Source organism: Delphinapterus leucas, chromosome 5 (genome assembly GCF_059928025.1).
Source record: "Delphinapterus leucas isolate spDelLeu-1000000601 "Yukka" chromosome 5, BTC_Dleu_Yukka2, whole genome shotgun sequence".
NCBI classification, from domain to species: Eukaryota; Metazoa; Chordata; class Mammalia; order Artiodactyla; family Monodontidae; genus Delphinapterus; species Delphinapterus leucas.
Genome location: NC_143133.1, coordinates 112,906,329 through 113,050,507, shown reverse-complemented (window position 1 = coordinate 113,050,507; position 144,179 = coordinate 112,906,329). Strand labels below are relative to the sequence as shown.

Here is a 144,179-nt window from a genome sequence, read left to right as displayed (position 1 = left end):
CAGCTAAATGAAGTAAAATGACTAATTTCTGGCAAATGAAATATGAATAGAACAATGTATTGGGGTTTGTACCCTTAGAGGGAAAGTACATGACCTCATTTTTAATCACTTTCTGCTCGGGGAATATGATCATGATGATCAGACATCTTGGAGAATGTGAGTGAAACAAACTATGGGGATAGGAGAGTAAGAGGAAAAGACTATGGGCCTCTGATGATATTCACAGCATAGCAGCCATACCAACTTAGAAATAAAATTCAATTCTGTTTAAATTACTGTTACTTTTGTTCTCTGTGACATACAGTTGGACATATATCTTAATACTTTCTTGAAAAAAGAGGCTAAGTAATCCAGAGGTAGAAGAGGAGGGCAGCCTTCTAGACAAGTGGATGATTGTGCACAACCCATTCAAGGAACTGAAATTGCTCAATATGACTGGTACAGAAAGAGGAAGGGGTGGACTTGTCAAGATGAAGCTGCAGAGGTGCTACAGTAGATTGTTGTAAGAATGACCCTCAGTTTGTTTGTGCCTCTGGGTACTCTCAGCCTGACCGTGTGATTTGCTTTGGACAATTGAACAGTCTCAAATTGGACACTGTTAGCAAAGCCCTGCAAAGTGCCTATGTGCTGGGTTTTGCTCTCATGTTGCTCTTTTGAACCCTGAGACCACCACTTGGGCCAAGCCTGGGCTAGCCTACTGGAGGATGAGGCCACGTGGAGCAGATATGTGCTGTCCCAGCTGAGCCCCCTGAGACCAACAAGCCTGCAATGATTGGACATACAAGTGAAGCTGTCCCAGAATAACTAGCCCCAGCAAAGCTGCCAGATGACCTCAGCAATCTTTCAGAACAGCCCATTTGAGAAATGCCTAGTAGACCGACAGAATTATAAGTAAATAAATGATTGTTGTAAGCAGCTACATTTTGAGATAACTTGTTACACAGCAAAAGCTAACTGATAAAAGTAGACAGCACAGATTACATGGGATTTTATGGTTATTATTCATTCATCCAATATTTATTGAGCACTATGTACCAGGCAGTGTGCTAAGTAGGCACTGGAGATGCAGCTGTGGACAAGACATAAGGTCTCTGCCCTCATGGAGCTTACCTTCTTATTGGCCATACTAAGAAATTTGATTCATCATACGGACAATTTAAAAAACTATTAAAAGTCTTTAAAGCAAGGGATCAATTTATGCTATTTGCATTTTTAAAAGATTGTTCTAGTTACAATGTGGAGGGTGGGTTGGAAGGGGTAGGTATGAAGACTGAAAGATAAGATAGGAGGTTGATGCAACAGTCCAGGTGAGGAATAATTGTGACATAGACTAAGGTCGTATTGGTGGACATAGAATAGAGATTAGTTAATTAAGATTTAGAAAGCACACAGTTTGGTAACTGATTAAAACTATGGAGTGAGGAAAAAGGAGGATCAAGGATAACTCATTTTCTAACTTGAGCAAGTCATCAATAAATAAAAGTGCCATTTATTGAGGTACAGAACATGGAAAGCAGAGAAGGTTTATAGAATAAAGATTGTGACATAAGATTTAAAGAAGTAGAATTTTAAATGCTCATGAAATATTAAAGTAGAAACATCAAAAAGGTAGATATATGATTCTGGAGCTCCATGAGATTCTGGTTTGCATATATAAATTTGGAATTATTTTAATTTCTGTTAAAGCCACATAGAAGTAGAGGACATTGCCTAGAGAAGGGACAGTGTAAATGAAGAGAAAGGAGGACCTTGGACAGAATTTGGAGGAATGATAACACTTAATGGTTTATTAGAGAAGGAGAATCTAGCTAAAAAGATTAAGAAGAAACAGCAAGAAACTTTTATATATAGAATGGATAAATAACCTGGTTCTACTCTATAGCACAGGGAACTAGATTCAATATCATTTGACAAACCATAATGGAAAAGAATATAAAAAAGAATGTACATATATATGTGTGTAACAGAATCACTTTGCTGTAAAGCAGTAACTAACACAACATTGTAAATCAACTATACTTCAATTTAAAAGAAGAAGAAGAAACACCAAGGAAAATGGGAACCTGGGATGTGTCTTCACATGAAAAAAGGGGAAAAAGAATTTTTTATTGAAGTATAGTTGATTTACAATATTGTGTTAGTTTCAGGTATACAGCAAAGATTATGTTATGCATATATAAATATATTTTTTGTATTCTTTTCCATTATAGTTATTACAAGATATTGAATATAGTTCCCTGTGCTATACAGTAGAACCTTGTTGTTTACCTATTTTATAAATAGTAGTTTGTATCTGCTAATCCCAAATTCCTAATTTATCCCTCCCCCACATGCTTTCCCATTCAGTAACCATAAGTCTGTTCTCTATGTCTGTGAGTCTGTTTCTATCTTGTAAATAAGTTCATTTATATCATGTTTTAGATTCCACATATAAGTGATATCATATGATATTTGTCTTTCTCTGTCAGACTTACTTCACTTAGTATGATAATCTCTAGGTCCATCCATGTTGCTGCAAATGGCATTATTTTCTTCTTTTTATGGCTGAGTGATATTCCATATATATTGTGTATATATACCACATCTTCTTTATCCATTCATCTGTTGATGAACATTTAGGTTGCTTCCATGTCTTGGCTGTTGTAAAAGGAATGCTGCTATGAACATTGGGGTGCATGTATCTTTTTGAATTAGAGTTTTCTCCAGATATATGCCCAGGAGTGGGATTGCTGGATTATATAGTAATTCTATTTTTAGTTTTTTAATGAGCCTCCATACTGTTTTCCAGAGTGGCTTCACCAATTTACATTCCCACCAGTAGTGTAGGAGGGGAAAAGAATATTTTAAGAAAAGAATGGTCAACTCTATTGAATGTTGCTGAAGATGGAAAAGCATTATTCAGATAGAGTAACTGGGAGACCACTGGTGAGATGAGCAGAACCCCTGAGGAGAACTGGAGTTGGAAGCCAGAATGGAACGGGTTGAGAAGCCAGTGGAAAGTAAGGTCAAAGTGACAGCTAGTGTGCACAACTCTGTCAAGAAGTCAGGCGGTAAAGATGAGAAAAATAAGCACATGACTACATAGGGGAACATGGGACTAAGGAATAGCTTAAACATTTGCATACTTGAATATTAATAAGAAGGAGCTGGTAAAGATGAAGACGTTGAAACTACAGGTTAAATAAAAGAGGGATGAAATTCAGGCGGAGGATATGACATTTTATAGGAGTCAGATGTTTTGTCTGGTGACAGTGGGGGAGAAAGGAAAGGATGGATGCAGATGCAGGAAGATTTGTAAATTTGGTGGAGGTTGAGGGAAATCCCACATGATGGTTTCTCTTTTCATGTGTATAACACAGGGGGTAAGTTCATATGCTGATAATAAAGAGGTAGAGGAGGAGGGCCTTGAAGATTTAAGGAGAGTGAAGAAAGTTTAGAACAGCTTTTGTGGTAAGTAGGAAAGCAAGCTGAGTTGAAAAACATGGTAAGATTGCTGAGCACTGTGGAGAGCCAAGTGACATGTGTGAGCATGAATTTACAGTAGTGCCATTTGAGTTTAGACTCGGTGGGAAGAATCACTGGGTTTATCTGGAGTTGGAGGCTTTCCAGGTAAATGCAGCCAACAGGCGAAGGATCAAGGGAGTTAGGATATTAGCAGGACAGTAATTGAAATATGGAAGCAAGGAATCTAATCTAAGGAGGGCAGTGGGAGGCGTGAAAACTAGAAGAGATGCATATCAGGACCAAGAAAAGAGATCAATGGCCTGGAGATCAAATGAGGTAGAAGAACAGTCATGGCCTAGATAGCAAAGCAGGAAGTGTTGATAGGTAGGATGAGGAGACAGACAGACTTTAGGGTGGTCGCCAGGATGCCTACCTCCTGGTGTTCATACCTTCACATGATCCTCTTCCTTGAGTGCAGGCAGGACCTGTGACTTGCTTCTAACCAACAGAATACAGCACAGGTGATGGGATGTACCTGATTACATGTATGTGATTACAGTACACAAGACTGTAATGGCCATCTTGAGAAGGCATTCTCTTTCCCTTGATGGCTCTGAAGAAACAGCTGCCATGTAGTGAGATGACCTATGTCAAGGGTCATGTGATAAGCAACTGAAGAGGACCTCTGGCCAGCAGTCAACAAGAAACGGAGGCTTTCAGTCCAACAAGTTGTAAGAAACTGAAAGCTGCCAGCAACCACTTGAGCTAGAAAGTGGCTCCTTCCTCAGTTTTGCCTTAGTTGAGACTGGAGCCTGGTCAACACCTTCATAGCAGCAATGAGACACCCTGAAGTTGAGCCTGATGTCTTAACTCATAGAAACTGAGATAATAAATGTGTTCTGTTCTAAGCTGCTAAATTTGTGATGATATTATTACAAAGCATAAATAATTAATAGAGAGGAGGTGGTCAAAGAGGAACGTCAGACCAGAGGTGATGACAAGCACAGGAAGTTATCTCAGGAGGAAGTGAAAGGGGTGGCATGAAGGAAGGGGTTAGTGGAAATGAGAACGATTTACAGAAACAAGTTGTGTTGTCTGTTCCACAAGGACCAAAAAGTTACATATGCGCTGAACTTCAGATTTTAAAGAAATACGATAACAGCAGATGCTGAGAACTCATAGCAGTGCATATACAGAAAAACACAGTCTCAGACTGTTCACGCGAGGATGAGCACAGTACTGAGACATCTGTGTTTAAGATAAGACAACCATCACAGCCCAGTTCTTTTGGAAGCACCACAGTGAACTGATAGAGCATGGTCTTTGGACGCATCTGGGTTTGGGCTACAGCTCTGTGATTGACTAGCTATGTAGCCATGGGAAATTTCTTCACCTCTCTGAGTTTCTGTTTCTTATATATAAAATGTATTTATTTCATTGTAGGGTTGCTACAATGATGAAATGAGATTATAGATGCAAAACACTGATTGCTGCACCTGGCATAAAGTAAGGGCTCAAATATAGCTCTTTCTTATGTTTCACAGAAGAAACTTCCTTTTCACAAAAATAATTGATCAAATGGGTTCAAAGACTGGAGGAAAATGTCACATAGGCAATCAAAGAGAGGAAGTACTTAGAAGAAACTATACAAAAAATAAAAATAGACATTCATCTATATGAATAGAAGAGCACAAAAGGAATTGAGAAATCCACTATGTTCCAGCAGAGATGAAGAAAGAGGAAAATCCTAGTTTTAAAAGAAATGAGATAAGGCTGAATTACAAACTTATAGGATGTAACACTGAATTTCAGAAATATTATCTCATTCTCCCGCTAGGAGATAATAAACCAATATCCATACCTCACAAGATCAATACATTTTTTTTACATTTTTATTGGAGTATAATTGCTTTACAACGGTGTGTTAGTTTCTGCTTTATAACAAAGTGAATCAGATATACATATACATATATCCCCATATCTCTTCCCTCTTGCGTCTCCCTCCCTCCCACCCTCCCTGTCCCACCCTTCTAGCTGGTCACAAAGCACCGAGCTGATCTCCCTGTGCTATGCGACTGCTTCCCACTAGCTATCTATTTTACATTTGGTAGTGTATATAAGACCATATATACACTACCACTCTCTCACTTTGTCCCAGCTACCCTTCCCCCTCCCCGTGTCTTCAAGGCCATTCTCTAGTAGGTCTGCGTCTTTATTCCCATCTTGCCCCTAGTTTCTTCATGACCTTTTTAATTCTTTTTTACATTCCATATATAAGTGTTAGCATACAGTATTTGTTTTTCTCTTCCTGACTTACTTCATATTGTATGACAGACTCCAGGTCCATCCATCTCACTACAAATAACTCAATTTCGTTTCTTTTTATGGCTGAGTAATATTCCATCATATGTATGTGCCACATCTTCTTTATCCATTCATCTGTCAATGGACACTTAGGTTGCTTCCATATCCTGGCTATTGTAAATGGAACTGCAATGAACATTGTGGTACATGACTCTTTTTGAATTATGGTTTTCTCAGGGTATATGCCCAGTAGTGGGACTGCTGGGTTATATGGTAGTTCTATTTTTAGTTTTTTAAGGAACCTTCATACTGTTCTCCATAGTGGCTGTAACAATTTACATTCTCACAAACAGTGTATTAGGGTTCCATTTTCTCCACACCCTCTCCAGCTTATTGTTTGTAAATTTTTTGATGATGGCCATTCTGACCGGTGTGAGATGATATCAGATTGTAGGATTGAATTGCATTTCTCTAATGATTAATCATGTTGAGCATTCTTTCATGTGTTTGTTGTCAATCTGTATATCTTCTTTGGAGAAATGTCTATGTAGGTCTTCTGCCCATTTTTGGATTGGGTTGTTTGTTTTTTTGATATTGAGCTGCATGAGCTGCTTGTAAATTTTGTACATAAATCCTCTGTCAGTTGCATTATTTGCAAATATTTTCTCCCATTCTGAGGGTTGTCTTTTCGTCTTGTTTATGGTTTCCTTTGCTGTGCAAAAGCTTTTAAGTTTCATTAGGTCTCATTTGTTTATTTTTGTTTTTATTTCCATTTCTGTAGGAGGTGGGTCAAAAGTATCTTGCTGTGATTTATGTCATAGATTCTTCTGCCTATGTTTTCCTCTAAGAGTTTGATAATGTCTGGCCTTACATTTAGGTCTTTAATCCATTTTGAGTTTATTTTTGTGTATGGTGTTAGGGAATGTTCTAATTTCATTCTTTTACATGTAGCACTCCAGTTTTCCCAGCACCACTTATTGAAGAGCTGTCTTTTCTCCATTGTATAGTCTTGCCTCCTTTATCAAAGATAAGGTGACTATATGTGCATGGGTTTATCTCTGGGCTTTCTATCCTGTTCCATTGATCTATATTTCTGTTTTTGCACCAGTACCATACTGTCTTGATTACTGTAGCTTTGTAGTATAGTCTGAAGTCAGGGAGCCTGATTCCTCCAGCTCCATTTTTCTTTCTCAAGATTGCTTTGGCTATTCGGAATCTTTTGTTTTTCCATAAAAATTGTGAAAGTTTTTGTTCTAATTCTGTAAATAATGCCACTGGTAGTTTGATAGGGATTACATTGAATCTGTAGACTGCTTCGGGTAGTATACTCATTTTCACAATGTTGATTCTTCCAATCCAAGAACATAGTATATCTCTCCATCTATTTGTATCATCTTTAATTTCTTTCATCAGTGTCATATAATTTTCTGCATACAGGTCCTTTCTCTCCTTGGGTAGGTTTTTTCCTAGGTATATTATTCTTTCTGTTGCAATGGTAAATGGGAGTGTTTTCTTAATTTAATTTTCAGATTTTTCATCATTAGTGTATAGGAATGCAAGAGATTTCTGTGCATTAATTTTGTATCCTGAAACTTTACCAAATTCATTGATTAGCTCTAGTATTTCTCTGGTAGCATCTTTAGGATTCTCTATCTATAGTATCATGTCATTTGCAAACACTGACAGCTTTATTTCTTCTTTTCCCATTTGGATTCCTTTTATTTCTTTTTCTTCTCTGAATGCTATGGCTAAAACTTCCAAAATTATGTTGAATAATAGTGGTGAGAGTAGGCAACCTTGTCTTGTTCCTGATCTTAGTGGAAATGCTTTCAGTTTTTCACCATCGACAATGATGTTGCCTGTGGGTTTGTCATATATGGCCTTTATTATGCTGAGGTAAGTTTCCTCTATACCTACTTTCTAGAGGATTTTACCATAAATGGTTGTTGAATTTTGTCAAAAGATTTCTCTGCATCTATTGAGATGATCATATGGTTTTTATCTTTCAATTTGTTATTATGGTGTATCACATTGATTGATTTGCATATATTGAAGAATCCCTGCATTCCTGAGATAAAACCCACTTGATCATGGTGTATGATCCTTTTAATATGGTGTTGGATTCTCTTTGCTAGTATTTTGAGGATTTTTGCATCTATGTTCATCAGTGATATTGGTCTGTAGTTTTCATTCTTTGTGACATCTTTGTCTGATTTTGGTATCAGGGTGATGGTGGCCTCATAAAATGAGATTGGGAGTGTTCCTCCCTCTGTATATTTTGGAAGAGTTTGAGAAGGATATGTTTCAGCTCTTCTCTAAATGTTTCATAGAATTTGCCTGTGAAGCAATCTGGTCCTGGGCTTTTGTTTCTTGGAAGATTTTTAATCACAGTTTCAATTTCAGTGCTTGTGACTGGTCTGTTCATATTTTCTATTTCTTCCTGGTTCAGTTTCAGAAGGTTGTGCATTTCTAAGAATTTGTCCATTTCTTCCAGGTTGTCCATTTTATTGGCATAGAGTTGCTTGTAGTAATCTCTCATGATCCTTTGTATTTCTGCAGTGTCAGTTGTTACTTCTCCTTTTTCATTTCTAATTCTATTGATTTGAGCCTTCTCCCTTTTTTCTTGATGAGTCGGCTAATGGTTTATCAATTTTATCTTCTCGAAGAACCAGCTGTTAGTTTTATTGATCTTTGCTATCATTTCCTTCATTTCTTTTTCATTTATTTATGATCTGATCTTTCTGATTTCTTCCCTTCTGCTAACTTTGGGTTTTTTTGTTCTTCTTTCTCTAATTGCTTTAGGTGTAAGGTTAGGTTGTTTATTTGAGATGTTTCTTGCTTCTTAAGGTAGGATTGTATTGCTATAAACTTCCCTCTTAGAACTGCTTTTGCTGCATCCCATAGGTTTTGGGTTGTCGTGTTTTCATTGTCATTTGTTTCTTGATATTTTTTGATTTCCTCTTTGATTTCTCCAGTGATCTCTTGGTTATTAAGTAGTGTATTGTTTAGCCTCCATGTGTTTGTATTTTTTACAGATTTTTTCCTGTAACTGATATCTAGTCTCATAGCGTTGTGGCCTGAAAAGATACTTGATATGATTTCAATTTTCTTAAATTTATCAAGGCTTGATTTGTGACCCAAGATATGCTCTATCCTGGAGAATGTTCCATGAGCACTGAGAATAAAGTGTATTGTGTTGTTTTTGGATGGAATATCCTATAAATTAAGTCCATCCTGTTTAATGTATCATTTAAGGCTTGTGTTTCCTTATTTATTTTCGTTTTGGGTGATCTGTCCATTGATGAAAGTGGGGTGTTAAAGTCCCCTGTTATGATTGTGCTACTGTTGATTTCCCCTTTTACGGCTGTTAGTGTTTGCCTTTCGTAGTGAGGTGCTCCTATGTTGGGTGCATAAATATTTACAATTGTTATATCTTCTTCTTGGATTGATCCCTTGATCATTATGTAGTGTCCTTCTTTGTCTTTTGTAATAGTCTTTGTTTTAAACTCTATTTTGTCTGATATGAGAATTGCTACTGCAGCTTTCTTTTGATTTCCATTTGCATGGAATATCTTTTTCCATCCCCTCACTTTCAGTCTGTATGTGTCCCTAGGTCTGAAGTGGGTCTGTTGTAGACAGCATATATACAGGTCTTCTTTTTGTATCCATTCAGCTAGTCTATGTCTTTTGGTTGGAGCATTTAGTCCTTTTACATTTAAGGTAATTATCGATATGTGTGTTCCTATTACCATTTTCTTAATTGTTTTGGGTTTGCTATTGTAGGTCTTTTCCTTCTCTTGTGTTTCCTGCCTAGGGAAGCTCCTTTAGCATTTGTTGTAAAGCTGGTTTGGTGGTGCTGAATTCTCTTAGCTTTTGCTTGTCTGTAAAGTTTTTAATTTCTCCATCTAATCTGAATGAGATCCGTGCTGGGTCGAGTAATCTTGGTTGTAGGTTTTTCCCTTTCATCACTTTAAATATGTCCTGCCACTCCCTTCTGGCTTACAGAGTTTCTGCTGAAAGATCAGCTTTTAACCTTATGGGGATTGCTTTTTATGTTTTTTGTTGTTTTTCCCTTGCAGCTTTTAATATTTTTTCTTTGTATTTTATTTTTGATAGTTTGATGTGTCTTGGGTGTTTCTCCTTGTATTTACCCTGTATGGGACTCTCTGTGCTTCCTGGACTTGATTAACTATTTCCTTTCCCATATTAGGGAAGTTTTCAACTATAATCTCTTCAAATATTTTCTCAGTCCCTTTCTTTTTCTCTTCTTCTTCTGGGATCCCTATAATTCTAACGTTGGTGCATTTAATATTGTCCCAGAGGTCTCTGAGACTGTCCTCAATCCTTTTCATTCTTTTTCCTTTATTCTGCTGTGCAGTAGTTATTTCCACTATTTTATCTTCCAGGTCACTTATCAGTTCTTCTGCCTCAGTTATTCTGCTATTGATCCCTTCTAGAGGATTTTTAATTTCCTTTATTGTGTTGTTCATCATTGTTTGCTCTTTAGTTCTTCTAGGTCCTTGTTAAATGTTTCTTGTATTTTCTCCAATTCTATATCCAAGATTTTGGATCATCTTCACTATCATTATTCTGAATTACTTTTCAGGTAGACTGCCTATTTCCTCTTCATTTGTTAGGTCTAGTGGGTTTTTACCTTGCTCCTTCATCTGCTGTGTGTTTGTCTGTCTTCTCATTTTGCTTAACTCACTGTGTTTTGGGATCTCCTTTTCACAGGCTGCAGGTTCATAGTTCCCGTTGTTTTTGGTGTCTGCCTCCAGTGGCTAAGGTTGGTTCAGTGGGTTATGTAGGCTTCCTGGTGGAAAGGACTAGTGCCTATTTTCTGGTGGATGAGGCTGGATCTTGTCTTTCTGTTGGGCAGATCCACGTCTGGTGGTGTGTTTTGAGGTGTCTGTGACCTTATTATGATTTTAGGCAGCCTCTCTGCTAATGGGTGGGTTTGTGTTCCTGTCTTGCTAGTTGTTTGGCATAGGGTGTTCTGCTCTGTAGCTTGCTGGTTGTTGAGTGGAGCTGGGTCTTGGCGTTGAGTTTGAGACCTCTGAGAGATTTTCACTGTTTTGTATTCCGTGGAGCTGGGAGGTCTCTTGTGGACCAATGTCCTGAACTTGGCTCTCCCACCTCAGAGGCCCAGCCCTGATGCCTGGCTGGAGTACCAAGATCCTGTCATCCACGCGGCTCAGAATAAAAGGGAGAAAAAAGAAAGAAAGAAAGAAAGAAAAAGATTAAATAAAATAAGATTAAAAGTTATTAAAATAAAAAACAACAAATAATTATTTAAAAAAATTTTTAAGTGATTTAAAAAAAGAAAGAAAGAATGAACAACCAAACCAAAAAACAAATCCACCAATGGACAGAAAGAACCCTAGGACAAATGGTAAAAGCAAAGCTATACAGACAAAATCACACACAGAAGCATTCGCATACACACTCACAAAAAGAGAAAAAGAGAAATATATATATATCGTTGCTCTCAAAGTCCACCTCCTCAATTTGGGATGATTCGTTGTCTATTCATGTATTCCACAGATGCAGGGTACATCAAGTTGTTTGTGGGGATTTAATCCGCTGCTCCTGAGGCTGTATGAAGAAATTTCCCTTTCTCTTCTTTGTTCGCACAGTTCCTGGGATTCAGCTTTGGATTTGGCCCCGCCTCTGCGTGTAGGTCACCCTCTGGCGTCTCTTCTTTGCCCCGACAGGAGGGGGTTAAAGTAGCAGCTGATTAGGGGGCTCTGGCTCACTCAGGCCGGGGTGCGGGAGGGGTACGGATGTGGGGCGAGCCTGCAGCAGCAGAGGCCAGCGTGCCATTGCACCAGCCTGCGGCGCGCCGTGTGTTCTCCCGGGTAAGTTGTCCCTGGATCACAGGACGCTGAAAGTGGCTGGCTGCACAGGCTCCCGGGAGGGGAGGTGTGGGTGGTGACCTGTGCTTGCACACAGGCTTCTTGGTGGCTGCAGCAGCAGCCTTAGCATCTCATGCCCGTCTCTGGTGTCCACGCTGATAGCCGCGGCTCACGTCCATCTCTGGAGCTCCTTTAAGCGGTGCTCTGAATCCCCTCTCCTCACGCACCGGGAAACAAAGAGGCAAGAAAAAGTCTCTTGCCTCTTAGGCAGCTCCAGACTTTTCCTCTCCCTCCCGGCTAGCTGTGGCGCACTAGCCCCTTCAGGCTGTGTTCACGCCGCCAACCCCAGTCCTCTCCCTGCGATCCGACCTCCGAAGCCTGAGCCTCAGCTCCCAGCCCCACCCACCCCGGCGAGTGAGCAGACAAGCCTCTCAGGCTGGTGAGTGCTGGTCCACACCGACCCTCTGTGCGGGAATCTCTCTGCTTTGCCCTCTGCATCCCTGTTGCTGTGCTCTCCTCCACGGCTCTGAAGCTTCCCCCCCTCCACCACCCGCAGTGTCCGCCCGGGAAGGGGCTTGCAGTGTGTGGAAACCTTTCCTCCTTCACAGCTCCCTCCCACTGGTGCAGGTCCTGTCCCTATTCTTTGTCTCTGTTTTTTCTTTTTTCTTTTACCCTACCCAGGTACCTGGGGAGTTTCTTGCCTTTTGGGAGGTCTGAGGTCTTCTGCCAGCGTTCGGTAGGAGTTCTGTAGGAGTTGTTCCACATGTAGATGTATTTCTGATGTATTTGTGGGAAGGAAGGTGATCTCCACGTCTTACTCTTGAAGCTCTACCTCAATACATTTTTGAAGGTTTCTTTCCCTAACTGTGAGTGAAGACTTTATTTTAGGACTATCGTCCAGTGTAGTGCTGGCCTTTGGGGTGGTCTCATACACAGAACCTCTCTTTTCTGGAAGAAAATAAGAGTATTCTTTCTCAGGTGCTTGCTTATTAATCATGTTAAGTCATTCTTTAAAGGCAATAAACAATGCACACGTGGTAATTAGGACAGAATTATTTTTCAAGGGAAAATAAAGTTTGGTTTAATATGTTTTGGATTCATGCTCCCAAGAATAAACCCACAATTTTCCATCCCTTTACCAAAAAGGAAAAAAAAAAATCATCTGTTTTAAAGGAAATGGAATCCTGATATTTGGGTTAATTTACACTCATAACTATTCAGATATATTTCAAGAACTAGTTGATATTTGAGAATATATTTTTCAGATGTTTTAAATAGAAAAATCATATTTTATTTAAGGTAAACAAACCAAAACAGCAAAACATTGACTCTTGTGGAACCTATGGTCTTATGAAATACAAATAAATTTTAAAGTTAAAAATCCTTCTCTTATATCCAACATTTATTCTAAATTTTTACATGTAAAAATATCAGTAATGTCTATAAATGCCCAGGTGTTCACAACTATTAATAAATGAAAATGTTTGCAGAATTTCATGCCCTTGGGCAAGAAATAAAATTTAGATATATTTCTAATAAAGAACCGAAGAATTTCTTTACAAGTAAACCATCCATTTTGAAAATAAAATGATACATGTAGTTCATGGATTTTTGAATAAGGAAGAATTTGTAGTCTCAAACCACACCACACAAATAATTTTTTAACTATATCACATTCTATCAAATCAGATATACTGTTGCCTTAGATGTAATGATTTCTTTGGTCCTAAAATTTAAATGCTAAGGTTTTGTTTTAGTCTGTCAGAACATTCTTTCACAAATATCTGTCCCCTTCCAGACCAAATAACCACAAGACTACTACAAATTCACATTTTAAATTACATGATAAAGGTCTTATAACATAGCACTTTCTCCAGGACAATTATTTATAAGATAAATAAAGTTTTAAATGTTTATTTGAAAATGTTTAAATAATCATATATTTAGGTTTGATCTAACTAGACTAATATTGTACTTGTCGCTCACATTTTCAAAGAAATGTTTGCCAGATTGTCAAATTGCCAAAATTGTGAACAGCTTAGTATTTTGAAGATTAATCCTGCATCTTAATTAAGGTAGCCTGTTTTAAATAAAAAAGTCTTTGTATTTTTACATTACTCTTGAATTAAGCACATTCAGAAATAGAGCATGCTTTTATTCAATCATTAGTAAACATTCATTTGCATATGTTGTTTTGGTGGCTTAGTTGCCAAACATTCCACTAAATGATAAATAGGTACTCACTGAGGAATTAAACTTTCCTACAGGGTGGTCTTGATTTGAGTCAAAGCCAGAAAATTAATGCTTAGTTTCCAAAACACCTAAAGCACACAAAAGTAATTAATTCTATAGCTGTGTGGGCTTTCAATTCTGTGAATTTATAATGTCTTCCATATTTATTAACTGTTTACATAGTTAAGGTATTATACTTTCTCACATCATTTATGTAGGGTTGAGATACAAACGAGTTAATTTACTTGATGTAATCATTAATTACTGAATCATCTCGGTTGTGATCGTTCTGTTTATGAGGTAATTTCATTATGCAGACTGTTTTCCATTATTTTATAATTAGGTACCATTTCTGCACACCCTCTGGCCCCATTAGCTCACCCTTCCAATTCTATTGAAGGAAAATGTATTAGCAAATTACACCACTGCAACTGATTCAGGTATTATAAGAAATTGGCAATTACTAAAGAAAAAAAAAATCTAGCGTGGACTATAAAAATACCAGTTTAAGTCACTACCATTAAATGAGACTATTTTTTCAAAATAAATCTGCATTGACAAGACTCAGTTTCATGAGACACACCTCCCCGCCTTCATGAGAAATCTACAAGAGTGACTCCTACAGCAGGGGCCCAAGGGATCTCCATCCCAGTTCAGCCCCTCTCACTGACACCAACTCCAGTCATTATGCAGATTGCAAATCAGTGTCAGGGATGTTCAATGGTGCATCAGCAGAGTCTTGGAGACTCAAGGACACATGTGAGTTGTGGGGCTGGCCGCATAAAAGAGGCTAGGCGATAGTGGCTGGTCATAGCCCCTGTAACTGTGGCTGGTGCAGGGAACGTTGCAGATAGAATCCGTCTGATTCAGACATGTTTCCATCATTCCATTTATGAGTCAGACATGATTAAGGACCAACTGCAGATATTTAGCAAAGGCCAACTATCTATAAGGAAACTCACGTAAATGCCACCTGCTCATTGATGCTGTTACATTTAGGGAATTTATATCTAGCAATAAAATTTTACTCAGTTGAATTGAATAAGTAAATATAAAGTGTAAAGTATAAGGAATAAGGTATAATTAAGATGTAGTCTTTAAAAGTTGTTTTATAAAGAATTATATTTAGCCAAATATTATAATGAATTATGAATAAATTAAATATAAAAGGAATAGAATTCAAATTAATTATAATCATAAGAGGAACTGAAACCCCAAAGGGTTAAACATTGTGGCCTCTGAAAAGAGGAAATTAGAACAGGAAGTATGGGTGGAAGGGTTTGTGTTCTTATTAGCCTTCCTGTATTGTTTCATTTAAAAAGTCATATGTATATTTTAATTTGTTTTTATAAAAATTAAAATGTTTTATACAAGATGCTAGTAAATTTTTTTTAATGCACCTTGCAAAACATAGGCTGAAAAATCTATATAAGGAGACAGGAACTCGCCATGTTTCAAGTCAGTGATTTAAAGAAAATTTAACATTTAAGTTAAAAGTAAACAAAAGTTGAACCATATCCAGACCACATCTATATTTTACTTGCATAATAGGGTCACTCTATAAGAAATTCAAAAAGACAGACAGTTTTAATGAAATGCATAGTGGCATGTTCGGTTCCAAGAAATCTAAATTTCTCTTTAACTGTCACCTTCAACAGTCCTGTTCAGGAAATCTTTCATTTTATGTCCCTTCCTCATAACTTATTAAACGTATGCTTTGGGGTGATAAGATGCCACGATGCAGAACACAAGTCTTTTCTGTCCACAATTTATTTGAATTCAACCAAAGCTGTTTCAGATCTATTGTTGAAAATAATAGTTCCTGTCAATCTGTGTCACATATAACAACAGCTGAGTTGTCACTGTGTCATCAGAGATTTGAAATAAGACTAAGGGTATGCTGAAACATGAGAAGCCCAACCCAATGAATAAGTGATTTTCTTTGGGAGGCTATGAAAATTCATGCCAAATCCTGACCAAACTTCTTAATGACTTCATGTACAAGGAAAAATAAGTTAACTTTACTAAATTAATGAGTGGCCAGTCATTAGATAAACTCTTCTAGGTTTTCAGTTCATTTTCAAATTGTTCATTTTTAGTATGTACAAATGCAACTGATTTTTGTATTTTGACTTTGCATCCGGTGCCTTGCTAAACTCACATTTTAGTTCTAACACCTTATTGTTGATTCTTTGTAGATTCTTCATAGACAGTAATGTCAACTGTGAATAGATAGAGGTCTATTCCTTTCTCTCCATTCTGTATGGTATTTGTTTATTATTTACTTCCTTCTTCATTTGTCTTACTGCACTAATTAGGACCTCCAGTATGATGTTAAATAAGAGTGATGGTGAGAGTAAGCATACTTTCCTCTTTCCTAACCTTAGATGGAAAGAATTCAGTCTTTCACAATTAAATATTATGTTAGCCCTATTCTCTTGGTTGATTCTCTATTGGGTTGAAAACAATAAATTATTCCTAGTTCATCAGGGGTTTTAACACAAATGGATGTTGAATTTTGTCAAATACCTCTTCTGTATAAATACAATCATATGGATTTTCTTCTTTAGTTTACTGATATATTGATAACACTGATTTTGAATGTTGAACCAGACTTGCATTCCCAGGATAAATCCCACTCAATTTGGTATCATAATATTTTTTTAAGTTGTTGAATTTAATTTGATATGTTGTTGAGGATTTTTGCATCTATGTTCATGAGAAATATCAGCCTATAGTTTTCTTTTCTTGTAATGTTTTTGGTTTTGTTAAAAAAAGGGTAATTCTGACTTCATAAAATGAATCAAGAAGTGTTCATACTCCTATATTCTGGAAGAGTTTGTGTAGAATTATTGTTTCTTCCTTGAATGTTTGATATAGGTTTATTTTTCTGTTGTTGCTTTATATTTACTTGTTTTTAAATTTTTATTGGAATATGGTTGCTTTACAATGCTGTGTTAGTTTCTACTCTACAGCAAACAGAATCAGCTATACATATATATATATACATATCAGAACACACTTTGACACAAATCGCAGCAAGATCTTTTTTGACCCACCTCCTAGAGTAATGACAATAAAAACAAAAATAAACAAATGGGACCTAATGAAACTTAAAAGCTTTTGCACAGCAAAGGAAACCATAAACAAGATGAAAAGACAACCCTCAGAATGGGAGAAAATATTTGCAAATGAAGCAACTGACAAAAGATTAATCTCCAAAATATACAGACTGCTCATGTAGCTCAATATCAAAAAATCAAACAACCCAATCAAGAAATGGGCGGAAGACCTAAATAGACATTTCTCTAAAGAAGACATACGGATGGCCAACAAACACATGAAAAAATGCTCAACATATCTAATTATTAGAGAAATGCATATTAAAACTACAATGAGATATCACCTCACACAGGTCAGAATGGCCACCATCACAAAATCTACAAACAACAAAAGCTGGAGAGGGCATGGAGAAAGGGAACCGTTTGCACTGTTGGTGGGAATGTAAATTGATACAGCCACTATGCAAAACAGTATGGAGGTTCTTTAAAAAACTAAAATAGGGCTTACCTGGTGGCACAGCGGTTGAGAGTCCACCTGCCGATGCAGGGGACACGGGTTCGTGCCCCGGTCCAGGAGGATCCCACATGCTGCGGAGCAGCTGGGCCTGTGAGATATGGCCGCTGAGCCTGCACGTCCGGAGCCTGTGCTCTGCAACGGGAGAGGCCACAGCAGTGAGAGGCCCGCGTACCACAAAAAACAAAACAAAACAAAAAAAACAACTAAAAATAGAACTACCATGTGACTCAGCGATCCCACTACTGGGCATATGCCCAGAGAAAACCATAATTCAAAAAGACACATGCACCCCAGTGTTCATTGCAGCACTACTTACAATATCCAGGACATGGAAACAACCTAAATGCCCCTCAACAGAGGAATGGATAAAGAAGATGTGGTACATATATACAATGGAATATTACTAGCCATAAAAAAAGAATTAACTTGGGTCATTTGTAGAGATGTGGATGGACCTAGAGACTGTCATACAGAGTGAAGTAAGTCAGAAAGAGAAAAATAAGTATCGTATATTAACACATATATGTGGAGTCTGAAAAAATTGGTATAGACGATCTTATTTACAAAGCAGAAATGGAGACACAGATGTAGAGAATAAATGTATGGATGCTAGTAAATTTATCATGATGAGTAAACATTATGATGTTACAATATATATTTCTTGGGAGATTTTTATTAAACATGAACCTAAATAAAACATGTAGATGAGGATAAAAAATTCATTATAAAATTATAATTTGATTTCACGAGTTAATTAATTAAATCATAGTTATTTACATCTACATAATAACTTGAAGAGAAATATCATGGGAAGGAAGCTTGAAATGGTAACACAACCGAGGCAAACAATATAGTTTATAAACAATACATTTTAAAATGTAACTTTACTCACTACACCAAAAAAAAAAAAAAAGGCAAAAACCGGTAACTGTGTGAGGTGATGAATGTGTTAATTAACTTGATCATGGTAATCATTTCACAGTGCAACTATTATGTATATGAAACCATCACATGGTACACCTTAATACATACAGAATTTTTGTTAATTTTTACCTCAGTAAAGCTGGGAAAAAAATATAACTATTCTTTCTTCCAAAAGCCATTTCCCCCTTCTCCTATATCCCTTCCCTGGGTTTCTTGCCATAAAGTCAACACCCTTGGGCACAGCCTTGAGATGCCACATTACCATTGTTGATGTGGTCAACGACCCGGGTTTTTTTTTTCTTTATTTATAAGTACTTTTCCCGGCTTTATTGAGAGATAATTGACAGACAGCACTTTATAAGTTTAAGGTATACAGAATAATGATTTGATTTACATATATTGTGAAATATTAAGATGCTCTGGTTCTTCAAAGCTTACTTTCTGTTATGAAAATAATCCTGCCACCTGCCTGTATATCAGCAGTGCAGCAGCTCATCTCTCATTTCCCATGTGTTAAACCAACATCTTGTAACTTTGTCTACCTCAAGAAGAATTCTATTTTAGAAAGTTTCAAGCATTTATAAATATAAAGCAAATAACAGCAGGTAAGCAGGGACCAAATGATAAAGACTCTCGTATATCTTTGCTATAGAATTTGGATTTTGTTCTGAATTCACTAAGAATCCGCTGAAGAATTTTATGCAGGGAAATCATATGAAATGATTTGTGGTATGCAAAAATCCATTTGGTGGCAGTGTGCATAATGGGGTCAAGTTAGGAGAAAAAATTATAGTGGCAATCTTAAGAAGTTGTTGCAGTAAAGCTGGTAAGAAATATAGGTCCCTAATAATAACAGACCTAGGCAATGATAGTCAATAGCTGTTAAAACCACTAAGTGAGAGGTTATAGGGATTTTTTTAAATGAATGGATTAGAATAATAACACACTAAGCCACTGAAAAATCATATCATTACAAAAAAAGAGACAACCATACATTGTACATTATATGCCCCCTGATATGATGACATAAGAGCCATCTTACAAAAATTCTTTTTTTGTTTTGTTTTCTCTGCCATGCCACACAGCTTGTGGGATCTTAGTTCTCTGACTAGGGTTTGAACCAGGGCCCCGGCAGTGAAAGCACATAGTCCTAACCACTGGACTGCCAGGGAATCCCGATTTTTACAAAAATTCTAATGAAGCTTCTAGATCTAAATATGAGTTTCCAGAAAATACAGAAATAGAGAAGCATCTTTAATAACACCATGAGGACGTAACCAGAAAAATCTACAATGTGGGAGATTCTACAGGACAAATGACCTGATTTAGTCAATAAATAAAGGGGAAGAGAAAACAAAAAGGGAGGAGGAACCTCTAAACTAAAGTAGACTCAGTTACATCATAGCAACCAAATACATCATGTGGTTCCTGCTTAGTTCCAGATCTGAACCAATCTACTGTAAAAACAAAAAATTATGAGACAACAAGGAAACATACTTACTGGATATATGAATATATTTTAAGGAATTATTATTTTATGATGATAAAGATTTTGTGCCTATGTTTTCAAATATCTTTTCCTTTTAGAAAGACACACTGAAATTTTTACAGATGAAATGATATGACATCTGGAATGTGTTTTAAAACAATGGAGGAGAAAATGGGGAGCAAGGGGATGATAAAACAAAATTAGCCAAATGTTGGTAATTGCTGATCCTGAGTGACAGGTACATTTTACTGTGTTTAAATTTTTCTATAATAAAAATTATAAATAATAGGAATAAAAGAAGCAATAGTTGAGAAAATAGAAAGAAGTGAGTAAATCTGAACACTATTTACGAGATGTTACAGGCAAGGTATGATGGCCAATTGAATCTGAAAAGGGAGTAGAGATGGTGTCTAAATTTCTATCTTGGTGGTTAGAGGCACAGAAGTTCTGTTCATCAAGGAGTTACAGGTGGGTGGAGGAGCAGATACCGGAGTGAAGATGGCAGGTTTGGTTTGGGGTGTGCTGAGTTTGAGACACAGGTAGATATCCATGTGCAAATGTTCAGTAGGTACAGTAAACAGAGAAGAAGCTCAAGCATATAAATCTGGGATATAAAAACATGTAAAGAGATGTAGAGAGAAAGTGAAGACAGAGGAGTAATATCCAGAGAAATAAGAGAAAAATCAGTAGAGATTGGAGTTACTGAAACAAGGAAAGACATGGTTTCAGGAAAAGGAATTGGTCAACAGTGTGAATTTAAAAATTAAATGTAAGTTCTAGAAGAAAAAACTCCTTGGCTTTAGTAACTAAATAGCAACTGGTGTCAGGTCAAGATTACAAACTGAGCATATGAATTTATCTCCTCTCGTTCCTCAGATCCCATTAAAAGAAGAATACCTCAGCTGAAAGAAGAGGGGTAAGCACAGAGCAGTGAAAAGAACAAGAGGTAGTTTATCAATGGATGAACTGTTTCAACACAGTTCTAGAGGGTGCAAAGTGAGTGGAAGAGTGCAGCTCAATAAAGCAAGCCAGGAAAAGGCACAGCCCAGAAGAAATATGGAGGGGCTGCTGCTAAGGAGGGAGCCATCCTGCCTTTCAGAGGTGGGAGGGTGATAGACTCAGGATGCCAGGTGTGATAAGCAGCAGGGTACCACACAGGGCTGAAAACAGGAGCAGTTATTGAAAGCCTGCTGCCAATTTCCCCATCCATATATTCAGAATACATGGCAGCCAGGTGTTACCCTCTAGGCAAAAAAAAAAAAAAAAAAGTAGAAGAAGGTTTTTTGTGTGTTTTCCAAATAAATTTAACACACTGTCTAGCATAAACAAAAGAAGTAACTGTTGCTGTCCGAGCAGGAGAAGGAAAACATTCTGAGAGTCAGGGTTCCCCAGAGTAACGCAGAGGGGGGAAGAAGGCCTGAGTACAGCTCTAGAAACAAAAGCGGGTGGACAGAGAGGAAAGGCCTTGATATAACAAAAGGAAATGTGAATAGAATTCATTAGGATCACTACTCATAATGAAGGGCAAAACGGAAAAAAAACCTGCCAACTACTTTGTGAGGGTGTAGATTATATGAAGCAGTAGGTCCAAGGAGGGAGAACAACATGATCACTGGCTAACAAGAAGAAACTGAAAAGAAATAAAAACAGTCACCAAGTATAGGTTATAGCCTAAAATCTTAAAGAAATTGAATTGGTTATCCAAAATATCACCAAAAAAAAAAAAAAAAAAAAGATAAGACTTCGGCTTCTAGCCAAGATGGAGTAAGAGGGACCATTTAGACCACCCTTCCTGAAACAACTAAACAGTTAATATTATATTATTTTAACAAAGCTGACAAAAAAACTAGACAAAGTTTTCAGGCATTGCACATCAACTCAGTAAGCAGAGGACATTGGTCCCGGAGAGAGGGAAAACAAACAAGGTGAGCACCGTGACAGTCCCAGCTTACTGCCCAGACATATTTTCCAGGCTGCAGTGCAAAGAAAGGGAATCCAAACAGAACCAGGCAGTAACCTTGAATCGAGGAGAGACACATGGAGTCTAGTGAGGGCAAAAGCTGGAGTTAAAAAAGCAGAGTCCTGGGGAAAGACAGCTGTACAGAGAAAGAGCTATGGAGATCCACAGGCAATACCCCCTCAAGTTTTCATATTTAGTAGCATAGGCCTGGGGAGAAATTATCTTAGGAAAGGGAAAGAACCACTTGAAAGGAGCAGATGCTCAGAGCTCAGACAGGTCCAATAATAGTTCATGTTCCAAACAGCCAGAGGGAAAACATCATAATTCAAGGAAAATCAGGCAGAGTATTTACAATGGTATTACCTCCGTAGTGGAAGAAATTAGTCTTAGGTTAAAGGTGGTTCTGGTTTCACCTAACAAGCTTTAACAGGAGGCTTGAAAAGATAAAACTGTTACCAAGTGATTTAACCAAACTTCAGAGCAAAGTTCAAGAATATTTATACGAATGTAATATTAAGCATCTAACAAAGTAAAAATCACGAGGTTTTGAATTTAATAAAAAAAATTATAAGGCTTACAAAGAAATAGGATAATGTAAACCATAATAAGGCAAAAAAATCAATGAACAAACACAGTTCCAGAATCAGCATGGATGGTAGAGAATTGTCGGATTAGGACGTTAAAACAGTTATGGTAACTATATTCCATATGTTCAAGAATGTAAGGTACAGACTTGAAAGATTTTTAAAAGACCCAAATCAAACTTTTCAAGATGAAAAATGCAATGCTTGAAATAGAAAATACCTGAGATAAGATAGAGCAGATTAGACATTGCAGAATTAAAGATTAGTGAACTTGATGGTATAGAAACTAAAATAAAATACAGAGAAAATAAAGAAAAAAATTAAGAGAGCTTTAGTGGGCTATGGGAAACTTTCAAGTTGCTTAATAGATATGTAATTAGAGTCCCCAAAGGAGGTGGGGAGAGGTAATATTAAAGACATAATGGCCAGAAATGTTCCAAATTTGAAGAATCTGTAAACCTACAAATCCAAGAAGCTCAACAAACCCCAAGCACAAGAAATATGAAGAAAATTATACCAAAGCATAATAGAAGTAAAAGACGCATACACACCGATAAAGGGAAAATGTGACAAACAATCAGAGAAATAAGGCACATTATACACAAAGGAACAAATAAGAATGAGACCAAGTTCTCTTCAGAAAAATACAGTTAAGGCAGTAGAGCAACATCTTTAAAGTACTAGGGAAACAACAACAGCAGCAACTCTGTCAACCTAAAATTCTATACCCAGCAAAAATGTCTCTCAAAAACAAAGGCAAAAAAAAGATTTTGTCAGACATATCAAAGCTGAATCATCACACTCAGAATCTTAACACAAGACTATAAGAACTGTTAACACATGTTCTTCAGTCAGAAGAAAAATCATACCAGATAGAAATCTGGAGTTCCCACTGGGATGACACAGAGGGATTCAGTTGGGTGCTATACATGTACTTGGTTGTATTACACTGAGGAACACTGAGTTTGAGGACTCCACTGCTTTTAAAATGAGAGGTTAGCAAGCTTCCTGTTTGTCTGAAGGAGAAACATTACCTCTCTCCCCACAGCTGTTCATTACAAACACACTCCCAAGAAATGGCTCAGAACCCTCCATACTGTTTTCAGTAGTGGCTGCACTAAATTGCATTCCTATGAACAGTGCAGCCATGTGGCAGACAGGGTCTTGGTGCTCTGGCCAGGTGTCAGGCCTAAGCCTCTGAGGTGGGAGAGCCAAGTTCAGTACATTGGACCACCAGAGACCTCCAGGACCCACATAATATCAATTGGCAAGAGCTCACCCAGAGATCTCCATCTCAATGCTAAGACCCAACTCCACTCAACAACCGGCAAGCTCCAGTGCTGGGCACTCCATGCCAAACAAGCAAGACAGGAACACAACCCCACCCACTAGCAGAGAGGCTGCTTAAAATAATAATAAGTTCACAGACACCGCAAAACACACCACTGGATGCAGTCCTGCCCACCAGGAATACAAGATCCAGCCTCATCCACCAGAAAACAGGAACCAGTCCCCTCCAGCAGGAAGCCTACACAACCCACTGAACCAACTTTACCCACTGGGGACAGACACCAAAAACAATAGGAACTACGAACCTGCGGCCTAGAAAAAGGAGACCCCAAACACAGTAAGTTAAGCAAAATGAGAAGACAGAGAAATATGCAGCAGGTGAAGGAGCAAGGTAAAAACCCACTAGACCAAACAAGTGAAGAGAAAATAGACAGTCTATCTGAAAAAGAATTCAGAGTAATGATAGTAAAGATATCTAAAATCTTGGAAATAGAATTGGAGAAAATACAAGAAACGTTTAACAAGGACCTAGAAGAACTAAAGAGCAAACAAACAATGATGAACAACACAATAAAGGAAATTAAAAATTCTCTAGAAGGGATCAATAGCAGAATAATTGAGACGGAAGAAAGGATAAGTGACCTGGAAGATAAAATAGTGGAAATAACTACTGCACAACAGAATAAAGGAAAAAGAATGAAAAGAATTGAGGACAGTCTCAGAGACCACTGGGACAACAATGAATGCACCATTCAAATTATAGGGATCCCAGAAGAAGAAGAGAAAAAGAAAGGGACTGAGAAAATATTTGAAGAGATTATAGTTGAAAACTTCCCTAATATGGGAAAGGAAATAGTCAGTCAACTCCAGGAAGCACAGAGAATCCCATACAGGATAAATCCAAGGAGAAACATGCCAAGGCACATAGTAATCAAACTGTCAAAAATTAAATACAAAGAAAAAATATTAAAAGGAACAAGGAAAAAGCAACAAATAACATACAAGGGAATCCCCATAAGGTTAACAGCTGATCTTTCAGCATGAACTCTGCAAGCCAGAAGGGAGTGGCAGGACATATTTAAAGTGATGAAAGGGAAAAACCTACAACCAAGATTACTCTACCCAGCACGGATCTCATTCAGATTCGATGGAGAAATTAAAACCTTTACAGACAAGCAAAAGCTAAGAGAGTTCAGCATAACCAAACCAGCTTTACAACAAATGCTAAAGGAACTTCTCTAGGCAGGAAACACAGAGAAGGAAAAGACCTACAAAAAAAAAATCCAAAAACAATTAAGGAATGGTAACAGGAACATACATATTGATAATTACCTTAAATGTAAATGGCTCCAACCAAAAAACATAGACTGGCTGAATGGATACAAAAACAAAACACATATATATGCTGTCTACAAGAGACCCACTTCAGACCTACGGTCAAATACAGACTGAAAATGGGGATCGAAAAAGATATTCCATGCAAGTGGAAATCAAAAGAAAGCTGCAGTAGCAATTCTCATATCAGACAAAATACACTTTAAAATAAAGACTACTACAAGAGACAAAGAAGGACACTACATAATGATCAAGAGATCAATCCAAGAAGATATAACAATTGTAAATATTTATGCACCCAACATAGGAGTACCTGAATTCGTATGGCTAACAGCCATAAAAGGGGAAATTGACAGTAACACAATCATAGTAGGGGACTTTAACACTCCACGTTCACCAATGGACAGATCATCCAAAATAAAAATAAATAAGGAAACATAAGCTTTAAAAGACACATTAAACAAGATGGACTTAATTGATATTTATAGGACACTCTATCTAAACACAACAGAATACACTTTCTTCTCAGTGCTTATGGAATATTCTCCAGGATAGATCATATCTTGGGTCACAAATCAAGCCTTGGTAAATTTAAGAAAATTAAAATTGTATCAAGTTTATTTTCTGACCACAACGCTATAAGACTAGATATCAATTACAGGAAAAAAAAACTGTAAAAAATACAAACACATGGAGGCTAAACAATACGCTGCTAAATAACAAAGAGATCACTTAAGAAATCAAAGAGGAAAACAAAAAATACCTAGAAACAAATGACAAGGAAAACACGACTGCCCAAAAACCTATGGGATGCAGCAAAAGCAGTTCTAAGAGGGAAGTTTATAGCAATACAATCTGACTTCAAGAAACAAAAAACAAAAAAAAGAGAAACAAGAAACATCTCAAATAAACAACCTAACCCTACACCTAAAGCAATTAGAGAAAGAAGAACAAAAAACTCCCAAAGTTAGCAGAAGGAAAGAAATCATAAATATCAGATCAGAAATAAATGAAAAAGAAATGAAGGAAATGATAGCAAAGATCAATAAAACTAAAACCTGGTTCTTTGAGAAGATTAAAAAAATTGATAAACCATTAGCCAGACTCATCAAGAAAAAAAAGGGAGAAGACTCAGATCAACAGAATTAGAAATGAAAAAAGAGAAATAACAATGACACTGCAGAATACAAAAGATCATGAGAGATTACTACAAGCAACTACATGCGGAAAAAATTGACAACGTGGAAGAAATGGACAAATTCTTAGAAAAGCACAACCTTCTGAGACTGAACCAGGAAGAAATAGAAAATATAAAGAGACCAATCACAAGCACTGAAATGGAAACTGTGATTAAAAATCTTCCAGTAAACAGAAGCCCAGCACCAGATGCCTTCAAAGGCAAATTCTATCAAACATTTAGAGAAGAGCTAACACCTATCCTTCTCAAACTCTTCCAAAATGTAGCCAAGGGAGGAACATTCTCAAACTCATTCTACAAGGCCACCATCACCCTGATATCAAAACCAGACAAAGGTATCACAAAGAAAAACAACTACAGACCAATATCACTGATGAACATAGATGCAAAAATCATCACAAAATACTAGCAAACAGAATCGAACAGCACATTTAAAGGATCATACACCATGATCAAGTGGGGTTTATCCCAGGAAGGCAAGGATTCTTCAATATATGCCGGTCAATCAATGTGATACACTATATTAACAAATTGGAGGATAAAAACTATATGATAATCTCAATAGATACAGAAAAAACTCTCAACAAAATTCAACACCCGTTTATGAAAAAAACTCTCTGGAAAGTAGGCATAGATGGGATGTACCTCAACATAATAAAGGCCATATATGACAAACCCACAGCCAACATCATTCTCAAGGTGAAAAACTGAAACCATTTCCACTAAGATCAGGAACCAGAAAAGGTTGCCCACTCTCACCACTCTTATTCAACATAGTTTTGGAAGTTTTAGCCACAGCAATCAGAGAAGAAAAAGAAATAAAAGGAATCCAAATTGGAAAAGAAGTAAAGCTGTCACTGTTTGCAGATGACATGATACTATACATAGAGAATCCTAAAGATGCTACCAGAAAAGTACTAGAACTGATCAATGAATTTGGTAAAGTAGCAGGATACAAAATTAATGCACAGATATCTTGCATTCCTATACATTAATGATGAAAAATCCGAAAGAGAAATTAAGGAAAGACTCCCATTTACCACTGCAACAAAAAGAATAAAATACCTAGGAATAAACCTACCTATGGAGACAAAATACCTGTATGCAGAAAATTATAAGATGCTGGTGAAAGAAATCAAAGATGATACAAACAGATGGAGAGATATACCATGTTCTTGGATTGGAAGAATCAACATTGTGAAAATGACTATACTACGCAAAGCAATCTACAGATTCAGTGCAATCCCTATCAAACTACCAATGGCATTTTTCACAGAACTACAACAAAAAATTTCACAATTTTTATGGAAACACAAAGACCCCGAATAGCCAAAGCAATACTGAGAACGAAAAACAGAGCTGGAGGAACCAGGCTCCCTGACTTCAGACTATTCTACAAAGCTACAGTAATCAAGACAGAATGGTACTGGTAGAAAAACAGAAATATAGATCAATAGAACAGGATAGAATGCCCAGAGATAAACCCACCCACATACGGTCACCTTATCTTTGACAAAGGAGGCAAGAATATACAATGGAGAAAAGACAGCCTCTTCAATAAGTGATGCTGTGTAAACTGGACAGCTACATGTAAAAGAATGAAATTAGAGCACTCCCTAACACTGTATACAAAAATAAACTCAAAATGGATTAAAGACCAAAGTGTAAGGCCAGACACTATTACACTCTTAGAGGAAAAGATAGGCAGAACACTCTATGACAAATCACAGCAAGATCCTTCTTGACCCACATCCTAGAGAAATGAACATAAAACCAAAAATAAACTAATGGGTCATAATGAAACTTAAAATGTTTTGCACAGCAAAGGAAACCATAAACAAGATGAAAAGACAACCCTCAGAATGGGAGAAATTATTTGCAAACAAAACAACTGACAAAGGATTAGTCTCCAAAATATACAAGCAGCTCATGCAGCTCAGTATCAAAATAACAATCAACCCAATCCAAAATTGGGCAGAAGATCTAAATACACATTTCTCCAAAGAAGATATCCTGATTGCCAACAAAAACATGAAATGATGCTCAACATCACTAATCATTAGAGAAAGGCAAATGAAAACTACAATGACCTCACACTGGTCAGATTGGCCATCATCGAAAAATCTACAAACAATAAATCCTGGAGAGGGTGGAGAAAAGGCAACCCTCTTGCACTGTTGGTGGGAGTGTAAATTGATAGAGCCACCATGGAGAACAGCATGGAGATTCCTTAAAAAACTAAAAATAGAACTACCATATGACCCAGCAATCCCACTACTGGGCATATACCCTGAGAAAACCATAATTCAAAAAGAAGCATGTACCACAATGTTCATTACAGCACTATTTATAATAGCCAGGACATGGAAGCAACCTAAGTGTCCATTGACAGATGAATGGATAAAGAAGATGTGGTACATATATATAATGGAATATTACTCAGCCATAAAAAGAAACGAAATTGAGTTATTTGTAGTGAGGTGGATGGACACAGAGTCTGTCATACAACGTGAATTAAGTCAGGAACAGAAAAACAAATACTGTGCTAACACATATTTATGGAATCTAAAAAAAGAAAAAAATGGTTCTGAAGAACCTAGGGGAAGGACAGGAATAAAGATGCAGATGTAGAGAATGGACTTGAAGACATGGGGAGGGGGAAGGGTAAGCTAGGATGAAATGAGAGAGTGGCATGGACATGTATACACTACCAAATGTAAAACAGATAGCTAGTGGGAAGCAGCCACATAGCACAGGGAGATCAGCTCCATGCTTTTGACCACCTAGAGGGGTGGGTTAGGGAGGATGGGAGGGATACGCAAGAGGGAGGAGATATGGGGATATAAGTATATGTATATCTGATTCACTTTGTTTTACAGCAGAAACTAACACAACAATGTAAACCAATTATACTCCAATATTTTATTTTTTAAAAACAAAATAAAGAGCTCTCAAAGAAAAAAAGAAATCTGGATCTATACTAAGGAAAAACTAGCACCAGGAATGGTAATTATGTGGGTAAATATAAAAGGCTTTTATTCCTATTTTTAAGTTTAAAAAAGAAATATCTGACCAAAGAAAAAACAGAAATACATACTGAGATTTATAATATATGTGGAGTGTATGCACAAAGTCTGGGAGGGGAAAATAAAAGTATATTGTTAAGGTTTTTATACTACACATGAAGTGGTATAATATTAACTGAAGATACACTATGGTAAGCTAAAAATACTCCAACTCTAAAGTAAGCACCAGAAGAGATAAAAGTTATAGCTAATAAGCCAATAGCAAAGAAAAGAAAATGGAAGAAATTAAATACTCAATCCAAAAGAAGAGCAAACAAATAAAAAGAACAAAAAATAGATGGGACAACTGATAAAACAACTGGTGATGACTCTTAAACCCAAATGGATCAGTAATCACATGAAATGGAAAGGGTCTAAACACCTCAATTAAAAGTCATAGGTTAGAGCTTCAGGGAAGATGGCAGAAGAGTAAGACGCGGAGATCACCTTCCTCCCCACAGATACACCAGAAATACATCTACACATGGAACAACTCCTACGGAACACCTACTGAACACTGGCAGAAGACCTCAGACTTCCCAAAAGGCAAGAATCCCCCCACGTACCTGGGTAGGGCAAAAGAAAAAAAAATAAACAGAGACAAAAGAATAGGGACAGGACCTGCACCAGTGGGAGGGAGCTGTGAAGGAGAGAAGGTTTCCACACACTAGAAGCCCCTTCGCGGGCGGAGACTGCGGGTGGCGGAGGGGGAAGCTTCGGAGCCGCGGAGGAGAGCACAGCAACGGGGTGCGGAGGGCAAAGCAGAGAGATTCCCACACAGAGGATCAGAGCCGACCAGCACTCACCAGCTCGAGAGACTTGTCTGCTCCCCTGCCGGGGCGGGCGGGGCTGGGAGCTGAGGCTTGGGCTTCGGTAGGAGTGCCGGGAGAGGACTGGGGCTGGCGGTGTGAACACAGCCTGCAGGGGGTTAGTGCGCCACGGCTAGCCAGAGGGAGTCTGGGGAAAAGTCTGGACCTGACGAAGAGGCAACAGACTTTTTCTTCCCTCTTTGTTTCCTGGTGCGCGAGGAGAGGGGATTAAGAGCGCTGCTTAAAGGAGCTCCAGAGATGGGCGCGAGCCGTGGCTAAAAGCGCAGACCCCAGAGACGAGCATGAGACACTAAGGCTGTTGCTGCGGCCACCAAGAAGCCTGTGTGTGAGCACAGGTCACTCTCCACACCTCCCCTCCCGGAGCCTATGCAGCCGGCCACTGCCAAGGTCCTGGGATCCAGGGACAACTCCCCCGGGAGAACGCACAGCACGCCTCAGGCTGGTGCAACGTCACGCCAGCCTCTGCCGACGCAGGCTCGCCCTGCTCTCCATGCCCCTCCCTCCCCCGGCCTGAGTGAGCCAGAGCCCCCGAATCAGCGGCTCCTTTAACCCCGTCCTGTCTGAGCGACGAACAGAAGCTTTGCTTCCACCATTTGTCCCAGGGTTCTATCCGTCTTTTTTTTTTCCTTAATAATTATTTTTTTTAATTTGAATAACTTTATTATATTTTATCTTACTTTATTTTATTTTACTTTATCTTCTTTCTTTTTTTCCTTCCTTCCCTCCTTCCTTCCTTCCTCACTCCCTCCCTCCTTTCTTTCTTTCTACTTCTACTAATTCTTTCTACTTTTTCTCCCTTTTATTCTGAGCCCTGTGGATGAAAGGCTCTTGGTTCTGCACTCAGGAGTCAGTGCTGTGCCTCTGAGGTGGGAGAGCCAACTTCAGGACACTGGTCCACAAGAGACCTCCCAGCTCCACATAATATCAAATGGCGAAAATCTCCCAGAGATCTCAAACTCAACACCAGCACCCAGCTTCACTCAACGACCAGCAAGTTACAGTGGTGGACATCCTATGCCAAACAACTAGCAAGACAGGAACACAACACCACCCATTAGCAGAGAGACTGCCTAAAAGCATAATAAGTCCACAGACACCCCAAAACACACCACCAGACGTGGACCGGCCCACCAGAAAGACAAGATCCAGCCTTACCCACCAGAAAACAGGCACTAGTCCCCTCCACCAGGAAGCCTACACAACCCACTGAACCAACCTTAGCCACTGGGGACAGACACCAAAAACAACAGGAACTACGAACCTGCAGCCTGCAAAAAGGAGACCCCAAACACAGTAAGATAAGCAAAATGAGAAGACAGAAAAACACACAGCAGATGAAGGAGCAAGATAAAAACCCACCAGACCTAACGAATGAAGAGGAAATAGGCAGTCTACCTGAAAAAGAATTCAGAATAATGAGAGTAAAGATGATCCAAAATCTTGGAAATAGAATGGACAAAATGCAAGAAACATTTAACAAGGACCTAGAAGACCTAAAGATGAAACAACCAACGATGAACAACACAATAAATGAAATTAATAATACTCTAGATGGGATCAATAGCAGAATAACTGAGGCAGAAGAACAGATAAGTGACCTGGAAGATAAAATAGTGGGAATAACTACTGCAGAGCAGAATAAAGAAAAAAGAATGAAAAGAACTGAGGACAGTCTCAGAGACCTCTGCGACAACATTAAACGCACCAACATTCGAATTATAGGGGTTCCAGAAGAAGAAAAGAAAAAGAAAGGGACTGAGAAAATATTTGAAGAGATTATAGTTGAACACTTCCCTAATATGGGAAAGGAAATAGTTAATCAAGTCCAGGAAGCACAGAGAGTCCCATACAGGATAAATCCAAGGAGAAATATGCCAAGACACATATTAATCAAACTGTCAAAAATTAAATACAAAGAAAACATATTAAAAGCAGCAAGGGAAAGACAACAAATAACACACAAGGGAATCCCCATAAGGTTAACAGCTGATCTTTCAGCAGAAACTCTGCAAGCCAGAAGGGAGTGGCAGGACATATTTAAAGTGATGAAGGAGAAAAACCTGCAACCAAGATTACTGCACCCAGCAAGGATCTCATTCAGATTTGATGGAGAAATTAAAACCTTTACAGACAAGCAAAAGCTGAGAGAGTTCAGCACCACCAAACCATCTTTACAGCAACTGCTAAAGGAACTTCTCTAGGCAAGAAACACAAGAGAAGGAAAAGACCTACAATAACGAACCCAAAACAATTAAGAAAGTGGGAATAGGAACATACATATCGATAATTACCTTAAATGTAAATGGACTAAATGCTCCCACCAAAAGATACAGATTGGCTGACTGGATACAAAAACAAGACCCATATATTTTCTGTCTACAAGAGACCCACTTCAGACCTAGAGACACATACAGACTGAAAGTAAGGGGATGGAAAAAGATATTTCATGCAAATGGAAACCAAAAGAAAGCTGGAGTAGCAATTCTCATATCAGACAAAATAGACTTTAAAATAAAGAGCATTAGAAGAGACAAAGACGGGCACTACATACTGATCAAGGGATCGATCCAAGAAGAAGATATAACAATTGTAAATATTTATGCACCCAACATAGGAGCACCTCAATACATAAGGCAAATACTAACAGCCATAAAAGGGGAAATTGACAGTAACACATTCATAGTAGGGGACGTTAACACCCCACTTTCACTAATAGACAGATCATCCAAAATGAAAATAAATAAGGAAACACAAGCTTTAAATGATACATTAAACAAGATGGACTTAATTGATATTTATAGGACATTCCATCCAAAAACAACACAATACACTTTATTCTCCAGTGCTCATGGAATATTCTCCAGGATAGATCATATCTTGGGTCACAAGTCAAGCCTTGGTAAATTTAAGAAAATTGAAATTGTTTCAAGTATCTTTTCTGACCACAACACTATGAGACTAGATATCAATTACAGGATAAGATCTGTAAAAAATACAAACACATGGAGGCTAAACAATACACTACTTAATAACGAAGTGATCACTGCATAAATCAAGCAGGAAATTAAAAAATACCTAGAAACAAATGACAATGGAGACACGACGGCCCAAAATCTATGGGATGCAGCAAAAGCAGTTCTAAGAGGGAAGTTTATAGTCATAGAATCCTACCTGTTAAGAAACAGGAAACACCTCGAATAAACAACCTAACCTTGCACCTAAAGCAATTAGAGAAAGAAGAACAAAAAACCCCCAAAGTTAGCAGAAGGAAAGAAATCATAAAAATCAGATCAGAAATAAATGAGAAAGAAATGAAGGAAATGATAGCAAAGATCAATAAAACTAAAAGCTGGTTCTTTGAGAAGATAAACAAAATTGATAAAGCATTAGCCAGACTCATCAGGAAAAAAAGAGAGAAGACTCAAATCAATAGAATTAGAAGTGAGAAAGGAGAAGTAACAACTGACACTGCAGAAATACAAAAGATCATGAGATATTACTACAAGCAACTCTATGCCAATAAAATGGACAACCTGGAAGAAATGGACAAATTCTTAGAAATGCACAACCTGCCAAGACTGAATCAGGAAGAAATAGAAAATATGAACAGACCAATCACAAGCACTGAAATTGAAACTGTGATTAAAATTCTTCCAAGAAACAAAAGCCCAGGACCAGATGGTTTCACAGGCGAATTCTATCAAACATTTAGAGAAGTGCTAACACCTATCCTTCTCAAACTCTTCCAAAATATAGCAGAGGGAGGAACATTCCCAAACTCATTCTACGAGGCCACCATCACCTTGATACCAAAACCAGAAAAGGCTGTCACAAAGAAAGAAAACTACAGGCCAATATCGCTGATGAACATAGATGCAAAAATCCGCAACAAAATACTAGCAAACAGAATCCAACAGCACATTAAAAGGATCATACACCATGATCAAGTGGGGTTTATCCCAGGAATGCAAGGATTCTTCAATATACGCAAAACAATCAATGGGATAAACCATATTAACAAATTGAAGGAGAAAAACCATATGATCATCTCAATAGATGCAGAGAAATCTTTTGACAAAATTCAACACCCACTTATGATAAAATCCCTGCAGAAAGTAGGCATAGAGGGAACTTTCCTCAACATTATAAAGGCCATATATGACAAACCCACAGCCAACATCGTCCTCAATGGTGAAAAACTGAAAGCATTTCCACTAAGATCAGGAACAAGACAAGGTTGCCCACTCTCACCACTCTTATTCAACATAGTTTTGGAAGTTTTAGCCACAGCAATCAGAGAAGAAAAGGAAATAAAAGGAATCCAAATCGGAAAAGAAGAAGTAAAGCTGACACTGTTTGCAGATGACATGATACTATACATAGAGAATCCTAAAGATGCTAGCAGAAAACTACTAGAGCTAATCAATGAATTTGGTAAAGTAGCAGGATACAAAATTAATGCACTGAAATCTCTGGCATTCCTATACACTAATGATGAAAAATCTGAAAGTGAAATCAAGAAAACACTCCCATTTACTATTGTAACAAAAAGAATAAAATATCTAGGAATAAACCTACCTAAAGAGACAAAAGACCTGTATGCAGAAAATTATAAGACACTGATGAAAGAAATTAAAGATGATACAAATAGATGGAGAGATATACCATGTTCTTGGATTGGAAGAATCAACATTGTGAAAATGACTCTACTACCCAAAGCAATCTACAGATTCAAGCAATCCCTATCAAACTACCACTGGCATTTTTCACAGATCTAGAACAAAAAATTTCACAATTTGTATGGAAACACAAAAGACCCCGAATAGCCAAAGCAATCTTGAGAACGAAAAACGGAGCTGGAGGAATCAGGCTCCCTGACTTCAGACTATACTACAAAGTTACAGTAATCAAGACAGTATGGTACTGGCACAAAAACAGAAATATAGATCAATGGAACAGGATAGAAAGCCCACAGATAAGCCCACACACATATGGTCACCTTATCTTTGATAAAGAAGGCAGGAGTGTACAGTGGAGAAAGGACAGCCTCTTCAATAAGTGGTGCTGGGAAAACTGGACAGGTACATGTAAAAGTATGAGATTAGATCACTCCTAATACCATACACAAAAATAATCTCAAAATGGATTAAAGACCTAAATGTAAGGCCAGAAACTATCAAACTCTTAGAGGAAAATATAGGCAGAACACTCTATGACATAAATCACAGCAAGATCCTTTCTGACCCACCTCCCAGAGAAATGGAAATAAAAACAAAAATAAACAAATGGGACCTAATGAAACTTCAAAGCTTTTGCACAGCAAAGGAAACCATAAACAAGACCAAAAAACAGCCCTCAGAATGGGAGAATATATTTGCAAATGAAGCAACTGACAAAGGATTAATCTCCAAAATATACAAGCAGCTCATGCAGCTCAATATCAAAAAAAAAAACAACCCAATCCAAAAATGGGCAGAAGACCTAAATAGACATTTCTCCAAAGAAGATATACAGACTGCCAACGAACACATGAAAGAATGCTCAACTTCATTAATCATTAGCGAAATGCAAATCAAAACTACAATGAGATATCATCTCACACCAGTCAGAATGGCCATCATCAAAAAATCTACAAACAATGACTGCTGGAGAGGGTGTGGAGAAAAGGGAACCCTCTTGCACTGTTGGTGGGAATGTGAATTGATACAGCCACTGTGGAGAACAGTATGGAGTTTCCTTAAAAAACTACAAATAGAACTACCATATGACCCAGCAATCCCACGACTGGGCATATACCCTGAGAAAACCATAATTCAAAAAGAGCCATGTACCAAAATGTTCATTGCAGCTCTATTTACAATAGCCCAGAGATGGAAACAACCTGAGTGTCCATCATCGGATGAATGGGTAAAGAAGGTGTGGCACATATATACAATGGAATATTACTCAGCCATAAAAGGAAACGAAATTGAGCTATTTGTAATGAGGTGGATGGACCTAGAGTCTGTCATACAGAGTGAAGTAAGTCAGAAAGAGAAAGACAAATACCGTATGCTAACACATATATATGGAATGTAAGAAAAAAAAATGTCATGAAGAACCTAAGGGTAAGACAGGAATAAAGACACAGACCTACTTGAGAATGGACTTGAGGATATGGGGGGGGGGAAGGGTAAGCTGTGACAAAGCGAGAGAGAGACATGGACATATATACACTACCAAACGTAAGGTAGATAGCTAGTGGGAAGCAGCCGCATAGCACAGGGAGATCAGCTCGGTGCTTTGTGACCGCCTGGATGGGTGGGATAGGGAGGGTGGGAGGGAGGGAGACACAAGAGGGAAGAGATATGGGAACATATGTATATGTATAACTGATTCACTTTGTTATAAAGCAGAAACTAACACACCATTGTAAAGCAATTATACTCCAATAAAGATGTAAATTGTTAATTGTACAAAAAAAAAGTCATAGTTTATCACATTGACAAAAATAAGCAAAACCCAACTATATGCTACCTACAATTGATGCTCTTTAAATATAAAGACAGAAATAAATCAATAGTAAAAGGATAGGAGAAAATGTTAACACTAATCAAAATAAAGGAAGAGTGGTTATATTAATAAGAAAGTAGATTTTGGAACAAAGATTATCACCAAGGATAAAGAAAGACATTTCATAATGACAAAAGGAACAGTTTATGAGGAAGACACAACAGTCCTAAATGCTTATGTGCTCAGTAACAGAGCTTCAAAATGAAAGGGAAACAAAGACTGAAAGAACTGCAAGAAGAAACAGGAAAATCCCTAATACATTCAGAACTGTCAATATTTATTCCTCTCTCAATAACTGATAGAACAAGTGACTGAAACTCAATAAAGATGGAAGACTGAACGACACTATATAACAAATCAACCTAATCAACATTTATAGAACACTCCACTCAACAACAGCAAAATTGTACACAGAATGTTTACCAAGATAGACCATTTTCCTACCCATAAAGAACTCTCAAAAAATTTTAAGAGATTATGCTCTCTGATTACAATGGAATTGAATTAGAATAAACAACAGAAAGGCTTTTTAAAAATCCCCAAGCAACTGGACACTTCTAAATAACCTGTTGGTCAAGAAGAACTCAAAGAGGAAATTAGAGAGTACTTTGAACTGAATGAAATTGAAATCACAACGTTTCAGATTTTGTAGGATGTGGCTAAAAGCAGTACTATGGGGGAAATGTATATTGCTAAATGCCTACATTAGAAAAAGAGGAAGGTCCCAAATTAATGACCTTGGGCTCCATTGTAAGAAACTGGCTAAATCAGAGCAAATTAAACCGAAAGTAAGCAGAAAAGGGTAAACAATAAAGATCAGAAGGGAAATCAACTAAATAAAAAACAGAAAAACATTTGAGAAAATTAATGAAACCAAGAACTGGTTCTTTGAGAAAACCAATAAAATTGATAAACCTACAGCCACATTGATCAGGAAATAAGACAGAAGACACAAACTGTCAATATTAGGAATAAGAGAAGTAACAATACTACAGATTCTATAGAATGAAAGGATAACAAGGCAATATCATGAACAACTTTATGTCAACAGATGAAATGGACAAATTCCTTGAAAAACATAGGCTACTAGAGTTCACAGCTGCTGCTTCTCCAGAGCATTGTTCTTGGCAGAATGGGACCTGTCTACCTGGGGGCTTGTGTCTCCCTATGGGGCAACCTTCAAATAATAACCCATACGTGGGTTAAAAAAAATCATTCCACCCCACCTCACCGTTGCCTCAAGTTAGGACCAATTCTGAGGTGCAATTCATGCTCTAGAGGCCCCTGTGGGATCAGACTGAAGGTAGCCTCTAGCTTACATCCTTACTTAGCTTTGTTCTCTTGCCTTATCCTGCTTCCCTCACTCTCCTTCCCTAAGAGTACTCTTTCAATAAATTAATTGGCCGAGGATCTCTGCCTTGAGCTCTGTTTATTGGCAGCCTGACCTAAGACAAGGCACAGGAGGGAAGCTGGAAGGCACCTTCCTTGCCATTCCTGTCTGCATCCCCCCAGTGATGACCCCTTATGTTATGAATTAACTTGTGTCCCCCTAATAGATGTTAAAGTCCTAACCCCCAGTACCTCTGAATGTGGCCTTAAATGAAAATAAGGTGTTGGCAGTTGTGTGAGTTAAGATGAAGTAGACCTTAATCCAATATGACTGGTGTCCTTATGAAAGGGGGAAATATGGACGCAGAGACAGACATGCTTGGAGGGAGTATGATGTGAAGACACAGGGAGAACGCCATCTACAAACCAAGAAAAGAACTCCCGAGCTTACCAGAACTAGGGGAGAAGCCCAGAACAGATTCTCCCTCAGAAGGAGCCAACCCTGCCCATGCTTTGATTTCAGTCTTCTGGCCGCCAGAACTGTGAGAGAATACATTTCTGTTGCTTTAAGCCCCCTAGTTTGTGGTACTTTGCTATGGCAGCCCTAGGAAACTAATGCATCCTGTCAGTAGCAGTTGGTTCCAGTCTTGTTTTCTCCCAGCACGCCCATAATCAACTTCATGTCACCATCTGGGAGGTATCCACACCAGCTGGGCAACGACTGCGTCTCCACAGTTCCACCAGGGCTCTTTAGTCAGCTTCTAGATTTTGGTAACTCCGACGACCCTTGTCCCCCAATTCCCAGGGATGGGAGCTGCTTCCTGCAATCGCTATTTTACTTCAATAATCTTTTTTCCCTTTTTCAGTTTCCCAACACCCATTTAACTAATTCCTTATATTTAATTTGCTCTGTGGAAATATGAAATAGCTACTCTTTATTTAACAATTAATTAATAAATAGAATTTCTTTATTTCTGACAAGACCCCAGAGTGATAACCATTTCATTCAGAGGAAAAGCCAAAGTCTGTAACATAGTTTATAAAATCCTATGCAATGCAGGACGCCGGCTACTTGTCTGCCCTCATTTCTTGTCATTTCCTCTATCACCCACTCGGCTCCAGCTGCATTGGTCTCTCTGCTAATCCTTAAACATACCAAGCATGCTTGCTTTATGGCCTTTGACTTGCTGTTCCCTGTGCTTACAGACATTAGCATCCATGTTTGTAAGTGAGCAGAGGCTCACTGCTTCAAGCCTCTGTCCAAGTATCTATGCCCCAGTCTCTGCCCGTACCTCAGGAGACTCCTTTCCTGACAATGTACAGTCACCCCTGGTATCCACAGGGGATTCGTTCCAGGATGCCTGGATACCAAAATCCATAGATTCTCAAGTCCTTTATACAAAATGGCATAGTATTTGCATATAACACATGCACATCCTCCCACAGACTTTAAATCATCTCGATTACTTATACTACTCAGTATAATGTAAATGCTATATAAATAGTTGCCGGCATGGCAACTTCAAGTTTTGCTTTTTGGAACTTTCTGGAATTTCTTAAAAATATTTTCAATGGCAATTAGTGGAATTCCCGGATGCAGAACCTGGAGATACAGACGGCCAACTATATATAAAATTACTATTTCTCTCAACCCCTGCACACTTTCCCCACGACCCCCTTTCTCTACAGCACTCATCTTCTGGCATACTCTAAAGCTACTTGCTATCTGCCTCTCCAGTGGAACGCGAGCTCCATGAAAGAAATTTTGCTCTCTGATGTGTCCACAGCACCCAGAACAGGATCCGGCACCCAGCAGGTGACAACTTCTGAAAGAAAGACTGAATAACTATAGAAAAACCCCTACAAGCAGCCCTACCATTGTCATCAGCGTACCTGAACTGTAACCAGTCTTTAGTTTTTGGGTTTTTTTTTGCGGTACGCGGGCCTCTCACTGTTGTGGCCTCTCCCGTTGCGGAGCACAGGCTCCGGACGCGCAGGCTCATTGGCCATGGCTCACGGGAGCAGCCGCTCCGTGGCATGTGGGATCTTCCTGGACCGGGGCACGAACCCATGTCCCCTGCATCAGCAGGCGGACTCTCAACCACTGCGCCACCAGGGAAGCCCCCAGTCTTTAGTTTTTAAAGGATGTGTATTTATTCTTTAACTTTATTGGCTGCCCTTCCTTGGTGGACTCACACTTCGGTAACAATGTCTCCTGAAATTCCTTGGTGAGAGTGCACTTTAAGTGCGTCTTCTCTTCTGTTTAACAATTAAAATTTTTTATAATGCAAATGTTTCCTCTATTTAAAACCTTTAAAAAGTATTCATTCAAACAGGATTGGACAGTCAGCAGCATTTATCGAGAGGTCGGCGCTATACCATGCGACTGAATGAGACTGTCGAGATTGTGCTGGAGTGACCAACAAGGAAATGCAGTTCCTACCCACAGGGAGTTCACAGTTGCATGGATATTCAGCTCCCACGGATGAAGAAAAAACCTCAATTCCCGTTAACAATGCACAAATGAAAACAAAGAAAATAAGTGATTAGGTGAGAATCAATGGCTGAAATGCCATTCGAACTAAAATCCCTAGAAGTTGAGTGAAAAGCCAGGATTTAAAGAAAGAGACAAAGATCAATGAGGATAAGGTACTTGCAAAAGGAAATGACAAATGCATAAATATAACATCATTAATTTCCTAGAGTCTATAAACTACCCTATGAGTTTGGCCTGTAGCCTCTCCTTTCTTAGTTATCTGTGCTTTCTTAGTTATCTGTGCTTTCCCTTAAATGTATCATATTCTATTCTGAATTCAATTGTTTCTGTACTTTAATTTTTTTAATTGAAGTATAATTGATTTACAGTGTTGTGTTAGGTTTGGGTGTACAGCAAAGTGATTCAGTTATACATGAATATATATGTGTATATATATATTCTTTTTCATATTATTTTCCATTAGAGGTTATTACAAGATATTGAATATAGCTCCCTGTGCTATATAGTAGGTTCTTGTTGTTTATCTATTTCATACATAGTAGTATCTGTTAATCCCAAATTCCTAATTTATCCCTCCCCCCTTTTCCCCTTTGATAACCATAAATTTGTTTTCTATGTCTGTGAGTCTATTTCTGTTTTGTAAATAAGTTCATTTGTATTATTGTCTAGATTCCACATATAAGTGATATCGTATGATACTTGTCTTTCTCTCTGTCTGACTTACTTCACTTAGTATGATCATCTCTAGGTCTATCCCTGTTGCTGCACATGGCATGATTTCATTCTTTTTTCTGTACTTTAAATGGCAGGGAGGAGTCACTTCATACACTCCTTCCAGCGCATCCTTGGGTCCCAGCTGAAATGTCATTTTCACAGAGAGGCTTTTTCCAGTCACTTAATCTGAAATCGATGTGCCTTTGTTATTCTCCATCTTAGCATTTCTTTCATAGCCTTTACCGTAATTATTCAATCATAAGTTCACTTGTGACCTTACTAGATTGTCTTCCTTACTAGCTTATTAGCTACCTAGAGGCAGGGTGTTTGTACTACTTTTCATTACTGGGTACACATCGCTTAGCACAGTGGCTGGTGCTTAATACGTTTGTTGAAATAGAATTAAATAGCACATATTTCTGTGAAGTCCAGAAATCCATATATAAAACCAATTCGAATATCCAAAATCGTTTTATTTTAAACATTTACCAAATTTAAGTTTTGCTAACTTCTGATACACAGACATGTATATCTACATGACTGTTTATATATGCATATATACATATGTAATTCACATCTATGGTAATACTTTGAGCTTTACCTATGAAATTAATTTCAATTTGGGTCAAATATTTCATCTTTTGCAAGAAACCTAATTTGTTCATGAAAATCTTGAATCCATGGAGGTAAGGAATAGAATCCTGGGTAGGACTGGGATATGGGAGCAGGGTGGTCAGACATGCCACGAGCCCATACAGGGTGCATTGGTGCAGATTAGAAAAAGGAGCCACATCATCTGGGCAGACACGGCCATGCACCAATAAACTCAGCTTGGTGAGTGGAGCAGGCCTTCAGCTCCCATTCCCTGACACAGCTGGATGCCTTGCCCTGGGTACAACCGGCATGTAGGTGGCAGTCCTAGAGGGACGGCTCAGTGATGGTGCAAGCAGAAGATGGTGTTCTGGCCACCCTTGTACAGCTCCATTCCTTGCTAGACTGATTTAATTTGTCTGGAGGAGGTTGGTTGGGTAGGGGTCTTTTCTTCTCACCACTTCTGATGATTTAGCTGAAGGAGATCTCCCCGATTGAAAAAGTCCATTTTTCAGGTTCAAGTGTGCAGATGGCCATGCAGCCTCCAAGTGGGCTTTCATGGTTTAATCTTAGGAAATAGCCCAGTGTTGATTCTTGATTCCTAAAAAGAAATATGCTGTCAATCTGGCTGTAGATGAGCTTTGCAATTTCCCTCTGCAAAAAACGAATTGGAAGTTAGTTCACTTGTATAACACTGCTTAGTGACTATTTGGAAATTCTATCAGTGGCGTTGAAAATAAATGCAGCTAACTCATCAGTGACCCGATTTATGGACTGGCGTGACGAAGAGCAGATGGGATCAGTTCTAGCTCCCATGGATCAAGAAGGAACAAGTCTGTCTCATTTCAGTAATCATTCATAAACTCTATATCTTTAACTTAGGGTCACAGTTTATAACATCTGCATAATTTTTTAAAACCAAAATTAATTTACCTTTAAATGTCCTTAGTCTTTAAGTATGAACCATAAGGAAGGCCTGTTCCAAAACTAAGATGAATTCATCACTTGGGGTGGGAGCTCATAGCACTGAAATAGAATTTTTAAAGGATTTTTTTTATTTTGGAAAAACAACGTAAAACTGGTGTTTGGGAATAAAGCTTTAGATAGTGGAAAGCAACCTAGATTGGGCCCCTGGTTTTTAAACTACCTAATTAGATGAGATTGTACAAGTCATATAATCTCGATGGGATTCACTTATAGGTTTGTTTATTAAATAAGAGTTTAAAGTTTTAAAGTCTTTCTAGCTCTATGATTTTCTTTATATTAAAAAGTCTTCACATCAGTTAGAATGTCAGATAAAGCAGTCTGTGGGATCAGAAGAAGCATTTGCGATCACAAGCATACAGAAGTCTTGTGTATACAACGGCCCCTGGGAGAAATGTTAAGTAAGTCATAGGGGTCCTACAATGAGCTCAGGTCTGGACTGAATATCTCAGCAGATTCTTCTCAGCTATTCTAATCTGTCACCTCTTTTGGGAAAAACCTAGCTCCACTAGTAAATCCAGGCCCAGGAAGAGAAAGGGGCAGAAGCCTTATCTAGCCACTGCGACCACTTTAACAATAAGCAGTTTAATCAGCTATCCACACCCACGGTCACCAACTTTTACATTAGCTTGGTGAAATCTGTGCCTGAAGAGTGAAGCAAATCCAAATATGGTGAATGTTCCTCCATTGCCAAAATGAGAAAACGGCCTTATCTCCTCTTCAGAACCCATCTACCAGAAAGTCAGCTCCCCTGTTAAATACTCAAGTGGGCAGAAAGCACATTTTGTGATGCAACCCCATAGAGACTCCTCTTGATGCCAACTTGCGGGGATCCAATCAATGCCAAGTCACCACTCTTGATAAGGCACAAATCACTTTAGAAACACCTTCTTTGCGCAGACTTTGTCTAGCGGGGGTGGGGGGAGAGATTTAACTTATTTAGGTACCCGGGATACGTAGCGCATCCCGCTCATCGACGCCTGCAAACCCACTACTAATTCTTCGTCCAGAGCTGATGTCTCTGTGTTTACACCCCTGCGGAAATCTCCTCAGGATTTTTTTTTTTCATTTAAAATGAATGCTGAGTCCAAGGCCAGCTTCTTCTCCGTTCCTCCACCTGGGGCAGGGGAACCTGCGTTCCTGCTTTCCCGAGGAGGCACCAGCGGGGCCCGGCTAAGTTCCAGGGCACAGGTGGGGCCCTCGAACGGGGCGTCTGGGGCCAGCCCGCCCAGGACCCAGGCGAGAGCAACCCTTCCAGGAGGCCCCGACACCCCACCTCACGCACACGCGCTTGTGCCACTCCAAGAGCGCGCAGAACTTAGGCAAGGATGGCTACATCTTCTCGGCACAGTCTTCAAACCACCTCCACATACTCAGCGGCTTGCAACATCTGGGCTGTTGCCCCCGTCTCTCAGTCAGACCCCCAGGACGATTTTTAGCGGCTCGAGCTTCACTCTGGAAATCACCGGGGTCTGGGGGAGTCCAAGCGGGCCAGGGGAGGGAAAGCTCCCTCCCGCCAACTCCAGCCCACTCGGCTCATCCTCCCTCCCGGGAGAGGCGCGGACAGGGACCGGGGCAGGGGAGGCCCTGGAAGGGTCCCCTCCCCTCTCGCCTCCCACAGCCCTCTCTTACTCACTTTCTCTCGGCGCCTCAGCGCGGCCGCCTCACGCCCGGGGTCGCACGGAGGGGCTGCGCGAGGAGCGAGGAGCGGGCGGGGAGCCACCGGGCCGCGCCCCAGTCCTAGGCGGGCCGGCCGGGGGTACCAGGGCCGTGCACGCCCCCACCCGGACGGCGCAGCCAAGCGGGCGCGCGGCGTCCCGCGCCCTCCAGGCTGGCTCCGAGGACTCCGCCGGGCCCTCCCCCTCCGCCCGCCGCCACGGCCCGCGGCCCCTCCCCACCGCACCCCGGAGGCCGCCGGGGCCAACCCCTCCCCTCCCCCCAACCCGGGCGGGGGCGCGCGAGCAGCGGTGACGTCAAGGGGCGCGCGGTGGCAGCACCTCCCCGCGCGCTAGTTAAAAAGAAGAAGAAAAGAGGGAACGAAACATGAGAGGCTGTGTGAGAAGCTGCAGCCGCCGGCAGAGGAGACCTCAGCATCATCTAGAGCCCAGCGCTGGCCCTGCCTCCGCCTGCCCCGCCGCCGCCGCCGCCGCCGTTTCTGTTCCTGCTACTACTGTCTCACCTAAACAACCCCCGTTACACGGACAAGTGAACCTCTGTGGCCGTCTTCTCCTCCTCTTCTACCTCCTCCTCTTCCAACTCCTTCCCCTCTTCCCACTCCTCAGCCGCAGCAGAAAGCCCCCCACCCAACTGACACTGGCACCACCGCAAACGGTGTCAACCGCACTTTATCTCGGTCCTCGGGCTCCCCTGAGGCATTGGGCCCATCGCCTCGTCTTTTATTTTTTGCAAAGTTGCATCGCTCTACATCTTCTCGCCCCCGCCACCTCTCTCTGCCTCTCGAGTGTCCTGCCGCCCCGCAGCCTCCTCCTGGAGCTGCGCCCTAGTGCCCCTGCTGGGCAGTGGCCTTACCCCCCCTTCCTCCCGCGCCCAGCCCCTGCCGCGCGGGGCAGGCGATGCTGAAGATGCTCTCTTTTAAGCTGCTGCTGTTAGCCGTGGCTCTGGGCTTCTTTGAAGGAGATGCTAAGTTTGGGGAAAGAAGCGAAGGGAGCGGAGCGAGGAGGAGAAGGTGCCTGAATGGGAACCCTCCGAAGCGCCTGAAAAGGAGAGATAGGCGGATGATGTCCCAGCTGGAGCTGCTGAGTGGGGGAGAGATGCTGTGCGGTGGCTTCTACCCTCGGCTGTCCTGCTGTCTGCGGAGTGACAGCCCCGGGCTGGGGCGCCTGGATAGCAAGGTAGGCACGCACCCGCCTCGCAGCTGCGAGATTGGCATACTGGCTGGGTGGGGTGCCTTGTGGCTCCGGCAGTGCTGGTGACTGGAAGAGGGGCGAAACTTCTCTGGGGAGTTCTTTTCGATAACTTTTCTAAAGCGCTAGCGTGATTCGTTTGTGTGTTCCTCTGGGGTGCGCAGATACCTCTCCCGCCCCCAAGAGTCTCCGGTCGGGATGCTGTGCAAAACTGCCTGTCTCAGAAAAGAGAAGCTTCTGTGGTACCCGCATTCTGGGCTGGGTAAATATTTTATAAGAATCGCGATTAACAGTGTGTTTTGGATCGAATCGGGCATTGGTTGCGGTAAAACTGTAAATGAAGGTGGCTGTGGTTTCTGGTTTATTTTTCTAGGGTAAAAAGATTTGTGCAGTTTCTCCACGTGCTCGGTTAGAGAGAGGATTGAATCGTAAAGGATGTTGAAGCACGGTTGGTTTATGATCCCCAGCCCCGTCAGAGGGGGGGTGTCTTGCATTACAATAGTTAAACAGCGAAAAGGAACTCCTGGTATTCCAGTTTAGAACCCAAAAATTGGCGAAAGATTTTGCTGGGGCATGTTTATCACGTAAAACCGAGGCGATTCTCCTGTCACGTTTTGTAACATTATAAATTCGGGTTTTCAGTAGTAGTTAGTTGTCTAGGAAGATCTTCTCCAGAAACTTGTTTTAGGGGTAATGGCATTTACATTTTCCCGATGTTAATAAGTTTAAACAAATATGAAAATAGTTTTGGTTGGGTGTAAAGACACGCTTATATTTGAGTTTGCAACATTTTTCTTGCCCTGGGTTGCAGTAATGTGTGCTCTCTACTGCATTCCAAGGAAAGACTCCGGGGATCAGTCATTAACAATCCCTGCGCGTGAAATAAACAATCAGGTGTCTTTGCCCCCCACCCTTCCCCCATTTTAGGTTTAATTAAGAATTCCTCTGTTACAACACTGCAGTTGTCAAGGTCTGAGAGACTCTTGGAAAACTTCTGCTTCAGTCTTGCTGGCCCAGGCATTAAAAAAAAAAAAAAAAAAAAAACCCAGGCTGAATCTAATTTTTATGCTCAGTTCACGGTAGATTTCACTCTATTCTCATGTAAACAGCTCCTACGAATCAACATATGTGTCTGGGTGGTATCTCTCACTTTGTTTTGTAACAAAAAGCCATATTGCATCATTTAATTTGCTCAAGTCATGCAAATAGGAAAAAATCAATAGGACAAAAAGGGGTCGACTTACCCTCTTCCCCACTAAACTGCTGCCCACACACAGAGTCCTGTTGCTTATGGCAAAAGAATAACAACAACACCATTGTGTTTGTTAGTTGGTTCACTAATGGGTGAAACTAGAGAACATCATTCTCTTTCAGTCCCCAGCTCTGTCCAAATGTTCATGCCTTTTGAGGGAGCATTTGTCCAACTCCCTCTATTCCCAGCTGAGTGAGAACTGTCTTGCTGCAGGTTTTCAGCTGTAACTCTCTCTTTATTCTTACCACATGCAGCAGTAGTCTGAGATTCAGGGAACAGATATTCCCGCATTTTGTTCCAAACAATGTCATTAAGCTCCTGTGTTGTAATTGAATTAAAGTACAAAATCGCTACATTCACATCAGCTCCAGGGTTTTTACCAGGAGCCGGACAGAACCAGGAAATTGAGAGAAAGGATTCGAAATATTTGGCATTAAGCCTCCCCGTGTGCAATATACGCTATGAGTGTACCAATGATCCGCAGACCCCTGCAATACTGAACTCTTCCAGGTACAGGAGGAGTGAAAACTTTTTCTTAACTAAATGTAGTGGGGAGCTGGGTGGGGGGGCGCTGAGACTGAGGGGAGTTATAACCCTTAAGATAAATTATATAAATTTTTTTAAAAAAATCATTCTTTAGGAATCATTCTGCCACGTTAGCTATCCACATTCCTTTCTGTTTTATGTGCTTCCAATCTCCAACAAACCCCTACTCATTTGGAAAATGTGTCTGAATTAAATTTGGTACACTAGACTTTGCTGGTTCCATTACGAGTGGTTTATAAACCAACAATACTCAAATTGTTCCAATCAGGGATTTGATATAGTTATGCATATGCATTCTTGACCCATGTTAGTTCTCAAGTTTTAATAGTTTTTAAAACATGTTATTTTACAATAAACTTCAGTGTTTCCCTTTTTTCCCCCTAAGCCTTCCTGGCTTATAATATATGTTAGGGTCTTATTTCATAATGTGTGTGCAGGAGAGATGATGGCTATTTGAAAGGGCCCTTTTTTTGTTCATGAAAAAAGAAAATTTCCCCAGAAAGGTTTCTGCAACTTTTCAAGAAACTACAGGAGTAGCTTTTTCCTAAGTGAAGAAACTTCACAGACAAATAGATAGTAGCAAACTGGGTAGAATATTGATCATGCTTAGCTGTGCGATTAAGTCCAGTTTCCAGGCTAACCCATTTTCTTTAATATGTAATGAACTATTGAATGTGATTGAGTTCAATTCTTTAGCCATGGTATTATTCTTCTAAGTTATTCTATATTTTCATTTCTTTTTATATTTTAATAGTTTTTTGTACTGTAACGAGATGGTTAACTACTGTTACAAATAAGTACTGCTAATATCTAGCAAGTTATATTGTCTTAGCAATATTTTTGCAGCTCCTAAATACAAGATGCTAAAAGGATCTAATTCCCATTAGCCAAATTGAATCTGCAACCAACTGAAATACCCCCATTTCTAAAACTTAACTTGTAGCCACACAGGCATAGAAGCTCTCTCTACCTTGGGTGGTTTCACAGCCAAAGCTGTCAAGGAATGGGTGAAAAGTAATTGTTTTCAAGTGTGCCCTTTTACAATCATTTGTTTGCTCTGGCTCTTTCAGGGACAAAGGCTATTGTTGAACACATCCAACTAAACAAATAACTCATCCTGGGGTCCCTTTAACAGCTGCCTTAGTACAATGATCTATTTACATATTAGCCTAAAATTGAAACTGAACTCTTTAATGACATAATCCAGCACTACAGTCCAGAGACGCATGTGTTCTACCCAACAGCTGAACAACCTTGTAGGCATATGAGTTTTAGAAATAACTTTTTGTGTACCAAGTGATCTTAAGGCGTCATCTTAATATACTGTCCTGTATTTTCTCCTTTTGTCCCCTCATCGAACCCATGTGGGTGCCTTTTTATCCTCTCTCTTTAGTTACTTGATAAATAAAGAGAAATACAGAAGGTCTCTGTCACCCATTTTACTGTTTGTTGATAAACTGTAGTTGTAGGCCACGCTTCACTGTGTATTCCAGGATTTATCTTACCTTCCTTGTATGGGTTTTACTTTCATGTGGCTGAAGATTAGAGGATGACCTGCCAGATGTTATAAATTAGTCAGCAACAGCCACAATCATTACTAGGCACACTGTAATAATGATTCGAAGTTTTACATGATTTCCAAAGTATATTTAGTTTAAACTGCTATAATTTGATGGTTTCGTATATGGCTTTTAAAAATTGAAACAGGATATTAGCTTAAATTTCTTCTTAAGATTGATGACATTGTCAGACATAAAGTAAAGGACCTGTATAGACACAGACACTTAGGCAAAAAAGAAGAAAAAAATACCCTACCCACAGCAGCACTCATCTGTCTAAAACAGCGCTGCAGCTTGGGCTGAGTCAGTTTAATTGACTTCAGTAAGACTATTGGTTCATTGAAACCAAAGCCAGAATGATGGCTCTATCTATCTTCAAATAGGTATTTACACTGCAGACCTCACACAGAGCAAAATGTTACCATCCTGCTGGGTTGGAACAGCATGAAACTTTACAAAGAATAATATTATACTTGATTTCAGATAATTTATTGAATCCTATTTCTGCACTTTTGATGAGAGATCTTGTGGCCAGGACACATTCCAAAAATTGTAAAAGACAAAATTCTTGAGGCCCTAAAATCAAGCTCTTCCTGGATAGCAGCTGGGAGAGTATATGGGGATCATTTTGTTTCAGCTATAAAAAAATCGAAGCATGCATGTTCTCCATAAAACCAAAGGTAATTACATTCCAGTTTTTCCGCCAGCAAAAGCGGTGGCTTCAGCATCCTGCAGTTGTTTTGTTCTTAGTGGACTGCCGTATGATAAACAAACAGAACAAAGTTGAACAGTATTAATATTGAATAGATCTGGTGAGGTCTGCCAGAGTATGGACAACAAAAGACATTTAAAACATTCTTGGAATGCAAATTCTAAGTGTCTGGTGTATGTTTCCCCTTAGAAAACTTTAACCATTTAAGCTATTGTCATTTAAATAAATTGGTAAAAATCAAAATGCAAACATAATTGTGATTAATAATAACTTTTCTGAATATTGTAGATAGTTACGACTCATCATATTTATACACATATTTTTTTTTTTCCAAAACAGGGTAGCTTCTATTGGACATTTAAAATTTCAGCATGCCTTGTATTCAACAATTTTTTTTAGTTGCTTTGCTCTTTCAGGTCCAAATTTTGTGATCACTTAGAATATCTTTATCCTAAAAAATAGAAGCCATGTGCTTCACTCAATTTACTCAAAATAGAATCTCAACTTAAGAATGAAATATTTGCTTTAAGCAGTGATCTATAGAGCTTAAAATGTTAATTTCAGTTCATAGTTCTAAAGAAATAATTAAGTATAAACATAGTTATATAAACCGGGAAAACATAAAATTCAGTCCCATGATGGTGTTTTTTAATACCATATGGTGTTTTTTAATATGAAAAATCAATGCTTAATTTAGACAGCACTGCATTTCACATCTCAAATATTGTGCTGATATTTATATTTATTAGAGGACGTCCTGAAGTCAGTTTTTTAAAGTTAGTACTAGACACTGAAACCGATTTTATCTGCAAAGTACTAATCTCAATGAATCAATAACTCTCAAATTAGTCTTATTGATATAAAAGACATAATAATGCTGTATAAACAAAGATAAAAGTATGCCCTTTTTCACTGAAACTCACTAAATACAATACAAAATCACTTTTATTAAACTCTTGTGTTTTTCGTGCATATAACATACCTGAGGAACTAGTTAGAACATTTTTCCTGGCTAAAATACAATGAATAATAAAAATTGGTCTTAAACCTGTTTGACGCAGCTTCAGGTATTATTTTTATAGAACATGAAATGGCGATATTTCCGCCCCCCCCCTTTAGAAAACTTTCCCTATGCAATCTGTGTATTGAAAATTAATTAAAATGAGAACAATGTAATTCAAGTAATATCTTTGAGAATGTCGTTAGGAATTTCAGGAGTGAAATAGATTTTTACCCAAGACACAAATAAGCCATGTCTTAAAAGTTGCTTTACATACAGTGGGATAAAGGTATTTGGAGTTTTAAAGTTAAATTATCAGTCAGTGTATACTTTGAGGCAGAGTAAGAAAAAGGGTTAAAATATATAATTGTCATTTAATTTTTCACACCTGAAGGACAGATAAACAGACTTGGATTTGCAAGAGTAAGAAGCATGTCTGTGCATCCCTACCCTTTGCCCTCCCATCCCAACCCAAGAGACTGCACTTGTGTCCTTATAAAGGCATACTGTATTGTGACTTGGTGATTCTTTGCAGACAACAGCTAAATGACACTTTTCTCTTTCCATGATGACCGAAAAACATAACTAAACCTAACTTCACGGAACTAAAAAGAAGTTTGTTTCTGATTTATGGCTTTCAGATGTTTTCTGTTACCAACAACACAGAATGCGGGAAGTTACTGGAGGAAATCAAATGTGCACTTTGCTCTCCACATTCTCAGAGCCTGTTCTACTCACCTGAGACAGAATCCTTGGAAAGAGACCTGGCACTTCCCCTGCTGTGCAAAGACTATTGCAAAGAATTCTTTTATACTTGCCGAGGCCATGTTCCAGGTAAAAAAAAAAGATACATTAAATCAACTACTGCGGAATAGCTTCCCAAGATACCTGTTCCTAAATGCTTGCTTAGGAGAGTGTAAAATGTATCTGCCTTTCACAGTATCTATTTTTACCTCATAATTAACTGTTCCAAACTTGGAACCTTTTACTGCTGCTCAAATTGCTGCTGTCATTTCAGCCTACAAACAATACATTGTTTTGTTGAAGTGTTTAACATTTCTTGTTAAATGGATAATACAGTTGGTAATCTTTACACAGCTGGATTATCAGCACAAATCTCTTGTTGGTGTCTTTAGTCATCAGCGTTGATATCAAGACAGCTTCCCCTTCTACACAGCTGATACATAAGTGCAGATTATACACTGACTTTTAAGGTATTTCCTTAAATAAAATATAATTCAAAAGGCCCCAAAAAGTAACACCTTACAAATCATTTTCATATATAATGACTAATTTGCTTCTCATAAACCCTGTGAGGTAGATAGGAAAGGTCTGGTCATTTCCATTTGACAGATGAGGAAAACTGAGCCTCAGGAGAAGTTAAATGCCGTTACCAAACTTGTACTATGAGAAAGTGATAGGCTAAAAGAAGTTCAAGTTCTTATGCTTATAATGTCCCAGATATACCTGGTCACTATCGTCTTTTGGACCCTAATAAACATATAGGCTCTTGGGCATTGATTACTTTTACCATCAGAAGCTTGTAAACCTTGGTGGTTGTTGCTTTAGGTTGGAAGAATCAACACAGAGGTAGAAACGAATTTAACGAGTCCGATTCTGTTTAGTTAGGCAGTGTCACCCACAAACAAATCTACTGAAACTAACAGTTTATAAAACTCAATGGCACTGAAGGACAAGGCAAGCTTTAAGAACTGTAGGATGCACTTGGAGAATTTTTTTTAACTGCTATGGACATTTTACTTTTTTCTCTGACCCAGAAAAGTGTAGATTTTTGTATTTTTTATAGAGCTCTCCTAATAGCCTAAGAAAACATTTTGACTAGGGTTGCTTGCTTCCTTTGGTGTACCATAACAAGTATCTAAACCCATTCAATGTGAAAATATTATTATTGTTTTTTTTTAACTACAGCCATGTTTCTAAGGCTTTCCTTAAACCAGCTGTTTCTTTCTCTTTATCACATTCCCCAAAGCAAAGTAGAATAGGTCACGGTTGCCTAGATGGCCTGCCGAGAAGCGATAACAGATTAGGTCCCATAAAGTTTTGCTGCAAATTTCCAGTCTGCAAGGTTTGCCTTTACCACTATAACTTGAAAATGGTATTGACAGTGGGCATTTTTATCTACCTTTATCTACTTGTGATAAATACCACTAGGCTGGATTTAGAGACTCATCTGTGGGGTGCTTCCTATATTTGAAGGTATTTTAGCTTCCAGAACAAACAACAAAAAGCAATATCCAATGAAAGAGAGAACACAGCAAACAACTCAGGAGCCAGAGCTGCAAGCACCTCACTCCCCAGATCAACATATGTGGTGACGAATGACAAATTTATTTTTCTACAAAGTTTGTATATATGTAAAACTGCTGAAGTGCATCAAGATGTCAAGTGCTTTTGGTGGCCACCCAGGCTGCCTTGAAAGATAACCAGATGAAAGCTCCACTCCAGTGGTGGGTGGAGCAGCAAGGCTACTTTTCAGGGCCAGGCCAGCAGGCTTTAGCAACGAGCAGAGGCGGCTTCCTCTGCATCCATCAAATGCTAATAATTGCTCTAAATACTTGTCCCAAAAGTGAGCTGTAATAACACACTCTTTGTGTTACTTAGGTTGATCAGATTGTTAGCCAGACTGATCCTTGGCACGTAGGTTACCATTCCCTAAAGTACGATGAATCAGATGATAATCCTCCCCTCGGCCCTGGCCCCCAGCACAGAAGGCTCTTTAGAATTCTAGAACACTCGTTTTTCAGAAATTGCTCAAAATTTGTAATAATTTCACCTTCTTAAGTCTATTTAATGACATGGATTGATTTTCTCCGAAGTTTGAAATTGTGAAAAACAGCTACTTTGTGATTCTTCTATTTTTTTTTTTTTTTTTTACTATCCTCATTGTTAGCCTCATCTTTCTGCAAATCAAAAACATGAAGAGGAAGGGACCTTAAGGGTTGTAGTTTGCTAAGAGAAGGGAACTGCTGAAAGGGGTTGAAAGAGTGAAAATAATTCTAGACACATCTTCATTTCTTCCCCCACTGCTCAATACGTAAAGAATTAAACACATAAACGGTCTATCCCTTTGCTTCAGCCTCTTGGCTTTAAGAAAGTGCCACTCACTTTGGGATACACGTATACCTGAAAGACAGCTACTCTCTAGAAACTTTAATTCAGAAACATTCATGGTCTGCTTATTTCCACAAAAATGAAAAAAGGAAGTTAAAAATCACTACAGTGAGGGTAACTAGAGTTTTATTAATCATAATATTCTCCTGTTGTGACTTTACTTAGGGAGATAAACTCTTAAAACTTCTAAAAAAAAATACCCAAATTTCATTAAAAAAAAAACCCACAGGAACTGTTTTCTCAATACCATGGGTCTCGTCTTTTGCCTGAATTATGATGAACAGAGGAGATGCTTTACTGTTCACTAAATGATGGCCTAATAAATACCCTCTGTGGAAAGGATAGGAAAGGACATCTCTGGGCCTTGCTTCTCCCTTTATACGTGTTATCATAGTGATTTTTATCACTCTTGGACCATCATATCTCAGCTGTAGGTTATGGTAGTGTGAACTATCTGTCTGTACACAATTAGTTCAATTGGTTTAATCCCATTGCTAAAGAGGCCAAGGTCAAGAATTTGATTCCACTGAGTTTCTCGAGTCCACAGCCACTCCTGACCCAGTCAGATATCTTACACGTGTGTCTCATTAGTTCCCAAGAGAACAAACCAGAGCAGATACATGAATACACCAAAGTCTACTCCCTCTGCTAGAAAATGCTCTCTAGTGCAAGCCTTACAGATGGTAGGGTTTTTTCATTTTTTCTTTATCATGATGAACAGCATATATAATGAGGAAAAAATAACTTTTCTGTAGCATACATGCTCAGAGAAAAGCTAGAGCTTAGAAAACTGCACAGAGAATATTTATTTACATGTCAGTATTTTATAGGGTGCTTTGTGGTATAGGAGGACTGGGTTAATGATCCAGGAGAAGAGTTACAGTTCCAAAACATTTGATAAATTATCAGGAGTTATAAAAAAATTACAGCTGCTGGAATCATCCGTGTACTTCCATTGTTAGTGGACTTCATCATATTATGGTGATCCAGGGTGAGCTGCACACCTTCAGTAAAATGCTCTTCAGTGTTTCCTTCCAAACAGAAGGGTACCATTCGGTAAATTATATCCTCCCTGACAATAAATGTTAGCCCTATGTCCTGAAACCAGATCTCTTTTAGTTCTTCACAGGAAAATATATCTTACTCATCCCTGCTTATAAAATCGGGTCATTTAAGGTAAAGTCCTAACAAAAGTATTAGATGTTTCAATTCAAAGTAACATAATTGTCAGAAAAATGCCCGGATTTTTATGTAAAAGTCTTCTGAGTTGGCCCCCTTCTTCCCACTTAGATTGTTCATTTTGTCTCAATACTGTAAATAGCTCGGAATAATTCATTGTTAACATTCTGGTTTTGTTTTGTTTTGTTTTGTTTAATTTGCTAAGAGAGCATAGTATCTCTGGAGCGACAGAGTTTATGAATCTGTACTCATTCATCTTCAGATGTTCCATTTGAAAATGATTTCTCATTTCCTCATGTTTGTCCCCAGCTAATAATTTCTTATAAAATGGAATTAGCCACCGGCATTGTTCATTAATTTCCCCTTAAGATGGTATTGGTTTGCAGACTGTAATGCTGGAAAACAGATATGTTTTTTAAAAGCAAACTCAAAATTTCCTCTGAATTGCACTTTGGAATTTTTCTGTGACCCCTGCAGGCAAATAATCACATTAAAACAAAAGGTCTCCTTCACACATTCAGTTATAAATAGATCCATAGTACGACAGTCTTCCCGCATGCATCAGATTGACATGGAGAACTCCCTGCCTGAAGGTAAATATATATTGATATATAGAGAGAGATATATAGAGATATATATCTACATATCTATATATATTTATATATAAAACACCTAGCCCCCCAAAACTTCTAGCCCCAAACTGTGAAAAGTCTGATTTAGCAACTCAGTTTTCCTTCTCTTCTTTTTACCTCAAACAGAATTATTTCACACTACCGGGCAGTTTTCATCTGATGCTTAGCCATTAAAGAATGGAGGAGAAAAGTTATCTTTTGCAAACAGTGAATTGCTGAAGATGAGTAAAAGCTGTTGCAGCCGTCATTCCTCTCCCCAATTTCTAATCCCTGGATTTTTTCAAAGAAAGATAACCTCCTCCCCAGCTGACAGCCTCCTTGCCTCCTTCCCAGCTGACAGCCTCCTTGCCTCCTCCCCAGCTGACAGCCTCCTTGCCTCCTTATTCTGCCCACCTCCCCCACAACACACACACACACTCCCAAGGACATCTGCTTTTACTTGCCAGTTTCCCAAAGGCAAGATGTTTCCCAGTAGTTGAGTCAGATATTGGCCTTGAAGAGTCTGTCTCAGAAATTTAGGGGTGATCCATTTCACCCAAAAGTTAGGTCAAAATGTATATTATGTTTTAACCATTTGGGACCCGCAGATTCCAAGATTAACTCTAGGTTTGAGGGGACCTAGGTCAAGCTCACAGAAAATCAACTTTTTAGGGTCTTTCATGTTCCATTGATGCGCCTCACTTGGTTGTCCCCAAATCCTTGTTCTTGCAAATCCTTGCAAACTTGCATCCATTATACAACTTCTAAACCTCACCTGGGTTACCAGGTGCCTTTGTTACAAAACTGATTGGGAGTACAATAATCTAATTTGTTAGGTAAAAATCAAGACCTTGAGCATAATTAAAGGTATGAAACCAGAAGCAGGAATTTGGGACATCATATAAAGTCAACTCTGATAGCAACATCATATTTTAATAGCAAAATCATCAGAATATGGAAGTGAATCTGATTAATTAATATGCCCTCCCCCCAATAAAAACCTACCTTATTAATTCAAATTGTAAAAGAAATGTCAAAATTGTTTTTGTAATAGGATCTTCTTTCTTATTCAACTTTTTATTTGATAAAAATTCTTACTATGTAAGAAATGAAAAAAAAGTCTTTCACATCCTTTTAAGTCTACTCTGCAGTTTTGTTTTGGCTTGTTTTAATATTTTTTTCATTGAGGGGTAGTATGTCAGCTATTCTGCTTGAGAATATTGAAAGGATATCTTAAAGAAAATTTTTGTATTATAAAATAATCATTGCCTCCAGTAAGTGAGCAAGAAAAAAGGCACCAACACATTTGAATATAGAGCCTCTGTTACTGGCATCAGTTCATTGCTTGATCATTGCAGGGAGTCAGTCATTTACTGTAGCATATAATGAATGACCTTGGGATAGTAACTAGATTTATTATTTAATCATATTTGAGTGACAATACAATAAGAATTGTAAAATGACCCAAACTGCCTCCCGATGGTCTATCTCTTTCCTGATCGCAATTTGTTCTTCTTAGGAATAGTACCGTGGGGAAAAAAGTGCTGAATAGTAATCAGATGAGCTTGAAAGTACAACATATGGTAACCAGGGAGGCTTGAAAATAGAGTCAATGCAATAACAAGATTAATGCTGTGTTCGTATCAGTTCTGTTTCATAGGAGCCTTTTAAGACATCCAACACAATATCATTTCACTTTTACTGCAATTTTTAAATTTTGGTTAAAAAAGAAATGGAAATCCCAAGCCAAAAAATATGTTCTTCTTACCTTTTGTTTTTTTGTCTATATATTTCCCTAGAATATTCATATAGTTCCTAAAAAATTCTTTACCTATATTTTGTCTTTCAAGTGCTCTGTTTTTACCATGACACTAAATATTTCTAAGGTGTCCTTTTACATTTTTAAAGGTTTCCTTCAAACTACTGCTGATGAGTTTTGCTTTTACTATGCAAGAAAAGATGGTGGCTTGTGCTTCCCAGATTTTCCAAGAAAACAAATCAGAGGACCAGCATCTAACTACTTGGACCAGATGGAAGAATACGACAAAGTGGAAGAGATCAGCAGGTTCATAAAGATAAATGTTCTTTAATCTTAAAAAAAAAAAAAAAAAAGAAAGAAAAGAAAAGAAAAAACCCGACAAGGCTTGTGGTTTTAACAATGAGTCAACTGGCTATGCTCATGTCCGGCAGCTATATCCTCCAGACGCTTTTTGTTTTCTTTTTGGTAGTTTGCTTCTCTAAAGTCATATTCGCTTAACTGCTTTTAATGCTGAGACTAGTAATCTTCTGTTATGAGCTTGGCTTCTCTCTGATTCATGGGAATTTTATGAGTATAGCTTTAAACTTGAATTCTATGATAGTTGTTAGCTTATGGCACCGTGGAAACATTCAGCACAATTATTAGTAGCAAATCAGAGTTTTAGAAATAGATCTTAGAACTTCCTCTCTGAGTGCCTTTCTGTAAGGTTTAATTATTGTGAGTAAAGTCAGTTTTAATTAGTCACTGAAAGATGAGATAGTGAGCTTGTGAAATTTTAAAATACGTATGTGTTTTGATTCTCTCCTTTACTTCCTAATAGAAGGCTTTTTTGTATTGTTTTTTTTTTTCTTTTCATTGAAAAGAATTTAAAAGAATCAGAGTGTGACCTTGGGTTAGCAGCCCTTCGTGATTATCAAAACCGTTGATTCCTAGAGGAAATATATTTTGAAAAGGATGCTAAGTGCATCCCTTACCTCCTTCATCTCAAGAAAAGCTTACTGGTTTTCTTTAATTTGTTTAGAAAGCACAAACACAACTGCTTCTGTATTCAGGAGGTTGTGAGTGGGCTGCGCCAGCCCGTCAGCGCCCTGCATAGTGGGGATGGCTCACACCGTCTCTTCATTCTGGAAAAAGAAGGTTACGTGAAGATACTTACCCCTGAAGGAGAAATTTTCAAGGAGCCTTATTTGGACATTCACAAACTTGTTCAAAGTGGAATAAAGGTTGGCTTTTTAAATTTTATTTATCTTTGCTCTGGCTATGTTAATTTTATTTTAGTGTTCTCACTAAAGGTATTTCTTTGTAATAAAAGAAATAATATAGGAGAAAATAAGGAGACAACATAAGGGAACAATAATTATGGCAACTAAATCGGGACAATGACATTAAATTTTTAATGTTATTTGGTGACTATTAAGCAGTGCAATCAGATTGATATTTTTGACATGGTTTCCCTATGTAATTTACATACTTAAAATAATTATTGGTTTTATAAAGTATTTGTTTAAATATTGTTTAACAGGCATTAGAATTGTATATCAGCATTTGCTAGCAGAAACAAAGAGGTCTTTGGGTTACTTTGGCAATTGCAAATCATTCTTTTACCGCATCTGTGTTCGAGTCTGTGTCATAAAAAATGCTACTTATACTGTAATTTCCTTGTACAATATTTTTACAGGTAAGTCAGATATTTTTATCTATAATTAGCCACCTTTATAATATATAAGCCCATCTATTGCCTTCTTTCCCACTTCTCCAATTTGAATTCTCATGTTAAAGTAATCTAGTAGGTATATAAATAAAATTATTGTCAAGTTTATTTCACAAGAGAGTAACACAGTACAGTATTAGGAGTACTAAGCTATAAGGCAAATTGTGGCATTCTAAATTAAGACATTTAACAGCTCATGACCGTTTCAGAATGAAACGAACTAAGTATGATTGGGGAAGAACTGGTTATCTTTTTCTAAACTGGAAAAAAAAATCAAAGGAGGATTTATACTCTGCTACTCATATCGAAATAAGCTCCTCTTTGCTTTGTTAAGCTCTATTCAAAGGTAAGAACATCAAAACCAGCAGAAACAAATCAGAAAAAAATATAAATATATTCGACATCTATCTATTCAATATCTACCACATGAAATAATTAGGGTGACTCAGTTAGAGCACAGAGAATACCTATTGTTGGGACCACCCAGCCTCAAGGCCATGTTGTGACAGCATCACCAAGACATACTGCATAAGAGAAGTATTTTATGGTACTTGTGGTCCTTTAAGGAAAAGGACTTTGGCACCAAGACACAGATCATTTGGAAAAGCTGTTTAAATCAGTAGTTTCAACTTTCTCCCAATAAAATTTTTCATTACAATTCACAGCAAATATTCCAAAGTCTCTTAAAACAAAGCATTAGTGTTTTGCACATCAGAGTTCAATAAATACATTCTGAAATGTGTTCTGATAACTCATTGCAAGTGGTACCTCATGAGGAAGGAATAAAGATGCAGCAGCAAGTGCATTACTCACTACAAGTCTTTTACTTACCTTGAAAGTTAAACATGCTCTCTATAAAATAAAAAATTGGAGAAAGTGAAGTATTTTAAAAATCATCACCTATAATCCCATCAGTTAAAGAATATCACTATTAACATTTTGATATACTTTCTTCCAGTTTTTATATTAAAATTAAATGAATTTTTCCTGACTACAAAAGTAACACAGGTCCATATTAATAAATGTGGAAACAGAAGAACATGTTTTCTTATAGCTTTTTTCCTAAGAAGTGTTAAAATAAAATTGAAATCAAACCATATATACATCTTTTTAGCCTTCTTTTTTCACCTAACAGTATGTCATGGATATGTTACCAGATTTGGAAACTTTTCTCAAAAACTTAGTTTTTTTGAGTGTTCCATTTCCTTATTATGAGATATTTAGGAAGACCCCCACTATTTTCCTTTTATCATTGTAAATAATGTTATCTATCATTCTTGTATATATTATTTAACCTGATCGTGGATGATTACTTTAAAATTCACTGATAAAAAGAGCATTACTGAGTTGAAGGACATATGCCACAATACACATTGCCAATTTGCTCTAAAATTTAATATATCTTTGGGTATTTGAGAGAATAATACATAGTTTTCAAATACTATTTTACTTAAAATGTTGGTATTAAAAATCTGTGTATGATAAAATGTAGGTGAAAGAAATGGGCTCAGAATACTTGAAAATTTTGTTGTAAGAAGGAAAAAACTGATGTTCTTGTTTCTACTTCAGTTTAACTGCCTAAAGAATGCCCTGCTTCTAACTAGAGTTACGTCAGACGCCCTCTTCATTTACACCCATTCATTGGGATATGAATGAAAGTGTATCTTCTCTGACTTTGAGACACCTCATCATGCAGGAAAATTATACAAACTGGGGTATGACAGTGCCATGATTCTGCAGGCCTCTAGGAATTCTGCAGAACCCTTCATGGCCTTCCTTTCCTAGGAGAGCTGCAGGGCTCCTGGGGCTTAAAATAAACTTCGAAATCCATTCTTCTCCATACGTATTGATAGAATACATATTTCTACATTAAAGACATATTTCAAAGTGCATATTTTGGATTCCCTTAGTATTTGGCACTAGCGATATCAATAAGATAGGAATCTATCACATGGATATTTGAGTGTATACTGATAAGGGAGTAACAAGACCACATCCTTGTCGCTTCGAGTAGCTTATACAACAACTGGCCTTTATCTCAGTCTCCAAGGAACTCCTGTCACAAGTCACAGATTGGAAGTGTTAGAAGTGGCTACTGTTGGTTTGATGGGGCGGATGCCAGAGCACAGTCATGAGTTGATTAGGAATATGCCATTGACTTTTGTGGTATGCCCCTCAGAGACTTCTGAAGTGAAAACATTATCACAGTTACTTCACAGTCATTTTTCAGGCTTCTTGGTATGTGAATAGTTAGTTGTTCATGTTAGGGTACAGTTAGTGTATTCTGTGTTCGTCAATGATCATTTTGCATTAATAATGCAAATAGGAATTTTCATAAATTATTATGCATATCACTTCTCTAGTCTTTTAGTTTTAAAAATCCTAAGAGAGGGAATAAAGCGTTTTAACAGACCAAAGTATTGACTGCAATTTTCAAATCACAGAATTAATAATGTATATGAAACCCAACCTTGGTATGTTTGAAATAAATACAGGACAAACCACAGATGATCTCCCCATGATATTAAGTAACGATCAGTATATTAAATCAGACATAAAGAGGAACTCTTGATTATAAGAGTTTCTAAAAGCTAGTGCTGGCTTTAGGGAATTTGGAATTACTTTTCTGCTAATTGTCAATTAAGAATTGACAAGGATATCTGTCACCTGGTTAAGGACTGGCCTTTTTGTGGCAAAAAGCTAGACTTGGTTGATCTCCTTCAATCTCTACCAGCCCTGATTCTGATACCACCAGCAAAGAGCCAGTCATTTGGGGAACTTGGAAAACTCCTCCCTAAATGGGTCCTGACTGAAGCTAAAAATATGGCATCTGGTTTTTATCTAACACCCTGATTGTAGGAGATTTCAGTACCCTGTGAGTGTAACTAAGTTTCACCGAGCAAAAGTTAGGTGCAAAAGTGCAAAGCACCCGCTAAAGAATTGACTTCTTTCTGCTAAAGGAAATAAATTATGGAGTTGGATTAATGGAATAAACTCTGTGCCATATGAATTTAAACTGCCATTTAGGAAGAGGTGATTCCATTCACAACAGCTCAAATCCTAGAAGACCGAGCTTTGTGAAATTGCCAAGAGTAAGTCAAAAATAGGTTTTAAAACTAGACAGTGGTTTGCTAGATCTTTGGTGCTAGTGCACTGTACAAGCTGACCACTCATACTGATGCTATGAAGAATGGCTCAAGTGTCCAACTGGTGAGCAAACTTTAAAATCTTCATTTTGTGTGTCTAGTGTCGGGGGGAGGGCTTATACCTTGTTTGTTGTTGATATTGTTTTTCCCAAAGAGGGAAATTCCAGGATCCTGGTGATTTGAAATCTTTAAATTGAGCTTATATCTGAATTACTAGTCAGAACTTCTGGAAGTACTAGAACCAGCCTCATCTACTTGAAGTCCTTGAGGATGATAGACCAGTGGTTTCCAAAAATGGCTGCAGAGTAGAACCGCCTGGGAGCTTTAGAAAATTCTGCTGCCCAAATTAAATCAGAATATCTAGAGTTAGGACTCAGGCATTGGTACATTTTTAAAGCGTTTACAGGTAATTTCAGAAGCACTGGTCTAGACTGAGCCAGACCCCTGGATCAGTTGAATAAGGAATGAGACACATTTTCTCTGCCCATCCATGGCCAAGTCATATTACTGAAATGACCACTGAGAGCAAATGGTTGGACACCAGTTGTCATTGTCCTGTACCTTCTGTCATTTACCTGACCTACACATATTACTTGTCCACTCTGAGTGAGGAGATGAGTAGTTAACTCTGTCAGCATTGTAAGATTCTTGATAGAAAGTTTCGGAAAATGACACTTAAAAATCTCAACATTTGGGCTTCCCTGGTGGTGCAGTGGTTGAGAGTCCGCCTGCCGATGCAGGGGACACGGATTCGTGCCCCGGTCCGGGAAGATCCCACATGACGCGGAGCGGCTGGGCCCATGAGCCATGGCCGCTGAGCCTGCGCGTCCGGAGCCTGTGCTCCGCAACAGGAGAGGCCACAGCAGTGAGAGGCCCGCGTACCGCAAAAAAAAAAAAATCTCAACAATTCATTCTAATTGGACAATTGCTTTACCTATTACGTTTTCCTATTTTTGTTCCTTTTGGGAATTTGGTATTCAGCTAGTTGGCAAAATTGTTCTCATTCCTGTTCTTAAACTATGTAGTTTGCTATTATATCTGAAAACCCTTGTTACGCCAGAAGTTACTCTAGTCTAATCTCACCAGACTTCCCCTGACCACCAAGGATCTGAAAGTCAGCCTTAGCTTTGCATGTGTGTGGCAGTTAAGACAAGCCTGCGCCTGTCACCTACAGGGTGGACCCCCAGGGAAGCCGACACACACCGTTCTCTGCACCCCAGTTCTCAGGGGCAGTCAGAGGACCAAGAGGCTCGCACCCGCAGCAGACAGAGCTAAGACTTGTCGATCATTGGAACAAGTGTGCCTGGGCTCCTGTCCCTCTCTATCTACTTGGGTCCTCATTTCAAAAGATGCTTTTCGAAGCAGTCCTTTTACCGCGGGAGGAGAGGACGTAAGGCTGAAAGCTGCTGACTGTCCGGGTGGCTGAGCCCATTGACGCCGGGGCTCTTGAGAGACAGTGGCCCAGGTGCCCAGGAGCCACAAGAGCATGTGGAGGAGGACGCAGCGTGTGCCGGGGCAGGACCCGGCCGGGCAGCCTCTGATTTCACATGCTTGTAAATCACATGCATACTTAATGAGAAGCGAAAGTTTAGTGAAATCCATTGCTCATCATCCCATTGGGATTGATGTCCTACTTTTCTGAAGTTTGTCAGAGACCCTTCCTTTTACATTTTCCTCTGTCTTTAACTGGTGATCTTATGGCAGCCCATGCAATGTTAGCGTATTTTTTTTCAAGTGAAATGAGTCAGAACATAAATGAGAAGCAACTTACTTTTCAAAACTGTTGTTGGAAACATAGCACGCATGTGTGCACACACGTACACATGTATGTGGCAGTGACTGGGTCCCATATCAAATGCTTCCTCAGGAAAATTGTTAGAACTCTGCTTTAAAGCATGCTTCAGGTCGAAAAGAAAGTGTGTGTTCGGTTGAAAGAAAACAGCAATATATTTAATATATTTGATAAATATTACAATAGAAGAGTCACCATTCTGGAATTTTTTGTATATGTGACATTTTTAAAGTTTGTGACCTATCAAACTACTGCATTAGAATTTATTAAGTGTCATCTGAAAGACAATTGCTGTAGTGGTAGAAATAACCATTAGATAAATTCATTCTAAAAGTGGTAGAAAGTTAATTGAAGAGTCTTTCCTCAGATAAAAACTTTTAAATGCCTTCTTTTGGGGGTAGTTTAAAATTCTGGTTCCAAACCATTAAAATATAGATCCGCAAGTAAAATTTTTTACTGTGTTTTTTTTATATATATATATCAAGGTAGTAATGATGTGGCCTTAAACCCAACTTTATTTTATTGAGTGTTGCTGACCCTACATCAGAATGCCCTGTACTCTGAGATAAATGTTGTTTTCAATTTTTACATAAGTCTAATCTCATTTTAAATCTAATACAAAAGTCCACAGAGAAATAATTTTTTTGTCCCTTGGTCATATGAAATAATCTCAGTGTAATTTCATTTGGTTAAGTTAATTTCATTTCTGGTGCTCTTACTTTTTTATTTTGGCATTTGCAATTCTACTGATAAAGCATTTTGATAAATGTCAATGGACATAGATATGGTGTATGCCAGTATAAGCTGGTTTAATCTATAAAGTACTCTCCAGCATGCATCATGTTTTTTTTACTGAAGTCGAAACTGCAGTATGCAGGGTCCCTCCAGTTGAGTAAAGAAAGACCTGCTTTCTCCTACATTTTAGGTCCTGTAACTCACAGCTGAGGTGAGGAAAGCTTTTACATGAATGTCTTTATATTTATCTAAGACTTGAAGGGCAAAGGAAATAGAGCCTATAAATCTCAGAAGTCCTATGGTAATCATTTAAAACAAGTGAAAAAACAAGAAATCTGCACCCTAGAGAAGGTCACTGCCATCTTTCAAAGGCATCTGTCTGGACATGGCAGCCACCACCTCTCTGTATCTGACTAGAAAGAGAACAGAGAAGGGCTGCTGGTGATATCAGTTGGCACGACTTTCCAGTGGCTCTATTATCTAATGAAAAGGAAATCACAGGTGTCCCAAAACTGCCTCTAAGTAGTAGAAGGTAGCACAGTACTCCCTTTTAGAGACAGTCAATAGCTTTTCTTTCCCAGTACTAAAGATAGTCTTCAAGCCAGCCATGTTGTTAGCAAGAATACGGTAAGTCCCCTACGTACAAACGAGTCCTGTTCCGAGAGCACGTTCATTAAGTCAAATTTGTTCTTAAGTCCAACAGAGTTAGCCTAGGTACCCAAATAACACAATCGGCTCTATATACTGTACTGTAATTGGTTTATAATACTTTTCACACAAACAACACGTAAAAAAACAAACACAAAAAATAAAGAAAACATTTTTAATTTACACTACAATACCTTGAAAAGGACAGCAGTACAGTACCACAGATGGCATCCAGGGGCTGGCATGGAGTGAACAGGCAAGAAGAGTTACTGACTGGAGGAGGGAGAGGAGGTGGGAGATGGTAGAGCTGAAGCATCGTCAGCAATGGGAGACGGAGGGCAAGTTGCAATTTCACTCACACCTGACGTTGATGGAACGCATGTTTGCATCTTTCAAAATTCGCAACTTGAAGGTTCATATGTAGGGGACTTACTGTACTCTAGTCTTCTCTCTTACTAATCATAACCACCATTCTTTTAAGCACTTACTTTGCTAAGCCATTACATAGAGTACCTCTGTAATCCTTCTGGTAACCCTGTGAGGCAGGTGTGCATATCCCCTTTCACAGATGAAGAGACTGAGAAGTTAAGGAAACTGCCCGAGAGAACACCACAGAGCCAGTAGCAGAGCCAGATTTGCAAGGCAGTTGTCGGACGCTGTGCTGTCAACCACGGTGCTGTGCTGCACTGTGCTTTTGATCAGCAGCCACTGCACAGGAGAAAAGATTGGGTAGCACGTTTAAGAAGCAGAGATGGGTGACGGTTGGTGTAGACATGCTCAGTGCTGCTCGTCCTGCCTCGCAGGACAGTGGGGAGGCTGAGGGCCTAGATCTAATGTCAAGCGTACAGACTTGGGTGCTAGTCACTGCATTCATACCACGTGCTGGTTGTTTGACTCTGGACAAGTTATTTAACCTCTAGGCTTGGTTTCTTCATCTGTAGTACAGAGGTGACAAAAGGTTGCACCTACGACTTTACGTGTACAATCTCACATGAATCCGAAGTACTTTGTAAGCATTAGCTGTTATCATCATCTATTACACTAACATGAAAAGAAGAGGAAGGAAAGGAAAAGGTGCCCAGCCCTCAGAATGACTTACAAGCTCCCGTGGCCACAGTTAACTATACTCTGTAGTATTTAACAGTCCCCCTCGTATGAGATTGGATGACAGTTTATGGAAATTCCATGATAGTGTTAGTGTTTGCACCAAAATTATATGGCAGTCTTATGGGAGCAAAGTTATACTGATGTTATGTCTGTGGGTTTACTTCCATTCAAAAAGATAAACCTAGAATATATTTTTTATCAAAATGTATAACTGGAGGAAGAGAACGTCTTCATTTTTAGATCATCACCTCTTGGCATTAGGCGTAGGGCATTGCCACCTACCTCATTATGCAAAACGCCCCAGGTCTGGAGTTTCTCAGAGCACGTGCCTGACGATGATGAAGCACAAAGCAGCTGACCCATGAGTACAGCAGCAAAAGCTTCCTCAGCATTTCCTTGCTTTCAGAGTAGTTTTTCTCAACCTGGATATTATAGTAATGTAGGTCTTTTTGTGTGTTTATTTTGGAGCATGGTTTGTGTCACTCTGCCATAGAGTTAATAAATTGTAGGATTTGCAAAGGAAATATACTGAGACTGAAAACTAAGAAAGCACATATTTTTGCCCACCAGCAACAATCGCTCAAAGCACAGATTTAGAATCTCAGGATCTGGGAGGGGAGCAATTGGGCAAAGTTGCTCTGAAATTAACATGTAATGTCATGATACAAAGAGTGTATTACTCAACAAAATATTTTTGTAAAAGAAGCAGATGAGGTCAGGGAAGAGAGAAGTTTAAAGGAAGGTTTCAGAATTAAACAACATAACAGACATCAGTTCATTTATCATGAAATGTGCTAGAGGTCAGGTGCGAGAATATATAAATGAAATGATCTCAGCTCCCTCCCTCTCAGACCCCAGGCCGCAGTAGACCCTTGTCCTATCACATCAACTCAGTAGTTGGTAAAGAAAGCTTCCTAAATCTGTAAGCATGTTTGCTCCTTGATTTGTCTTCTTACCTAAGACCAATTTTGGGAGTTTGTTTATGTAGCATTTGCCTTTTAACAGACTTCTTTCATCTTTACATTTATATACTAAATATATAGAGAGATTTATGTATATAATATATAATACTTATGTAAAATAAACATGTACGTAAATGTTATCAATTACTATAATACATTTAAATTTATTTGTTGGTAGTATTCGCCAATTGACGTTTTGTTTTGTTTTGTTTTGTTTTTAAAGTCTGAAAGTCTGCAATTATGTTGAACTATCATAATATCAAAGTGGCCAGAACTGAGGACATTTTGAAAAACTGGGTCACTGTCTAGAAATTAAAATCATCTTTGGAAATGCTATTTATTGAGACCATTCTGTAATGTGTTATAATGAGAAAAGTTCGAGAACATCTTTTTCTAAATCATGTCATTTTCTATCCCAGCTTGTCTTTGTGATACTAGGTGACAATGCATATGGCCACAGTGGCTTTCGGGAATTACCATCCAAAAGGAGTAAAATTTGACTCTTTTTCCTAGTGAATTTTCATTTTACTCTATCTGGGCATGTTGTATACAACTAACTTTAAATTCATCCATTTACTCATTTTAAAATGTTGTGCAGTTCCACAGGCCTAAATTTCAAATCACAGAAAATCTGTAAAAAATAATTATTTGTTTAAGACAAAAAATATGAGCTAATTATTCTATCATACATATATGTAGTAGCACAAAAACAAAAAAAACCGTCAATAAATTTGATCTAAACTAATACCATGATTGCTTGCGGTTGACATTATATTTAATCTGCTTGTAAAACTGAACCCAATAAGCTGAAACTAATATGAAAATAAAGCATGATGACAAAGGATCTTAAAGGTTTATATATTGTCACAAAATTCTTGAGAAAAGAATATTCCTTCCAAATATTCAAATATTGAATATTCTGGCTTTCTCTTTAAGAGTAACTAAATTCTGTACTTTTAAAAAAAAATTCTAAGAAGCTGTTTCCAAACCAACCTCTTATCCCAAAGCACCTTTGATCCAAATGGATCACACAGTTAAATAAAATGACATCTGTCCTCAGGCTATTTCTAGATAGGGAAAACACATCTGTTCTAAGAACTCTTAGCCAACAGTTTGAAACTGTTCAGAAGAATTCCTTAAAAAAAGAAAATACTATGTACAGAGAGCAAAGGGAAGATGCTTGAGGTTGGAAAAAATTAGGACAGCACTAACCCTTAAGAGGATAAAAAGATAACCCAATTTAATTCCCATTAAATTCTTAGCCTTTCTATGAAAGATTTGGTGATGAGATTCCCACAGTGCAAACATCTTTGTGGATGGATGTGAACACACCTGTTCAGGAAAAGGGAAACAAAACTTGAACTGACTCCCTTCCCACACAGGTCACCAAACATCTGTCATAAGTTATCAATTACCAGCCTAGACTGGACTCAAGCCTGTGACCTGAGGTTGAAAAAGCCACGTAGCTCATTCTGTCTCTTACCTAGTCTGTGGTTTTACCCTGTACCACTGGTAAAGCTTCTGTTTAAATCTCCAGGGGTTTGGAAGACCAGGTTGACCCCGTGACATTAATAATGTATTTACACCCAGGGTTTCCACGCACACCACCCTGGGGCTGATCTTAGTTAGGATTGTGTGACTTGCAGTAATGTAGGCAGCTCCAAAAAGATTTACCCAATAGTTGGCATAGTTCTTTAATTGCATAAGTTCCTTAATTGCAACCTAAAGACAATGTCTTCTTGTCCAAGGAAGGTTGTGTGTGTGTGTGCGCGTGCGCGTGTGTGTGTGTGTGTGTGTATTTTAAGATTTTGACTTTGATTAAATGTCAATACATATAAAACTTCTGCATAAAAGCAGAGAAACGAAACAAAGAAAGAAAACCAAAAAAGGCTTATGGGCATGACTAACTAGGTGAGCTTCTTCCCTTGTAATTATTAAAACTTTGGGCGACAGCATCAAATTGTCAATGCTTTTGATCCCTCCTGTGTCTCTTTCCTGTAATATCCCACCTCAGTTGGGTACGTGTGAGAACTAATCTCTGAGTGGCTATGGCGCTCATCCACAGAGTTTGCCAGTGGTTGTGTGATTTGGAGCAATCTGCTTAACCTTCTGTGATTCTCTATGTCCTCATCTTCGAAATCAGAGGACTAGGCTAAATGATACCTTAGGTCTTTTCTAGCTCTAAAATTCCGTGAAATAGAAAGCAGTGTAAGTCTCCAACATTTTCCAAGAAAATTATGGTAAAGAGAAGTGGTCAGTGTGGCTCGGGCATTGGCAACTCCACCATTGCCCAGGCTCAGAGAGCATGGGGCTCACTTTGCTTTATTCTGATTTTTTTCCTTTGCACTGATATAGAAACACAGGCAGTGTCTCTCAGTGCAGAGCCCACTGGGCACCCTACCACACTGACAGATAGGTGCACTCGCCTTTCCGGAAGGTCACCATCACTCCAGTTAATTTTTAAAAGCTGCATAACTCAGCATGAAGTGAGACTTCAGGTTTCAGTTAATGGAAGCATGATGTCTTTAATGTGTAGGAATAACAGGGTGGTAAGTTTTCAAACCTGGGTTCGAAGGTAAAGATACACCATGACCTTGAAGTGAGCAGTACTTGGTGTGCTGGGGAGGACACACTATGGAGCTGAGTGACAGAAGAGGAGAGTCCTCATAGGAGATAAGATTGCAGAGCACCTATGTGGTGCTGGCGGGGTGAAAGGTGTGCATCAGATAATGCAGGGTCTCACATGCTCTCCTAAGGTCTTTGGCTTTTCCTGTGAGTGAAAGGGGGAATCACTGGAGGATTTTGAACAGAAGACTGACATGGTCTGACTTAAGCCTTTTTTTATATATATATATAAATTTATTTATTTTATTTATTTTTGGCTGCGTTGGGTCTTCGTTGCTGTGCGCGGGCTTTCTCTAGCTGCAACGAGCAGTGGCCATTCTTTGTTGCGGTGCGTGGGCCTCTCATTGGTGGTGCAGTGGTTAAGAATCCGCCTGCCAATGCAGGGGACACGGGTTCAAGCCCTGGTCCGGGAAAATCCCACATTGCCGCGGAGCAACTAAGCCCGTGCGCCACAGCTACTGAGCCTGCGCTCTGGAGCCCGCGAGCCACAACTACTGAGCCTGTGAGCCACAACTACTGAAGCCCGCGCGCCTAGAGCCCATGCTCCGCAACAAGAGAAGCTGCCGCAATGACTTAAGCCTTTTTAAACAAGATCAATAACAGCGGTGTAGAGATAGCCGGAGAGGCAGGGCAGGAGTGGAAGGAGGGACACAGGGAAGAATATCGACTCCTGGTACTAGTTCTGCTCTGAAAGTGCATTGTGCCAACGGGCAAGTCATTGACCACTTGAGCCTCAATTTTTCTCTGTAAAGGAGCGAATCAGTAATAGTTGAGCTTCCTTTCATTTCCAACTTTCAGTGCATCAACACTTGGAGAAATATTTAGAAATTTACCCTATTAAAGGTAAGCATTTTTACACATGGTGTTTACCGAATGTATACATTCTTTCCCATAGTTTTAAAGTGCAGATTTTAAAACTCAGTACCTTAACAACATAGGACATTTAATTGGTTCCGGTGAAAGGTTGTGAATTACAGGAAAATATCAGTTATGGTATTTAATATAAAGAAGAGGGCTCACTCTATACCAGTCGTAAATGTTAATTCATGAAAATGGTAACCACAACTAAAGACTATCTGTGTACTCACCCACACGTTCCTCCTTGGGAAATGTACATTTACATAGAGGAAGGGGGTCAGGTGATTACTTTTTAAAAGCGTAATTATAATTGGATTTAGTATATAAGAGGCCAAAATCCAGGTATCCTTAAGTCAGAGAATATTAAAATAATGATGGAATACAAAACTATGGCCTTCTAATAAGGAGGATACACAAATATTATTGTAGGGAATTTCTAACTATTTAAATTATAAAATAATGACCTAAAAAATAAAAATAAAATAAATAAAATAAAATAATGACTTGACTTCTAAAATATCCATAATTCACTCTCCAAAGTAGAATATTCCCAGATATAGTCAGTGAGTTTCTTTTTTGTTTATGCCAATGGAACCTTATTTAACTAATCAGTCTTTCGTGCTGTAAATTAAGATGGCAAAAAACAAAAAAAACTGGCTCCTTTTCTACCTGCGTGTGAATCTACAAAAGTTAATTTGGTTGTGCACAGAGTAACTAGATGTGAAAAACTGAAAAGGGAAAGAGGGTACGCTCCATCATTTTACTTGCACGTGTGAGGATTTCAGTGCTCTGTGTTTTCCTTGAACGAAATCCCATGGTGCCAATTAACCTAACGTATTCCAAAACAATTCTCTGTTTAGAAAGAATAATTTTCATTGTGGGTGTTCCTTGAAATCGTATGCCTCATCCCCTGTTATTACCAAGATGTGTGCTGGGCGATTCAAAGTACCAGCTTCACTTCCACGCACTGCATAGATTAGAGCTGTATCCCACACACAGTGTCAGATAATCTGTTTTGATTTTGTCCAATGCACACATATTTTCACCTTTAGTAATTTTTTTAATGTGGAAAAGCCCTCTCTACCTAATATTAAACCAAATATTTCATGTCAAAATTATCAAAAACACTCAAAGCAGGAGATTTGTTTTAATCGGGAAATCGCTTTTTCTTGCAAAAACTTTGCCATAAGTCAACTTTCCTGGCTTGGTTTAAATAACATCTTCATTTTTCTTTGAAATAACGTGAATACATTTTTCCTCCAGTGTGAGACAAAACTGGACTAGAAAAGACTGAAAAGGATTTAACTAACTTGGTAAATACATTCTCCATTTTATTAGGCTGTGTTGTCTATTTGGATTTCTGGAGTATTTGTTTTAAACCTAATAAATCAATTAACCAGTATTCATTCTAAGATTTAATTTGGTGAATAGAATATATGTGCTTTTCATCAGGGCACACATCATTTTTAAGTCTGAAACCACCACACACAAAGGATTTAATTCCGACAGACATTTGTTCTCAGCATAAATACTTTAGGGCCAATAGTTGTCCCCACTTAATCATGCTTCTTAAAAGTGAATTCCAGAAGACTTGAGGCCCCAAATGACCCCTGGTAAGGTGAGTTGTCAGTAAATTACTTTTATGATGTGCCCTAGGGAAGCAAGTCTGCTAGAAACTTGGTAGGGAGCTGGCCCCCTCTTGCCTGTAGGGGGATGACCTTTAACTTTATCTAACCTTTGCATTTCTAATTCTAAATTTCTAGGAGGCATTTAGTCACATTGTTGGATATCTTATGAAAAGGGAGGCCTCTCCTGTGCCCATAAGATAGTGTTAACCACACATTTGTTGCTAAACTCCCCAATGAAGCATGCCAGGACGCTTTTTTATTTCTACAATTGACTTTTAAATACCAAACATTTAATGAGTTGAAATATAAATGAGTTCAAAACGGACTCATAGTTAAATTATGACTGCCTTGGGTGACATTTGGGAAACACTGCAGAAAATTTAATCCCTGTAATTTTGCTAATTTGAATTTATCGTGGCACTTGAAAATTTATAAGAGCCATTAAGGATGATTGAAGATACTGCATCAGAATACATTTTTTTTTCATGATATATTTAGTTATTGAAAACAAGTCTTGTCAATTTTTGTGTTGTCTCCATTATGAGAAAGTTTTTATTGTGCTTTGGGAGGATAATTACATCAAAATTATCAAATGTAGGAATTTAGATTCAGTTTTAGATGAAAAAATATATACCCTTCTTTGGCTGTCTCATACTGAAAACACTGGAAAATAATGCTCATTTACAGGATATAAAGTACAAAGTGATCATTAATTTCTTGTTAATGATCAGGGCATAAGTTAGGTAGACCCAGATGTCTATGCTTTAGTTCCGTGAATGTCTAATTTTTCTTCTTTTCCCATTAGTTTTGGAGGACATTGAAGAGACCAGTATTTTTAATTCTTTCCTAAAGCAAAGTACTTCATTGCTCAGTTTTATTGTTTATAAGTGTATTATACATACATGTAAGTATGTATGTATATACATACACATATAATAGAACACTGTGTGGCTGAATGAAATATTGCTAAAGATAAGCTTCTTCCAAAAAATTATACACCTAATTTTTAATCAGACAATGTTTAGGTATTTAAATACATAGACTAAATGTAGAATATTTCTATAATCTCTCTGACTTACATGTCAGATTGTAACATAAGCAAAGCCAAGTGATCTAAGCTTTGCATGTGATGTCAGCCCTTTGAGGAGTTCAGCGATATGCAGTCGTAGAAGCAATTAGTGTAACTTCAGTAGTTTTTTAGTGGGGAAGGAAAGAGATCAGCAAATTCTTTCCCGTAAACCAAAGGTTCTGGCTCAAGAGCGTATATAAACAAGATGTAAGTTTTAAATATAGTTTAAATGCCACCCAGGAGAAAAATTCAGCGGTAAAGAAGTTGTCAAGAGACAGGGAGCAATCTTTAAATGGTGAAGAAAATATTAAACTGGTGACAATACTTTAGGAATACATAGGCAGGTGCTTCCAAACACTTCAGCCCAGAAGGTCCTCTTCCTCCTACCCCACCCCAGTTGTTTATCTTTGGATGTGGGAGGAGTAGCAACAGTAAAGTAACAGTCAAGCAGGATGTAGATGTAACTTGTTGATAACCCTAAGAAGAGTTTAGCTGAGAAAATGGCTATCAAACTCACAATTTTGAAATGAATTTGGAAGCAATAGTTAGAATACAATAAATGGCACATTTTGACACTAAAATTCAAACTATCTTAGGCTGTTTGCTCGTTTTAATCCTACCAAAAGCATTTGTTTGTCATCATGTATGTTCCTACTGAGATATGGCCGGGCGTTTTTTTCTTTGTGTGTGTGCTTGTTTTTGTTTTGTTTTGTCAAAAATTCTGCACGGAAGTATCTTGACGGTTTTGACCGTTACAGCCTGTTCTGCTTTATTATTGCCTGGAGACTTGCTGTTCGATTACCATTGAACATGGACCAGAAGACACATTCATGTGTTAGGTACTGAACAGGGCCCATCTCTGGAACCCGACCAAAAAACACAGGACCTGGTGTGTGGAAGGTAATTCCGCAAAGGAAAATCAGAGTGCTCTGACCAAAAGGAATGGATGGTGGGCGGGAAAATCAATAGAGATCTGAGAAACTCAAGTTAACAGGGGAGAGGAAACAAAAAATTACCTGGTACGTGCTATAACGAAAGTCTGAGCTGAGTATGGGAGATCCCAGGGGAAAGAACAGGAAACTCCATCCATCTGAGGATGGTGGCACCTCACGGAAGGAATGACTCTTTAAGGGTATGGGCAGGAAAGAGGGCTGAGGCTTTCATGCAGGAAACATCATGAAAGGATTGAGATGGGGCTAGACATGTAAACTGAGGCAAGAGACAGCCCCCATAAAGGGTCTCGTATACTCAGGGATTCTGAGTTTCTTCCTAGAGTAGACAGCAAGGACAGTTCTGGCCAGCCCCCAGTGATGTATTAGGCTCTCGTGTAACCGGCTGCCTTCCTTAGGCTGCTGTGACTGCCCTACTTCCCCTTGTAGGGGATCTGGGAGCTTCTCCTTTTCCTGGAGGGCAAGGCAGCTCAAGAACTGAATCTATAAAGAACTTAAAAATGAATGCAAAGTGAGAAGATCCTAGGGAAAACAGAAACTCAATTCAAATGGGCTTAATCAAAAAACAAAACAAAACAAAACAACTCACGGCTTTGCTTTCCCCTGTCTTAGCTTCATTCTTTGCCAGGCTTTCTTCCTGTGGCACAGAGTTCCAGGCTCACGTGCTTCCAGTTTAGCAAATCCAGGGGAACAAGAGCTGCTTTTCCATAAGAGTTCCGTCAGAAGTTCCCTAAATGATGCTCCAGTCTTAGGACCTACACCCACCCTGGGGCGAGTCATGTGCTACCATGGTTGGCCTGGCCTGGGGTCATGTGCCCGTCTCTGGAGCCAGGGGCAGAGATCAGGACAGTCCAAAGCACTACGCCCCAAGTGTGGAAGGGGTAATACCCCAAAGGAAAATCGGAGTATTGTTACCAGAGGAGGGAGTGGATTCTGGGCAGTCTACACAACAGACATCCACTACTCATTGGGCAGAGAAGGCTACTGTGAATCAGAGTCCAGGCTTCTAATATTCAATCCTGTCTTCCTTCCTCCCCATGCTTCTGATTACTGGGCTTTCCTCTGGGTCATACTTCAAGGACATTCAAGGGTTGTAAAGCAGCCCAACTAAAGCTTTCTGTTGGTACAAGATACCTAAGTAGGTGGTATTTTCTTATTGTTCACCTAATACTAGTTTCTTGCTTATGTCTATGATTACTTTTAAGACATGTAGATCAAGATACCTTGGTTCGATATACCAATAAAATATGCATCAGGAAGCATGGCTAAATCAGCAGAAATAATGAGGCCAAAAAGACTGACTTAATAGCTTTTAAATCACAGAAAATGACCCATCTGCAAAACAGGGTAGCTGAGGCCCCATAAGAAACACATCTATACAACCCATGGTCCTGTCCTTATTTTGAAAGGCTTTTGTGAAATTTCTATTTCAGTTTCATCCATTAATCATATTTATTAGTGAGTCACCGTAGAGTTTGCATCCAAGCCTGCAAGAATTCCAGAAGCGTGTAGGGAACTGCCTTCAAAATGCTTAAATAGAGAATATGAAACATTTGATGATAATGTTTTGTATTTTGGCAACATGTAATTTTGGAATATTTTGCACCCTATGGCTCTAAAGTTCACGTTTTCTCTCCAATGATGCTGAGCTCATTTTGTGCAATTTAATTAATTTTGGTAAACAAGTATGACATGTTTTAATTTGTCTTTAGTCATAATGGTGTGATTAATGTACTGTAGACTACTTAAAGAATAATATTGTCATACTTTTTTTTATATTCAATATTCTCATGAGTCTGTTAGTATGCCTTTGCTAGGTATTTAATAAGCACATTAAAATCTGTTCTTGTTTACTCACTTAAATGAAAGCAAGAGAAAGTTTGAAAAACACAAATCCTGACTACCCAAGAATGTGCATAGTTTTATCTCTAACATTAGGAAAATCATTAAATTAGTTATTTGTTTTCTTATTGAAAGGCTTTGTCACATTTAAACATGTTCTTCAAATTAATGCTAACTACATGCAATAAGCATTCAAAAATTAAAAGTTAATTTCTTTTTAATGGAAAAAACTAATTTATGTCTTATATATCTGAATTTTAAATAGGAATAGTATTACATAAGTATATGACAGACTTTTCTCTGTCTAAAAACATGCCTATGCACTCATTATCCCTCACTAAAAAAATTAACTTGTTTTCCTTAGCATATATTATACCATTGTCTGTCATATCCATTCTTTCTAAAACCAGTGTTTAATTTACTTAGGTAGAAAGTGGCAATGACTTGACCCTTCTGCTTTATTTCATCACCCTGACCCCTTGTCAGACTTTTCATTCTGCCATTTGATTATGTCAAATGATTGGGACGGTATTTTTCTTTGAAACTGGCTTTTCACCCATGGAGGGTTCAGGTGGAATCCAGCTAGAGGACTGTTACCCAGAGATGGTAATAAAGCTACCTACTGTTTGATCCAAAGGGCGACAGAGTTGTGGAATTCAGCTCAAAGGAATAATCTGTTTTTCGAAGTTCTCTGTGTAGGAACTTACTGAATGTTTTCCCTGTGTTTTATGGATCTGCAAAAATAACATGGCTCTGCTCCACATGGGGGAGATGGCTATAGGTGTGTCATCCATTCATTGACCGATTCATTCATCGAGTTAATGTTTATTGGATTTCTTCTATTTGAGCCAGGGGAACTGGGGAAAGTCCAGAAATTCTGTCTTTATATGTTGATGGAATACAATGAATTGATTGTAAACATGAAGATTTATAGATTTATAGAATTAGAAGGAGAGAAAGATGGAGGAAATGAGGGCCTTTGGATTTGCATTCCGGGGTTACTTTTGAAGCAAGTTCAAACATCTCCCCCATTTACTTGTTCACTTATTTCTTATGAAATATTCCTAATATTGACCTGAAAAATACTAAAATACATAAAATTTCTATTTATAACAGGGAATGAGGACTTCTTATTAACTGAATACTTTTAAATTTATTTTATTGAAGTATCATTGATTTACAATGTTGTATTAGTTTCTTAACTAAATATTTTGATTAATAATTTAAAAGATACATGGTGAAAATGATCAGTTTTCAAAGAATGTACATGAACGTATCACAAAAAAACATGTAAATAATGCCAAGGACCATTTATTCTTAGATGCAAAATTTGAAATATTGTAGATTTCAGGTCATGATTAGAAGTACATCAGGTTCATCATCTCTCATCACCCTTTACACGAAACCCTTGAAACTAGATAAGTTTCAGAATTCAGGGATTTCCAGATTTATACTTAGTCAATATGGTTCACATATTACATTTTATCTATTTTATCTAACAACCCTGATGGGGTCTGGGATAGCACCATGTAAAAAATATATTAATATATATGCAGAAAAACCTGAATATTCAAACTGGGTGGACTAAAGAAAGACTGTAAACTTCTTCCCAACAGTTCATATCTAGTTTTGCGGGCAAATAAATTTTACACAAAACTTATAAAAGAGCTTTTGCTTATCAAAGCTTTTTGGATTTCAGAACTGCCTAGGAGAAATCCTGGACCCCTTAGATCACAGCACTGTGATTTAGCATCTCATTTGTCTGGCGGTGAGTTCAACATTGACTTTTAGGGACAGAGCTGGGAAAGCATAATTAAGCAAAAATGGCTTCTGAGCTTCCAAGAAAATAGCTGTCACTGAGTGTCATGTGCTTTAGTCATAAAATCATAAAACTTTCGAAGTCGAAGGAACCTTTGGAATCATTCAACCTAGCTCTTTCATTTCACAGTTGAGGAAACGAGAGCCTGGAAAAACAAAATCATTTGTTTGAGTTTCGTTAGCTACATGGAGCCATGTTGACATTGAATTATAATATAAAATTAATCTTCATTAGTTAAAAAGGCTGGTGTTTTGCTGTTAGTTTTCCCAGAATGTTCAAGTTTCTGAGTGACAGTGGACAGTGGATTAGAAATACGAAGGATACACAGGGCACCCTAGAGGCTGATTTTACTGAGAAGTGGAGACTGAGAGCAGGATAGGAAAGCAGCACATTTGCAGGGCAGAAAAAAACTTTATACATTCCCTGAAGGCTAGACAGCGCGACCAGCAGATTCATGTCAGGGTGGCGATACCTGTCTCTTGTTCAGGTGCTCTTAAAGGAAATGCGGTGTTTCTCCATGAATGCAAAGTGAAGTTCTACATGGCAGTTCTTGTTGCCAAACTATTCACCTTGGGTTAGATTTATCTCTTTCGAAACATCCCCCAATATCAAAGTGTAAAAAGAGAATTGCATTGTCTTCTCGATGATATTTCAATTAAATGGAGTTTCCTAAGGAAAGAGAGACATGGAACGACAGCATTAGCATTGTTGATAATTAGAGTTATCTTCAGGAAAACAATCTCAATGTGTGAAAACAGAATACAGAGGAGATCATTTTTTAAAAAGAGAACATTAAGACGTTAAGAAAATGTTAAAACTGTATTTACAAAAGCAAGGATGTGTGAAATATATTTTTTAAAGATTATCAGTCAGATTTTTACTAGCTTGATTTTTGTTAAAATTCAGATGTCCCTGAGAAAGCTGACTGTTATCCTTACCAGTCTTTTTGGTTTAGTGGGAACAAACTTCAGCTCTTTTCTCAAATGCAGGTTTTGGTGGTGACAAAGCTTGGGAATCTTTGGGTTCAGAGAAGAAGAAATAGTTTTAAAGAGAGAAAAAGGAAAGGAGAACCTGAGAGAGTTTAGACACTGAAAACAAATTTCTGATTTTGTAATCTGTCCCACGTTAAAGTAGTAACTTCCAGAATCAAGCTCCATTGTCAGATCATAGGATTTTATGTTCCTGCCCAAGAATTTTGAAACCTTCTTAATTTGCTTAGACGATTGATATGCAATCCAATGTTTCTCACTCTCTTTTTAAAATAAAGAACCTCGGATCAGAATGACCAGAGCAAGTGCCATTTACTTTAGTCTTAATTTTTGTATAAGAAATAAAGAATAAGTGTGATTATATTTATGAGGAGTTTAAGTATAAAAGTTGATCCATGGTTAAAAGGAACAGGAGCTAATTACATCATTTTCTTTTTGTTTTAGTAATGTTAAAGAATTAACAAAAGATCACTGTGGTTGTAATGGTTGGCGTTTGAAAATTAAGATTATAGTTAAATAATTGAATTTAAGGCATTAATAAATTATACCAACTTCCTCTACATATGTGGATATTACACCACTGGCGGGCCAGAGTAAAGTGTACTTAAGACATACTATGTGGTAATGACTTAGACTAGAGGTCGGCAAACTACAGACCAAATCTGGCCTGCTGCCTGTTTTTATAAATAAAGTTTTATGGGAACATAGCCACACCATTTCTTTATGTAGTGTCCATGGCTACCTTTGTGCTACAACTTCAGACTTGAGTAATTGCCACAGAGAGACTAGACGGCTCTCAAAGGCTTAAATATTTACTATCTGACCCATTAAGAAAAAGCTGGCTGACCCCAGATTTAGGTGGTCAATTAGTTATTCTCAATACACTCCTCTCTTATAATTTAAGCTGCTTTCAATCTTTGAAGACACTACATTCATTTACACAATTATGTTTTAACAAAATTAGGGATATCTTGAAAAAACACGTTTCTCTAAATGCACATTTTAGTCTTATCTCAAATCCTAAATTTTTTGTGTGGTTTATATTTCCAGGGCTTTGATTTTTTAGGACGTCATTACAAAGAACTATTTTTGAGAGTTCTGTATTTGGAACTAGTGAAAAGAAAACGGTATAGGTGTTTTTGATTGCGTTCTGTAGCTTTCTACTCTAAATGACGTAGGTAGGATTCCCATTAGTCATTGGCACCCCTGGGGCTTGTATATATACCTCAAATCCCAACCCATTATCTTGACTCCCTGCTTCCTACCATTAACAGTGCAACCTTGCCTATACAGGCACAACTCATTTTATTTCACTTCGCTTTATTGCATTTAACAAATAACAGCGTTTTTATCGAATTGAAGGTTCGTGGCAGCCCTGCGTGGAGCAGTTCTCTCGGCCGCATCTTTCCAATAGCATTTGCTCACTTCGTGCCTCTCTGTCACATTTTGGTAATGCTTATAATATTTCCAACTTTTTCCTTTTGATTATATTTGTTATAGTGATCTGTGATCAGTGATCTTTGATGTTACTTCTGCGACTGACTGAAGGCTAAGGTGATGGTTAGCACTCTTTAGCAATAAAATATTTTAAAATTAAGGTATGTACATTGTTGTTTAAGACAGAATGCTATTGCACACTTAATAGATTCTAGTATAGTGTGCACATAACTTTTATACACACAGGGAAACCAAAAAAATTGTGTAACTGGCTTTATTGTGATTTTTGCTTTATTGTGGTGGTCTGGAACCGAACCTGCAGTATCTCCGAGGTCTGCCTGTATATAACTGTAGCCTTCTGCCCTATGCAGAATAGCCCAAGAGCACTCTTCGTAAGTTACACCCTTTACTGTAGCACTAACTACCTTTCACTGACATTGTCTCTCCTGAGGGACAGGGACTCTACTGATAACATCTTCCCGCATACCAGACTTTGGTGGCACCATTTGCAGGACAAAGAGCTGATGTTTTCATCTAAAAGTATACTTTCCAAATTTTCCTCGTCCGCACATGCTCAATAATTGAAGTACGTATTAAATGAAGCGTGACCATTTAATTTATCATCCAAACTGGGATACCTCTGCGAGTGAAAGGAGAGTTTTATTAGAACATAGACCAGAACTGTGTCCAGGCAAACTAGGACATATAGTCACCCTAAGCTTTATAAATTTTAAAATTACCAAATTTCCTTAATTATACCATGGCTGATCATTAACTCACTCATTATCATAAAATAGACATAGAAATGACCTTGATGATGGCAACAAAATAACTAAAAACAAAATGTTTTAAAAATTGAGGGCTATCAGTTAACTTGAACTTGATATTTTGTGCCTGATATAAGCAACATGATGACCGAGCCTCCTTCTTTTTCTCTTCCACTTCCATAGTATCTTCTCCTCCATTCAGTCCTCTTCTTTTATTGTCACTTTGTCACTATAGACAAAGGCCAATAAAAGAAGAAAGAAAAAAAAAATGAAAACAGGAGTAAGAAGGGGGCTGATCAAGGGTTGTGTCCAGGATTTGGAAGCAATATCTTGCACAAGCCATCTTGTTTCATTTTTATTCCTTTTTAATCACTTTTTTTTCCTTAAAGAAAAAGTATAACGGAGCATGCATTGATCTTACAATAAGCTTTACTTAAACAGTAACATTTGAGCACATGGTAAATTATGCAGTTCACTATATTAAGCCAGGACTTTCCAGTCCACCCAAAGTTTCCAGTAAAGTTCTGTTTGACCTCTGTATAAAAGACCACCTTTGCTAGGTGACTTATTTTTGCTGCCCTCTTGGGTGGTCGAATGAGGCAGATTTCCCTGTTGAACAACATACAACCTTCTTTTTTGCCAACTGCACATTACACTGGGATGTGGCTTGGAGGAACAGTTTCTCAATACTATAAACAACGGCTTTCTTGGAACAGCTTGTTGCTGAAGCATAAAGAGAGGTTACTCTTGGTTTTGCCTTCGGTAGCATATGAATTTGTTAAGAAATAAGTGTGGCTGAGCCACCAGAGTACAGTGGCCATAATATAATTAAGTTCCATATCCTCCCTGGAGGCTTGGAGCAGTATTATTATGACACCGAGCTTAAAGAAAAGGAATTTTTTCAGAGCCAGGAAATTAGTGAGAAGCAGTCCTTGGGGAAATGTTGCAAAGTCAAAAAAAAAACTGAAAGAAATCAGTAGAAACAGCATAAAAGTTACTCAAGGAAAAGGGCTGGTTAAAATACGATATTTTGTTATCTTGTGAGCCTGAGTATATTAAGTCATTATCTTTCAAAAGAGTAGTGTTTTGGGGATTAAACATGCTATTGGAGTTAGGATGGGGAAGAAATGGAGGATTAAAGATGTGTTTGAAATATTGAAAACAAAGGGAAAATATGAAATGTTTCTAGAAGGAATTATCGGGAAGACTTTTGCTCTCTGCTTATCCATAATAAATTGTATTTAGAAATAAAGTTTTTAATAACAACTTCGACTATTAAGGTGTAGACTTAATATAGACTACTAAAAAGTTATTAAAGACGTGAGTGACTGAGTGGAAAGAAGAGGACAAAGAAATGAGAATGTAGAGCTATTTGGCTATTTGCTGCCTCGCCCTAAGGCCACAACACTCAGCAAAGCAGCTCATGTAGTTGTCAGAGCTTCCCTAGAAGACCTTAGTCGGGCCTCAGCAGTCACAGGGACAAAAAGTTTCTCAGAGTACGTATGAAAGCATAAACACTGAAAAGAAAGATACTTAGCCTGGATTTCTTTCCAAATCATTCCTGTTCAAGGCATCACTCTTTATCTTTTAGGCTCCATGACAGATTGGCTTAAGATAAGCGATCAAGTCTTCAGGGCAAGGGTGATTTATTCTTTGGTAATATACCATGGCTTTGTCACTCTATAGATTGTTATATTCAGTCAGTCCTTTTATCATTCATTGGTTTTGACTGAATAATGTAGCGGGTAATCCTGCTTGTGTCTGTCTGTCTAGGCATCAGCCATCCATGCAATAACTCCTTGGATAGCCTAATAATATTCTCTTCATGTGTCCTGCCCAAGAAAGCTACCTTGTAATAAGCATTGCTTTCATAGAAGTAGAGTGCTTTGGGGTGGAGGAGAAGGGCTGCTCCTCACTATAAAGTACAATCCCACAAATGGTACTGGTCAGACAAATCAAGGGCCTGAATGTGGAGCAAATCCATCTCTTATACAACCAGTCTTCTACCTAGAAGTAGAAGAGTTTAGAGTAAACATTAGTGCATTGACTGTAAACAAGTACAAACTTAATGCTTAATTTCTGCCAACCTCAAGGAGGATATTTCAGTCGCCTACAAGTAGGAACCAAGAAAATGTATTAGATATGCTCAAGAATCAGTGAGCATCTTCCAGTTCTTTGGCTCTAGATGTGGAGTAGCCCTAGATTAAACTGATGCTTTGATGTCTTCCTTCTTCACACAATCGGGAATTATCTCCCGACCATAAAGCTATAAAAGTCATTTGATCTGCTGCGTGCTTTTGGTGTTCCAGGTGCCTAGTAACTTTTTGAAATCTTTTTGCTATTGGTCTATAGGCCACTTTAGCATTATCAAAGTTGAATATGATACCTTATACTCTATTTACATGCACCTTTCAACTTGATAGGCAAAGGGATGTACCGTTTTGAAGTTTCACTCTATTTCAGAGACTTTTTAAGGTACACCTTCTTTAATTCTGGGTGTTATTAATGGTCCTATAATCTGGGTATTTCGATTCCTATGTTATAGGTAAGAAACTCATGTTCAGAAAAGTTAATAATCTTCTCAATGATATATATCTAGAAACTGGCAGAACTAAGATTCAAATTCCTGTCTATCTGACTCTAGTAATTGTGCAATAACCATCCAAAAACCAACCTGTGAACATTTGAAGAAATTTTGCTCCAGAATCAGCACTGATTTGCAACTCTGCTCGTCCACTGAGCATTCCATAATAAACTAACACAAAGCTAAAACTCAGATCATATTCCTGCTCCCATCAGCCTCTGTTCCCAAGTATGGGTCAACCCTGGAACATCTTGTTGAAGCAGAAAAAGAAGCTAAGCTTGATTTGGCCTGGAGCAATATGATTGTAAAGGAAGTTAAGTGTGGCTTGCTAGAAGAGTCCGTTTGATGTTGGTTGACAGAATGTCCTTCTGTAGAATTAATTGGAGATTCTTTTTTTGAAGTCCCAAGCAGCCAACAGGTGAAAATGCATTATTCATGCAAATCTTGGGGAAAAGGCTCACCTGTGGTGAGATAAGGCTTTCCCTATCTTAGATGAATGGGAAGTTTGATTCTTCTGCCAAAACAAATTGGGAGTCTAAACATTAGAACTTATGGAGAAGGGTTATGCCCGTCTGATGTATTTGAAGAAACCTGAGGCTCTTTTGTTCTGTTGTTTCTCCAAGTCAATTTCGCACACCAAAAGACACATGTCATGGGGAGCACGTTAAATGTCAAAGAGACTGTGTCAAGTGGGTAGACATTAATTAACTCTGCCAGATGAAACAGTTGCAGAATGGGAGAAATGAGGAAATGCATCATCTACGAAGCTGTATGCAGAAGTGGAAGAGTTGGGAATTCTTTCTCATATACACGAAACTTCTCAATTCTCCTGTGTCTCCTATTCTGTATAAGTTGTCCTTACTCGTAAATTGGATGTGGTTAAAGGCCATAGACACTTTATGGGTTTAAAGTAAGAGCACCAAAAACTATAAATGTCATTGGCATACTTATTTCTCCAACAAGTTTGGTATGTTATAAATGTCATCTAGAGCCCATGCCATACCAGTAGGCAGATATAATTTAGGAGCTTCTTTTAGATACTTAAACCATTTCAATGACAGATAAATATCTTCCAGAGAGTTAGGATCACAAAAATGAAAAAAAATATTTTTATAAATTGTTGGATTAGGTCATACAGTTTAAGCTTAGTCCATAGCGTTTAAGCCACTCCTGCACATGTGCAATTCACAAAGATAGTTGACTTCAGAGGGCTTTTAGTAATGTATTTTGTTTCATCTAGAAGATGTTCTTTATAACAAACAGGAAACCTCACTAAATATAACCCAAAGTTTAAGCAATGGAAAGGCACATAGATGATGTCGTACATTATAAATATTTTTTGTACTTGCTGGTTTATTTCTAAGGAAATTATGAGAATGACATCATAATGATGACTGACTTTTATTAGTGTTTTTGCTCTGAAGCTCTAAAGCTCTAGACCAGTAGTTATAAAGAAAAACAAATTGTCTGGCATTATCCCTTAATACTTTACCTGATGTTTTCTAGTGGCATTAATTCTAGGAAGTAATTCTAGGACCACTATATTATCATCAGTTCTCTTTTACACATTTATCACGAAAACCAGCAGGATAGTAAAGCAAACAGTTTCTTAAACTCATAATGGGAAATAATTACCTTGTATTTTTGGCTGAACTACTGCTTGGATAAGTCTACAACTCGAAGAACAATTTTAGAGTAATATTTTATAGACCATTACTAGTTGCAATTAGAGAAAGGCTTTTCATAACCATCCAATGTAAATTTTAGCAATATGCTCCTTTGTTCTACTAATACCAAGTGGAAGTTAACCTTCTATTTTTACTGAGGCTTTACTCTAATGCCTTTTCTAGATAAATCCTCTTAAATGATTTATTTGATAAAATTGAGCCTTAGAAGAGCATGGGGCAAAGATATATATAATACACGAGATGGAGCTATAGGTCTTATAGTCTTTTATACATACAGCCAACTATTTGAATGCCTATTAGGTGTCAGCCATTGGGTTGAGTGCTGGGATACAGTCAAAGAATAATCAGATTTGATTTCCATTCAAGATTTCTTCTTTATGGAGTAGGGAGACTGATACGTATAATCAACACAACATAATAGGCTAGTGATATGGTGTCCTAGCAATATCTAGAAAGTGCTAGGAAGAAAAAGAGAGAGGCATGCTTTGGGATCAGAGTAGACTGCAGAAGAGCTGGAGCTGGGTCCTAAAAGATCTATAAGTTCTTCCCCAGCAACTAGATGGGGATGGTCTTCCAAGCAGAGGAAATAACCACGTGCAAAGGCATCAGGATGTGAAAACCCAGGTAGCATTGAGATAGCATGGCAGAGCTGAGGCTGGAAAAAGAGGTTAGGGCTGTCTTGAAAAGGGTCTTGTGTTCCCTGTCTAATCCCTTGAACGTATTTTTTAGGTAATGAGAGTCAGAAAGTTTTGTTTTGTTATTGTTTTAAGGAAGCAAAGTTAAATGATCAGATGAGCTTTTTACAAACCTGTGTGTAGGAAGTGGGGTAAGGCTCTTCTTATCATCAGACACAGCCAACAGAAACAAAAACCTCTCACAGCCAGAGAAGAAAAATGAGCTGTCCTTTATCCTGTCCATGGTTTTCTTACCTCCGTTTAGATTTATATCAGGAAATTACTTGATTCAAAGAAAACTTAGCTTGATCTGTGTTTTCAGCGGCTCAACAGCAAAGGATGGATGCCAAAGGCACTCCAGCATCAGTAAGGGCAGTTCTGCCTTGGGCCATTTCCTGCTTCTAGACTACTCTAGGATCATGTGTGGTATTATACAAAAGAATGTTCCTTGTATATTTGAGAGTTCTCCGGACAATCTCACATGTATCTGTGAGAGTCTTCTCTTTATCACACAATGAAAAGGTTACCAATTTTCCAATAAAAGAAATGATTTCCTTTATCATTTTTACAGTGATAAAATGTGGGTTTCTGGATACTTGGATTTCTAATACTCACATCAACATGGCCTTACATTTTGGCTATAAGTGTAAGAAAAAAAATCCTTAAAAGGTTTTATATTATGCATATTAATTTTGATTGGTAATTTCACATTTCCTGATTCCCACTCTCCAGGCTTATAGGTGTAACATAAAAGGCAAGATATTTTGTGTCTGGAAATATTTAAGAACGAGCAGAACAAGGCAGTTTGTGGATATTGCTGACATTTGTGTCCATAATTCGGCTGATGAACTGCTGCTTCTGGAAATTTGCTTTTTTAACCGTATGATGATCCTTAAAGTATCTATGTAGTTTTTGCTAATGTGTTTGTGTTTATATTTTCTTTTTTGATATTCACACATTATGTATAAATACAAGCATTAAGTATCTTTATTTATATAATTAAATAAGTATGTAGATTTAGATTTCCTATATAAAGATGGCCTTTTAAAATTGGTTCCTTAATTTGATTTACATAATTACAAATATACAGTAAAACAAGCAGCTTTACTGCAGATGCCACACATGAGAAAACCAAAGGCCATCAACAATGCCCTTTCCAAGGTCCTCACCCTGAAAGTCGCTTTGTCACACAAGCCATCAAATGAGAAACAAATCAAATATTTTACCCAACCGTAGTTTTCCACTTGAAACCATCAAGACAGAAAAGATATTTTCCCTATCAAGATGAAAAACACTATGAGTGCTTAGGAAGAATAATCGAATTATCATTTCTTTTACAGCTGATCGTATAGTGTACATTTTGGTTGGAGGTTATAGCTCTGTTAGAATAATTGATGAATGAATAAATGATTATTCATCCCTGGATGTAATCCTAAACTCTCAATCCTTCCTTACATTTAAGGATAGCACTCTGTTGCCTACTGTCATGTACATGACCTACAAGCCCATCGCTCCATCCCTCACGATGAGGAAGAAAAGAGCTAATTAGTGAGCAGCTAATATGGACCAGTTGAGTGTTAGTAACTTAAAATTTTTATTGTATTTTTCATTTAAAAAGGAAACCTGATGAAGTAGAAGTTGTAACTCATTTACAATAGAAAAAAACAACACAAAAATAAACCTGAAGTTCAAGTGTGTTAAATTACTTCCCCAAAGTCAAACAGCTTGTAAGTCACAAAGCAGGGATTCAAACCCAGCTCTCATATTAAAGACCCACCTTTATTTCACTCTATTCATCCGTGACCTCAGATCCCTAAAACTCTTCACGGTCAGAGAGCAGGAATGGAAGAGTGTGTGTACTTTTGTACTCTTTCCTTACATTTCTCTTTTCCCAAAGAATTATACCCAATATTAATGAAGTGTCTCTCTGGGAGATGCTATTCTTTCTTTCCTTGGAATTTTCTTCCCTTTCATTGTCTGGCTCCTGAAGTCTCAACTTGAATGCATGTCTTCAGAGAGGCCTTCCCTGACCCCCCTAGCCTAAATTGGATTCCCCCTGATATGCATTCCAATAACACCCTATTCTTTTCTTTTTAGTCCTCTCCAACATTTAATTATGCATTTGTTTGTAGGCTTACTTGTCTGAAGACTCTTCCCCCAACTAGCATACAATAGCTGGCCGTGGCATATAGTAACATTGGATGACTTTTGATGAACATCATCTTGTGTCAGGGCCCACTCTACACTCTTTCAATTAACTACCTCCCCTCAACAACTTTTGAGATAGCAAATGTCCCCGTTTTGAAGGTGAGTCAACTGAGTAACTTTCTCACGTAAAAAGCTAACAAGTGGAAGAGCCAAGTTGCAAACATAGGCTGTCTAAACCCCTGGGCCCATCCTCGACACCAACAAATAGGAATTTGATGCCTAATGACCTGGGAGCAACTGGCTCACCATATTTGCCCCCCGATGATTGAGTGGAGTGCTGGAATCTGAGAGCAAAGCTGTGCAGTGAATGAGGATAAATGGTAACCACGCTATGGATGATGGTGGAGGGGGGGCGCTGGCGGTTGGGAAAGTGGAAACTTTATAAACACTTCATTTGCCCCATGTTTGAGAACCAGGAACTAGTCTCTGCATGGTGATTCTGTGAATGAAAACGGGGCAATTAGTGTGTCATCAGTTTTGTCCACATTGCTACAAATGTTGAATTATAAACATATTAGAAAACTCTGCTCTTTTTCCTGTTTGGCTTTTCCCTCAGTTCACTAAGAACACTAATTCAGGCAATTTGAGTAACAGGAGTTTCCTCAAATTTTGCCTTTTGGTCCAAAATTATATTATCCCTAAATATGTAAAGCAAATTTTCCATTATATTAAGAATTATAGGGAACAGAGCTTCTTTTGCACTGAAAACTGTCCTACTGGTGAAACTTCCCTGGAAAAGGTGAACAGCTACACACTGTCCTCCTTAAAATAAATCTTCATGTATTTGAAGCAAGTTATGTGCACTCAGAGTTTTTTCTTTTGTGAACTTAAGAAATACCAGCCCTCCCTTTAGTCTTTCTTCATAAACCCTATTCTGATTTTATAATTACTTTCATATCTTTAATCTGGACTTCAGATTTTTCAGATATCTGTAATATACAGTTCCCACACTTAATGCCATATAGTATCATACTTTCCTGATTATGGAAAACATGGAACAGCAAAAATTTATGTTTTAAATTGTTACCTAATTTAATATTCAAGATGCATTTTTCCAGAAATATATATTAATTACTTTTATTCAGAATTACTATAAATATGTAATATATCAAATTTCAAAAAGAGTTGCTTAATTTGGATATCTGAGGCATAGCAAATGTTTGTTTACTAAATGTTGGTTTGTAACTAATGATATTTTGGAGTAAGAATGATTTTTTAATGTAAAAATGAAGGTTTGGAGTGATCGTCTTTTAATGTTGCTCTGTTGCTAGAATTTGATCATTTTGTAAAATAGTGATTAATGAAAATATCAGATTCAAAGAATTTCATTTTATTATTTTGGTAAATTGCAAGTTTAATTGACATCTAAATCATGTAAATGCAAACTCTACTCAGAAAGTAATTTCAAAAGTACCATAATTTTTATATGACCTTGAAGTTGAAGCAATCTATTGCATAACTTTTCAAGAGAAGTCACATAGAGGAAACCTCATATTTTCTTAAATTTATTAGTGCTCCTTGGTGGTCTAAACTCTTGGGGGTTTTTTCAAGGTTTCTTTTCAAAGCAATAATCTTACTTAATTGTTTAATGTTTGTTCTCATATAAGTCAATTTGAGTTCTTTCGAGTAACAATAGGAAATATATAATGGCAAAGAGCAGTGAAACATGACTAGGAAACTCAAGTATCCTAGTGTTGTATTTCTATATAATGATGTGAAGATAATGCTTTTAGCTGCATGACCATCATATTAGGCACACGTCATAAAAAACAAACTTTATAAAAGCAAGGGGTCAAATTAATTTAAAACAATTTTGTACCCTTACCTAGAGTGAGGCATTTATCCTTAATATTGTGATTTTTTTTTTTTTTTAATGAAAGGACCCTGAATCTTCCATTTTCTGACAGGAGACAAAAGTTTTTTCAGACTACGAAGGTATAAATCAGATGAAAATATTAAGGAAACATGTTTTATAGCCTTGGGTTTAATATTTAAAATAAAATGGTCAGACTTTATGCCACAAAGATTTTAGCTTTAAAGATGGTAAATGAAATCATATGAGTCCATTTTATTTCTTTAGCTTTTCAGTATGAAAATTTAATATTTCTAATAATTTCATTAAAATTTTTACTCTTTTTCTGATAAAAGTTAATAATCCTTACTTCAGTTAGACCTTTATTAATAAACTATGAAAGGGCTTCCCTGGTGGCGCAGTGGTTGAGAGTCCGCCTGCCGATGCAGGGGACACGGGTTCGTGCCCCGGTCCGGAAAGATCCCACATGCCGCTGAGCGGCTGGGCCGGTGAGCCATGGCCGTTGAGCCTGCGCGTCCGGAGCCTGTGCTCCGCAACGGGAGAGGCCACAACCGTGAGAGGCCCACATACCGCAAAAAAAAATAAAAATAAAAAAATTTTAAAAATAAACTATGAAAAATTATTTTTCTTTATGACAGACCAAGTCACTCTAAGAAAGATATTTCCAAGCTGTGAGACGATAGAATGACACTTCTTCTTACCCATTAAGTAAGTTACAGCTTTGGGGTTTGAAGGAGTTAAGGTATTTTCTATATCGTTTTCCTTGTTCCAGAGGAATTAGTTGCTTTTCTAACAAGGCTTGCCCAATATTTGTCAACTTAATAATTTTTTAAAAATATTTACTCTTTAAGAATAATGTTAAGAAGGAAATCCTTGAGGGAGTGAGATAAGTAAAAATTGAAACTCCCCAAACATAAACAAATACTTCCTTTATTTGTAGCATAATCAAATCTTTGGGGATATGTATACTTTTAATATTTTTATATGTATTTTTTTAATGGATGTACATACTCTCACATACTGTTTGAATAATTTTAGATTCTTAGGTCATAACTGGACATTCAAACTTGCGTCTAAATTTAGTGTCTTTAATCTGTAATATTGCTCTGAGGTAATTTTCCCAGCTGTTTGCCAATATCAAGAATGCATATTTTTCTATCATAAATCTTGAAAGTGCATTTTTACATAGAGTTTGTTTTTAGAGGGGAGAAAATATTGTGACTTGCCATCTGTATTATTAGAGAACAAATATTGGGGTTAATTTGTTTCTCCCATTCCTTTTGCTTGTTTACTAATTAACTTCAGAATATACAAACACTATATATATTTTTAACTGAAAAAAAAAAAACAAGTGGGATTCCTACATTAAGCAAGTATGTATGTTTCAATGCTAGGATAAAAATTCAGATTACCTTGAGTCTTGCAAATCATTCATTAATAAGCCACTGGTAACACATACCATCTAAATCTTCTAAAGAGATATAGACAGATCTTTATCAAAACTATGTGGTAAGCCTGGTGCTAAATATAAGTATAACTGTGCCTTTCCATGCCTGCAATTTTCTGAAGTCCAAAAGTTCTTCAGATGGTAGCTGGCAAAATAATACCCCTCTACATAATTTAAATGCATTCCTCATCTGATTCAAATGTAGGGCTACACATTCTCTACTTCAAAATCACGTTCCCTTCCAATATCTGATTGTTTTATGGATCAATTGAGTTTGAGGATGGCTCTTACCTCTCTGTCCATTGTAAATAGCTGTATCTTCCATTCAAATTGCACATTGGAATTTACAAAATGATTTTGCATTTATTGTCTTCTTTGATTATCTGAGCAACTTTATGAGAGGGAGGAGAGATTTTTACCAAGGAGTTTTCCTTTGCCTTTCTTGCCCCTGAAACAACCAAGTAAACTCCTTGAAAGGATTGTTGAGCGTTCTACTCTATTTTTTCGTGGTATGCTAGTTTTTACGTATAGTTTCATCTAAAATCCAGTAAAAAAAAAAGTACCTCCTCCCCTCATCTTAAATTAATGATTTATTTAATATTTTGAACCCCGTTTCAATTCACAAAAAGATTTGAGTGCTTCGCATTGAAAGGAATAGGTTTGATAAAATTGTAAAGCAGGAGATAAAAGATAAGAGCACAATACTAGTGGGGAAAAGAATAAAAGAGGCTTGAAGGAGAATAGAAATGTCCTACAGTGGTGGTCCAGGGTTTACCAGAGCTAATTGTGCTCACCTCTTCACACGCCACAGTCAGACATCAAGTTGCCAGTTTGAAATTGGCCATGGCAAGAGTATTTACACCATGGAAATGTACATAAGTCAGGATTTTTTTCCCAGATAGTTGGTTTATCAGCACATTGCCTTAAGCCTAAATTAACCTTTGTGTTAACATAACTGATATATGTTTCATTTTATTCTCCTGCACAGCTTTGTAAACTTAAGTAAGACTGTTTCAGTACTGCCTGGGTCTGTGAACAATGGGTACTGATGAGGGAATACTATCTATTTTGTATTTGTTCATGTTTTCATTTAGGAAATATTTGGTGAAGTGGTAGAACATAACAGTTTACATTATTTCTTCTCCAATCAGATAATCTCTGCTTTGCCTCTTCTAGTTGCACATTTGGAGCAAGTTACTCAAATCCTCATGCCTCTGTGTCCCTATCCAGGAAATAAAGATAATAATAAAATAGTATTAAACTCTAGAATTGTTATAAAGTTTAAACAAGATAATGCTTGCAAATTACTTAGCGTGGTTTCTGGCACATAGTAAGAGCTCAATACATGTTACCTTTTATGACAAGGCTTCCACTGTAAGACACTTTGTCTTACTTTGTAAGACACTAGAAATACCAAGAGGAAGTCCCTGCCTTTAAGAAGCTTACAGTCTAGTGGAGAATTGGTCTAGCTCCTAATTTACCTATCTGACATTTTGCTGTGACTAATAATGTAGCTGCCCAATATTTTACTCATTTATAATTCAGTCTAAAAATGTGTGTTTTAAAAATATTTATTTATTTGAAGTGTAGTTGATTTACATATAGTGTTAGCTTAAGGTATACAGCAAAGTGATTCAGTTATATACATATAATTTTTATATCTATATATATAATATTTTTTAGAATATTTTCCATTTTAGTTTATTACAAGATATTTGAATACCCTGTTTTATACAGGAAATGTGTACTTTTAAAAATCTAAGGTCCAGCAAGTATTAAACTTGTAGGTTGCAATAGAAGAGTTTAAGGTAGCTACAGTCTTCTTTAATTATCATTTTTATTCATTTTTAATTCCATGAATATTCTTGTAGTTTCTGTCAAACTTTTGTTTGTTTTCAGGTACCTAAACATACAGCATAAGAGCTTTGCTTTCTTTAAGTGTTGCCAACGTCTCTATACATTTCCTTCTTCAGAAAAGTGTTTAGTGCTAGGATTTTGTTTTTGTTTTGAATTTTATTTATTGTTTTATACAGTAGGTTCTTATTAGTTATCCATTTTATGCATATTAGTGTATCTATGTCAATCCCAATCTCCCAATTCATCCCACCACCACCACCCCCCAACCCCGCTTTCCCCCCTTGGTGTCCATACGTTTGTTCTCTACACCTGTGTCTCTATTTCTGCCTTGCAAACTGGTTTAGGATTTTGTTTTCAAGAAGAGTTTATTATACTTTTTGTAGCTTTAGTATTTTGTAATCATTTCAAATAGATGTTCCACACATTTAGTTTTATTGAAGCATTGTTTTCTTTTAGAGAAGATGTTTTGGAGAACTGAACTTTGGAACATGACAGATATTATTAACACTTGACATATATTGAGCCAAAGAGTCCTTCGTGCTCAAGCCATTCCCTGATACCATATTGGATTCACTGGACAGCATATATTAAAGGTTCTACAGCAGCTAATTGCTGCGTGGAACAATGTAAAAGGGACGGTCAATCCACTCTCTCATGTGCCATCCTGTATCAAACATCACAGTTCAAATGGTAAAAAGCCTAGGGAAAAAGAGAAACACGAAAGTTGATTCAATTTGACAAATATAAAGTTTGTATAAAATAAATCATGGACACCATACATAAATTATTGTGACCAATTTTTACATATGTAACTGAATGTGTATATACTTTTTTCCCCATAGGCATGAGATGTCAAAAAAATATTAGTACCTGGAATAAGAAGCAGCTGGGAAGCTGTAAATTCTAGAAAATAACCGCTTCTAGTATCTTCCCTCTGTGTAGGTCATAACTTAAACCCTATGTGACTGATTTATTTTGTTTATGCTTGAAAAGAGTGGGGAAGAGAATTGTTGAAGAGGGTACTGTGACTTTGAGATAGCTGGTCTCCATCTAGGATGTCTTTTATCCTCTCATTTGTACTTTTCTAGTCTGTTTTTACATTTGCTACCTTCAGAAGATAAATTGTACAATCCTAAATGTAGATTTGACATGGACCAATTGCTGCATACCAGAAGTTATACACCCCATAAAACACTTCCTAAAAGCTCTGAATTGCTGGGTATCTCCTAGCAGCTCTCCAAATTCATTTGAAGCAGGACAGACCTCTTTGTCAGGTGGGTATGGTCGAGGTAAGCATGGGTCCTGCCAGTATTTGAAAATTATAAATACTTTCCTAAAGAACTAGAATTGTATTGGATAAATACAATTAAGCAGAGAATAGGCCTTAAAGAGACAAGACAGGGCTTCCCTGGTGGCGCAGTGGTTGAGAGTCCGCCTGCCGATGCAGGGGACACGGGTTCGTGCCCTGGTCCGGGAAGATCCCACGTACCGCAGAGCAGCTAGGCCCGTGAGCCATGGCCGCTGGGCCTGCGCGTCCGGAGCCTGTGCTCCGCAACAGGAGAGGCCACAACAGTGAGAGGCCCGTGTACCGCAAAAAAAAAAAAAAAAGACAAGACAATGCCGTGAAGAGCGTTCAGTTATCAGGAAACCAAAAGAGTAATTAGAATAAGTTACAGACTTATTTAAAAGAAAAGCCAAATGTGGAAAAATAGAGGAAATGTTAAAGAAAAGGGGAGAATTAGTACTATGAGTGATAGGTCCTCAGTATTTTGTGGCTGGTTTCATGCTCAGAGAACAGTGAAGGTAAGAAAAGCCAAAAGAGTGAGTAATAAAATGGCACAAGGTATTTTATAAAAACGTTCATTTCCAAAGTAAAATTTGTATGGCAGGAAGACTACCAAATTATTCCAAGTCTAACTTCAGCTTCTTCGATAGAGTTGACCATGACCTCCTTCTCCCTAGAAAGGAGGATGGGCTAAAGAACCTCTTGGATTTTTTTCTGGAGTGTTTTCTGACACCAAATGACAGAGGTGTTTTGTTTTGTTTTGTTTTTCTCACATCAACCAATTCTCCAGTACCAACTGGGTGTCCAACAACTCAGTTCAATTCTGACACTATCTGGAGTTAGCCCAGACTCCACAGATTATGGACTCAGTCCTACAAGACTGTCTCCCTTACAGGTACCAGCTAAAAAAGGGGTGCCTACGCTACCCACATTTCTGCTTCCCACAAGCTCCCCGTCAGCCTCAATAACTCATAGAAAGACTCACAGAACTCAGCAAACTGCTTTACTTACTATTACAGGTTTGTTATAAAAGCTATAACTCTGGAGCAGTTGGATGGAAGAGATGCACAGGGCAAGGTATGGGAGTTAGGGGGACATGGAGCTTCTATGCCCTCTCTGGGCACCTCCAGCACTCCCACTCCCTCCAGCATCTCAATGTGTTGACCAACCTGGGAGCTCTCCGGACTCCATTGTTTAAGGTTTTATGGAGGCTTCTTAGGCAGCTATGATTGATGAAATCATGGCCATTCATTGATGATTGAATTCAACCTCCCGTCTGTCTCCCCTCCCTGGAGGTTGGTGGGTAGGACTGAAAGCTCCAATCCTTCAATCACATTTTTTGGTCCCTCTGGCTACCAGCCCCCATTCTGAAGCTATCTGGGGGCCCACCAAGAGTCCCTTCATTAGCATAAACTCAGGTAAGGTTGACAGGGCTCATTATGAAGTACAAAAGACACTCCTTTCACTCAGGAAATTCCAATGGTTTTAGGAGCTCTGTGCCAAGATCCAGGGCCAAAGACCAAGTACATTTTTTGGTATAGCACAGACCACATCATGCAGTCCCTCCCATAAACTAAGTCAGGGGCCTCAGGGGATTGACTCCTTTCTGAGACCAAATTAGACTTGGAGCTATTGAAAAGCAATGCTTCTCATCTTTTCCAGGAGTTGTTGGAGAAATGAATACCCTACAGTGTGTTTCAAAACTTATGAACAAAGCAAAATAACACAATTTTAGTGAGTTTAAAATCCTCCATTGCATGGAAATGGTTTGCCCACATTGAATTTTACCTTCTTTGCATCCTGTGATTAACACAGGAGTTTTGCTCTTGACTGAATTCATCTATGCCCACATGTTAACAGATGGTCTCTTCCTTCTCCTCCTCCATTCTGAAAAGTGCTTTCACTTCACTCTGAAGGGTGTTGGTTGTTCTTGCAATACTCACAGCTGAGGGAGAGTGCTTGCTGTGAAAGCGCTCTCCTTAGGTATCTCTCTGTGAACGTATAGGTGAATTTCACCAGCCTCCTGTTTCAGGGTGCTCACAGCAGGGCACGGCCAAGATGGCTCAAGTCATCAATGCTTTGGATCCTTTTAAAAAATAGATTAAAATAGCCATGTGGTAGGCAGGAAATGCCCCTCCCCCAAAGATGTCCTCATCCTAACCTCCAGAACCTGTGCATATGTTACTTTACATGGCAAAGGGGAATTGAGGCTGCACTGGAATTAAGATTATACTGAATTATCTGGGTGGGTTCAATGTCATCACAAATCCTTAAAAGTGGAAGGGGGAGCAGAGGTCAAAGGGATGAGATATGAGAAGGATTCATCCTGCTGTTATTGGCTTTGAAGATGGAGGGAGGAGGACATCAACCAAGGAATGCCTGATGGCTTCTAGAAGCTGGAAGGGACAGGAAATGGATTCTCCCCTAGAGCCTCCAGAAAGAAACACAGCCCTGCAGACACATTTATTTTAGCCCAGTAAGAGCCATGTTTGATTCTAACTTACAAATTTTAAAATAATATATTTGGGTCGTTTCGAGCCACTAAGTTCATGGTGATTTTTTATAGCAGCAAGAGAAAACCAATACACCTGCTACTGTATCTGAGCTAATAATTCTCAGATAAACCTATTTGTCATTTCTAAACGGCAAAAGGTTCCAGTCTAAGAAGTACAGGTTTGCACGAGGAGGGGCCCACATTGGTCTCCAAGTCCCCTTGTTCCTTTCCTGAGAGTGTGCCAGCAAAACATAGACGTGCAAATGACAATTAATAAATGACAATTAATAATTTATCTGTTATAAAACCAAGATTTTTTTTCTTTTTCTTACCAAGTTTTAGAGTGGAGAAACCTCAGTGATACTGTGTCAGAAGTTACCCAGAGTAGGTATTTACTCTCCTTAATACTTGTGTTTGGGCCATACATATTTCTAATAGTGTAGCACTGTTTAAATACCCTCACCCCAAATCAGCATCATAAAGAAGTTATGGGAGGAATGAAACAACTGAAACTTACTTTGTTATCTGCTTCCATGGGTAAGTTCCTGGAGGGCAGGAATTGGTTCTCACTGATTGTCTTATCCCTGGTGCCAAGTACAATGCCTAACACGTAGTAGGTATTCAATAAATATTTGTCGAATGAATGTTAAATACGCAATTGTTTTGACAAGGGGGTAACAAGGAATATCTTGAATTTAGCAGTGCATTATTTACTTTAATCTATGTTTCCTTGCTTTCTCTATACCATAAGGCTGCTGTATAGATCACTGAACTTGAAGCCAGTCACTTGCCAAAAGGTCACTAAGCAAACTATGGAAAAATGAGAAATGATGCTCCCAGCTCAGTGCTGCCCAGTCCTGTTTCCTAAAATACACAAGTCGATTGCCAAATATGAAATATGAAGGCACAGGAATGAAAAAATGTATATATATTAAGGCAAATTTTAAAGAAGTTGGAAGTCAAAAAAATTAACCACATTGAAAGTATGAACACACTGGAGTGTTTTCTTTAAAATATCATAATGAAAGGCCATGCCCAAAATTTCTCTTAAAAAAGAAAAACATACTTCTTGTTAGAATCACCTTACGATTCTCTGTGTGTTTCAGCAGATGCTTCATTTTCTTCAAAGAGGAATATTCATAGTCAATTGGTTAGAGCTTCCGTGTGTTCACCAGGGAAGAGTTTATCTCAAAACTGTAGGACTAGATCTGATCTTGTACTTACGTGAAAGTCATCAATACTCTTTGTTTGGGGTTTTTGTCTCTTTTCTGCTGACCCTGTGAAATTGTTCCTGAGAGCTGAATGAGAATTAGAATGGCAGTTAACTACTTATTAAAAGTCTCTAAGGAGGGTTTTATGATTTACTCTGAAACATGGGTTAATCTCAAGGTTCCAAAGTGTATAGGGACATTATTTTCAAATCATTCAGCTACCTGATTTTGAGGAGTCATTGGTGCTTGGTGAGGGGCTGTCCAGAAGTTCATGTATTGAGAGGACTGAGCACGGGGAAGACAGGGGCTCAGGGTAGCCTACGATGATGCTTGGTTGAGGCTTCAGTCAGTGAGCTTGAAAAAAAAAAGAAAAAAAGCATTACGCAAACAGAGGAAACCCTAAAGTATTGCTTGTAAATTACTTGTTGCCCATTTAGTTCAGGCAGTGATATACGCTCCCAGAAGCACACAAAGCTATCGGTATTAGTAACGAAGTACAAACTATAATGTGAATATTTGGTCACATTGCTGCTTCTCACATGACTAAGGACAACATTTTGGACATTGGGTTAATAGTTTTCAAAAGTATGATGTCAGAAGTCAGTGTCTTTTTGAAAGGTGTGGCTCCCCACCCCGCAGATCTTCCATTTGCCATTCTACAAATGTGTCTGTCTCCCTTTTAAGACAGCTCGGCTGAACTAATTAAATTCACTAGAGGTTCATTCTCTCCAAATGCTCAGCAGAAACAATTCAGTAATTTGACATTTCTGGAAGGAGGGCATGGTTTCAAATCCATAAAGCTACACATAACGAGGGGAAAGGATGGGAAGGAATAAGAAGACAGTCTAACATTGACACAAGGGCTTTCTGCTGAGCCCGGGAGAGCTGGGCTGCTGGTCCAATCCTGACTGCAGGGGCAACACTCGGGCTGTCAGGCGGCAATGTGCCGGTGAAGACTATGGTTGAAGCAACCACAGAGGGTCTGGAGGCCTCAAATGTCTAGTGGTGGTTCTGGCATTATGGCCTCTAACCCTAAAATATTGCTTGTAAATTACTTGTTGCCCATTTGTTTCAGGCAGTGATGTATACTCCCAGAAGCACGATGTGTACACAAAGCTATTGGTATTGGTAACAAAGTACAAAGTATAATGTGAATATTTGGACACATTGCTGCTTCTCACATGACTAAGGAAAACATTTTGGACATACTTCTCCATCTTTATGATTTGTCAGTAGCATACTTTAAATGGACAGCATAACTCTGCAGGCTAATTCAAGCTAAATCTCCTGACAGCAGTCATATATCCTTCCTTCCCAATCTCTGAGCATTTAAGAGTTGTGCTGTACGATATAATTTTAAAAGCTAGTTTCGAGAGACACTCTAGGATATTTACATAGAATGTTAAATTTTTTCATCAATATAGTTATGAAAGTGAGTATTTCTCTGAAATAACTTGAGTCATTAGTCATGTTTCTAAACCACCCAGAACACTACTTCACAGCTGGAAGTTGACTTTAAAAAAATGAAATCACATGTAATGATTACACAAATATAAATCCTATAACCTGAAAAATTCAGGACATTTTAAAAGACTTTTTTGACTTATATTCTTGTCATTCAGATGTCTCATTCTGTTTCCATATTTGGCCCTTTAATAAAAGTCAGCGATGCCCCTCTAAATTCATTCGTGTGATAGGTGAATCTTTAACGTAAACGACTGTCTTCTATCACTTGTGGATTTATTTCAATCTCTTTTCCCATCTGTCTCTCTACAGTGCATGAATTCTATGTTCCTAATTCCCAAAAAGCAAGCAGCACAGTTTTAAACTATGTTGCTAGCCAGCTCAAGTTGTCTCTCAGATGATTTGATTAAAAACTACAAAAGAACTACTTTCAACAAAAGCTTCTTACAGTGGAACGCAAACATTTGTGAAGTGGGTTTGCAGTACTTACCCTGCATTCACAGCTTTAGAGGGAAATATATGCGGAGAGGAATTAATCACAAACTAAATCCCACCCCTAGGCCTCCTTATACATCTATCAAGGAGGTTTACATGTGCAGTGGCTTTTCTACCATCGAATCTTAGTTACACATCCCTGTTTTCAATATCTCATAAGAAAGGCAAGAGATGTTTATTTACTGAAGATATAAGAAGAAAAACAGCAATGTTGAGTCAATATTAAAATCATCATAACAAGATAACCCAAAAAAACAAGGCTCATTCATAAATCCTAGTCATAGAGACTTAACCCTTCTGCGAGCTTGTTCTTAAAATTAATCATATCGTGATATGCAAATGAAGAGGCTGCCTTTTTTTGACATTTGAATAATAATTTGGTAGGTCTGGGATATTTGCATCCACTTTATTATTTACACACTCTTAAAGTTTGGATGTTTTCCGCTTTGGATGGCATACCTCTGAAAGCAGTTTTTCTCTAATCTGGGAAATAAAACAAACGGTGCTTATTAAAAGTGAACTTTTATGCCTAAAGCTTTAAATTCACAAATCCTTGTGGCACACAAACTACAAACAGTTCTGTGCTTTGTTAGTAACACATGCTATCCTGGGGGACAGAGGCAGGAGAGCGCTTCCGTGATTGAGCATAGCCTTGTGAAGACATGGCGGTATTAGAGACTTTTTTTTCCTCTAACACTTCTGAGGAGTAACTTACAGCTTTTTGCCATAAGAATGTTGCGCTGTTGTGTATAAGGTGATGTCCTAGCGGCAGTCGCAACATTCAGTGTCTGCCACGTTTTTCGCCGTTGTGCATAACTCAGCAGAGCACAGAGGAAGTGCTCCCTGGCTTACCAGAATTTGAACTTGAAGTCTCTGATCTAGATAATTTTAGATACTTTGATTTCATTATAGAAATTCCTAGACTACTTGTGGGATAAAACAAATGCTAAGACCATATTGAGTTTCATCGAGCTGAATTAGCAGAAAATAAAGATAAAATGCCTTTCTATTTAAGCACACGATGATGTTTTAATTGTTACAGCATTTGGCATGCCTAATGTATACAATTCTTGACATTCATACAATAACAAAAGAAGGTTGTTTGGGATTTTTCTTTTATTTCCTAGTGTCTCCTTTCCTCTCTAGGATTTCTCCCACCCCCATCCCAGCCCTGGCTTTTAGCTCTCCTTTCATTTCTCCATTTTTCTATAAGGAAAAAAAACTCTAGGCAGCAAAGGGATATATGTAAAAATACCTCATTTCGATGTAGAGAGGCCAAGGCTGCTTATTACCTAGCTATGATGAACAGACCACCACGGTTGTGACAACTGATGTAGATGCCTCCAGGGTAAAACAAAGGTTTACATATTACACAAGCAATTTAACTGTTTTCTAAACAGATTGCCAAGACAGTGGGAGTTGGCAGCCCACACTGTGTTTTAGGTTTTGGAGACTTGGATTAGAAGTCACTGCTGATTACGAACCTTTTTATTTGTCTTCTGTGAACTACAAGCAACCTAGTAACCCAGCAAAGAATTCTTCACAGCACTTAAACTTGTCTTCCTAGCTTCCCCAGATTACATACACAAATCACTTGACAAAAGTGGTGTAAGGGTCTTGCGTATAGATAACCACACAAGACAATTGTCTTGTTCTAACCCTTAAAGAGTTCCGCAAAGTGAAATGTTTTATAATCCTTTTTGTGCAGTAGGCGAGGAAGAAAAGAAAAGAGTTTGGGCAAAGATTATCCAGGAGAAAGAAAGAGACTCTTTTGGGGGTTCCAGTTGAAACACAATAAAGAACATAATTAACTTCACAATTCTTTGTGTTTTTCATTTGACTGCAGGGAGGAGATGAAAGAGGACTGCTAAGCCTTGCATTCCATCCCAATTACAAGAAAAATGGAAAGCTCTATGTGTCTTATACCACCAACCAAGAACGGTGGGCTATGGGGCCTCATGACCATATTCTCAGAGTTGTGGAATACACAGTATCCAGGTACCACTAAAAGACATTTCATCTTATTTTCTCATTATCTCTTTATAATTTTTTGTCTAGAAGTTACAAATAATTAACCATCAGGTGGCAATAATTAAACCCCAATCTCCATCTGGCTTAAAATCCTGTGTGTGTCTTTAAGGAAAATTGCGAAAAATGGTAGCTTTGGCACTTCTCCACAATTCTCTTTCAGCTTAAATGCTACACTTTGGAAACCTGGAGACTAACATAATTTTTCAGTAATTTTTATTGGCTACATTTTTCAGTATGTTTGCTCATTTACGTGCCACGTGTTTGCTTCCCCCTTTGTGCCCTATTTACTTTCCGTGGGTTCACCTTACGTCTTTCACAATCACGGTTTGTTTCCTCCCCACCACCTAGAAAAAATCCCCATCAAGTTGATTTGAGAACGGCCAGAGTGTTTCTTGAGGTCGCAGAACTCCACAGAAAGCATCTGGGAGGACAGCTGCTCTTCGGTCCCGACAGCTTTCTGTACATCATCCTCGGTGATGGGATGATCACTCTGGATGACATGGAAGAAATGGATGGGTTAAGGTAAAAAAATCCAACAAAACAACAGATGCCCCTTGACGGTAAAATGTTTTAAGTGAGTTATATCACTTATGTCTTTGAATGATATCACCTCAGTTAAATATTCGACTTTTATTATCAGCATCTGCATTTATAACATGAAGAGGAATTCAAATACATATGCTGTTATAGTATTTTTGAAAGTCGCTCTACTGAGATGTCCTGAAACGAGTTCCTGCTGTGGGGTTTGTGCAGTAGCTGCCCTGCACATCCCTGCTGCCTTCGACACTCTACCTAATGGACCAGCATTGTCCAGCGGAGCTTCCTGGGGGACGTTAAATATGTGGTTTGGCAAAAAAAAAAAAAAAAAAAAAAAACATTTTAGAGGACGGATACCAAAAGCAGCGCACCACCAAGGCTGCAGCCTTCAGCCACCGTGGAGCTGTGTCTCGGTGCTGCCACGTGTCTGAAGCCAAACTGCCCCTGGTTTCATTTCCCACGATATGGAATTTGGAACTTTAATAATTTTGTCTCAAATGGGGCAGGGGGTGGTTTTTTAGCCATAGGGCAACTTCCCTGCATTGAGGGTAGGCGCAATACGTAACAAAAACGGAAAGCACTTACGTTGTCCTCCGATTCCTCAGCGACTTCACAGGTTCCGTGCTCCGTCTGGACGTGGATACTGCCATGTGCCACGTGCCTTATTCTATACCCAGGAGCAACCCGCACTTCAACAGCACCAACCAGCCCCCGGAAGTGTTTGCCCACGGCCTCCACGATCCAGGCAGGTGAGAACACAAGCCCGTCCTCTCTCCTGCCTTACAGCAGGGCCGGGATTCACAAAGTGGGGAAAGAAGGAGGGTTTCCCGGCGCGGAGCAGCTAAGAGTGGTATCCAAGATTATGCCTCTAAAATTACACTGGTTCATTATCTTACCCAGTATTTTGCCCTCTTTCTTCTATTAATGTGTGAAGCAGATGGAGAAGGCAGATTAGACAAGGCAGAGGACAAGCTCACAGAGAAATATCGCCTTAACATTTTGGAGAGTTATTATTGGATAAACACTGGTGGACCGGTGTCATGATGAAGACTTTAATCTGAACAGTTCAGACAGATAATAAACTTGGTCTCCTTAAACCGCTCTAAATGCTAATTTCCTTATGAATACATTAAATGAGGATGGTAATAGCCACCTTGCAAGGATGCTGTAATGATTAAATACAGATCTATAAGTGAAGAATCAAATAGAGTATCTGACACACGTGATGGATTTTATATAAATTATGGTTCTTATTATCATAGCTTCACTTAATAGATGATGACACAGTGTCATTTGGAAGGAATTGAGCTAAATGTTAACATTTTTTTACTTGCAAGAAATTACAAATACTGAAGGAATTCAGACTGACTCTTTACTACAATGAACCATAAAGAAAGGACTGCTAAGAAAAATGTAGAATGAGACATTTGGGGTATACTTGAAAAATGCTAGGAAGTGTAATATAGCAATTCTATGATGAAAGCTTTATCTAATCTGTGGTCTGTTACTCATACTAAGGGGTATCTGGCCACATTTATTCATTTACTAGTTATCATTGCTATTTAATATTTATTGAGTGTTCACTACATGCAAGGTGAGTATTTCTCGAACTTTTTCTTTTTATAATCCCTCCTGCCCTTCATCTCCCTTCCATCAAAGTCCAAGTCTACAGTTCATTTCCCTTTTGGCATCTCAGCAGATCTTAAAATCTGGGCGACAGGGACTACTTAAGGTGGGTTCAGGAAGTGGATGAAACTGTCACATTCCATTCCTAGAGCTCAGAACCCGGCAGATACCACCACAAAGCAGCACTTTGAAGTTGAGCAGCCTGAGTCACCACAATCCCACTGGAGCCTTCATGCAACCTTCCCGGGGGGTCCCGACCCTCAGTGTGAAAACACAGGGCGAGGTGCCTTACAGACCTTACGTGTGGCAGGACGCCTGTGCTGTGGGGTCTTACCTCTTCCCGTGATAGAGGGCTGAAAAGTCTGCCTCCCTCCAAGAGTATTTCAAGCAAAGGAGGATTTAATAAAGCAGAAAGGGAACTAAAATCATTATTGGCTGAAAGTAGAGCTGGCTCTTATCAAGCACCTTGGTGCAGAGTAGCAAACCACGTATCATGTGCCCATCATCTGACTGATGACTGTCAGCCACCACTCTGGGGTAGCTGGCATCAGGCACCTCCCCCTGCCTTTTTTTAAAGACTTTAATCTTTAGATCAGTTTTCGGTTCACAGCAAAATGGAGCAGAAAGCACAGAGATTTCCCTGCCTCCTCACATACATAACCTCCCCCACCCAAGTGGTACATTTGTTACAATTGATGACCCTACACTGACCCATCATTACCACCCAAAGACCATAGTTTACGTAGGGTTCCCTCCTAGGGTTGTACATCCTATGGGTTTGGACACAGGTATAATGACATGGATCCACCCTTATAGTATCATACTGAGAAGTTTCACTGTCTGCGCTCTTTTTTATATGAGGCTAAAGGTTAAAAAGGCCAAGTGGTTCTTGGTGGATTTGATATTCAGTCAGAGCTAGACCTCATGGTCTCCAGCAACTCCACCTTTGGGAGACCTGGCCAAAGGTCTCTTTGCTCTTTCTTTGTTAGAAACACAAAGCTTTTTTGGTCAGAGTTTCTCCATTTTCAAAAGAAAAGCAGTACAGGAAAAATTTCTCACCCTGTATGGACTTGGTTCCACCTTAAGTCACAGCAGGCCTGTGTCAGGATCCCTGCCAGACGTTGTATTCTGCGAATCATTGAATTAATGAGGACAAGAAAGTGACTGTGGCCACAGAACCACTAACCCACCTTTGGCAGGTCAGGCTAATATGAATAGGATCATTTGGAGTCAACAGGTTTTGTTTCACTGTTGTTGTTGCTTAAATAATTGCTGCATGTGACTCTTACGTCTCTTAAGCCCCGGAATCTACTCTCAGATTTCCTTTTTAATTTTGTAATTTATTTAATAGCCCCAATGAATTTGTTTTTGTCATTAGTGTATTTTATTGGCCTAAAACAGTGATTCTCAATGGGATGACTTTGCCCCCAGAGGACATTTGGCAATATCTAGAAGCATTTTTGGGTTTCACAAATTGGAAGGAGGAGATCATGCTACTGACATCGAGTGTATGGAGATCAGAGATGCCGCTAAATATCCTATAGTGCTCAGAACAACCCCCTCTTCCCCCGCAAAAGAGAGAACTATCTGGCCCCAAATGTCAATAATGCCAAGCTTGAGAAACCTAAATACAGTGCAAGACTGTTTTCCAAATTTGTGAGAACTTCAAAAATGTTATTCAACTTCATTCTTCCCCCAACCCAAACTCCCCATACCTAGTCACTCATTGACTTCAACATTCAACAAATATTGAGCCCCTCTTATATTCCTGGGTTTGAACTAAGGAGTAGAAATACAGTGATAAAGAGGTCGGAAGTGGTTCCTGTCCCCATGGACTTTACAGTCAGTGGCTTAAGTCACAGAAATATTCTGGCCCCAGACTGGGGGGTGAACACAAAGTCAGAGTCCACGTGAAAGACCTCAATGGTTGTGGGGATCAGCTTTATCTTATTCCTTGAACTGGAGTGCATGCTTTCCTTCATTAGAGCAGCCCACACTTTAGAACGTAGTGATTCTATGTAAGAAACACAAAACTAATACTATAACTATTACAGGTTATCCATGACTTATGATGGGGTTAAGTCCCGATGAAGCCATCAACAGTTGAAAATACCGTTAAGTCGAAAATGCACTTAATGGTCCTCACCTACCAAACATCATAGCTTAGTCTAGCCCACCTTAAACGTGCTCAGAACACTCATACCGGCCTACAGTTGGGCACAATCTTCTAACACAGAGCCTATTTGACGTTGAATATCTCATGTCATTTATTGAGTACTGTACTGAAAGTGGAAAGCAGAATGGTTGCAGGGGTGCGGAATCGGTGTCAGTGTATCGTTGTTTCCCCTCGTGATGGAGTGGCTGACCGGGAGCTGCAGCTGCCGTTGCCCAGCATCACGAGAGAGTATAGTACCACATGTCATTAGCCCGGGAAAAGATGAAAATTCACAATTGGAAGTATGGTTTCTACTGCATGTGTACTACTTTCACAGCATCATAAAGCTGAATCATCATTAAGTTGGGGACCAAGTGTTCTTGGTGTCGCACATGTTGCAGGTGTGAATTGATGGTGCCGCCATTCTTACCCTTATACTTTACCAGTGTATTATACATGTGCTATTCCTTAACAACAGACTAACAAATGTTCTGAGTCAGTGTGCACATTCATAATGGAGGTAGATACCAAGAGAAATTAAGAAATACACTCCAGAGATCATTAAACTTCAGCAGAGTAAGCAAACAGGATGTTTCCTTCGGTGGTTTTTAGAGGTTCCAAACTAAATCGCCTGTAGGATCCTTGCCAGCCCACAAAGGATTCCTATGTCAGGAATCTCTGGTCTGAGCTTAGAAGATACCCCGGTTGGAATTCATGGGTATCACCCCCATTTTGTCGCAGATGTGCTGTGGATCGACACCCCACTGACATAAACATCAATTTAACAATACTTTGCTCAGACTCCAATGGAAAGAACAGATCATCCGCCAGAATCCTACAGATAATTAAGGGAAAAGATTATGGTAAGTAGAGCATAATTTGTTGATTTGGCTTTCGTTTGGGCTTTGTTTCATTTTAATATATTAATTGAAGAGAAAAGGATTTCTGCAAAATGAGCATTTGGGAAAGCATCAAAATACTGGCCTAACCATGGTGAGGGCGTCAATTGCTCACTTTTTAAAGGTCCAGTGACTCTTACAAGCTCTAGGGGTTCCATGTGGGTAATTACCTTTCCCATGGATTGAATGGTGCTCTGTAGGTCCAAAAAATTTAATGGACCTTCAAAAGTTAGCAGTTTATATTTTGCTCATCTGAGAATCGAGATGAATACCTTCTATTTATTTAATATATAAGGGAGAACTTGTCTTAACATCTTATATACAGAGGGAAAAAAACAACTGTTGAAGGTAAGAAATTTCTCAATACCCAACGTACTAGTCTCAGCAATTAGGAAAATTATAAGTGTTTCAAATAAGAATGTATTTTTTAAAGGTGTTTATTTTAGAGAAAACAAAGTAATAGACTTATAAAAACATGACTTATTTACCCAAGTCATGAAGATGGAATGTTTAGATCTTATTTTTAATAACATGATTACTAGAGTATTTAGAGATACATATTAAAATATAAAGTTAATATTTTTCAGTGTTTTTGTATATGCTCCTTTTACAGGAAACAATATATCAAATATGATTATGATTCAGGGAATATAGTAGATGAAGATTATTAAATTGATGGCTTCTTCTATTTATTCATTCAATACGGATATTTACTTAGTACCAGGAATGAAGCAGCTGTGTTGGTTCATGTGGTATTCAGTTATCTTACTTTACTTTTTTTCAGGTATTCATGTATGTGTGTGTGCATCTTATAACAGCCAAACCAAAGAATAATGTGGTTAGAAAAAAAATCTAATGAGTCACTAGCTTGTGGGAATTTTGGTTATATTTGTAGATTAAATTCTGCCATCACATTAATTGGGATTCAGCTGAAACTGGTTATAATATTGATGGCCTTACATTTATGTATTAAACACACAGCCACAGAATCCTTTTACAATGTGTATATATATATACACACACACACATATATGCACATACATGTATAATTTTATTTGTTAATTATACCTCGATAAATCAGGAAAAAAAAAGCAAATAGCCACATCCACAACGCTTGCTACCTGCCAGCTCCTGCAGTAAGCACTTTGCAAACTTCACTCATTTCATTTACAGAGAAACCCTATGTGGTAGGCGCTCTTATTGGCCACATTGTACAAATGAGGGAACTGAGACACAGAAAGGTTGACTGTCACACCACGTAAAGTGACAGGATCTGGATTTGAACCTGACTCCAGAGTTCATGACCTTAGTCTTTCAGTTACGCTGCCTCTCAGTATCCTGGTTATTTAAAACTTATCTGTTCTACTTTTTATAATATCGTATTCACCATAATCACATGGGGTGGGGGAAGGACTTTAGAATTACTGTCTTTCCACAGAAGCTTTTGCCTAAAATACTTCCTGTTGATAGTGACTTATTTAAGTACGTAATAAGTAATTTTCAGATTAATTTGCAGCTGACTTTGTATCTTTTCCATTGCAACTGGCATCCCTGTATTCAAGTACATAATGACATGCCTGGAAAGACTGAGATACATGTCTATCCACATGTAATTCTGAAGGAATGACTGAAATAGACTTTGCTAACCACATAACTCTATAAACAGAACTCTTAAGACATTTTAAATGAAGATATTACTTGACTAAGTGACAGTGTTTTAAAATATGCAACAAATGTGGTTTTGAAGACCTTTTATGTACCATACCTTTATTTTCTTTAAAGCTTGAAGTTTTAAACATTTTATAAAATTTGAGAGGTCTGGCTCAGTTTAGTAGGCATATGCAAAAGCATTTCTACAAAAAATTCAATATTAAAAAAATTAAGTATTTTTTAAAGTACTTTAGTTCTAAAGTCCATGATTTTGCAAAATACCAGATTCTAATGTCATTGAAAATTTTATACATCTTGGCAGTTATAATAACAACAAACATTTGCAGAGCATTTTTATTTCATTCCGCTATGCGTGGAAGCCCTTTACATTATATTTAATTACATTATATTTAAGCAAAAGGGGTAATTATTTTCACTAAATATCTACAACAAGGATCCATCTTATGCATCGTGGAACACATTTCAGAGTTAAATTACTGTAACAATTGTGGTGTGGCCTACATTACTTTTCCTTTATGAAAATACGTTTCATTTGATCTAATGTTATGTTTATTTATTTCCAGAAAGTGAGCCATCACTTTTAGAATTCAAGCCATTCAGTAACGGTCCTTTGGTTGGTGGATTTGTTTACCGAGGCTGCCAGTCGGAAAGACTCTATGGAAGCTACGTGTTTGGAGATCGTAATGGGTAGGTTTCCTGATACCACAGTTTGATAGATCAAATGACATATCCATTGATGATTGGGCAAACCATCATAAAATATTCAAATGATTGCCTCCCTTTGGAAGTCAGGTGTGGGACACACATAAATATTATTTACTTTTAGTTCCACCGTGTTTGGTGGGATAATTCAAGAACTTCCTAAGAGATGCTTTTTAAACAGACTTGATCAAATTCATAAAATAATTTTTAAGAGCAGAGAGGTCTTCAGATAGACATTTCATATTATTTAGAGTCTTCCCTTCATCCTTAACATAAATTTACCATGATCATGAGTAAATTGAAAACTGTGGTTTTACATGAGTTGTATAAATATTTTAAAAATTATCTGGAAGGCTAAGAATTTTTGCTTTTGCCAAACTTTTGGGACTTTTGGCAACAGACCTTAATTTGTCTCTATTCATAGGAATGCTACAAAATTAAATTTTAGCCTAAAGTTTAGAGGTCACATTGTTGATAATTATAAGAAACTCTGTGATGAAACCCAAAATAAGAATCTTGTTCCCCATGTCACTGGCATTCAGGCCATATGGCAGAGCTGATATGCTTGGTCGCTGAAAGGAACTAGAAAAGAGTACTGACCCCATGATCTTCCCCCATCCCTCTCTCTGATTAATAGCACAGCATGGAGTCTAGTCCTGGAGAGGAAGTATCATTCTCTGGATGAAGGGGAGGGCTTTTCTCAGACTCAGGTACTTTTAGTACCCCGCCTCCAAACAAAATATTATCTTAAGTACTTTCTCTTCACATGGGAATTTCGGCGTATTCACACACATTATGGGCTATATTATTTTTCCCTTTAGAAGCCAGGTCTGTGGCACAACAATTATTTATTATGAGTTTTATTTTAAACATTTTATTGTGTTTTTCAGGCAAAAGCGTATTTTCATCATAGGTTTCTGGTATGTTTTGTTGTAGGAATTTCTTAACCCTCCAGCAAAGTCCTGTGACCAAGCAATGGCAAGAAAAACCACTCTGTCTTGGCAACGGTGGTTCCTGTAGAGGTTACTTTTCAGGTCACATTTTGGGATTTGGAGAAGACGAATTAGGTACTGTACAAACTATTTCTGTTAAGTTCCATTCTCAATCTTTGCCCAAGAGGCTCTGTTCTGCTCTGAAAAATAAGTATAACAATCTCATCCTCCATTTGTTGGAAATGTAACCTACAGCAAAGAGGACCAACTCAGTATTCTCTTCCAATAAACTTTCTCTGGGGGTCTTTAAACCTTATTCCCACCCACGCCACCAGAAATATGAAAGTAATAAAGCAGAAAACTGGGAGTCGGGAACAAAAGAGAATTTTTGAGTCTTGAAGACAGAAAATTTTAAATGTCTACTGATATTTTTGATGCAGCTAAGTCATTTGTTTATATTCTTTATCTGAACCTTTGCACTTATCCATATCTCTTGGAATAAATTAAAATTTATTGTAATCTGAATCTCAATTTTTTTTTTTTTTTTTTGCAGTACGCGGGCCTCTCACTGCTGTGGCCTCTCCCGTTGCGGAGCACAGGCTCCGGACGCGCAGGCTCAGCGGCCATGGCTCACGGGCCCAGCCGCTCCGCGGCATGTGGGATCCTCCCGGGCCGGTGCACGAACCCGCGTCCCCTGCATCGGCAGGCGGACTCTCAACCACTGCGCCACCAGGGAAGCCCCTGAATCTCACTTTATCCCTTATTTTTTTGCCCATCGAGGCATAAAATTTGTGCAAGATAATCCGACTTTGTAGATCTGCTTTCCAACAGAATGGAAATTATCTTCTCATTGATAATCTCCAGGATAACATACAATTTATTTGTTGGTATGTTATCAAAATGTATGCAGCTTAACAAGCAAAAAGAAGTTGATATTGGAATGTTATCAATCAAAGGGTGAAATGCTACCAATTTTAAATTTCAGAGATAAATGTAGTTTTCATAATGATTCCCTTTAAAGAATAATATACAAACAAACTATGGCTACCATGCTCCTTTAGCCTTGGAGATAAATTTCTAGGTGTTAAGAAAGAAAAGTTGTGTTTCTATCTAAGTCAGAATTATTAATAATTTTAAAATATTTTTTTATAAATTTATTTATTTATTTATATTTTTGGCTGTGTTGGGTCTTTGTTACTGCATGCGGGCTTTCTCTAGTTGTGGTGAGCAGGGGCTACTCTTCGTTGCGGTGCGCGGGCTTCTCATTGCGGTGGCTTCTCTTGTTGCGGAGCGTGGGCTCTAGGCTTGCAGGCTCAGTAGTTGTGGCTTGCGTGCTCTAGAGCGCAGGCTCAGTAGTTGTGGCGCACGGGCTTAGTAGCTCCGCGGCATGTGGGATCTTCCTGGACCAGGGCTCGAACTCGTGTCTCCTGCACTGGCAGGCAGATTTTTAACCACTGCGCCACCAGGGAAGTCCCTAAATCAGAATTATTTACTCTAAACACGCAGATTTGGTTTTCCTACATCAAACAGAGAATTCATCAGAAATACATCCATGCCATTCACTTAGGTTACCAAGGGACTCAGACAAGTTTCCTGAAACACAACACACAGATTTCAAAGCCGCAGGAATATAAGGATTCAAAGAAAAGAAGTCCAATCTATCTTTCTCTTGTTCTAGCATTGAAAGCATCTTGCATTTAATTTTCCCTTGAAATTCTCCTACCCCATTCAAATGAACCAGAAAGATACCTTTTCTCGCTTAAATCTTCTGTAATTGTAATTTAAACGTCATTGGCAAACTCTGATTTTAAAATATAAATTAGGATCACATTGTTTGTGGCAGAGTTAGAGATGAGTATTTAGAACCATTCTGATGAATCGTTTTGATTTCCCCAGACCTTACTGCCAGTGACTCACCATCATTCATCCTATTAGCATCACCCCCATTAAAATATCCAAATATCTGTCCACACTTAATACAGTGTTGGGAGGAGAACCAAGAAATGAAGCATATACAGTACTTACTGTCCAAAAGCAACAACATAGTGTATATTTCATAATTAAAAATAAATAGACTTTCACTCTTTAATGCAAAACTCTTTGGTTTTTAATTAAGAGCCATATAAGAAAGTGAGTTAGAGCTTTCATTTTTTGAAACAAAAAGTGCTGAGAGTCTTTTTTCTATGTGTGTGTGTGTGTGTGTTTTTAACTATAAAATTAGGATGGGTTTGTTGTAAGGACTAAATGCGGTAAACTACATAAAGTACTTGAAATAAATATGATTTTTTTAACTTACATTCCTTTGCCTTTTAACGTCATTTTTATTTTTTCTGTTGTGTCTGTGTTTTTAATGTAAATCCCATAACATCCTTTCCAGAAGTGAGAAAGTAGTAGGGTGTGCTTAATACACAATAATAAAATAGAAAAGAGACATATAGGCTAAATCAAGACCTATTTCATGAATGAGAACCAAATATAAATTTTAAAGCCTTATAAACATATAATCATAAATACAGCTTCTAATTCCTTATTCATGTGATCAGTTCTATATATTGAATTATAGGGAAGGAGTGGTAATAAACGAGAGCGGTTCTCTCCTAAGAGGGTACTCCATCTGTTGTAGTTCATTTTCAGGAACACAGCCTGGTGTCAGGAATCAGAGGCATGGAGCTGGGATTGAGCAGAAGGGTCTCTCTCTCTCTCCCCCCAGCTATTTATTTAAATGTATTTTGTTTAAAAAGCTAAAAATTAAAAAGGAGTACCCAATGCCATCTGGCCTCATATTATCAATTAACAGTAACAACTTGGTAACCAAACCTTTGAATCTTGGGTGGAATAAATAAAGATAAAACTTGCCATTCTACACTCATTCTACAACTATTTATTGAGCACCTATTCTGTGCAAAGCTCTGTTCTAGGAGTTGGGGATACAGGAGCAGATAAAGAGATAACAATCTAAACTGTTTTCGTGAAATTTACATCCTAAAGGAGGACAATAAAAATTTTTTTTAAAAATATATTGTACATTAGTTGGTAATAAGTGCTTAGGAGGAAAATCTAGTTGTAAAGAGGGATAGAGATGGCTAGGAGTTGGGACAAGTGTACTTTTAAATAGAACAGTCAAGAAAGATGATATCTAAGCACAGACATGAAAGGGGAACAATGCATCCAGTGGGGGTCTACTGACAGGAGCCTGAGATAGGACGTGGGACAGATGCTGAGGCGGGAGGAGCCTGGGACACCAGGGGCCTGTGACAGGAGGCTGGGACAGGAACCTGCCCTGCATGTCCAAAGTCAGGAGGTGAGGCTAGAAACATTGCAGATGGGGTCAGAGCAGTAAGGGGGGGACATTGTAGGCCACTGTCAGGACTTACCTTTGCTGGGAGAGAGATTAGATGCCATTGGAGGGTATTGAAACAGAGGAATGTGATCCAATTTATATGATCTAACTTGCCTTTTAAGGAATCTCTGCGACTGGTATGTTGAGAATAAACATAGAAGAATAAGAGTAGAAACAGGGAGACCAGTTAGGAGGCTGTTGCCATCTTCCAGGTGAGAGATTAATATCTGCCCGCACTGGAGTAATAGTGAGATGTGGGGAGAAGTGACCAGAATTTGGATGCACTCAGGCAAGTGTTCTTCTGAGGATGTATGAATATATAATATATGTATATACATACACATACCTACATACACATACATATATACATACGTATTATATATATATAATAATCTGCTAGGCAAAAGAAGGTAAGGCTTTGTAATACTGTGAATTAACATTGTATTTCTCTCTTCATAGGTGAAGTTTACATTCTATCAAGTAGTAAAAGTATGACCCAGACTCACAATGGAAAACTCTACAAAATTGTAGATCCCAAAAGGTGAGGTTTTTTTTAATATTCCGTTAAGTCAAGTAATATTCTCTTAGTTATTCCAGTGCATTCAAATTAGTGATGGAATCGCAATTAGCCCTCAACAAAGATGAACATTTCCACCCTGCCCATCTGCTAAGTGCTCTCCTGAGAGACCCTCAGTTCCAGTCTCTGAGGCCTAGACTTGAACACCCTGAACTTTAAAGTTCGATCACGTTCATGGCATCTTTGCTGTCATCTGAAAGCAGCATTATATTTGTGGAATCAGGGTCCTCACTTAAATGTCCGAGGAGGACCCTGATGTATGAGGCAGCGGCTTCCGCTCTCTTGTTGGAAGCTATAAACCCTCCTTTCCTTTCGAGAAAACCAGGAACATTCTGGCAGACCTTAGTATGCTTAGTATGACTTTTGTTAGGTAATCAGGATAAGTTATTTCGGCAGCTCAACATTGGAGCCTCATTTTATAACTGGATGCTCACAGCTTCTGTGACTAAACAAATGAAAACTGAATATTTTGTTATTTATTTCAGCAAAAGGAAGATGTGAACGTTTTAATCCTTTAGAGAATATAATTATCCCTCTCCAGCTCTTCTCTACCCACCCACCCAACTTCAACACACACACAACTTTCAAATTATCTTGAGTCATCTTTTGTCAGTTGTTAATTTCATGGATAAAATCAGAACTCTCAGAAGCTGCTAAAATTATATACTGTCAAATAGATATTAGCCATAATTTTAGAAACAATTATTATAGGACTTCGGTATCTTCACAAATACGACTACTGTGGAAAGCCAGTAGTGGTCAGACCCTAGCTTTGCCATGCTGTGAATTTCCAATTCTTTCTATGCTAACTTAGCTTCATGAGCCCATCTGCAAATTTAAATTCCCAAATTTCAAGTCCCTTTTAGGAGAAAAAATTCCAATAATCTGCAAAGTTTACTAAGAGCATTCATTTAATTCCACTTTTAAAATATTTGTAGGTTATAAATTGTGTATGTTTTTCTGAAAAATTCACTGACTAACAAATGGAGATTCTTGTCCTTTTTCCATACCCTAAAACACTATCTTTCCTGAGAAAAATATAGGTTGACATTGGTGCTGCAGAACAAAAAGAGACCAAAAATGGTCTCTCTATGATAGAAGGTATCACATATACCCATCTATCACACAGTCATAATGACAGCTTTCCTTCTCTATTTAACAGTACACATTTTCTTTCACAGTAAGAGAAGTACCCATCTACACACTGTAAGGGTTCTTTTCTTCCTTGAGTGTGAAACCAGTGTCCTTCTGTGAGAAGCAAAGTAATGAATGAAAAATAAAACATCAGACACTCCGGTGCTTGTTGAAGGTGGCAATATTAAGAACAAAAGTCAAACCAGTGTTAATTCATAAAATAGCATTCTAACGATTCAGAACGAGGGCTACGATTTCACTCAGATCTATTGCCATTAGTTTCAAAATAGCCATTGTTATTCCATTATATTTGTCAAAGTTGATGTGCTTTTGCAAGCTTTCTGGTAGTGTTATTAATTCTCACTGCTTCTCACAGAAATGTTTCTCTCTTCCTCTGGATTGTTTAGTCTGTTGGTGGTGAGTTGAGGTGAATTTTACACCTTCAGTCCATTATTAGTGTCTAATTACCAGGGCTGCCATGAGGGACCTTGGCTTTGTGATCATGGGGCCTCCTCTCATAGGGTGGTCTCAGAGTGACATACCTGAAAGGCCTGACTTCTCATTATGGTGTCTGTTTCTGGTGAGTCGTGTCATGCGTGCGGCCAGGGTTAAGATGTGTGTTTGGTTTTCAGAAGGTGGGGGGATTAACAGAGTCCCAGAGACACAGTCCTTGTACACAGGCCCAGGCATACATTTCAAAATTAAACTGACTATAAGAAAACAAATGTTTTCATAAACATTTGTTGGGAGCCTCATGCTGTTTCGATTTGGAAGCCAACGTTTGTTATTATAGTAGTTCTCCCCAGATGAGTGGAAGTTCTATATAAGCAGACACTTTTTAGTATATGTGAACGGGATTATTTTGGAAACACGAGCTAATTACTAACTTAGCCGTGTTCAGGATGTCTGCTTCAGAGCACAACTGTTTTCCTAAACTGTTTGAGGAAGAAATTGAAGAAAGAGCCTCATCAACGGAAAAAAATTATACACAGACTTTTCTTGTTACATCAAAAAACCTAACTCAAATGAAAATCTTAGATGAACTGTATTCTTGTGGAAGAGCCCCAGACTTGTTAGAATGTTTTCAGAATGAATTTCAAACACAATTGACTCATGACTCTAAAAGAGAATAACTACAAATCATAAAATTTTTATATTCTGTATTATGTATCATGGAAGTTACATGCCTACACACCATAAGATTTATGTTTTTTCTCTTTTTTCCTACACACACACACTCACATATAAGAAAAATGAGGGAGTTTTGAAACGATATGTAATATTCTTTGGTCATTTTGACAAAGGCAGACGAGGTCCCAGCATTACCAGCTCAGTCTGTAAGGGCAATCTGGTCTCAGGCTCTATGTTACATAATCATTTACATAAGTTTAAAATCATTTACGGTGGGCATCCTTCTCAGAAAAGGATGGCAAGATAACCTGTTATAAAAAAAACAAATACCATTGTTTGCAATCAAAAAAACAAAAATTCTATGAGAATACAACCAGCTTTCTCTATGGCTTCACTAGAACTCAGGAGTTTGTAAAGGAAAAGCGGAAAAGGGAGGAATTTTGCCTCCCTGTTAGAACAGGGATACCTTCAGAAGTGGAAGAGTCTCATTTCATGGCAGGGTGGAGTTAGAGGCGAATCAGTACAGTCAATCATTCTGCTTGCTGCGTCCCCCAAAGCCTCAAGTACTGGGTTCTGCATGCCCTGGTCTGGGATGCTGCTTCAGCCAGCAGATGTCAAGGCATTGAGGACAAGAGCTGGACACTCATTTCAGTCTCACTTAGTAGAGCCATCTGAAGCCTGTCAAGATGAGGAAGTCTATCCTGGCAGGATAGGCAGTCAAACGGTCTTGTCTCTGAATCTTCCTTAGTGTGGACGCTGCATTGTGGCACCATACAGTACTCCTTTGCCTGTCACTAAAGTACAGGTCATCACTCTGCCTCTGCTACATTTATGTAGAGCGCTGTGAAGATAATTAAATATTGTACTTAAAGCATATGCAATTCTTTAGTACCATTGGTGTTCATTCCATGCATTCAAGAATTATTTGCGGGTGATCTCTCAATTTTGGAGGTAGTGTTAGTTTCAAAATTGAGGTCAAGGTGTCCACGGAGTTTTAAGAGCCCTGAGTACCTAGTTTTCGAATATCCAAGTCATGTCTTAGAGGCTTGGTCTTTGTTAAATCTTTTCAGGATCACACAAACGCTCCTGAGGGATGGAGATGAAAGAATTCTAACAGAGGTTTGAACTTTCCAAGCTTTAGTTTTATTTTATAGAACACAAATATTTTCACACTATTGAAAAAGACTCTTTAATTTTTGTTTCAGATGGACTTAAACTAAATGACCTTTTCTGACCTGGAAATGTTTCCAGGGTTATTTCTCCAGGAGTTCGTAAAATAAAATCATTCTTAAATATGTCGATTTAATTCCTGTGTACCCAGTCTTACTCTATTTTAACACGTTGCTTATCTGTTAACCCCTAAGTCACACAACCCATTCCCTTAAGAGGTCTATAAATTAACAGTGCAAATTCCCAGCTTCAGAGGTCATTTTGCAGAAATGTCCTGTCCCCAGACTCTTGTGTGACCAACATCAAAAACTGCCCTCCTGTCTCCTCCCTGCCCCTCCTGTGATGACCCCACTTACTGCTCTTTGTTTATTTATTTGTTTATTTAATATCTTCATCCTACTCCTTAGTCTACTGGATGCTGAAGTGTGCTTTTTTTTTTTCTTCTCAAAAATCACTTCATGAGAGGAAATTGCTTCTGTTTATCCTTCGCATATGTCTCAGGGAGCCGGCAGGCAGCTCTGCCATCCTAAAGAAAGCCATGCATAATGGAGAAGGTTTAGCCCAATAAGCCAGTCTAGTCCCAATTCATCAGTCAAAGTTTTATGCAAGTGGCCTCCCTAGGTTGATAAATCCCCACAGTGCCTGTTGACCCAGCTGCCAAGTCCTCTTGCTGCAGGCGGTGTTTTCATGGCCACCCTGACAGTAATACAAACTGTTTAGCAGCTCCATTGACCTTTCAGCTATTAACAGGGACACAGGCTCGACGAGGGACTAGTTTTCAAACATGACAGAATTTCTTAACACTAGAGGTCATGAACAAGTATATGCCCTATAAAAATTCATTCAGCATGGTGGATTTGAAGTCTAAAAGACAAGGAAGCAGGGTCCACATTTTTGCTATAATTTTTCTACATTTCCAATAACTAAAAAGAGTATACACTTAGGTGCCAGCTTATATTTTATTCTTAATATGCTATTATAGTTTACGTGGTAGTGCACAAGATTTTTAGTGAACTAATCCTTCCTATGCTGTCAGATACCATCTGAAATTTTAAAGATATATTGCAAAAGAATGAGATAAGATCAAAGTCAAAACTTCTAATGAGTGGATGAGCATGTATACATAATATATGGTAATGGTCTAAGTGTAACTGGAATTGTATTCATATTTTACCAAGATTTGTGTGTTTCTGTATATACGCACACAAACACACTTGAACATACTCAGGTATTCCATACAAGGCTATGTAGAGCCATCGCCTATTTCAAAATATACACAAAATATTATACCATAACTTATGAAAAAATTTTCTCTAAATGACCATGCTATTTTAAAAGTCTATACTATAAAGCTTCTTATGTTTATATCCTACTTTCTGAAGATGTGACATATGACCACAGCATTCAAGGGAATTTTCTGCTTTATACTAATTATAGTCTTTCTTAAATTATCAATTTTAAATGTTGAAATATCAGTTCCTAGAGTAATTGCACAGATTGCTATGAAAACTTGATTGATTTGCCACTTACAAATGGCATTTGTTAAAAAGGCATAAAATGGAGAATATGAATAATTAAAAATATATTCTTCAAAAAGAGCCTCATTTGTTAAGAGCCTCTTAAAAGCATTTCTTTTCAATACCCATGTTTCTCCCCCACCTGGGACAGTGGTGGAAATCTGATATTATTAGACCTTCTGAATATCTTCTACTTTTATTGTGACAGTGGATCATCAGATGTTACAGCTCTCGAGATAAAGGCAGACTTAATCTTGCATAAAACAGCCACACAAATCTGCAAAAAGATGGTTTCTAGAGGAAGATATACTTTTTAAAGAAAAGAAAAACTACCTTAGCATCATTTTTTTACTAATTCATTTTAGTTGAGCTAAAAAAATCTGTTGCTTAAATGACTCGTTTTTGTCAACATTGACAAATGAATCAAAAGGTGTAACATCAAAATTTGTGAATTTGTCATCCTAATAGCCTTCAAAGAGAATTTAAACTGACATTTTTGTGCTATTTTAAGGGACAGAAAATCATTTCAACTTTTACTTCCCATTTAAAACATTTAGTGATATTTAAAATTTCTGCCTTCATAGAATACAAAATTAAAACACTAGTAGTCTACAGTTTTTTAAGTGGGAAAAAGATTTATTTTTTAGATGGCTTCTAAAAGAAAAATACTATATAGGCTTTAAGACTTTTGAATTATGTTGTAATCAAAGTGTTACTTAAAATGTCTATTTTCCCAGTTGCAGACATTTCTTATTTAGTGTCTGACATTTTTATCAATTATGGCTTATGAATCAAGTTTTTAAGTTAAAAAAAATTGGTTTTAGACGTAAAATTCTGAACAGAATGTGGTTCCTTCTTTATATTAGGAAGCAATGGCATTGGCTTTTTATTGTACCCTAATTTTTCAGTTTTTATTTTTCTATCCTATCAAAGTACAGTTATACAAGATTAAGACATGAGATTGAATCAGTCTGCAGGTATCTTTGGCTTGTCTCCTGTGTTCAAGATATTGTATTATGTGCTATGGAGGGAGAATATACGTGAGAATTTAGTCCTTTCCTCTAAGGAGCTTATTTTTATCTTAAATCAGGAGATTGCACACATTACCGAAAACATGAACAATATTATCTGAGATAAATATTGCCACTTTGGGACAAAATTATGCCAGAACATTGTACATTACAAGTTGCCAGATAACGGTCCAGAAGGTGATGGGTAAAACTCACCATGAGTTGGCTTCTTGGTCCAGTCTGTTCTACCAGGGGGAACAAGGCCTCAGCCCGGCTGCTGTACAGGCAGAAGGCGTCTTCTCAGTTGACTGTTAAAATGAGAAATAAGTGTCCGCAATGAGTTTCCCTCCCCCAGGAGACATTCCTCCAGCTTTGCATGGCTCTCTGCAGGTTTCACTCCCTCCTGAGTTCAAAGCGTCACGTCCATCACCATTTTGGTTTTGTGTGCTTCAATCTCCCCTGAGCAAATCTCTCCTCCAGCTACTGCCGACCTGCTCCCTGGGCTGCCCTCTCCCAAGGTACCAAGTTTTATTTTTGCTAGTGCTTTAGTTACGAAGTTGCATGGATCTCGAGGGGTCTGCCCCAACTCTATTTTTCCCATAAGCCTTATTTTTAGTATGCGATTTTGTAGAATACAAGATTTTTCAGGAACAAGTCCACTGAATTAAAGTGCAAATGCCTATTTTTCTAATAATTGTAGTGGACTAGTTTCTGAATTGAGGACATTGCAAACATAATACAAGAAACACCTAAGGCAATTTAATAAAATTGGACTTTATCCTTTTTTCCCTAAAAGCAGACAACCTCATCATCCAGTTTCATTAGTCATTTCTCCTAGGTTTTCCTTTTAAGGAAATACATAACTTTTCATTTCCTAATCTTCGCCTGGAAATATATAAACTGAGGTAAGCTGATAAAGTTGAATGAAGGCGATCCACACACCCTTTTAGATACTTGTGTATAGTGGTAGTGATGTTTGGATAGGGAGATTAATAAGGCCTGAAACACAGGTGCCTAGCTCCCTTTTTCCTAAAAAGGACCAGTTGAGTAGAAAGCTGTGCTAGAAAAGAGTTCCAGATTACCTGGAATCAGCTGTATGAAAGCTATTTCATATCTTCATCCATGTTCTGATCTTCTAAATTTGAGAATAGCAAGGTTGGCCCCATCTCGTGAGGATAAAGTTTAATATGAAATTACTGGAAAGTGTAAGTGGCTTCATTATCTGCTTTCATTCTGGTTGCATCTTTAACCATAGAACAAAATTGAGCAGGTATTTCTGAAAGTTCTAATAATTTCATTAACACTAGGCAGTCCAACTCACAGCTCCACCAAGTTGCCACTACCTTTGTCCTCTTTGAGTTTAGCGCCTACTCAATCCCAAACTGCCATATTAAAGCCAGTCGACACTATTTCTGAGTGCGCATGTGCTCAGCATTTAAATCACAGACCTCAAAATGAAGGCAACCTTGGTCACAGAGAAAAGAGCTGAGGCCCAGCCGCACTGTTCAGTGCATTTCAGAACAGAGAAATGCAGCGGTTTGAGAAATAAGATAGAGCACTGCCTTTCCCATTCTAAATTTGAATTCTAGAAATATACAGTACAAATTTAAACTGTTTAATATGACCCATAATGTATACAAGTTCAGAGGTAGTCTTGAATTTGTTTTCTTTTCCTTCACTTTATATATGTTACTGAGGACATATGTAAAAAGATTTTTCGAAGCAGCTTACGTATGATATAATGTCAAAGAAGGCATTCCTTAAGAATGAAATGAAAGCAAGTAGCTCTTAAAACGATTAATTTTTTGGTATATCTCAAATGGTACTTGAAAAATATTCTTAGGAAATGTGTGTTGCTACCTCTACAGCCACGAAGTCCTGTGAGACCGATATTGCGTGGTTACACAGAAGCAGATTCCATTTTCTCTGTTCTCCAACCTGGAATAGGATTGTATTATGAATGTATAAGATTCCTCAGAGCAAAATTGAATTTGTATGATGTATTATCGTTTTACCAGGTACTACAAAATGGTTATATGTAGTCGGAATCCAAAATTCTACTCCTCATGGGTAAACTGGCCCTGAAAAGAGAACTGTCAACACGAGTAAGAAGCATTTAGTGAACACCCAAACTGAAGAAAATTATCCGGACTAAAAAAAAAAAAAAAAAAAAGAAAAAGTAGTTTGTATGTTGACCTTGGAGAAAGGCACTAAAATGAATAATTTAAAAGATGACATAGCACCACTACACTAGTGCTCATTCCTATGCCTCAAGCTATACAAATGGGAGAAATTTCCCATTTTCTTACTTTTTTTGAGGCAAAAGTGCTGAGTAATGGTTTTAGGAACAATGAGTGGTTATGGGTTATGGCTTGTATATCGAATGCTTACCGAGTGAGGAAATCCATGAAACCACAGAATCTGTGGTGGCACAGGAAGGCTGCCCCCTCGTGTAGAGGCCGTACTCCATCCAATCACAAGATCTCAGAATATTCTGTACTTGGAAGCTCCTGACCACACTTATTCATGGCCCCATTAACCACTTTTGGCTGGGCATGGCCCTAATTAAGAAAGGGGCCTCTCAGGGCTTCCCTGGTGGCACAGTGGTTGAGAGTCCGCCTGCCGATGCAGGGGACATAGGTTCGTGCCCCGGTCTGGGAAGGTCCCACATGCCGCGGAGCGTCTGGGCCCGTGAGCCATGGCCGCTGAGCCTGCGCGTCCGGAGCCTGTGCTCCGCAGCGGGAGAGGCCACAACAGTGAGAGGCCCGCGCACCGCAAAAAAAAAAAGAAAAAGAAAGGGGCCTCTCAGACTTGAACCTGCATGTGAGTCACTTGACAAACTGACTGAAGTGCAGATTCTGATTCTGTACGTCTGGGGAGGGCCTGAGAGTCTGCATTTCAGACGACCTCCTGCTGGGGCTGCTGCTCTGGGACCACACTGAGTGATGAGGATTTAGATTTATCAGTTTTTCTTACCTCATGACAATAGGAAAAAGCATGGAAGAAAAATCGTTTTGCAAAGGTTACAGTTGCAAGGGAACACTTTTCCATGTGTCCCAGTGTGACTATGGATAAAAGAATAAGGGAATTCCCTGGTGGTGCAGTGGTTAGGACTCCAAGCTCTCACTGCTGAGGGCCTGGGTTCAATCCCTGATCAGGGAACTAAGATCCCACAAGACAAAAAAAAAAAAAAAAAAAGAATAAGACAGTTCTTACATCACGTCCTTAATCACCTCAAGCAGACTGTTGTCTATGAGAAGCTATAGAATTAGCACATCTTCTGAAATTTCCAATGAGTCAGGATTTTTATAAAAGAGTATTACTAAAAAAAAAAAAAAAGTATTACTCATGATCGATGTACCTTGTTTTACAATAACATACATTTAAAATCTGAACCCCTAACAAAAATTTCAGAATGAACCCCTTTACTTTTCATAAAAGACACAATAGATCGAGTTCTGTAACACTCACTCCAAAGATCAGGCCTGCTAAGACAGAATTTATCCCTGTGCTTCCACGCAAATGCACAGAAGACTTCTCATTTATTGATTGATTCATTCACTTATGATGTATCATAAAATTAAAACCATTCTTTAATCCCACTACCCAGAGACATTCGCTGTTGGCCTTAGCTGTTCACAAAAAGTCATCACAGTATAATGTGTGTTATAAATTACTCAGGCTTCTCAACTTCCTCCTTTATTTCAAGAAAGTATCTAAAGCTTTATGCTACTACACAGAACCAGCCAACGTAGGTTTGTAAGAGAATGTCTTATGTTTCTGAAAACAATGCTTATACGTTAAAAAATGTTGGGCAGTTTTCTACACTATCCCTTTAGTGCTTCATTATTTGTCATGTGTAAAGGGGTTAGAAAATGTGTTTTTCTAATTTAAATTAAGTTTGAGAACTATGGGTATAACTGTCAACAAATGGGCACCATATATTCTTTATTAAAAATCTGAATATCCTCTTGGGTAAGTTTTCTATCTTGAAAGCTATCTCAGACTTCATTCAGTAGACCTAAGAGTCCAAAAGTTTAAAAAGTAATTGTTTAAAAGGAGAGCAAGACCATTTAAGTAATTTTTATTAGGCCTACATTAAGATGCTCAATTTCCCAGTGTAATAAAAATAGGAATGAAAAATGAGTTCATCTATCACAAGTATATACCCTAGATTTTTGTTTAGATCCCATCTAGGTGTGTATATGTAGTAATTAGGAATATACAAGATGGTTTATTTCAAGGTGACAATAATAATAAAGTTCAAATTTACTTGTTTTATTCCCTTTTCTTTCTCCTCATTCCATGTAAAGGAACCTTACTCTTTTCAATGGAAAGAAGAAATGTCCCTAGAACAAAGAATGAGTGGAGAGGAAAGAGATGGTTGGGATCACCAAAAATCTTTGTCAAACTTTAACAAATGTATTACTAGAAAAATGAATGTTCATATGTTGACTTAATTCCCAGCTGGAGGAGAAAAGTAATCCCATCTCTTTATGTCATGCTTACTTCTTAGCCTGTTGTTTATTTATTATGATTATAATTAGTGTAAAAATGCTTTATTTAAAATGAATTTAACTATGCCTTGGAAGAATTTTGTAATACAATATTACAAATTTGTAATTTGTAATTACAAATACTTGTAATTAATACAAGTTAATTTAGCCAATAGAGAGAAATACAGTGGGTGTTTTTAGTTTTATGCTTATGATATAAAAGTATAGTGATTCGATTTTAATGATATCCCTCCCCTAAATAGTCCATATATTCCTAATATTGTCACTCAGTAGCATTTTAAAGAAACAAACACCCTTTTAAAATTCCACTCGTTTCATTCATTCAACAGATTTTTAAGAAGGATCTTCCATGTGCTGTACACTCTTCTGGGTCTTGGAAAGACACAAGAGAAGAGAGGGGAATATTTGTCTTCATGGAATTTATATTCCAGATTTGAAAAAAGTTTCTACTATATGCATTCAATTCAATAAACATTTATTGAATGCCTATGGTATTTTCCTACCTCCTATGACTATAAGTAGTTGAGGAGATAAAATACTTTGGTAGCTTAAATATCATCTTTCTATAACATCCCTCAATCCTAAATTAATTGCACCTTCGTCTGTATTCCTGTGATACTTCATATGCACCTGTATCATAGCAAAGATCATACTGCCTTATACTTTTGTGTTTGCTTGTCTGTCTTCTCCACAGTGGTCTCCAAGAAGATTAGGACCCCGTTTTTTTTCTGTCTTATCCCCATGAAGAGCACAGTACCTGTCAGAGTCAATGACTAGACTTGAAGAGGATTGAATATATAGTTTTTGCCCTCAGAAAGCTTTTATTTCAATGGTGAAGGGAAAGGAGAAATAAGATTACTCATTCCTTAAGAGAAGTGAAGTCCTATAGGTGATGGGCTACGTTTTATGTACATTTTCATGTTCAAGGCTCCCCAATAGAATAACAGAGACAGAGAGAGGATTTATTTAACATGCTAAGTGAGGAATGTTGGTTGTCAACTTCATAAAAGAAAAAATAAATATTTTCCTGGGTAATTAACTAAAAATTTAAGGGCATCGTAGGGTTTATATATGACAGCCACACAGTTTTGTGTAAGCTAAACAAGCCCAAGCATGAAGCAGTCACATCCACCGACAGATAAGCATCTGCCCAACTCTAGGCAAAAACAACAACAACTTAGAGTTCCCTCCATAATCTGAGTTTCCACACATTTGAATGTCTGGTGAAAATCAGACAAAGTGCCTAATTGGAGGATCATCCAGAAAAAAGGATCAGATACCCTGCCCTGAAGAACTGAACTTCCACAGAGAATCTCTATTCGTCATACCGCCTTATCCGTTCCCAGTGCACATGAATCAATGTCCCTACACTTTGCCTCAAACAGGCAACACCTTCCGGTGGTAGTTGTTTGATCGAAGTCACCTACGTTTTTAATCCACATGGTGTCTTCTCCTCTTTAGATTCATCTGCTCAGGCATGAACCATATCATCAAGTAGCATGTGAGCTATGTGCCTGCCTTTTTTGCATTGCATATAACACGTAACATATTCTTGACACACTCTGCTTCTGGGCCTCTTTTCTTGAATGAATCAGAAAGAGCGTGAACGAGTGAGTAACAAATAGAATTGGGTAAACAGAATCTCAGTTACCTGTAAAATGGAAACAATACCTGTTTACCGATTATCACTCAGTAAATGGTGGTGGCCTGTGACTCAGAAGAGCATCATGGCTACTGAGAAACTGCTCTCCTGATGGTCACAAATGCCACCGTCGTCTCACAAACAAAATAAGAATTTTATATGAGGAAGAAATAGGCAGACTTGGGCTATTCAACAATAAGAAGGCCAAGGTAATGCCCTCACTTTCCTTGGCATATCTGTTTAACATCTTCACCTTATCACACTCTACCATTACTCTCAGAAAGACTCCCTTGGGGGCACATAGGAACTACTTGATGGTGTGTTCTGAGTGAAAATATGGAATGCCTTAAGTACCTTTCATATAAGCTGACCATTTCTAGATTTAAATAAGAGGTTGAATAGATTTAAGGGAGCTTTCTGAATTGTCACGTTAGCTGCAAAACAATACTTTTATTTCTTTCAGTTTTTATCTTATATTGGAGTATGGTTGATCAACAATGTACGTTAGTTTCAGGTGTACAGCAAAGTGATTCAGTTATGCATATACGTGTATCTATTTTTTTTCAAATTCTTTTCCCATTTAGGTTATCACAGAATATTGAGCAGAGTTCCCTGTGCTATACAGTAGGTCCTTGTTGGTTATCTATTTCAAATATCATAGTGTGTACATGTCAATCCCAAACAATGCTTTCAACAGAGAATGGGATCTTATTGGAGAGAGGAACTAAAGAAGTCATTAGATATTTTAAATATGGTTTTGAGTCATTGTAGAAACAGCCTGAGGCCAAGCTCCAAATTATTATCACTGTTTATATTGCTACAGGGGCATAACAAGATAACCTGTCTCAAGAAAACTGAGTCTGCAGGGCCTAATTATTTGCTTCTCTCGGAAAGCTATATCATTCACCTCTGTGGTCGTTCTGACCTATAATTATCACCTTCTTTGTTATGGTACTTATGGACTCCAACTGATTTGCCCATCCTCCTGGTGGTGATTTGACTGGTGCTGAAGTGTTTACTTACATTCCTTCACTGAAAAGAGCTTTCTCACCACACTGAGGCACAGGTAGCAGTGACTGATAGCAAAGTACCACTGCACATTTTTCCCCAAAGATTAGGTAATGAGCAGGTGTGATCATGATTCCAGCATGAAACAACTTGAAAGACACCCTCTTATTCAAAAACCAAGAAGGCATCTTGGTCCCTCTCTAAATGATGGCAATTGTAGAGCAATTAAAACAAAGTCTATGACTTTTAACATGACAGATAAGATGTTTTTGTTTGCTACTATTAGCATTCTTTTTCTTCATAGCGGGACAAAATCAAATTATAAAAATATATATGTACATATATACATGTATGTATATAAAATCTCTCTATGTAGATCATTCTTTGCATAAAGAGTTTAAACTTTGAGTCAGTAGTAAACACACATATGTGTTATGACGTCCTTTTAAGAACAGTCATTCTGGAAAAAGTATTTCAAAAGAAATGTAAAAATGAAATAAAAAATGATTCCCAAGCTTTTTAGGCTACAACTGTTCATTCTGATGAATGCCTTCAGCCTCGTGATGTTGCCAAATATGCCAATAACAAGTGAAACCTATCTCAGGTGCTACTCCTAAAAACTTTTGGCGTTTTGAGGGGAAAAAAAAAAAAGCTTTAAAATATCTATTCATCTTTATTTTTTAAATTGTAATTGCTAGGAATTCTTAGCTACCAAAATATTGATGTAACATAATTACATTTTTAATCAATGAATTTTGATCATGATAAAGTTTCTTACCATGTTTGATTTGTTCCTTTTCGTTCAAAACTGATTAGTTTGTTTCCTCATGGGTGTGTATTTTCTCCTCTTAGAAAGTTGTCGACCTTTCTGTCTGAGTGGCGTAAAAGAAAGGTCTCTTTGGAAAGCAAGAGACGTGCTCTGCAAGCTACGAAATCACTAGATTTCATTCCAATATTGATTTGCAACCGAAATGCACTTTTGACGGTTGTCTTTTGATGCAGACCTCTGATGCCTGAGGAATGCAGGGCCACGGTCCAGCCTGCCCAGACCCTGACCTCTGAGTGCTGCCGGTTCTGTCGGAACGGCTACTGCGCGCCCACAGGAAAGTGCTGCTGCAGTCCCGGATGGGAAGGAGACTGGTGTAGAGTTGGTTAGTTTTCCTTCTGTTCTGGGGAGTTTGGGCCTGCAAGAACTTAACGTTAGTTACTTCCTCTAGAATGACCTAGGGTTCAAAACTGTAGCCGTTTACAATAGTAATGCTCAGTCTGTTTCTGAACTTGCACCTGAAATCGTTGCCATTTTCCTAATGGAAACAGTTCACGTATATAAGTTAATCATAAACATCATCGAGTTCTTTCACAAAGTCACACATGAAAACAGCCCAACTAGATCATCCCTGTGGACTCTCAGTCCTGGGTTTGAACTTTCACACCAGCCAATGACCTGGTGCTTGCAAAGCCCCTTTCTGAGTGCCAGCATTTTCCAGACACTCCGTAAAGGCCCTCCCTAAATTTGCTGCTTGCTTTCTTGCCGCAGCGTGCTAAAAACAGGGGTTTTCAGTGGGTGTTTTTATAGAAAAGGGGAAAATGCAGTTATCTAGAGGCATATAATGAGATTTTTCCATTCTTTTTGCCACTGCCTTGTGGACCATCAGGTGGGTGTGCAGCTGCTCAGAGAGCAAATGAGATTCATTCCAAGGTTATTCTATCCTTTAACTTGCGACTTCCGCAGATACATATAATCACGTTTAAATTCTACTTGGTGTGAAGTAAGACAATTAGATTAATTTAGGTACCTAGAGTTTAAGATGTGTATACTGAAAGTATGTTTTCAACAACCGGCATATACATATTACTTGCAAAAGATTTTGATCTCTGCTATTTCAAATATTAAAGTATCTCTTGCCAAAGAAAATTCAAGTCCCATATTAATATTTAACAGTATCCTTAATTCATAAATGCCTTCTTTCTTTACTCTAAACATGTATTTGTTTCAAAAAATTATAACCATACCTCGTTTACCTCAAATAAAGTAGACATTTAAAGTCACAGAGACAGTATCCATTTTAAGCTTAAATTGCTTCAGCACTAATAATATTACGTGATTGATTGATATCATGGTTACATATCTAGGAAAAAGCTATCATAACTGCAACTCAATAGAAATTAATTACATTATTTTTTAAAAATGCTTACATTCTATTGACCCATTCTGTCTCATTTTTCATTAGTTGGCCAAAAAATGAGAATCAGTGTTTAAATGCAATAATATTCTAATTCCTGATGATATATCTTCCTTCTGCTTCCTTCTATGCTTGACAATATCTACTCTCTCTGCTTTTACGGGGTGCCCATTCTGTCTTATTCCTTACTTATCTTTTGCCTAACCTTTTAAGTCACCTCAAGTCATCAGATAACAAATATTTATTGAGTGCCTGCTAGTAAAGTATGTTAAACTGAGGGTAAACATAATTTTGAATCTAGGCAGCTTAATACATACCATAATAGATATTAATAATGATATATGATATAAATGAAAGTTTATAAGCAGGGGTCCCCAACCCCTGGGCCACAGACTGGTACCGGTACTGGTCTGTGGCCTGTTAGGAACCAGGCCACACAGTAGGAGGTGAGCGGCGGGTGAGCAAGTGACGCTTCATCTGTATTTACAGCCGCTCCCCATCGCTCGCATTACCGCCTGAGCTCCACCTCCTGTCAGATCAGCGGCGGCATTAAATTCACGTAGGAGCGTGAACCCTACTGTGAACCGTGCATGCGAGGGATCTAGGTTGCACGCTCCTTATGAGGATCTAATGCCTGATGATCTGAGGTGGGGCTGAGGGGGTGATGCTAGCGCTGGGGAGCAGCTGCAAATACAGATTATCATTAGCAGAGAGGTTTGACTGCACAGAGACCATAATAAATCAACTGCTTGCAGACTCATATCAAAACCCTATCAGTGAGTGGCAAGTGAAAACAAGCTCAGGGCTCCCACTGATTCTGCATTATGGTGAGTTGTATAATTATTTCATTATGTATTACAATGTAATAATAATAGAAATAAAGTGCACAATAAATGTAAGGCACTTGAATCATCCCGAAAACATCCCCCACCTACCCCACCCCCGGTCTGTGGAAAAATTGCCTTCCACGAAACTGGTCCCTGGTGCCAAAAAGGTTGGGACGGCTGTCATAAAGTACTTTAATCTTTCCACTAAATCAAGTAAATACTTTGAATATATAAGAGAAACCAGAACCGTTTTATTAAAGTAATATATTTGTGGTATTTTTGACCCAAGTAAGAAATTTTGACCCAAGTAAGAACTTTATTCATATACTCACAGAGTTTGCTCATCTCCCACAAATTTAAAAGACTATTTTGGTCTATTTTCTCCCTGTTCTTTCTTTCCCATATATCAGCCACAGACCCCTGGATTTTGATTAACGCCCTGGAAAAGGTTAAAATAACTCTGTCCCCTAAAAGTATAAGGACATGTATTCAAGGAATTTGATTCTGTCTACAGTGGCTGCACACCTCAGATTCATCCTATCAGTAAGAGACAATTAAGTTATATACCCAATTTTATGCTCCATCTCATTTTAGCAATAAATCTTTACATTCCCTACCTATATTATAGTGGTAAACATTCTTTTCTGAAGCAATCCTGCTCTGTAGAGCAGCCCTGTAAAGGATTGCTCAGAACGTCTTTCTCTGGGCAACTGCACTGACCCCGAGAAGGGGCTTCAGGGTGTAATCAGAAAGGGGCATATGCCCTACACCCCCTGGGAACAAGGCAAGGGAGGAATCCAAGGGAATCCACGTGGTGGATCCTCCCTCCAACCAAAATCAAAAACTGACCATTTCTTTTCCTTTTTTTAAAACTCTAGTGTTTTTTTTTTTAATTAATTAATTTACATATTTATTTTTGGCTGCATTGGATCTTCGCTGCTGCAGGAGGGCCCTCTCCAGTTGCGCCAAGCGGGGGTCACTCCCTGCCGCGGTGCACAGGCCTCCCATCTCGGTGGCCTCTCCCGTTGGGGAGCACAGGCTTCAGGCACACAGGCCTCAGCAGTTGTGGCACGTGGGCTTAGCAGCTGTGGCTCGCAGGCTCCAGAGTGCAGGCTCAGCAGCCGTGGTGCACGGGCCCAGCTGCTCCACAGCATGTGGGATCCTCCCGGACCACGGCTCGAACCCATGCCCCCTGCATTGGCAGGCGGATTCTTAACCACTGCACCACAAGGGAAGCCCAAAAAACTGCCCATTTCTTGATGTTACATTGGTGATGCTCCAGCCACTGGGCCTTTCTCTCTGGCCGCGCCCTTCCCACCGTGAGGTCCTACCCCAGAGGGACAGAAACAGAGCGGTACTTGGCAGGCCCTGTGTTGGAGATGCCCTAGGGAGGCAGAGGTTTTAAAGAACTGAAATCCTCGTTTTACATAAAGTCAGTTCTGCAAGGGATTGAAATTGTTTCCCATGATCTGGATGATCCGCTTCTCTCGAAATGTCTCCCACTGTCTGTTGTGTTCTGGCCCCCAAATAACTAGAAGTCTGAAAGCCTTCTTCCTTTGTACTTATTAACTTTGGGAGCATTTTGGGACTGGCTTCCCCCTCCTTTCCCTCCATTCCCTTACTCGTCAGATATTTATTGGCCTCATACTCGGTGCTCTTTCCGACTTACAGAATGGAGTGTGATTTTATTGCTCTTTTTTTTTCTCCCAGCGAAATGTGAGCCAGCGTGTCGCCACGGCGGTGTCTGTGTTAGACCCAACAAGTGCCTCTGTAAAAAAGGATATCTTGGTCCTCAGTGTGAACAAGTGGACAGAAACCTCCGCAGAGAGACCAGGGCAGGTATTCTTGATCAGATCATTGACATGACATCTTATTTGCTGGATCTAACAAGTTACATTGTATAGTTTCTGGGACTGTTTGACTATTCCTTTCCAATGGGCATTTATTTTTTATCCTGTCATTAAAAAGAACGACTGTTATCCTGCTACACATTCCTGTGATTTCATTTTCTTTGATTAATTTAAAAGCCATTTCCAGAAATGTGCAGACCCTGTGTGTGTATATAGGCACGTTTGTTCACATATGCACATACGCACACACACTCACAACCCCCGTGAGTGTGGTTGCGTAACAGATGGGTTTTTTAAATATGTATTTCCTTGTGTGGAGTAATTTCCCCAGAAATTCCATTGTAAATTGATAACAGAATTTTTATGTCACCAGAAGAGATTATGTGCCTTCCCAGGAATTTTCTGTCTGTAATCACTAAAGTCAACTTCAATGGAGTTTTAAAACATTACTGTGCAATCTGATGGATTGAATTTTAAAAGGCCATATTTTTATATTAAAGGACTATAATATGAGAGAATGTTTCAGAGCTCCCTGATGAATTTCTAAGAGGGCAACTTGATATAAAATTGTAATCTTCATTTTTGTCAATGTATCCAATTGCAGAATGTTAACGCACTTACCTTTTTATTGGCAGAGAAATCTGGTTACTCTAGCTTAATTTCAAGATTGTTTTCAAATTAAATCATAATGGCAAAGTCTAAAACCAATCTTCCTAAAAGGTCTGCTTTTACTGTATAGTTTATTTAACAATAGGCACTGGGTTTGTGTTACATATTTATATTTTTTATTTTATTTTTATAATATAGACATCACCTAGATGAAACACCTTTACCCTGTCCTGTAAAATACTAAAGTTACATTTTTCACCAACTTAATTGGAAAGAAGGGGAGTGAGAAAGCAAACAGTCTTTAATGTGCTGAGGATCTAATCTAGCAATGTATCCTTGTGCCAACATGTAATCATTACCGACGGATGAAAAAGCAAGAAAACAGCCACTCCTTATAAAATTCCAGCATTAAACATTTGTAAAGTGCTTTTCACCATAGCAAGACTGTCAGAGTATATGTGATGAGAATGTTGCCGGTTTCACACTGAATCGCCTCACTGGAAAAGAGTTCACTCGTTTTTAACAAATCTTGCCTGTGTAAGCTGTCACTTGTACAAATTTTTAATATGATCATTCTTGCCAAATATGACTTTTAATGTATACGTTCCTTCGGAACTCAGTGAAAATCCTCTCTGGTTCATTTATGAATAAATTTCCTGTAAATGTTCTGTTCGGGTTTTTCAAGAAATGCCACGTTCTAACTTAAACTGCAAAAAGTCTGGTACACGTTTTTCTTCATGGTTTTTGAGACAATCCTGCCACGTTTGGATTATAACAAAATTATCAGGCCTCTTTGCCCCACTGAGAAAACATCGACTCATGACACGTGGGCACCTACTATAGGTTGCCCTTCTCTAAACATGTGCTCCTCCAGAATCTAAATTGTAGAGCAGGACAGATTATACGGCACAGACTGACTTCCCAAACCCGCTCCTTACCTTCACGAAAAGGAGCCTCAATTTCAAAAAGAAACAAAATCTTGTAACTAATATTTGTCTATTGTTTTAAAGTGAGAGATCTGCAAATAAAGCACAGTGAGAAACCACAACATAGAAAGGTTGGTTAAGTACTCTGCTCTTGTCTTCCATATATGATTACTTAAGTTTCAAGTGACCTCATGCCCAATGGAAATGGGTTGACAAATCTTGGTGCAGTGCTTAGTGAACAATAGCCTGCATTAAAAAGTGCATGCATAATTTTGCACAATTTCGATTTCAATTGACAGTCTATTCAAAGAAGTCTCAGGATTAAATGAGCATGGAGACCAAACTGCCCTCTTACCCCAGAAAAGGGGTGGTCCCTTCTAGTCACACGAACACTTCATTGGCCCAACAGTGTGACAAATCTTGCAGTGAACCCTGTACTAGCCCACATCTGTAGGTTAATAGCAGTCTTTTGTCCTCTTTGCTTTCTCTTCGTAGCCCTTTTACTGAATTCCATCACAGAAAGTTTTACAATTAAAAAAAAAAATGTCCTGACAACCATTTTTGTAAATGGACCTTAACCATCTCATCGTCTCTTATTCAACGTGGGTGACAGTCACAAAATGTGAACTACTTGTGAGGGAGCCAGCTGTCTAAATCTGTCAAATTGTGCAGTTTTATTACACATTCTCCTGTACATAGTTTCACTGAAAACAATAAGGATACTGCTATATATTAAGCCAAATCTGAAAACGCCCAGCATTTCTTCTTACATCTTTAATCTTTCCATCTTTTCCAAAAGAATCTTTCCAAAAGAAATGGTGTTCTATTGCCATTTGTTCTTCTATTTAAAAATACCTAGATTAAATTGATCAGACCCAGCTTTTTTTATACAGCCCTTTCACAAGTGAAAGAGTTTCAAATGACTTAGAAAAACATATGTACCCCAGGTATCATTGCCTTTTCTATTGTGAGTCATTAGAATAACAGATCAAAATCTTTGAAAAAGAAAACCACAAGATCCAGGGATATTAGACCCCAGCAAAGACAGTCATTGGAGTCATTTCTCTCTGTTCTTAGGAGAGAAGTAAATAGCAATGGCTAATTAATAGCTACCTTTTAAAATCTCAGTGGTCATTTCAAAACATCTTTTGACCTTTCCTTTCAAGTAGATTTTTTAAATATGTGACTGGAGAACGATCTTAAATAATTCATGATGAGAGGCAAGTAAGAATTGGTTAAAAAGTATGAGCTAGGGAAAAATGATTGTTTCATCACACGAATGGTAACATCTACTCGGTTCAAAAAGCACATAATCAAAATGGAAGAAAATGTCCTTGGTATGGATACAAATGTGTGAGATAAAGATAAAATAAAGAAACAGAAAAATGTAGATTATTATCCCTTTTTCCATTCTAGAGCTTAAGCTTTGGGTATCAATTTAATGTGAAAGGCTGTTATGGTAGTTATAAAGAGTTGGGAAAAAACTTTCTGCCACTGCTTCTGCCAAACTCTTGTTCTGATTAATAGAACTTCGTTTTCTTGCTAGTTATTTAAGGTAATGAGAAGATAACTGAATAGGCACATAATTAAGGTGGAAAGAAGGGAAGATTTAAGAAACTTGAGTGATGATAAAAAGTGCTTCCATTCATACCTTTCTTCTTGGAATTTCCTTTCAATGTGGCTATTGTAAAATATATCTTTTATTTTATCACAAAGAACACTCAGAAGTTTTCTCAGGTTAACAGACTATCTCGTAAAGAAAGAGCAAAGAAACCTACCTACACATGCAACATATACATACAACCTAAATAGAAAATCATTCTCTTTTTCATTTACATACTTCAGAGCAGTCACTTCTTCTCTATTTATTTCTTTGAAAATAATTACATGATAATGTACTAATAATTTTTAACATTTTTGTGATGTTGTTTTTATCTCCAAATCATAAACTATACAAGAAGCTTACTAGGTTTAGGACTTAAGGTTAGATGCTACATCTAGGGACTTTTAAAGAACACATTAATTTAAACTTTTATTAGTCTAACTTTTTTAGCTTGGAAACATAAAAGAGAAACCAAACCTACATTTTTAAGAGGAAACTAAGGTGTATCATAGGCATTTGTAGCTGGCTGATCAATAAGTTAGAGTTTCTGGATGTCTCTATAGAACGTTATCTGAGATATCTATCTTTCTTTTTCTCTGTTTCTCTGTCTTTTTGCCTCCCCACCCCCATGTGCCCCTCTTCCTCTTAACAGCTCTCTTCTCTATTTCTATTGGTTCTGACTAAACAGACATGTCTTCAGTACACCCATCATAAAGATACCCTGGGGCAGGTTGCTATTGATTTTGCTGGCTATGATCTTTTCTTTATTTTCCTGAAAACACCTTCTCCTAGTACCACATTTGCTCAGATGCTATATCATAAAGAACAGTAGACAAATATGAACATACTAGACTGACCTATTAATATCATTGAAAGAAGTAACAAAAAGCATAAATGACTCCCAGCCTGGATGTCCCAGCTTAGCTGGGGTTCCATCTTGGATGCTGAAAAGAATATCCCCAGTCAAGAGCGCAAGTTAACAGTAGGGAAAGTTAGTAGCTATTTCCTATTCAAGCAACCACCATCTCAGTGGAGTCTATTTTAAATAAGATTATCCGAAATTGATGAGGAAAAAATAAGTAGTTCCTCAGTGGAAACTTCAGAATCTTCTTTCCGCACCCTTGAGCCTTGAACTTGCAGAGAACTCAGACCAAAGTTCCATGCCCAGAAAATGTACCTATTTCTTTATTACCCACAGGAAGTTAGTGGGCCTGTTACTGTGACTACTGGCAATACGTTTAGAAAGTTCTCCATTAGAATATCCTAAAGAAATAGATGTTTGCTCTCTTACTTTCTTTCTCGTCATCACACCAACACAACTCGGTCATACCTCTAATAATTAATATGATGACAAAGAAAGTGGGAAACCTAAGAATAGAAGCATTTTGATATTAAAAACAAAACCGTAAAACCTGCCAAACACTAGTCCTAGCCAACTTCAACACTTCCTTCCCTTAAATAGCTACTCATATATAAGTTTTGAAAATTGTCTTAAAATAACTATTTCAGGGAGTATGATGTACTCATGAGAGTGTAAGAAGGTGGTGTGTTGTTTTCTTCTCAATCATAGTTGTTGTTTCCCTCGAGGCTATGAAGAGATTTACTCACTTATCAGGTTAGCTCTTTTCTTCAATTCTTCATTAAGTGAGAGCCCAAGATACACCCATCATTTACCTTGCTTTCTTTTGTTTAGGTCATCTATAAGTTGGTTGAAAAATAAATAAAAAATAAATAATGATCCCTTGTATTAACATAAAGCCTTAGGCCTAAATCTTATCACTGCTTTTTTAAACCAGAATACAGAGAGACGTACCGAGAAAAAAAAAAAAAAAAGGTACCAACTCAACATGAATTCTAAAGTTACATCTCATGTATATCACAAACACAGACCTCACATTTCAGTCAGGATTTTTTTTTTGCATATGTAGATTCTGTATTACTTAAAATACATGTATACATATGTAAGCAAATTAACAAACATGTTTGGTGAGTTATCTCAATTGACTATAATCTTTTAAGTTAAAAAAACATTTTTAGCACATAGGATAGAAAAAATGGAACATTAACAGTGATGGGAAATTCATAATGGCTAAATAGAAAATACACTTCGTCTTCACAGTTAGAAACTAATTGTTGTACGTTTCCCTTTGCACTAAAAAATAACTAGCCAAAAGTTTCCATTCACATGAACACCGTGTGATCAGATTTGGTAGTCTGTGCCCCAAATGTACGTTGGATATTTCTTTACTTCATGTTCTTAAAATCAGAAGCATGATTTTCATAGAATAAATTAGGAGTTCATGTACTGTAGAACCCAATACTATTAACACATTAATACATTCTGTTCATAATACTATTATTGAGAAATCGAATTGACAACCTTATATCAGGTATTTCCCACATCTCATTATATTCATAGGACATTTTTGGACGTGCATCTCACCAAGAACCATGTGGTAACAAGACAAATGATACTGAGGTACTAAGGAATTTTTGGAGCTTAATTCGCTAAAGACTATTTAAAAGAAACCCATCTAATTAAAATGAAAAAATTATCAAATCATTATAATTAAGAAGCAGAAAACAAATCAGCACAGAAACCCCTGTGTCTTTCCTGGCTTTATCTGTGATTAATTTTAACCAGTTTTAAAGTATGCTTAACTTTTTCATTCTTCTAACACGTTTTGCTTTTCCTAGTTGTTCATTTTCCTTTAGATTGTTGACAGTTTGGGCAATTTGTCCGTAACCTTATTCACAGAGGATACCTTGCTTGGATTTCTATTAATAAGAAGCACAAGTAATTAAAGCAGGTACACGTTTAAGGGAGCAGAGTTAATATATGTACTAGTTGGAATTTCTGTAAATGTTCTTCTGAAAAGTAACATGCAAAGTCATTGGCTCAGATAATCCTTCTAAATTTGAATTAATCTGACTTACTTAACCAAGTTATTATAATATTCAGTACTCTTTGCTTGATCTATTATTCAGCCATCCATCCATTCAATAATTCAACAAAGGTTTATTGAAGTGCCCAGCATGGTTATGTACTATGGAAAAGGCAAGGATGTTTATAATGGGGGATTGTGAGCCCCATGGGTATGATGAACACATTTGAAGCAAAAGATAATAATCACACCCATCCAGCTCCAATTCAGTTTAACATCAAAATCCAGCAATAATAGTACAGATGGCCTAAAGTACATCTGTGTGTATCTGTATGTGTGCACACACCCATGTATATATATTTATCTATCTGTACAAACACTACATATGTATACACACTATCTATGTAATATATAATATATGTATAATGCATATAAATTCTAACAAGTGTATTTGTGTTATCTTTAAAATAGAACAATTGTATCTTGAAGTGATAAATGCAGAGAATTGGTTTTTATTGTTGATCTGTGGATTTAATGACTTTTAGGTGAAAAGGATGTTTAAGTGTATAATTTCTTTTCTTAATTTATTTATGTAAATGCATGCCTGAAATTTGGTTAGATTGGCTGTGTTTTGTGTCCTTTAACATGATCAAATGTATTAAACTTTATCTTATGACCTGATGTACATGTGCTATTTTAAAATTTTGGAATTTTTTAAAGTTTTCCCTAAGTATCCATACTGACTATATAAACACTAATTTTTAAATATTCCATACCCAAACTACTTGTTCAAAATATTCTTGCCTTTTGTCATTTTTCATGTTCTAATTTTTAAATTTACTCCCCAAAATACAGGCCAATGTTAAGGGTCAGTTTCACTGTGTACAAATATTGACTTAAATTTATTCTAAGCTGTAAATGACTTAAATCTGATCCTTTCAAGTAAGTAAGAATTAATAAGTGAAGAATGCAAAAGAGCGGTTGAGAGTCCTAAGTGCCCACATTGAAGGAAAGAAGCACGTAGAAGGGGAGAGACATGAAAAAAGTGATTGCAGATACCATACAACCTGGTTGACCTTGCCATTTTGCTTCCAGTTAACTGTATCAAGAGTATTTGTACAAGGTCAACTATGCTGTTTTGAACATGAATTTTAAATCTGCCAACATTCTTTAGAAAAGCAAAATGCTGTCATCTAGATCTCCTTCCTTCCTGAACAAATACGTCTCTTTGACTCACTGACAGGAATAGCTGTTTCCCTAGAAGAGATGATTGTTCTAAGAGAATAAAACGTGTTACAGATGCTTATTCACAGAGTCCCTAAACTCAGGTTACTCTCTGGAGTGTTAAGTTAGGCAAAGTGACACCATGAAAAGTGTCCCTGGGGCTTCCCTGGTGGCGCAGTGGTTGAGAGTCCGCCTGCTGATGCAGGGGACATGGGTTCGTGCCCCGGTCCGGGAGGATCCCACATGCCGCGGAGCGGCTGGGCCCGTGAGCCATGGCCGCTGAGCCTGTGCGTCCGGAGCCTGTGCTCCGCAACGGGAGAGGCCACAACAGTGAGAGGTCTGCGTACCACAAAAAAAAAAAAAAAAGTGTCCCTTAGCACATTCCTCAATGGCCCAGGAAGCACCAAAGGTCTCTCTCCCTCAGCGACTGCCTTTCCAGTTCTGAGACTCTGTCCCTGTGGTTTAGCCCTTAATCACAATCTGTTTTCTGTGCGTGTCTAGTCTCTCCGACCAGATTATAAATCTCCTGAGGACATACCTTCTGCTTAGAATCCCTGACAGGTCTAGAGCAGCTCCTGCCTACTTGCCATAAGGAAAATAATAATATGTATATAACAGCCTAGAGATGGAAGTGGTTTTTTTTTCCTGATGCTAATAATCTCTCTGGGTTTCTTCACTGTCCCTTGATTGGCTTCTCAGCTCTGCCATCACCAGTACAATCAGTCCCCTGCATTAAATTCCCTTTGTTGTAAACAGGAAAGTGGGTTTCTGTTTTCTTTTTTTAGATTCTGATTGATACATATGTTAATGAGTGACTTAGATGAGAAGAGAGATAACAGGGTGGCATTACAAAGGGACTTGATGAGATCTCCTTTAGGAGAACACCTTAAGGAACCACTGCCTAGAGTCCCAACGTGATTACAGCAAGTTGTAGTCAGAGGGATCCTACTGCCAAACCTGATATATAACCCTTCAATTACTTGGGCAGCTACCAATGGAAAAGGCCATTATTCCCACAGTTGTCACTAAGAATTTTCATAATGCACATTTGTACTATTAAACCTATCAGCTTCCAGTTTGTCCAGGAGTCTGACGGCTAATATGAGAGGGAATTCTATGAACTTGCTTCTTTACACTCATTTTTTTCTTTTTTAGAATTGTATAGACTAATGTATTATTTCCAATGGAAGAACAACTTAAAATGGCAGCCACATTGAGTATCTCATCAGAAAAAAATACATTTTTTTCTATATGGAGGTCTGAAAAGTTCTCTCTGGAGATTAAATTCCACCATCATTCAAAGGAATGAAAGGATCAAAGAAAGAAAAACAATTTGGATGCAATATTTCTTATGTATTTTCATAATTTGATTTATGCTTGATTTCTCTATAACATTTTCTATGATTAAAACAAACAGAATTTAAAAGGGGAAAGGAGGGGGCCACTAGAGGCAGAGAGAAGCCTGGGTAGCCCTTGACTGTAAAACTCATTCTTCTTGGGACTATGCCCACATCAGAAACTACTTGAGCTCACTCTTGTAATTTAATAAGATGTCATCAGATCCCTTTGACATAGCCTTATAATTAAAACTACTTGATGCAAAATCCATGTGCTTCATGTAAAGCAATTTAGATTATCATAGATGCCCTGTTCTATGATCTACAGCCACCAAAAGTCATGTACACCAGGTGTGCTGGCAGGACCCCTGGGCTATGGCTGTGAGATGAGGATCCTGGGCTTGTTTCTCCAGCTAATTAGTTGGACTCAGTTTCCTTATGTGTAAAATGAGAGACAGGTTCTTTCCAGCTGTAACAGGTATTGTTATTAGATATTCCTAATCCCAGGATCCATGTGAGTTGCAGACTGGAAATTGCAAATCTTAGACAGGACTCCATTAACTACTCCATTGCATGAATTTGAGGTGTCTGAATGATTAGAAAAGACACTCTTACTCATTTTTTTCCAGTCTCCCAGCCTCCTCTCCTCCTGCCCTCTGTGGTTCTTTGTTGCTTTCTCTGATGTATTCTCCAAATCACCTTTTTCTGTTCCTCCCATCCCAGTATGGTTCATTCTTGAATAATCCTTTCATGTCTCCTGCAGCTCTTGCTCTAAATATCTAAAGCACTCTCTGATCTATGGCCATTATTTTCTTCATGCTGAAGAAGTGCACTGTTAAAAGGGTTAAGGGAGGCTGCCATTCCTTCCAGGGCCCTTAATATCTAGTTTTGCAACTGTTAGAAACATAATTGTCTCTTCCATGATCTGTGTTCCCAAGAGGACTGTTGTAGGCACCCTACCTGACTGATAGATACCACATTCTGGGCAGATACAAGAGGGCAAATGCCTGGTAGACGTCATCTAAAAGGCAGACAATTCATGGTACAAAAGGAGGAGTAACCATGTGTCCACTAGGGTTGCCCTTACAAATTACCACAAACTGGGTGGCTTAAACAACAGAAATTTATTGTCTCATAATCCTGGAGGCTAGAAGTCTGAAATCAAGGTGTTGGCAGAGTTGGTTCCTTCCGAGGGCTGGAACGGAAGGACCCCTTCCAAGGCCTCTCTCCTTGGCTTGTAGACGGCCGTCTTCTCCCTGTGTCTTCACATAGTCTTCTTTTCATACATGTTTCTGTGCTCAAGTTCCTCCTTTTATATAAGGACACCAGTCATATTGGATTAGGACTCGCCCTAACGACCTAATTTTAACTCCATTACCTCTGTAAAGACCTTGTCTCCAAATAAGAACACATTCTGAGGTACAGGGGGTTAGGGCTCCAACACAGGCATTTTGAGGGGAGACACAATTCAATCCATAACACTGTGCCTCAAAAATGGCATCAAATGTACTAAGGTCTCATTTTCGGTGTCTAAAGCAGTGCTTCTCAAACTTCAGTGTACCTCCCATCACCTGGGGAATTTGCTAAAACCCAGAATCTGATTCAGTAGGTCTGGGGGTGCCTGAGATTCCATATCTCTAACAAACTCCCAAGTGATGCTAATGCTGGTTCCTGGGCCACATTTTGAAGAGCAAAGATCTAAAGGATGGTTTATAGGCTGTTCTCACCTTAAGGACAGAACAGTAATATTGGAAAAACTTGATGGAAATAATGGCTTTCTGTCACCAAAAAGGAAAAACTGATACGTCCCATATCTTCATATCAGGCTTGTGCTTAGTTGAGTAGAATGTACACAACACAGGGTAAATACTTGTACCTGGCAGTCAGTTATTCTTGTGATGCTGGGGCTGCTTGCTGTTGTTACTCAGCTGCTGTGATTTTCAGCAGTAGCGTCGTAATCACACAAACAAGCACAATATTTTTAGGTACATTGCAATTCATGTATCTGTTCAGAGTAAACTTAAATTGGATTGCTAAAGCAGTATGCACCATAAATAAAATACATGCTAGTTTTAAGCTGTGTAAATTGTGCCAAGATGGTATGCAGCCATAACAAAACTGTGGAAGATTTCGGGCAAGAGAAAACATTTAAAAAGGAAAATATCACTATGAGCAAATAGATTTAAATGAAGATATAACCCTCGACACAATAGCAAATGAATTCTGTGTTGTGTTGAATTTTTTCATAGCTAAAGTTTCATGCCTTTATCTTAAAACCAAGACATAATCATATTACTTAGAGTTGTAAACATATCTAGAATTATGTCCAAAATACCTTGGACGCAACTTTTAATGCTGTTTGCTAAAGAACAATACTTACCACCTGATTCCAACATTCATGTAATTTGAGAGCAGGAATCCTCAACGGTACTTTCTGTGATAGAAATGTACTAGATCCACA

General features: G+C 38.2%; 1 protein-coding gene and 1 long non-coding RNA gene across 2 annotated transcripts; one reads left to right on the top strand and one right to left on the bottom strand.

The window, feature by feature from the left end:
• Positions 1 to 5,318: 5,318 nt before the first annotated feature.
• LOC149749222 (uncharacterized) lies at positions 5,319 to 17,741 on the bottom strand. The gene is made up of 2 exons (XR_016393395.1): positions 17,406 to 17,741; positions 5,319 to 12,551 (listed from the first exon to the last, which is right to left on the bottom strand). It is a non-coding gene; the product is annotated as an uncharacterized LOC149749222 (long non-coding RNA).
• Positions 17,742 to 44,736: 26,995 nt separating this feature from the next.
• On the top strand, positions 44,737 to 133,663 carry HHIP (hedgehog interacting protein). Its single transcript, XM_022599660.2, has 13 exons — positions 44,737 to 45,608; positions 51,331 to 51,523; positions 57,520 to 57,676; positions 58,392 to 58,593; positions 102,522 to 102,673; positions 103,055 to 103,228; positions 103,849 to 103,992; positions 107,766 to 107,887; positions 110,158 to 110,281; positions 111,233 to 111,363; positions 115,028 to 115,109; positions 129,277 to 129,425; positions 132,995 to 133,663. The coding sequence occupies exons 1-13, from the start codon at positions 45,330 to 45,332 to the stop codon at positions 133,186 to 133,188; spliced, it is 2,103 nt and encodes a 700-aa protein (XP_022455368.1). The 5' UTR covers positions 44,737 to 45,329; the 3' UTR covers positions 133,189 to 133,663.
• Positions 133,664 to 144,179: the final 10,516 nt, after the last annotated feature.

Bases quoted from the DNA above. Each gene is read 5' to 3' on its own strand.
- HHIP (XM_022599660.2), top strand. From the start codon at position 45,330: ATGCTGAAGATGCTCTCTTTTAAGCTGCTGCTGTTAGCCGTGGCTCTG. The intron at 103,229-103,848 runs GTAAAAAAATCC...CCGATTCCTCAG, and splicing joins GAAGAAATGGATGGGTTAAG to CGACTTCACAGGTTCCGTGC. The intron at 110,282-111,232 runs GTAGGTTTCCTG...GTTTTGTTGTAG, and splicing joins GTGTTTGGAGATCGTAATGG to GAATTTCTTAACCCTCCAGC.